This window comes from Polistes fuscatus, unplaced genomic scaffold (assembly GCF_010416935.1).
Source record: "Polistes fuscatus isolate 324 unplaced genomic scaffold, CU_Pfus_HIC Scaffold2, whole genome shotgun sequence".
In the NCBI taxonomy this organism is placed as follows: Eukaryota; Metazoa; Arthropoda; class Insecta; order Hymenoptera; family Vespidae; genus Polistes; species Polistes fuscatus.
In genome coordinates this window covers 10724373-10854366 of record NW_025113096.1, presented here as the reverse complement: position 1 = coordinate 10854366, position 129994 = coordinate 10724373, and the positions used below count along the sequence as shown (strand labels likewise).

The 129994-nt window shown below is 33.4% G+C and overlaps 11 protein-coding genes and 2 long non-coding RNA genes across 20 annotated transcripts; 5 read left to right on the top strand and 8 right to left on the bottom strand.

The window, feature by feature from the left end:
* Positions 1–8940: 8940 nt before the first annotated feature.
* LOC122516175 lies at positions 8941–17769 on the bottom strand. The gene is made up of 4 exons (XM_043633775.1): positions 17143–17769; positions 16902–17047; positions 9434–9949; positions 8941–9327 (listed from the first exon to the last, which is right to left on the bottom strand). Exons 1-4 carry the CDS (start codon positions 17392–17394, stop codon positions 9135–9137), a joined length of 1107 nt encoding a protein of 368 aa, XP_043489710.1. The 5' UTR covers positions 17395–17769; the 3' UTR covers positions 8941–9134.
* Positions 10452–16544, top strand: LOC122516173 (carbohydrate sulfotransferase 11). 4 transcript variants are annotated; one of them, XR_006303504.1, is made up of 8 exons: positions 10452–11022; positions 11750–11919; positions 14311–14567; positions 14730–14970; positions 15041–15220; positions 15319–15476; positions 15817–16183; positions 16276–16544. XR_006303504.1 is itself a non-coding variant. In XM_043633772.1 (7 exons), the coding sequence occupies exons 1-7, from the start codon at positions 11010–11012 to the stop codon at positions 15902–15904; spliced, it is 1107 nt and encodes a 368-aa protein (XP_043489707.1). In that variant the 5' UTR covers positions 10452–11009; the 3' UTR covers positions 15905–16544. The 4 variants fall into 4 exon arrangements, 3 of the variants coding, with proteins under 3 accessions (XP_043489707.1, XP_043489709.1, XP_043489708.1); XM_043633772.1 differs by having other exon boundaries at positions 15817–16544; XM_043633774.1 differs by lacking the exons at positions 10452–11022; positions 11750–11919 and adding an exon at positions 13494–13586 and having other exon boundaries at positions 15817–16544.
* A 1627-nt stretch (positions 17770–19396) lies between the features above and the next one.
* Positions 19397–22729, top strand: LOC122516010. The gene is made up of 7 exons (XM_043633483.1): positions 19397–20117; positions 20195–20418; positions 20488–20679; positions 20769–20996; positions 21086–21261; positions 22181–22306; positions 22589–22729. The coding sequence occupies exons 1-7, from the start codon at positions 19906–19908 to the stop codon at positions 22709–22711; spliced, it is 1281 nt and encodes a 426-aa protein (XP_043489418.1). The 5' UTR covers positions 19397–19905; the 3' UTR covers positions 22712–22729.
* Positions 22730–24070: 1341 nt separating this feature from the next.
* On the bottom strand, positions 24071–29134 carry LOC122516008 (myb-like protein X). Its single transcript, XM_043633481.1, is given in 7 exon segments — positions 24071–24246; positions 24828–25740; positions 25912–25947; positions 26034–28091; positions 28181–28330; positions 28408–28656; positions 28833–29134. Coding segments are annotated over 6 exon segments (3507 nt in total). The 5' UTR covers positions 28947–29134; the 3' UTR covers positions 24071–24246; positions 24828–24840.
* Positions 29135–30242: 1108 nt separating this feature from the next.
* Positions 30243–32320, bottom strand: LOC122516431 (perilipin-1-like). Its single transcript, XM_043634221.1, has 3 exons — positions 31919–32320; positions 30811–31214; positions 30243–30498 (listed from the first exon to the last, which is right to left on the bottom strand). Exons 1-3 carry the CDS (start codon positions 31994–31996, stop codon positions 30354–30356), a joined length of 627 nt encoding a protein of 208 aa, XP_043490156.1. The 5' UTR covers positions 31997–32320; the 3' UTR covers positions 30243–30353.
* Positions 32321–33346: 1026 nt separating this feature from the next.
* On the bottom strand, positions 33347–43445 carry LOC122516385 (TWiK family of potassium channels protein 7-like). 2 transcript variants are annotated; one of them, XM_043634142.1, is made up of 9 exons: positions 42397–43445; positions 41151–41966; positions 36153–36568; positions 34942–35073; positions 34673–34862; positions 34374–34589; positions 34145–34294; positions 33695–33896; positions 33347–33596 (listed from the first exon to the last, which is right to left on the bottom strand). In XM_043634142.1, the coding sequence occupies exons 3-9, from the start codon at positions 36366–36368 to the stop codon at positions 33413–33415; spliced, it is 1290 nt and encodes a 429-aa protein (XP_043490077.1). In that variant the 5' UTR covers positions 36369–36568; positions 41151–41966; positions 42397–43445; the 3' UTR covers positions 33347–33412. The 2 variants fall into 2 exon arrangements, with proteins under 2 accessions (XP_043490077.1, XP_043490078.1); XM_043634143.1 differs by lacking the exon at positions 41151–41966.
* Positions 36776–39681, top strand: LOC122516386 (TIP41-like protein). 2 transcript variants are annotated; one of them, XM_043634144.1, is made up of 9 exons: positions 36776–36948; positions 37071–37200; positions 37306–37318; positions 37400–37568; positions 37780–37959; positions 38203–38425; positions 38510–38668; positions 38777–39411; positions 39483–39681. In XM_043634144.1, exons 2-8 carry the CDS (start codon positions 37186–37188, stop codon positions 38936–38938), a joined length of 921 nt encoding a protein of 306 aa, XP_043490079.1. In that variant the 5' UTR covers positions 36776–36948; positions 37071–37185; the 3' UTR covers positions 38939–39411; positions 39483–39681. The 2 variants fall into 2 exon arrangements, with proteins under 2 accessions (XP_043490079.1, XP_043490080.1); XM_043634145.1 differs by lacking the exon at positions 37071–37200 and having other exon boundaries at positions 36778–36948; positions 37306–37568.
* Positions 43446–46435: 2990 nt separating the features above from the next.
* Positions 46436–65822, bottom strand: LOC122516779 (protein sprouty; the record flags this gene model as incomplete). The annotated part of the gene is given in 3 exon segments (XM_043634894.1): positions 46436–48060; positions 48063–48584; positions 65730–65822. Coding segments are annotated over 3 exon segments (2025 nt in total), but the record flags the coding sequence as incomplete, so codon positions are not given.
* Positions 65823–68127: 2305 nt separating this feature from the next.
* Positions 68128–83318, top strand: LOC122516780. Of its 3 annotated transcripts, XR_006303667.1 has the most exons (4): positions 78941–79747; positions 81042–81335; positions 82599–82674; positions 83029–83318. It is a non-coding gene; the product is annotated as an uncharacterized LOC122516780 (long non-coding RNA). The 3 variants fall into 3 exon arrangements; XR_006303665.1 differs by lacking the exon at positions 78941–79747 and adding an exon at positions 68128–68315 and having other exon boundaries at positions 81042–82674; XR_006303666.1 differs by having other exon boundaries at positions 81042–82674.
* Positions 74433–105316, bottom strand: LOC122516778 (eukaryotic translation initiation factor 5B). The gene is made up of 16 exons (XM_043634893.1): positions 105014–105316; positions 104022–104440; positions 103759–103945; positions 103301–103633; positions 103018–103221; positions 102487–102941; positions 102160–102377; positions 101870–102072; positions 101487–101752; positions 101338–101419; positions 101068–101249; positions 93404–93480; positions 92994–93201; positions 92400–92495; positions 80249–80410; positions 74433–76923 (listed from the first exon to the last, which is right to left on the bottom strand). The coding sequence occupies exons 1-16, from the start codon at positions 105045–105047 to the stop codon at positions 76816–76818; spliced, it is 3234 nt and encodes a 1077-aa protein (XP_043490828.1). The 5' UTR covers positions 105048–105316; the 3' UTR covers positions 74433–76815.
* On the top strand, positions 105317–106170 carry LOC122516781. The gene is made up of 2 exons (XR_006303668.1): positions 105317–105405; positions 105643–106170. It is a non-coding gene; the product is annotated as an uncharacterized LOC122516781 (long non-coding RNA).
* Positions 106171–110356: 4186 nt separating this feature from the next.
* Positions 110357–119276, bottom strand: LOC122516258 (putative inorganic phosphate cotransporter). Its single transcript, XM_043633934.1, has 4 exons — positions 118873–119276; positions 112101–112324; positions 110986–111883; positions 110357–110855 (listed from the first exon to the last, which is right to left on the bottom strand). The coding sequence occupies exons 1-4, from the start codon at positions 118895–118897 to the stop codon at positions 110518–110520; spliced, it is 1485 nt and encodes a 494-aa protein (XP_043489869.1). The 5' UTR covers positions 118898–119276; the 3' UTR covers positions 110357–110517.
* Positions 119277–125871: 6595 nt separating this feature from the next.
* Positions 125872–127514, bottom strand: LOC122517095 (baculoviral IAP repeat-containing protein 5-like). The gene is made up of 4 exons (XM_043635466.1): positions 127155–127514; positions 126608–126811; positions 126423–126543; positions 125872–126226 (listed from the first exon to the last, which is right to left on the bottom strand). Exons 1-4 carry the CDS (start codon positions 127166–127168, stop codon positions 126113–126115), a joined length of 453 nt encoding a protein of 150 aa, XP_043491401.1. The 5' UTR covers positions 127169–127514; the 3' UTR covers positions 125872–126112.
* Between the last annotated feature and the right edge of the window lie 2480 nt (positions 127515–129994).

Here is a 129994-nt window from a genome sequence, read left to right as displayed (position 1 = left end):
AAATCAATCAATCGAGCGATAATGGGGCGAAGAATGGTCGACAGAACTCTGCCTTTCATGATGTTGATGATAAAAATGATGATGATGATAATGATGATGATGATGATAATGATGATATTCAACTGACAACGAATAAAAAAAGAATATGAACTGTGTAATAAATAGCGATGACTACGACGATGACGAGGACGAGGACGAGGACGAGGACAAGGACGACGACGATGACGACGACGACGACGACGAAGAAATCCGACTCTGTGTATCGTGCGACACAACGAAAGCCGTAAACCAAATTTGCCACCGTTCGTCACCAACCCTCTAACCCTTCTTCATTCACCCCTGTCCGTTGTAATAAAAAAAAAAAGAAAAACAAAAAAAAAAGAGAACATCCTAAATCTTTTCTTGCGACCGTTCACAACACTTCGATTGAAAATGAATGAATACTTTAGAACAGTGATCTTCATATTGCGTTCCACGGTACCCAAGGAGTTACACGTAACCTTCCCAAAGGTTATACGAAATATTGTTTAAATTATATTACATTCTATTAATATCACTTTTTCGTGTTTGAACAATTTCATTTCCGAAACTAATATTAAAAGCAACAATTTTTATTACTAATTACAAATAGCATAAAAAGCAATACGTGAAAATCTGAAACGGATCGAAAATTGATATTTTTTATGAGGAAGGATTTCATAAAATAATTTTACGTTCATGAGGGTTCCTTGAACCGAAAAAGTTTGAAGACCATTGATTTAAAACAATGTTACTTATTTACTTCTATACTTTACTTTATGTTCTATATCCTGGAACATATCTACTCCGATTCGATAATCGCTTATAATTATAAAAATTAGATTACATAAAATGATTTCAGTGTGTTTTCGCATATTACGCACGATAACTTTGGCGTACCCTGCTAGGCGCAACACAACGCATATACACCAAAAGTATATATACGAAAGAAGAGCGAAAAAAAACAATATTATAATAGCATTTAAATGATAATTATATCGTAACAGCTATTAAAAGCAAAGTGATGCGATCCTTTTACGTAACTGCTAAGATAAATGAGTGAGAGACGTTTAAAATTAAAGACATACCTATATACAAAAATAGTTTTTGTATAAACGAACACGATAGCTCGCAAATTAGTATAAAAAAAAACAATTACCAAAAAACAAACAACAACAAATGTCATTGAACATAAAGGAGAGAAAAAGAAAAAAGAAAGAAGTAAAGTAATAAAATATTAAACAAAATAATATTAATAATAATAATAATAATAATAGTAATATTAATATTAATAATAATAATAATAATACTAATGGTTAAACCAAAAAAATAGACCGGTCCGGAAATCGGAAATGGTGCAGAAAAAAACAGTGTGCTTTTAAGAACGAAACAAAACCAAAAAAATAAAAAATTATATATATATATATATATATATATATATATATATATAACAAAAATAAAAGTCGTTTGCGAAACATTGCGAGACTATAGAGGATACACGCGCACGCACACACATACACGCACACACACACACCAATATGCAAAACATCATTCGATGTTATGTAAAGTTCCATAGTATCAATAGTTACTACTATTCTACGTGAAAGGAAAAAAGCAACCAAAAAAAATAAGAAAATAAGAAAAAATAATGTGCAAATGCAAAAAAATCGTGTACATATCACACACATACACATAAACACAGACACACACACGGAGGAGGACACACGTGAAAACACCTTCTGTTTAGGAAAAAAAAAAAAGAGAAACATATTTCACGAGAAATTCATTGACAATTACTTTTGCAACGGATTTGCTACTAGATAAATCTTTTCATCTGCGTTCCTTTAGAAATGAAACAAGAAAAAAAAAAGAAAAAAAAAAGATAAAAAACGAGAAAGAGAAAAGCCAAAGCAACAAACCACAAAACCCCTGAAAACCTATATAAACGAAGAAAAAGAAGATATGAAGACAAAAGAGATAAGCAAAAGCATTTTATATATCGCATTTTCGTGCATAGTTTTAATAAAAATTCTGTTTCCTGCTATATATACACAGCAATTAAGCAACCGAACCGAATATATATAATCAATAAGGTAGATGTTTCAAACGATCATCCTTTACATTCCTATCTTTTTTGCTTTCCATATATTTATTACTTACACAGCTACTCTGATCGTAGAAACTATTCGAATAGAAAAGAAAAAACTGACCAGAGTTTTACGCTTCGTTCTATTTATTGTACACACTTAGTTAGATAAATTAAAATATTTTTTTTTGCGAGCGAAAAGTGATCATCGATCTCTCCGGTGTACGACGACGACGACGACGACGACGACGACGACGATCAAACACGAAATCCAATTATTATTTTTTGATTTTGATTTGAATTACAATTATTCTCGTTTGATACGAAATTATTTTACTGTGCAAGAACGTGAATATTTTTAATTTTGAAAAAGTACGATCTTGTACAGCAATAATTTACTTTACTATAGTTTTCTGTGCACAATCTATTTTAATTATCGAAAATTCATGCTTGTATGTTACAATCAGTTGACTGGAACTATTTTTGTCATTGATAATGAACTAATCAAATAATTTCATAACAAAATTCTATTCTCGTTACTTTCCTATTTCAATAATTTATTATTACTTGCGTACAACAAAAAGTTCACTTTCTGACAGTAAAAAAAATAATTAGATCGCATTAAAAGAATTATTGATCAGCACGATTAGCGTCATCCGTTGATATTATTAGTCCAAAGAAAAATTTCAAGAAAGTGGACCGCTCTTAAAATACCTTAAATAACCGCCCGAAAAGCTACATACGTTAAATTACATATTTCTATTTTCGGTTTCAATGATCTCAAGTAAGAAACTTTAGATCGAAGTAAAGTAAACGAAATAAATAAAGGAAAAAACGTTGAAAAAATTTAGAGATGCTAAAGCTTCAAATTAGATTTGTACGTTGCTGCAATATAATATCTTGAATATTTTTTACACGGTGTCTCCTAATCTTAATCGAGAACAAATAAAAAAAGTAAAAAAAAGAAAATAAGAAAAAGATTTTTAAAAGCAAGAAATAATTATTACTCATCGTACGCAGCGAAATTTCTCTCGCAAATATTTTTCGTTTACGAATCGTATGTGATTTAGACAACGAAAGTAAATGAATATTGTGAAGAAGAAGAAAAAAAAAAGAGAAAAAGAATCATTTCTATAGGAAAAATTTAATCGTCGATAATAAACCTACGCTTATTATCATCGCAATCTCACGAACACGATATATTGTAAAAAAAAAAAAAAAAAAAAAAAACAAAAATAAGAAAAACTGAAACATTTTTATTTGATAAAAAAAAATTCACATGCATTTAAATTAGACCGTCATTAACGTCGTTTACCGTTTATCAATTTTTCCGGCTCCGTGATGGTGACGGGTAAAACAAAAAAGATACGTTTTTAATAAAAAAATTATTTATTTGAATTTCGAAAAGAACCGTTGCACGTCGGCGACGTAAAATGGATGGGAAGAAAAAAAGTAAAATAATAGTTACAAAGATATAGAAGAAAAATGTCAGAGGAAAAAAATCGTATCGGTGCCGTGTAAAAATTATTTCTCAGGCGTTTCGGTGAAGGACTCTCTCGTAGTACGCTTTGCAAAGAGGAAAAGAGACCATATATATATAAAGTGAAAAAGAAGAGAACAAAAATATTACCACAAAGAATAAATAATGATAAGAGAAATAATAACACAATAATAAATCCTAGCGTCAATTTTCTACGATGGAATTTTCTACAAAAATTCAGCGGTAAGCGCGCACATTGTAAAGAAAAAAAAATATTGCGCTTATTATAGCGCAAATATGTCGTATTTAATGTACGCTACGCAGCACCGGTAAACTCTTAAACAATAAGATCATATCTATCAAAACTTTTCTATTAGACAATCCATTAATTTTCTTGCGGACACCTGAGGGCCGTTCTTTTCTTACATAAAAAAGAAAGAATATTGAAAAAAATAAAAAAAAACAAACCCACCCACGCGCGAGCAAACAAAGAAAAAATAAATAATAATCAAGCAAACGAGAGGCCAAGAAATAAAGTATAATAGAAGCTAATTACTTATGCTAGGTGCTTGTCAAGTGACACACACAGACACACACACACACGCGCGCGTACGGTAAATATTATTATATTAACTTATAAAATTAATTTTAGGGAAAAGAATATAAAAGAAAAATGCAAGTTGACTAAATAAAAATTAGAATTATCATTTCTTCTTCGTATTTTATTTTCGAGGGTGACACAAAAAACTTATGCATACACACGTACACGCATTCGCAATTGCATTTGAGTCGGTTTTATTCGTTACTTTGAAAAAAAATCCTCTAGGAATTGGTGCATCAAATTTATGTTAGAAATTTGTTATTTAGATAATTAGACGAAAACGTTCGTCGTGTGTTACGTTAAAGTTTAAGAACTGTTAGAATTAGGGAAACAAGAACAAAAAGAAAGAACGAAAAAGTGAATCGTGCTCACCATTTATCTCGTTTAAAATAATATAATTCTTTGATCACTATTTATTGGATTAGTAATTTGAAACATTTTTTATCAGTATTTTAAATAAACTGTCGATATTTGTAATAAAATATCAAGAAATACTTTTTAATGCAACCTTGGCACAACGCTACTTTTGTTACAAATATTGACTATTGATTTAAAATATTAAAAAAAAAAAAAAATTATTATTTATATTAAACACAAATATTTATTTATACTGAGATTATTTATTTTACAAAATACTGATCAAAGATGTTAAAAAATACTGACCACACACACAAACAAATAGAAGTAATATTATTCGCTGATAAATTGTCTTATGTTAGATCGTTTGCACAAAAAAATACTTATTAATAGAAATTTATTTAACTTTTTTTTTCTTACTTTTCATTAACATAGTCAGTTTCGAAATGATTCTCTTTCAATCGAAAAGAATTATTTCATTTGATCCAACGAATTCGTAAGATTTACACGTTAACACGAAAAAATGTTCGACCAAAAAGGACTCGCAAAAAAAAAAAGAAAAAGAAATAAGTATTATTTTTCTATCGTTGTATTTCTCTGCTTCGAGATGAGTGACTTTTACACGAAAATCAGCCTTTTTTCGTCCATTTTCAAGGACAGGCAACAGAGATCACACATCGTCAACTATTGTAATATATATACGATTAGGTTGAACGTGTCACCCTTCTATAATACATCGAGTACGCTCAAGTTACTCAAGTACTCCAAAGTACAAATTATGCTGCGTGTTATACTCGTTTGTTACACACACATGCGTGCGCGTACACATGTGAGGTAGTTCCAAAAGTCTTGACTTTTCTTACAAAGGTAACACCAGGATTTACTGTTTCCGATTTTTTTTTTTAATTTTATGCAATTATTCAGTTCGTTTAAGCATCACATTGCATACTATTAGAGGACGCATTATTCAACCATTTCTAAGATATCGAAGAAAGAAGTTTTACAAACGTTCTTACATACCAGCTTTATTTTCCTAATTTTAATTTTATTTCTGTATTTCTTAATTTCTTTATTATACAGTATTATATGTTTTGTTCACTTTATTTTTTTTCTTGAATTAAACTGTAAAATATTCTTTTTTTCATCTTTTTAAAGTATCTTTTAGGAAGAATATAATTGTTTTATTTATGTGTGTGTTTTTTTTTTAATTTATAATTATTATTTATATTACTTGCATAATGAACAGTTTTAATGTTTTACTTCTATAAAATTATGATAAAATATACTCTAAAAAAATAGAAAAAGGAATATTTTATCATAATGAAATTATATTTTACAGTTTAATTTAAGAACAAAAATTAACATTAACAAAATTAAAAAATATTTAAACAAAATTAAAATTATGGAAAAAAAGCTGTCTTATAAAAATGTTTGTAAAACTTCTTCCTTCCATATCTTAGAAACGGTTGAATATTGCGTCTACTCGTAATGGTCTTGTGATGTCTTAAACGAACTTTACACACACACACACACACACAAAATTCTTCTCTATTTTTTTTAATAAAATAATATATAAAAATATGTATTAAGTAATCCCAAAAGTATCTTGCTTTTTTGTAATCAATTTTACACATTCGTAATATTATTTATTTTATATTAATTTACTGATTCATTCTATTCTGTTATCCTTAATAAAATAATATGAGTCATTATATTTGAAAGTAGTATAAGTCTATTTTTTGTTTGTTATTAACAATATGAATGCCTAACTAAAACTTGTCTTAATTAACTTTTTCTCAAAATTGGACTTATACCACTTTCAAAAATAACGGTTCATATATAACAAGATAAGCAATGAATAATTTTTCGTATCTAAAACTTAAAAAGAAAAAATAAGTAACTTTTGGGACAAACCAATGTTATATATTTTTAATTTTCCAAAATTTTATGTTATTTCAATTATCGTAGACTGTGATTCGATGCACTTTAACCAACACATACACATAAAATAAAATAAAGGATACATATACATGCATAGAAGAAACGACTATATAACATAAATTCAAACAAATTGTTTAATTGTTTAAATTCAAACCGGAAGTGGGATGATTATGCAAGTAAAAATTCGTCGAAAAATGAACTAAAATATTTTCGTTCGAGAAAATCGTGTATAAAAATTATAAATTTCAAGATTCACTACCAACAGATTGATGACAATCACGGAGAGAATCTTACTCAATTAATCTCCGCTGTATCCTCTGCATCATTCTTAAGAAAACAATTTGTAAATCGTTGGTTATTAAATTGAGCTGCTGGCGTAGCATCATTATTCACAATTCGATTGACAAAAACATACTAAACGTAAAAGAAATAAATCGTCCGGCTAAAATCGAAACGTAAATATTACAGATAACAATGAATACATAAAACATAATTAAAAAACAACGTTTGTTGTTGATACAATATTAAAGAGACAAAGTTCAATATACTCGTATTTTACAGAATTTTGCACGCACGATTTTTTCAAATAAAACAAAAATATTCTGATTTTGTTCGATAAATTTTTACATGAAGAATCAATCCCTGACAGGTTTTACCACCTGTTTTCGATGAATTCTGTACGCACACGACTCAACGACTACAATGGTGATGGCGTAGACGAAGAAAGAAGAAAAAATAAATAAATTGAATACTCGTAGTTAAATATGAACGGGGAACATAGAGACATTTTGTGAACAAATGTGTGTGTAATCGATAAACCTTGTTTTCCCTCCTTTTTTTTCAATTAATTTTCGTAGCAAATAGTCTTGAATCGTAAAAGTATATAGGAGCGTTTGTCAATATACATGAATACTTTTGTAAAGAACGTATAAGATCGTACTTCACGCACGTTTAAACATCGGCACTTGTCAAATATACATTACTTGCCATAAACAAATGCCTTAGCGAAAAAATGTTACTGTACACTGAAGTAAGTATGTAAGTACTGAATTAAGGGATGAAAGATACCTATATAAGAAATATATACATATATACATATATATGTACATATATATATATCTATAAGTATGTATTGCATAATGAAAAAAAAACCAAACAAACTAAACACGTTAAAGTAATGAAAAATATATCAGAAAATTAGAATGATTAAAAAAGTATTTCAAAATATATGCAGAACACACAAAACGAAGAAATTAATAAGAGAACGATTCACATAATACTATAACTATAATAGAAGAGCAATTAACTCACCGATTGTATTGTATAAAATGTATCGCGATCTTTTTCGTGATACGTCTCTTAATGCGTGTATAAACTAAACAATTATTATTATTATTAAAAGCACTTTGTACGCGAAGAAAGTATTCTTTTCCTCAAAAGAGAAAGAGAGGAAGAGAGGAAAAGAAAGAGGAAGAGAGAGAGGGAGACAGAAGTAGAAATAGAAATAGAAATAGAGTTAGAAGTAGATAGATAGATATATAGATAGATAGACAGACAGACAGATAGGTAGATAGATAGATAAATAGATAGACAGATAGATAAATAGATAGATAGATAGATAGATAGATAGATAGATTTAAAAAAAAGAGAACGAAGGAGAAAGTCCATGAAAAAAATTAAATAAAAAAAATAATAAATAAATAAAAAAGAGAAAGAAAAAGTGAGAGAGAGAGAGTGAAAGGAAATAAAGGATATCGAGCGAAGATTAAGAAAAAAAAGATGCAAAACTACGCTAATGCTAAATGTCTCTAGAGATTAAGAATGAAAACAATTATTATCTCGAAGGAAACAAAAAAAGAAAAAAAGAAGATTAAGTCATTAAAAAAAAGTGTCAACATAATATACATACCATCGGTGGCAATGTTCGACTTCACCCGTCCATTTAGTTTTTAAGCCGTGCTGCACGTCTATTCGGCTTTTAGAGCACACATGCATAGAAATCTAACGAACACCACGCCGTATGAAAATAATTATTAGAAAATATATTGTATACGTATGATATATAACACTCGTCATCTTGCTACGGTAAAAAAAAAAAGAAAAAAAAAAAAAAGAAAGAAAAAAAAAAGACAAATATTACGATATCAAACCTTTTAGTTGGCTTCTATCGATTATATTTTCAAAAGAAAGAAAAAAGAAAATAGCAGCATCTCGATTGCTGCCCACGATCATTCATCGACCGAGCGCATTGGTGTTCAGCATCATATCCGGCTCGAAGAAAATTTGACGTACGTTTAACCGTGACAAATGCGGTTATAAACGTGCCACATACACGTACACGCATACATACGTCAGTACGTACGTAATTGAATGCGTACGTAGTAAAAAGTTTGCAAAAATAAAATCGAAATTTCTTCAAAGATTGTGAACTCTTTTTCGAAGTTATATACACAAATCCCCATTTTCCACGATCCTAATGATGGACGCTTTTATTTCTTTCTCCTCGTTCTTTTCATTTTTTTATTACAAAAATAACAAATCTTTTTATAAGAATGTTTTTTTTTAAACGTTACAGGTGGTTGTTGATTACGTAGCACCTTGGATTCGTACAATTCGTATGACTGAATACGTTATATCGCCCATACACGCAATCATGGTATTAACAGGTCACTCTTTATCCTTGCCCTTTGCATTCTCGAGAAATTGAGATCACCGAGATATGTTTCCAACTCTTCTATCAAAGCTTCTGCTGCTTCGACACACCTATATTCCTCGAGTCTCGTAATAGGAATCGAGGCTTCTTCTTGTACTATACTTAGGATTAACTTCAAATGAGACATTGTTCTGCAAGGAAAAAGGAAAAAAAAAAGAGAAAAAACAAGGCATGAAAGAATGAAAGACATTTTGGAAAACGTAGCTTATTTTCTTATCTTTTTTGAAAGCTACTTACCTTGCCATTATACTTATTTTATTATTCGATATAGTTTCGATCATAGCGTAACATTCGATTCTTTCGATAGTATAAATATTGGTCACGATTTTCTTAGCATCGAGACACTGCAAAAGACGGACGAACCTATCGGAATCTAATTCAAAGGGAAGATCTATAGTAGTTTCAAGGAAGATACATTTCAATGCTAACACGCTGTACATCGGTTCCTGGGACAAATTCATATCATACATTCCACGTAGAATATCGCGAGAATAGAAAGTAATGACCGGCATAGCTATCTGCAATTCCGTATCCAAGTTCTCGTATGAAATCGTGCTGTATATCTCTACGACCGTATTTTCATGAAAATCTATGGGATCGAGAACAAGCGTGGCTACTATGTTGCCCTTCCTCGATGGGATCACTTCGACCTTTTTCCAAAGATCGCCTTCCTCTTGCCAGAAAGCCGATACGACACCGTGAATTTCGTTGATGCCTTTCGGGAAGGCATAAAATTTGAGCTCACGTAATGTCCTGTAAAAGAAAATATAAATTATATAATAAAAAGTATATATCTATTTTCGTCAGGAAGAAATATCACAAAAAGGGAAAAGAGCAAGGATGACAAGAAGAAAAATAAAATCCTAAGGGATTAGTGATATCCGATAGTGATAACGGACAATAGTTAGCAAGTACTCTAACAGTACAAAAGTTTGTGCTCGTTTCCTGCTTCTGGACTAGGCATTCGCATAGGTAAAGAAAGTCGGGCATTGGATCAAGCTTATCTATACCCCCCTGGGCGTCTCTCTTCCCTAGCTTTCTTCGTCCCTCGCTCCCCCTTTGCGGAAGACCTTCCCTTTGCTCGCGACCTCCCGACCTATTCGACTTGTCTCGCGCTTGCGCTGCTCACTTCCAACTCCGACAAATCGACCCGCGAAAAATCCAGCCAATCCGGAACTTCAGCGTACTGTACACGGACTAACCGCAGTTACCACTACTACCACTACTACTACTACTACTAATATTGGAATCATCAGTACCAGCACCAGCAGTACAGCAGCAGCAGAAGCATCAGCAGCACCACCATCATCAGGAGCAACGACGCTGGACTTTGGGACGCCTGGCGTCTCTCTCTCTCTTTCCATCTCTTTCTATCTCCCTCCCTCTCTCTCTTTCTCCCCGTATCTATCTATTTATTCATCTCTCTCTATCTCTTTCTCTCTCTCTCTCTCTCTTTTTCACTAGCTCGTTTGCTCGCTCATATTGTTAGACTAGCAGACGACCGTTCCAACGCTCTCTTCTCAGTGATCTATGTGATGCCGCCGTGGTCGTTCGGTGATCCGTGCGCACATTAACTTCTTTCCGTAAAACGTGCGCGAGAATCACGTGCGTCAACTGAAAAGACAAACGGGGAAAAAAGAAAAAGGAAATTCCGGAGAAACGGAAAGAGAAAAGGTGTGACACTTTGCTCCAATCGACGAAGAGGAAGAGACGACCACGAAGACAATAAAAGAGATCCCCCTCGGCTCGACGTTTACAGATAAGTGCGATAAATGTTCTAACGAAGCCCGACGTCGCAGGATTTTCGGCTTGTATGTCCGAAAAAGGTACAAGCCTTTATTTTTTATTTACAAAAGAATAGTAATTAATTATCGTTATTAATACAAAATCTGATAACGCAATTAATAGGAAAAATAACATAAATGTCAAACGTTTATCATTGGATCGGAAAAAGAAAAATGGGCGTAACGGGAACACACGTTTTAATTGGTATTTCGCAAAATCCTACGTGACATAAGAGCGATATCGCACGGAAGTGATCTTTGAAATCCGCGTGAGAAGCGCTAATCATCTAAGGAACGTATCACCTTTTACCACGAGAAAGAATACAGACGTGTATCTGTAAAAAGAATTTTCTGTGGGAAAGAACTCAAAAATATCACGTTGCTAAATTTGATATTAACTAACGACGAACGTTTCAACAAAAGTCCATTGCGTGTTTCAATATTTATTTAGTTGTCCTCGCGAACAATAATTTAGCAACCCTAACGCAACTGTCGATTATGCATATATTTAACAATCGAATTGTAAAATATCGTCGAGGAAGATTACGTTTTTCCGTAGGACGAATTGTTGACGAGGTTAAATGCGAAATAAAACACGCATAACAATGTCAGCGATTCTATAATTTACCTTTATGTAACAAACAAACGATTGCATATTTCGAACGTGTGTGTGTGTGTGTGCATGAGCACTCGCCCGCGGACGGTTATATCCATGTATAAATTTGAAACGTATACAAATATAAAAAAATGATTCTCCACTTTGTTTCAGTCCGATATGAATACAGAAGGAAGAACGTTCTCAGGGAGATGACACCACGACGTCACGTATTCGCGGGAATTCGTCGAGCACTTTTGGCTGCCGCGATCGTGGGTTTGATCATCTTGGCCCTCTCCAATCAAGATGATCATAACAACGTGCAACAGGGAACACTTTTGGACGTAAGTGAGAATAATTATCGTTTCTCTCTCATTTCATTCTTATATTTATTACATTTATCTTCTTTTCTTTTTTGGTGCTTTATTTTTGATGTATAAAAAGACAAATTAATTTAGTTCAATAATTAATTCCTTTTCTTTGTTGTCTAACGATATATAAAAAAAAATATTAATTGCAATTTATTTAAAGAAAACCCACGAGATTGTAATCGTCACAGTTGTTTTACTAACGAGTGAAAGAAAAAACAAAATTAAGATTTAAATATTTATCGCTTGACTTTTTTTTTGATTCGTCTAATTTTCTGATTCATCTAACGTAAGAATAAGGAGGAAAAAAATTAATTATGTCATTTAGAGGAAGAAGCCGCGAGACCGTAACCGTTCAAGTCGTTTAGTCCCATAAGAGTATTAGAAGATTATCTTAAGATTATCGAAGTTGCCATTGGACACGGATCTATTCGAATTACATCATAAATTGTATATATATATGTATATATATTCAAAGTATTCTTACATAACATAGTCGATAAAGTTCTCCTTAGGCAATGAAAACTTAGTTTTCCTAAGAACTGTTAAAAAGAGATCGAAATCGGTAGGCCCTCATTTCGAAAGCACCACAAGCACGAATTGGCAAAGTTCCAGGCGCAATGCGGCGCATGGACACGCAGATCGGTTGATATGGCCTCTTTAAACTATGCAAAAGAACAGCAAATTAAGTTGAAAGATAAGATATATGTGGAAGATATTCGGCTTCCGTATGTTCGAATCAACTTCTTGACGAAAAGAAAAAGAAAGCAAAATGGAAAGGGAATAAAAAATAACAGACCACTGGTAAAAAAAAAAACATTTCAAGAGTATATATTGACCTTGAAAAATTGTTAAATAGTTCCATTGAATAACAAATCATTGCTGTCGATCACTGCTATACACTACTCTTCCCTATTTCCCCTTTAAAACTGATGAAGCTAATAATATTAAAATACGTGCCGCATTGTTAGGAAGGAGTACGTGTAAACAATTAAGATCAACGATACGTGATTCGAAAGTTAAGATGCGTTTCTTTATTTATCGTTTATGCGAAACATTAATGAGCTGATTTGTTGAACAATACGAAATAAATGACGAACGTTGCACAATGCGTACGAATGTATATTTGTATGTATGTACGTATACAGTACTGGCTCTGAAGTTTAGGAACGAGAAATATCCGTGGGGCTCAATGACTTTGAGGTACAAGTAAAAGCATTGGAAAAAAGAAGAAAAAATATTATCAAAGAGGGATCAAAGAATATAAAAATTTTCTGGTACAAACAGTAACCCCCTTTAAAGTTCTATCACGTGATCTACTTTCAAGCATTTTTTATTTTTAAGTTCGCCCAGTCGAATTTTTGTACCAGGTCCCGTATTGTTCTACTAAAAATTGGAAATCAAATAAATTGATCGGGAGTTTAAAATTAAATTGGCCTAATACCCGTCGAGCAGACCCTGTACGTATGTATGCATATAATGCATGCAAATATGTGTGTATAACTCCGATGCACTTGCACCAATACAAAGGCGAACTTTTCTCGGATGCACCGCCGCCCACAGAGAGCCCTTCGGTCGTGCAGCGTTGTGGCCCACATTTGCGATAGCGGGATAGTCTCTAGAACGAAATCAATAAGGGGAAGGTAGGCAGCAGCGCACTTCTATTACACATTCGCTCTTCTCGTTTAACTTTTTCTCCTTCTTTTTGATTTATTTTTATTTTTCTTTTACTTCATACATTTGTCGATTTAACTCTTCCCGAGATAAATCGACAAATTGAGACGAGAAATACAATCAATTTGTTCTCCTTATCTTTTATTTCTTTCCTTTTTTTTACGTTAGTACAATCAATTCGTTTAATATATAAATCTGTAAAATGATAAGATCTGCATCGGTGTGTGATAAAGGAGTCGAATCTATACAGATACTATAATTTATATGGTGCATGGTGTTTTGCGAAGATATAGGTCAAATGTCACGTGTTTTGCAACACGACTCTTCTCATTCTCGATGCAACGTAGCGTAGGACGACGTGCGCGCGAATAGCCCATAGATAAAAGTGTTTAGTTTAATTGTGGAAATTGACTTAACCTTGCGTGTAGCATAGAAGGTCGGTGTGATAGATGTATATATGTGTACGTATATGTGTGTGCACATTTGTCTATGTAAATATGTGGTACTACGTAAGAGCATACATAGAAATGCACCTTGTATGCTTCTTACGCACGTGCTCTGAGAGATCTTGACCCTGGGAAGAATAGACAAAACTTTCATTCATTCATACACTCATTCTTTGATTTATTTTATTCCTATTTATTGGAGATAATCGATAAGAGAGAAAAATATTTGGAATGTACATATTTTTAGGACGATGTCAACCTAACGCCAGAAGAAAGAATGATCGAACTGGCTACAGCTGCGGAAACAGAAGCTCGTTTGATAGAACGAAGAAAATTTTTGGCTGAGAAGTGTGCCGAGGAAGGACTCGATCGTCCTGGAAACGATTCCCTTCACAAACCCAACGCCTGGGAATTCCTTGTAAATAGAGAATATCATCTGATATGGTGCAACGTATTCAAAGCTGCATCCACCTCATGGATGTATAATTTCAATCTACTTGCAGGGTAAGAAACGTTTGTCCAATTTATTTCTTTATTTATTTTTTATTTAAATTAATAAAACTAATATTTTGTATATTTTTTATAAATTTCGATTAGTATATTATAAAAATTATTTAAGATATTGAAATGAATGGTTTATGTCAATCACTTAATCGAATCTTTCAGATACAGTCCGCAATTTTTAAAAGCCTCTAAAGCTGTACCAGTGTCTCTGGCACGGCAAAAATATCCTAGACACACGGCCGAAGAATTAGCGAAATTTTTAAATGACAGTATCAGCTTCCTAATCGTCAGACATCCTTTCGAAAGATTGTTGAGTGCCTATAGAGACAAATTGGAGCATAGTTTGCCCCATACGTTTCACAGCAATCTCGGTGCCCACATAGTTTGGCATTACAGATCAAAGGTATTTATCAAACAAGACTACAGTTAACTTAATCGATCGACACGATATCTTTTAATTACATTTTCCATAGGATTCGAAAATGACTGGTAAACATGGACCGAGATATCCATTCTTTGAAGAATTTGTTAGATGGCTTTTGTGCCAGTGGAAAGCTGGAAACGAATTGGACATGCACTGGACACCGATAGTCAACTTTTGCACACCCTGCCAAGTGCGATTCGATATAATCGCAAAATTCGAAACACTTCGAGTAAGTCACGCAAAAATGATATTAATTCTTAATTTTCTCTCCCTGTTTCTTTCTTTCTAATGTATTCTAATGAATAAATGAATTTTAATCGAGCGTAGGAAGATCAGGACTTCCTTATAAAGCAAGCACACGTTGGACATATCATTAAACCGGAATGGAAGAATCCAACGAGAGGTGTTCAAACGAAAGATGTTGTCAAAAATTATTTCACTCAATTATCCAAAACACAAATCAATGATCTTTATGAAATGTTTAGGTATACCAAAGACATTCTTTATCTACAAGTACATCTATTTTTTCCTTTTATATATTTAGTTTTTATACATACTAAATAATCAGTATATTTAATATTTTGTTCAATATTAATAATAATCTGTCAGTATTTTAAATAAATAGCCAAGGTCTTGTAAAGGTTGCGTGTTGATAAAGGACTGATACAAATATTTTATTATAAATGCTGATCACTTAGATTAGATACCAGTAATTTATTATAAATGCTGACTTTATTTATTTGAAATGTTAACTCAACAAATAACTGTCACTTTTAATAGCGATGCTTATCATATTCTAATGAATATCAATTATTATTATTTTAGGTATGATTTTATACTCTTCGATTATTCTCCCGAGGAATATATTTCACTTGGAAAAGACAAGCCGACTGCTTTGATATGCAAAAATTGAAGTGGAAATATGCGAACTACAACTACAGACGATCGTAACTCGATCGCAACTATTTGCGAATGCAGCATTCCTTTTTTTATATCAAAATAAATTCTTATTTGAAGAAAAAACGCAACGAAACATTAGATTATGCTTGATAAAGTTGAAAACTACTATATTATCTGTATATAATAGTCATTAGTTTGTCATTTATTATATAGAAATAAAAAAAGAGTATTAATTTTAACAAAAATATATACTTTAAACGATACTACATAATCCTAAATATTTTCCTAATACGTAAGAATTATTTCATATAATTCTAGAGAATTTTTAAAACGGAAAGTAAATGTTGATTTATTAATTATAGAAATTTTGTTATTTAATTACAGAGAGCTTCTTCCTATTTAAGAAATATACTCGATGCTTGAATCTACTGCACAAACTTAAAAAATAAAGGAGAAATAACATATTGTCAATAGAAAATACAAGCAAGTATTACGTCTTCGTAATAAAATTACTGATAAAACTTTTATATGCATATACGTTTAAATAGAAAAAAAAATGCCTTTGTTACTTTTCCTCTATAACACTGTCAAATAACTGTTATATTTCATCATACTATTGTATAATATATATAATACACTATAAAATTGGAAAAGTATTTGTTTATATGTGAAATGGCAAATAAGTAGCATGCATAACTTCACATTTTCCCATAATATATAAAACATTTTGGATGGCACGCACATATATGCAAAACTCACCTCCACATTCAATCATATTTCATAGAAAACACGGGTCATAAGATGTAATCATAAATATAAGATCGGTAAGACTATAACATGGTAATAAGATAATAAATTTCACCATATTTTGGTACGAAAATCAAATCTTATTTGCCATCTCTGATCATGGTATTAACATCTTATCATAAACCACTACTACAAACTTTTAATCATTTCATCTATATTGCAGAAGAAAAATTTCATGTTATAAATAGAAAATGGATACTCACTGAAATGATACATTCTGTAAAACTGCACCTATTACCCATTTATCTAGAAGAACGTATTGCCACTGGTCTTTAAGTACCAAAAAATTGCATGGTTTGTTGTAATTAAATTTCTTTTTAATCACTGGTTCTCCTGTGATTGTATACAGCTATAGTAAATATAAACAAAAATATATGTGTTGTTAATTGATTCAAAAATTGATTAAACAGGTTTAATAATAATCGAATACATGGAGCGACTTACTTCGCTATCTGAATCAGAATCTTTATCATGGCCATGGACAAGTTTGAAAAGTAAACTATTAGAAATATTTTTAATTTCATCCTTTAATTCTTCCAGTTCATTATTCGTTTTATCTACCCTGTTCTGTAAAGAACTTAATTGTTTTTTAAGGTATTCTTCTATGGGGTTACATACGTTAGGGGATGGAGAATTAAAAATGGAATTTTCATCTTTATCACTAAACTCAAGCGCGTCATCGTCAAGACAATCCATGACTTCGTAAATAAAGCCTTTCAAATGTTGTTTAATTGTACGGAAACATCAAGCTATTACAAGAACATTCGTCAAATAAACAACACTCTAGGATGCTACTTAACCTCTAAAGTAGAATCGCAATTAAAATATCGATGAAAGGTTGTTTGATTTGTCTCAGACGATTCTTCAATACGATAAGATTTTCTCGTTTCAAATTAATTATTAACGTTTTTCAAATTATTTTCTTCTTAAATTCTGTAATACTTCACTATCAAACAACAAAACTGAAATCATCCTCCAATGTATCACATACTAAAGAAACATTCATTTTTATTAATTATCATAGCATATCGTGAAATATTTGTTGTTGATAGTAAATTATGTATATCAAAATTTATGTGACGAATTAATTAAATGTACATAATTATTATTTAATTTAATTTTGAATTATTTAAAGATATTGACAGAAGAACCAATTTATGTTTCTACTGCCATCAAACTGGACCCATTAATACCAACATAAAAACATTGTTACCGCCAACATTTTAATTTAATTGTGGGGTAGACTCACTAAAAAGTTCCTAGCACTTGGTGGCGCAACAGCAACACAGAAATTATAAATAAATCTAATTAAAAATGAATATAATATAAGCTAATAAATTCCTAATTAAAAAAAATACATTCTTAAACATTAAAATTTTTGACAACTAAAATTTTAAAAAAAGTTCTTTTTTTTATTAGTCCATTACATTGTTTTTTAAATAAATAATACCAGATTCATAAACAAATAACGATCCCAATAAGCGACCCCCAAACTGCCAAATACAAACTTTTGAAAGAATTCAATTACTCTTTAATGAAAATGTCCGCCATTTTTAGCCCTCTGTTTTGTTTTTCGACAAAATAATATCAGTTGTTTAATCATCGATCCCGAAAACTCCAATATACTGATTTAAAAAATGATTGTCAATTTTTAATAAAAATTTGTTTTTCAAAAAATTCATTACCAGCGTCCCTATATTTTTATAATGCAAATGTTTATAAATCTTATTTCTAATTGTTATTTTTTTAAGATGTCCTCATAGTCGTCATCTAGTGTGATGAATTAGGAGTCAACTTCTGAATTTCAGCCAAGTTCTTGATTCTTTGATCTAAGGGTAAATCGACGACGCTGAATCGATTGGTGCTAATGTTTTTGCAATAGGATCCCAAGTTTTTGAGAAAAAGGGTAAAAAAGGGAAAAAAGGGAAAAATGGCCTTATCTTAGAATCTAGGCATTTAATCGAAAAAAGTTTCAAACAAAAGTTGTAGAGAATTGAAAAATACATTAAAAATGTTCTAAGGTTTATCTTCGTATTTGCAAAAATAAGCGAGAAAGAGTGGTAAAAGTAATTATAAGAGTGGGGAAGCAAGTCCCGCCTCTCAGTCGGCTTTTACACGCGAGCGGGCTAGTGTGCGTGCGAGCGTCCGTGTGTACTAAACACAAACGAAGGATCTTCGGCAATCTTCGGGACTCTCGGTCTTGAATGCAAGTGCGACTGAAAGAAGAAACCGATATTTCTCCCCTTCTATTTGTTTAGGCGATAGCGAGTATTTCTTTTCCTAGCCATCGATAGTTGAGCGTTCTGTATAAGATTTTTTCTTTCGGTAGCAAGCATTTTTCGTTTTGGCCGTCGAGTATCGAGCGTCTGTATATCTATATATATCGGCGTATAAGCGCGGCATTTTTAAATCGAATCTTGATGCTTATGGCACGCTGTTTCTTTATTTATTGTCAAAAATAATGAACTTTGAATAAAAAAAAAACAATAATTCTTTCTAATTTTTTTAATAAAATTTATATTAAATTTTTCTTTCTTTTTTATTTTTTCTCAATAAATTTTTCTAAATAATCATAGATTTAGATATCTTTTACAGGAGAACAGAAATTTTTTCATTTATAAAATTTAGAAAGATCCTTTTTTCCCTTCCGGGTAAGATATAATTTCGGATTGCTATCTGTAGTAGAATGAGGAGCAGAGTTTCACATGTTTAATAATAACTAATTACCTGAATTCACGTAAAATTATGCTTCTTTCGAGATTTTCCAAACTAATTAATTTAGTTTAATTTTGAAATATCAGTAAAATTAGAGTCACTATAATTTGAATAGTAGAGTCATCGTTATAGCTCATTGATCTTTAATAACAGCAATCTTACACAGAGTGTTAAAGAGAGCTGGGAACGCGATATTCGGTATAATGTATATCACATGTTATATAATATACATTTTATCGCAAATAAAATTAAAAAAACTTCAGAAGCTCTGTTATAAATGTAGTTCTAATGTAATTCTAAATAACGAAAAAATTAATACATTTTTGTTCTAACGAAAAAAAAATTTCATGTGTTTATTAAAAAACAAAAAAAAAACAAAATTATACTTCATGTAAATGACAGTCTTTTCGTTAACAAAAAATGTCATCACTGACACGAATATTACGATATTAATTGATCTAATATTTGAAAAATCAATTGAGATAATCGAAAATGACTTATCACGATTGGAATTTTTGTAAGGATTTATTCGATAATAAAAATCATGACAAAGTATTTAAAAAAAATCGAATAGAAGAGGATAGTCTGTTTCTTCGTAAGAAAAAAATGAAAAATCTTGCACAAGCGGAATGGTATAACATGAAAAAAATTTGTGCAAATTTGAAGGCTATGTTACCGATGATACCTCTTTCTGAAGTAAAACGGTTAAGTGAAAAAAAAATTTTTTTACACGTTACTCTACAAAATTTAAGACGTTAATATTTTGTATATTCTTTTAAAGATTTTACTTAAAACACGATGAAGCAGTCATAGACGAACTTAAAGAAAAAGGCTTAGAAAATGCGGCTGATTTTATTCAAAACTTAATTAAATTCGATGAAGAAAGAAGGAACATTGCTGGTCCTGGTACATCTACCTGGACAAAGCCACGATTGAGAGATCAACGAGATCTATTAAATCAATTGAAAGAAACTTTAATCGCAATTGGAAAAGCTGAAAAACTGGGTAATATTTAAATAATATTCTTTCTAATTTAAACAGCAACATAAAAAGAAAAAAATAAATCTTCTTCAGGACAATCAATAGAAGCGTCAAATTTGTGGATAAAAATATCAATATATTTTCAATCAAAAGGTGAAGATTGGTGGTGGGTAACAAAAAAACTTTACGAAAATGCACTGAAAGCAGCCGAATTAGTTGATAAGGATGATGCATACAATATCACTGTCGTACGATATCTTTACGGAAAATTTCTTTTTATGATAGGTTGCAAAAAAATCTATTCTACTTTGTAAATAATAATGAAATCAAAATTTGTATTAAAATTTAACGGATAATTATGTGTGTGATAATAGAGGTCGATTGGCTTAAAGCGCTTGAATATTTGGATATTGCAAGAGAAGCATCAGAAAATAAAATTTGGAACGTTTCGAAAATATCTAATGAAAAACAAAAAACTATTTTTAAAGAATCTTGCGCTCTGATATACAAAATTCTTATTGCACTTGTTCAACGAATTGGTCAAGAGGATTCCGAATTTGCTGTGCAGGCTTGCAAAGAAGCTTTAAAAAGAGCCACCGATAGCAAGTGTTTTATTTTTTTTTTATTAGTTTATGATGACTTCTTTACTAAAGATATTTATTTATACAAAATTTTATATGTTTCAAGTAAGCCGGTCATTACGATTACATAGCTAACGCTTTGTATGAGTTAGGAAGGACCCATTTGCGTTATGGCGAAATTAAATATTCTTTGCAAGAATTTTCTAAATTACTAGCCATGGCCAAAAAAAATTCGGATCCCGAAAGAATTTGTAATGCACACATGGAATTAGCTTTTGCTTACAAGGTAACAAAACAAATCAAAAAACATATAATAAGTAATGGCGCTTACGATCTAGCATATACAGGGTGTCCCAAAAGTTGCTTTTTCCAACAAAAATAAAACTGTTTAATAAAAAAAATTGTTTAATCAATACTACCTTATTAATTGAATTACAATATTTTGCAATCATTCAACAAAAATTTATAATTTTATATTTCAGTGAAGCGACTTTTAGAAGGCCCTGCGTAATAGCATAATCTGTAAATGTTTAATGTTGACTTATACATTGCATTACAACATAGATATTTTATAAAATATTATTTTAGTTCACATATAATTAATGAGTGAGGCATAAAGATAAATTATTTACTTTCGTGTGTTATACTTTACTGCTTGTTTTATTATCATTTACTTTAATATCAATTTATTGTGTTAGTTATTTTTTAATAGGTTATTATTTATAAAAAACATATGGTACTTAAAGATTATTTAAAATGCTAGGAAATCTATTTGTTAATATGAAGATTATATCAAAAATTTATTAATACATTTAATTATCTTTTTTTTTACTTTTTTTTAAGATTAAAACTTCTTATAAACTATTATAGAATAAAGACAATAAACAATGGAATCAATTGTGTCCATAATTATGAAAGTGATCTAAGTCAAAATTAAAAAAAAATAAATTTATTAGTTATTTCACACCACATTATTTTAAACTAAATTATTTCCATGTAATTTTCACGATATTATCAAAATTGAACTGTTAGATAATGTTTGTTATTTCAATATTATATAGAATTCATTTAATGTTCAAATGTAATCTCCTTTAAATATCTCGAAACAAGAAATATATGACTTAGACCACTTTCATAATTATGGGTACAATTATTATTAGCATTACCAATTGTTTTTTTCATTATCTGTTTGTTTTTTTCTTTAGGAAATTGATGATACCGCAAATACAGAAAAACATTTAAATTTATTTCGAGAAAGTGCAATCCAGTTTGATTTACCGTATAAACTTGCACAAGCGCATTACTATATTGGTGAACATTTATTAAATCAGGTTAATAAATTTTTTTATTCTTAGATAATATATGTATACAAAAAGATTCGCGTAATTGTAACAAGTTTAATATATTTGTTGTTCAAAAATATTATATAAAACATTTACAATGTAAATAGATAGTATCTCTTTTAATAAAGTAATTTATTAAAAAAAGCTATAACTTGTTACAATTTTACGTGAATAATCATTCTGTATATATAGATGTATTATTGGATTAAATAAAGTACTTGAAAAAATAAAAACCAAGTAATATAAATGTGTTTGAACATATATATTTAGATGAAACCTAACTTGGCAACGCCACATTTGGAAAAAGCTTTTAGTTTATATTATGATCTTGGGTCTATCGAGGAAGCAGATCAAGCAAGAATTATCACTGGTATATCGAGGGGTAAAGTTTAAATTATAGAAATACTATATGATTAATTTCTTTCATTTTTCCTTTTTACTTAGATTTACATATAATATTAATTTTGAATAAATTTATTAATATATTCGAGATCGGCAATGTAGTCCTATGTTAATTCAAATTTTTTAGCTGAATTCCAATAATATAGTTCTTACTTCTTCATTTAGTACTATGTCTTATATTTCAAGTTATTTTATGCAGTATTCAGCAAAACATTTCGCCCGAACAACGTCCGTCATGAATATATTAATAGATTTATTAATTTCAATTTATTTATATAATTTGATATATATGTGTAGGGAATATGTACAATGCATTGTTCGCAATACCGAGCGGTTTTTGTCAATGTAGGAAACAGAAGAATACACATCACAATTGTGCTGCACATTGATATTAAGTTTCAGTTTATAGGGATACGCATAGTATAGCGGCACGCAGTCTTAACAACTCGCTGCATGCTCGTGTGTGTGTGTGTGAGGGCAGGGTGTATGTTGATTTGGGGGGGGGGGTTATGTGCCTGTTGCCCAATAATGTATTCTTCTAGCATTACGTAAACAGTGTGTGCCGCAATGATAAGATGATAAGAAACAAAAAATACAGATAAGAATTCTTCTGTTTCCTACATTGCCAAAAACGGCTCGGTATTGTGGACAATGCATTGTACACATTCCCTATAACATATATACAGGACAAGAACAAATAGAACAGTTTATAAATCTGATATTAAAATGTGAAAAACATAATCTATACGCCCTGTGCAAAATGTACAAGTGGAAAAATAAAAGAGACATTTTTTGGACCAATAAGCAATGCGACATTGATAAAGGTATTTATGACTTCACTTATTTATACTATTCTAATATCATTGTCTACAATAAGTAAACTTTATGCATATTACAGAGAACTATGATTATTATGAACATGTTGTTTATCCAAGTCCACCGATTTTAAACCATCTAACAAAACAAAGTTAATATTTATAAGTATCTCTAACAAATTTTTCTTCCTTAATATATTATATTCAACATTTTAATACTTATAATTTCATAAAGAAATGTATTCCCTTTTTTTACAATTATTTAAGAAAAAGAAAATTCCTTATTCAGATGACGTACTAATAATTTTGTTCGAAACAGCAAAATAAAGAGAGAGCAACAAAAAATAATATTAATATGTATGCATGTTTGAAAAAAAAAACCAAGAAATAGTAAAAAAAGAAAAACTATAACAATATTGCTCAAGAGATCAACTCGATTGTACCTCTGTTATTGCTATTTAAAAACATGACAAGTCTTTAATTCGCAATGAATTAATTTTTGCATACGATTTATACAAAATTTAAAATTCGAATGTTTTTCTGAAAAGTTAAAAAACTAATTGTTCTCTTCTTAAACGTATTTCGATAATGTGTTGATGTGTTATAAATTTATGTATAATATATGTGTGTACTGACGTACCCTTTTTGTACTAAATTTACTTTATCTCTGATTTTGTTCATTTTATGTTTACCTTTGATATGAAGTAATAACTGAAAAAGAAATTAAAAAACTAATTATATATATATACATATAACTATAAGGAAAATAATAAAATTAGCCAGTAAAAGTACCTTATATAAAAGATGTCCTGTAACTGATGGTATAAGCGAGCAGAGAGTGACAGATTTACTCTTGGATATTTCGAAAAGCACTTTTGCTCTTCTTAATTGTTAATAAACAGTGGCGGTGTGATATCTTTTAAATCGGTTCTACTCTTATGTTTATCAAACAAAAGTTACAGTTTCTAGGATTGCAAGCTCAATCAAATGCACACGTACTTAACAAATTTTCACTTATTCTTTTTTTACTTTTTCATGTAGAATCTTCCCTACTCGATTCTATCGCCACTTACAGGACACCCTATATATATTTGCACGTGTATATATATTCTTTCATTAACAAAAAATCTCATATCATATATATAATATATTTCATAAATCAAAGTACTGAGTTTCTTACAAAATAGATGGTAAAAATGATTTTGTTGAAGAAAATTTATTTACAGAGAAAGAAAAGAATGAACATCTACAAAATTAATGATAACACTTTAAATTTAATATAATGGACTTACTAGGTTCAATTTATTAAAATATTATTTCCGTAGTATTCATAGGATCTAAAGATGGCATATCTGCGCTCTTTTGTATTTCAAGTGAAATATTCTCCAAAGTCTCCGCTTCCTGTTGAATTTCTCTTATATTACCTACAGCGCTTAAAGAATTTTGTTGTTCACTCATGGCTGAATTAGAAACACGTTCTATCATTTCTACCACTGTATTTAATGATTCTTTATTATTCTTTTTTATTTGACCGACTTCATTACTTGAATTACATTCATTTGCAGATGTCAGATCATAAAGTAATTCTTGTGCATCTTTTGTGTGTGCTTTGCTCTTTTCAGACTCTATCATTGTGGTTTTAGATGTATCTACTTGTTTTTCTACTTTTTTAACTACTTCAACAGAATCAGAGTCATCTTTTATTGACTTTATATCAGATTTAGAAACATTACTTTCAGTAGAGGCTTCTAAACTGACACTATTAACTATTTTTTTATTCATTTCATTCTTTTCATCTTTATCCGTTTCGTTCTTATCATCATTTTTATCTTTTATACTTCTCTCCTCTTCTTGTTTTGATTTTTCAGTATGAATATCGTCCAAATGAGTTTTATTATTTAATTGAGAATTATCTGCATTTAAAACGCTATTCTGTTTTTCTTTCTCAATTTTACTTTTTTCTATTTCTTTCGGTTTATCTTCGCTTTCTGTAATAATATCGATGTCTCTTTCCTTTTCTTTATCATCACTTTTTTTCGCCTCATCTTCTGATTTTTCCTTCATTCTATCTTCTTGTTCATTTGTTATATTTTCTATCTCTTTTGCGTTATGTTCTTTATCCTTCACCATATTTTCATCCTCTTCCGTCATATTTTGTTTGTTTTCTTCTTCTTCTTTGTTTTCTTCCTGTTTTTGTTCTTTATCTTTTTCTTGTTCTTTATTTTCTTCCTGTTCTTGTTCTTTGTCTTTTTCTTGTTTTTGTTCTTTGTTATCTTCCTGTTTTTTATCTTTTTCTTGTTCTTTATTTTCTAATTTTTCTTTATCTTCTAATTTTTTTGTATCTTCTAATTTTCCTTTATCTTCTAATCTTTCTTTATCTTCTAATCTTTCTTTATCTTCTAATCTTTCTTTATCTTCTAATCTTTCTTTATCTTCTAATCTTTCTTTATCTTCTAATCTTTCTTTATCTTCTAATCTTTCTTTATCTTCTAATCTTTCTTTATCTTCTAATTTTCTTTGTTTTCTTTTTGTTCTTTATCTTCTTCTTGTTCTTTGTTTTTTTCTTTTTCTTGGTCTTTTGTTTGTTCTTTATCTTCTTCTTGTTCTTTGTTTTTTTCTTTTTCTTGGTCTTTTGTTTGTTCTTTGTCTTTTTCTTGGTCTTTTTGTTGTTTTTTGTCTTCTTCTTGCTCTTCTTCGACTTCTATTGTTTTTTCTTTTTTCTTCTCTTTTATATAATTTTCAGATTGATCAATATTGCTTTCAGAACTTTTTACATTTTCATTTACTTCCTTCTCATCTTTATCTTTTGTTTGTTTATTAATTTCCTTTTTCTTTTCTTCAATTTTTTTGGCATTTTCGATTGCGTCATTACCAGGTCCATCATTTTGGGTTGGTTTATCGTTACTGTTCTTTGAAGTATTGTTATTTTTCATAGGAGTAAACAATACTTCATTTTTTACTACACATTTAGACAATCTTTCTTTGTCTTTATTAACCTCGAAGTTAGATTCTTTACAAATAGACTTTTCAATTGTTTCTGTCAATTTTGATTTTTCTAGATCCTTTTTTTCTGTGCCATGTACTTCCGATGAATCTTTCACTCTGTTCTCAATTAAAGAGAGATTCATTTCCTTATCTGCCTTTCCTGCTGTATCTTCTGTTACATTAACTTGATCTAATGCATCAGCAGTCTCAAGTTCTTCATCGTCGTTAACAGATAGAGTAATTTCTTCATTTTGTTGTTCACTTAGTTCGTTTAATTCATCAATTTCCTCTTTAATATCCTTGATTTTATTTTGAACCGTTAACTTATTCAATTTCAATTCCAATGTTTTAAAATGCGTTAATTCATGTGTAATAACTTTAAGTTTTGTTTTAAACTTTGTCCCACATTCGCGACAATCGTATGTTTTCTTTCTGTTTGGATCTTTCTTTCCGCCTGAATCTTTCTTTTCACTTGAATTTTTCTTCTCTTTTGAATTTATTTTTTCATCCAAATCTGTATTCTCAAGTGATGTTCCCAAAATTAATTTTTTTGACCTAACATTCTTTCTTGTAACTATTGAGGCATGTTCATTGATAGATGTAGAGGTTGAATTTAATTTTGGTTTCTTTACCTTTTCGGTTATATTATTACTTGTATGAGATGTAGATTGTTCAAATACTGATGTTTCAATTGATTTCTTTTCTTTCATATCATTTTCTGGCAATGATGAATCGTCACTACTTGTATTACTTTCTTGTAACATTAGTTTTCGTTTATTTCTTTGAGATTTTCGAATGTTACTGTCCGACAAAGAATATACTTCTTTCTCATTTTCTTTTTTAGTTCCTTTTATTTTAGCAATTTGTGATAATGTAGTAGATAAAATGTCAGTATCAGAGTGATTACTCATTGTAGATGTTCTCGTTTTATATTTTTTATCTTGTATTTTAGTTATTTTAGTTGTCGTTTCTTTTTCGGTATCAGTTTTCATTTTTTTAATACTTTTAGTTTCACTTTCGCTGCTATCATTTACTAGATTTAATTGAGAACGTTTTTGACCTCTTTTTGATCTAGTATTAATTTTTTTAGGTTTTTCTTGAGAGTCTGAATCTGTTTTAAGTGTTTTTTCTACTTCAGCCTCGCTTTCACTATCTGTTATTATATATACATTGTTACCATACATATCCTTTTCGACTTTATATCCCTTCTGGTCCTTTTTAATTACTGTATCGGTCAATACATCTTTTAAGAGTACTGCGCATAACTTAGTATCTGATTGAATTTTTCTTTTTCGTATATTTGATTTATTTGGATCTATATGGATGCAACAAGTTTTACATACTATTAATCCAGTTTTATGAAATCTATACATATCTTCATCAACTTTTATATTAGTTTTACACGAATTACAAGTGCGAAACTTTAGTTGTTGAGACTCATCTTTGTTCATCTCGACTTCAGAATTTTCTTCCTTTTTATTACACTCAGAGTCAGTATTATTTAAAATATATGATCTAGTTTTCATATATGCAGGGACAGTTGTTTTTCGTTTAACCATGATTGTATTAACCTACAGCGAAGGTAAATATGTGAATAAGTTTGCATACATAAAATAATTGACGGAAAAGAATATTGTAAGATAATAGAGAAATATGTTACCTTAGGTATTGTCGAATAGTCTGAACTCTTATCAAATGTACTTCTTGCTTCGGAAAGTTCTACGTATAAAGATTTCACGTCGAACAATATGTCCAAACTGTACCTGCACGTCAGGCACATCAATAAAGTTCCAGTTTTCTTTTTAAAAATCTACAAACAAATATATATATAAAAATCTTGGCTACATTAAAGTTTGAAATTTTATTATAAATCAAAGGAAGTCATACGTCATCTTGAAAATGTTTCTGGTAATTGGATATCAAATCATCGCTAGGATAATTTAATGATCGGGGACTACGGCTTAAGCGGAAAATGTATCCTTTATTTTCTGTTTCTAAACAAAATGCACAAACATTTCTTTTGTGACTCTTATTAGCATTAAGGGATTTCTTATATTTGTTGAGAAACTCGCTGCATTGTTTTAACTCGAATGCACATTTGTAGCAAACCTTATCATAGTTGCTACTTTTTTGGACCTGAATGAAATAAATAAAATATATAAAATGTAATAATATCGCTACAAAGTATTATATAAAAAAAACAAACATAGCTAATTTTACACATTAACATATATATTGTATCAGAAAATGAAAGTGAACACATAATTAATAAAATACAATAATTATTTAATAAACGAAATAAATGAATGTACCTTTAATGATAAAAATGTCTCGATATCGCCACGCAATGAATTATAGTTAATGTGTGTAATATTAAGAAAGACGCCTTCATCGGTGAGACACAGGAAACAATGCGTAGTTGACATGTTTACATAAGTTTTGGATGAATTAGTAGAAATAAAAAAGTAAAAGATAATATGTTTTCTTGCATGTAAGCAAACGGTTTATATTAATTTGTATACATACACGCACGATAGAAAATTTATCGTACCTTCACTTTATGGTAAAACTTCGATTTGGCGGTAACGTCGAGAAACTCTACGACAGGAGACCAACGCTGCTTTTTCGATATATCGAATTGTAACAACCATTCAACGTTTCCGATCATGGAATTTCAATTTGTATTGGTCAATATATGTAACATCATTGGTTAGTTATATTTTCAATTTTAAAAAAAATACTATTACATTCATTATATTATTTAAAATTTTTTTTTATTACAAATAATTTTTTGAAGTTATACTTCTTTTGGCGCGTTGAGGAAAATGTAATGGGAGTGATTTTGTTCCGGCTCTGGAAAAATGACACCACGAAGTTTGTCAGTATTTAACGACGCACGGCAAAGCGATTTCAAATATACGGCATAAAGTTGTCTTCTTTCTTCTTCCCCTTTTTTCTCAAGCGGGTCACCCATCCAATACTAATCGTACTCAGCGCTGCTTTACTTAATGATCGAGCGAAAACTAATGCTGTAACCGCGCAATGGCTGTTGACCGTGAAGTTCAATATACTCTTCTTATATTAGTGTGGACTGCTATCTATTTGATATTTCTTTTTCTTTTTTTTTTATTTATATAATAAATATATAATTATTATTATTATTTCTTTTTTTTAAGTATTTTTTTCTTTGAAGTTTTTTTTTGGTTATTTTGAGGTTATTGAGGTTATATTCGTTTTGGTACGGCAAAGAAGTATAACTTCTTATGTGCGTACATAAGTACACACACCAGTTTTTTTATTTTATAAACATTTTAAATATCAACTATTTGAATATTTAATCTTAACACACTTAGTAAAATAATTTATTTCCGTCGAGTGTTAATGAATAGTAAAGAGAAAGCAAAAGAAAGAAGGGAAAAAAGGAAATAGGGATTTACAAATTTATTTCGAAACATATCACACGTGTAATAATTTCATTAAAATCAACGATTTCGTCGAATATTATACACCTTTGTTTTCGTTTTAGTTTTCTCTTTTCTTTTCTTTTAATGAATATAAATAACTTATTTAAGGATATATTATACTAGTATGATAAGAGAATTTTTGTTCGAGTAACGATTTATAAATTTATGATAAGGTCAACACTACAAAATTGAATTAAATTCATTTGTATACGAGATTGTAAGGTCACCTATACATATACATGCATGATCTTATTGAATAAATGAATTAACGTACTTTACGTATATGTTATATTAAATGTGTGTTTTTCTTTTTCCTCTGTTTCTTTTTTACAAGTATCTGCAGTAAAGGTAGTCGAAAAAATTTAAAGATCACTTGACATTATCGATAATGTTATTATTCTTATCATCCTTTTTTTCTTCATTTTTATTCATGGATGCTTCTATTCGGTCAGCGTATCCCACAATGTTGGAAAATGTAATAAAAAATATGTTCATTATTGATGAGGCAGCTAATCTACAATAGAAATTTGTATTATATTAATCAGTTAATGTAAATAATATCATAAAAATATGAATTAAAAATATTATTGTTATTGTTATTACTCTAAATATTTTTATATATTAAATTAGCTCATAAGACCAAGTGGTTTTTCCAAATTGTAATCAAATTACTGCCGAAAAACCACATTGACTAGTTGGTCAACTTAATATTAATATTAATATTATTATTATTATTGTTATCGTTATATATTTAAATGTATCAAATATCGTTAAATAAACATAAAATAAATTTACGATTTGGTATAATTAAAAAAATCCGAATTACCTAATATTATTGCTGATATTTTGATAAATTTCATAAGGTGGAAATTTTATGGAAGGTACTTTTTCCTCCATAAAATCCAAACCAACGCAAACGAAACTGTCGATCGTTTTGATTGGTGTTTCTAGCGTTTCGTGGATCTGATTGGTCAATGGTCTAACATATTCGGCACTCTTGCTCAATCCGTTTTCAACATTTTCGAAAATGGTGGTAACTGATTGATGGGATTCTTTAATTGTCGTGTATGCTTGACAAAACGACGAGCTTACCGACAAGAATATCGGTAATCGAAAGAGACGTCGAGTACAGATTATACAACTTTCTTCTTCTTTTTTAATTAACTTATTATCGTTATTAGAGAGCGTCGGAGTAGCGAGATCGTTCATGCCAGTCATAATACTTAGTTGCTATAAATACAAAAATAAACAGAGATAAAAGTTCAAACGCATATAGTTCCATTGTAACTTATAACGTCATTGGTCGGTCTTTTCTTTTTTTTTTTTACTGTACATATAAAAATAAAATCAATCCTAACAAACGTATAATTAACTCTACTAGGTAATAAGATCTGATTAGAATAAGAAAATGTTTATCTAAATCTATGAAAAGCGAAACGTAAATAAAAATTTCTATTGATACAAAAACTAAATGGAAATTTTACTTAACACAAAATTCTTATTAGGTTCGATCAGATGTGTTTCATAAGAAAAAGATTAACAATAATACTTATACGCAAGAGAAAGCTACCGAATGCAAACACCTCAAAATTCCACGCTACTCGCATAAATACAGGGTTACCCGTAACTCGACAAATTTTTAAACTTTTTTTCTTAAAATCAAAGACTTATATAAACAAATTTAATTATACATTTTTCATGTAAAACCATCCTATGCTCACTAGTACTGTCAGTTACTGGACACCCTGTACGATTTATAAAATACGTCAAACTTGGTACATTTTTAAAGCAATTTCTAAGGAAAGGAAAATAATAAAAAGGACAAAAAACAAAAGAAGATACTACATAAGTCAATGTGTGCGTGCAAATGACAGATGTGGACACTGATTATCATCGTAGAGTTCAACTATTCATTGTCAAGTAATAATACGCACACGATATGCGATGCGAACGATACTCGAAGGTGTCTCTCTGATCTCGAATGAACTTTCAGAGTTATCCATACTCTTCATTATCTCTCTTAATAATTGAGCTTTTTTATTTCCACTATTATGCGAAAGTCCTTGCGGCTTTCACGAAAAAAAGGACTTTTAGAAAGATTCGCCTGCCGAAATTGTTCCCTTCTATCTCTGTTTTCTTTTTGGTCTTTCTCTTTCTTTTTCACCGTTTCTATGTTCTTCTTTCTTTTCTTTACTGTCTCTAAATTTAGAATAAACGACCCTGAAGAAGTATCCTGGTTTATATCAAAAACCGAAACTCTTGCGACGTCGATCGAAGCCACGACTCTCATCCCTACTCTTCTTTATTTGATGCTTTGTAGTTCTACCCTATATGACGTCACGCGGCATAGAAAGTATCGTAAAGCGGCAAGTTTGAATTTGATTGTTGCAATTTTTATCTTATCACTGTGTATATATGCATTTTATTATTTAATAATTAATATTTAATATATATATTAAGAATCGTAACAGAACCTACGATTCAGTCGTGACGTCACCCAATGATAGAAAACTATTGTAGCGCGGGAAATTCAAATTTGATTCTTAATTCTGCTTTCTAACTAAATCTGTATTTTATTTGTTAGTAATATGTTAATAATTCATATACCTGTGACCAAACAGAAAGTCAGATAGTTAAAATAAAGAAATTAGAAGTTGAAACAAACGTGGCGTGTTCTATTTAGTCGTAGTACATTAACTGAGCGTGAGCAAGAACGAATAAGAAAAGCATGTTTAAGCAAGAGGAAAAATGAATCATGGGCAACTAAAGCGCGAATGCTGCCTGTTGGCAACGCTCTGCTAGATTTCTGTTGGAGATGTTGTTTTCTGCGACCGCTGCGAGAAAACAACGCCAAGATGCCAGATGAGCGCGTATATCTATTTAACGTAGAATTCGTCGATCAAAGAATATTGTGTGACGTAACGTGGAAATTACGAGCATCTAAAGCGCTGGAAATTCAAATTTTTTATACATTTTTCATAATCATGAAATATTTTATTTTTTATTAATTTTCTTCTGTTTTGTATCCATAAATATCTATAATAGAAACTAGAGAAAAATTAATATAAAATAAAATTATGTTAATCATCGATCAAAAAAAAATTGATTGATTTTACAGTCTAATCCATCTCACATATTTATGTCAAAAATAATAATTTAAAACGCTCGATTCGGTAAACGACGATTTGAACGATCGGTTTTTTCGGAGGCGTTGTTGTTGCGGATGCTCTGCAAGTCTCTTAACACAGCTTCAACAGCTTCTTCCCATTCTTGTTCTTTGGAATCGGGTCGACCCGATTGTGATCTCTTCAATTTAGATAAATAACTAAGAAAAATTTATAAAAAAATATTTAAACTCGATCAAAAAAAAATTGATTGATTTTACGTCTAATTCATCTCACAATATTTATGTCAAAATAATAAATAATTTAAACGCTCGATTCGTAAACGACGATTTGAACGATCGGTTTTTTCGGAGGCGGTGTTGTTGCGGATGCTGCAATGTCTCTTAACACAGCTTCAACAGCTTCTTCCCATTCTTGTTCTTTGGAATCGGGTCGACCCGATTGTGATCTCTTCAATTTCGGCATCGAAATAACCGTCAATACTTTCCTAAAAATCGAAGACTATTTTATCTCCAGAAGAAAATTAAGTAAGAAAATTATTGTGAAATCTAATATTTCAATATAAAAAAATATTTGTACAAATACCTCAGATCAGAATGAAGCGATGACATATCACCACCAGCGTGTTCACCCAATCTACGAATGGTTTCTGCCAGGGGTCCGCTCAAAGCTTGTAATCTTCTCCAAGATTGAGCGTATTGTCTTCTAACCAGTTCTATGATTGTACTAGTCAAGGCTAAGCCCACCAGGATGTACAAGGTACACAATAGTGTATACTTGGGCTTCTCTGCATGGGATCGACGATACGAACCGTAGCTATAATTACGTATACACAAACTACGCGAAGACATTCAAAAGTCAATCAATATTACTTCGTTTTTAAAAAATAAATTTCTACTACGATGAAGACGTGAAAGTTCTGCTAAATTAATTTTTTAATTGTCAATATTCACTATATTCAGGATTTAAAAAATATTTTATGAATATATTTTTAATTTTTCACAGAAAAAAAAATTTGGGTGTGGAATAACTTACTAGGAACAAGATCACCAAATCCTATGGTAGTCATCGTAACAAAACAGAAATAAAATCCTTCGAAAAAGCCCCAATCGTCTTCCCATAGCATGAACATACCTGCACCACATGCCAAATATACGAAAAGTAATGCAACTGCTGCGACCGCACCTAAATGCAAACTTAAAATAATATTTTCACTCGATTCCCGATGAACAACGATTTTTTTACTTTAAACATTTTTTATTACCAACTGATTTTCTTCCAGTGGGATTCATTTGTATGCAAGGTGCAGTTGTTAAGAAGTGTAATTTCGATTTTGCTATAACAGTTAACTGGACCACAACTTCAGGCAAAAGTTTACCCCAATCGGCAATTACAGTCAAAGTTAGAGGAATTCCTATAATGGCGAAGAGAATGCAGAAGATTCTGCCGTAATTCGTAGACGGTACTACGTTTCCATAGCCTAAAATGAAAAAAAGAATTAAAAACTTTACAAAATATTTTTTTTATTTTTTTTACATCGCTAGAAATGAAGAAACAATTTACCGATAGTCGTGAGAACCGTGCTCGCAAAAAATACAGCTTGAAGAATGCTCCAACGATCGGTAGAAATTGGTGGTAACTCTGTTAATCCTTGATCACTTTGTTCAATAGTTTCGGTAACAAAACTGACCAACATACCAGCTTGGGCAGTTTCTTGAATCGCTTCCTCGTATTCCCGTAACTTTACACTTACCTAGAAAATTTGGATTCTTATTAAAATATACATATAACATTGTAATTTGATTAATAGCAACTAAATTTAATATATTCACCAGAGTTCTTAAGTTGGACACATCGGTATTGTTAGAAATCATATCGAGAAATCTGTATCTTTGCGTGCGTAATTTTACACGCAATCTTTCCAATCGCGCTAATTCTGCTGGGAGCTCGATTTGTCGAAAAACCTGAAATTATTTTTTTCAAAATTATAAAGAAAAATAATATAATGACAAATTTTTTGCGTAATAGTTCGAATTATTTTTATTCGATTTAAGAAATAATATGAAATATAATTTATATATTTGTTGGTATATAAAAAAAAGAACAAATATAATGAAAATAATTTTTATTCAATGCAAATATGAAAATAAATAATAATAACATTTTGTTCCTAAATTATTCTAAGAAGAGTTAGAATTGCGTGCAACGAGTAAGAAAAAGGAGAAGAAATATGATTCCCTTTTCCATTTTAAAATCCACTTGACAATAAAAGGTATAAGTTTTCTGAAAGAAGATCCGGTTAGTAGCTTCCGCTTGAACATGAGTGTCCACTCAACGTTAATGTATGTGTATGTACATAAATATGTACTTTTAAAATGTTTAGAAACAAAGACTAGCATTCATTTGTACTTTCAAGTAGCATTAAATTTGCATTCAATTAGATTTTATTTATCCAATTTGTTTTTAACCATGCGATAGTATGATTTCGATTTTTTTTAATATAATAAATTAATCATTAAGTAAATTGCACATAAAAAAAGAATAATAAAAATAAACCATAAGAAAAGAATAGAAAACTAACATTTAGTGTCGATTAAATATAAACATAAAATAATTTTTAAAATGTAATGTATAATAATTGTTTTTTTTTTTTCGGAAATATTATCAAGTAGTAAACGCGATAAAGTTATTCGTAAAAATTCTTATATTTGAAAGATTCAGACATGAAACGTTCAAGTTGAAATACCATTTTCATCAGGTTACTCTCTTCAATTACTAAAAATAGAACTCGAATTGGATAGCGCGAAGGCGAAACGTTTGTTATAAAAACAAACTTATTTCTCGTTGATATAAACAATGTAAACGTAACGACCCTTTGCATTTTCATTTATTACGTAAATCAAACGAAAATAAAAACTTATTCGTTAAATATTAATAAATACTATTAAAATAAAATGATTAAATATTTTTATTAATATAAAATTCAATTAGTACAATTATGTCGATGCTTAATAATTGAATAAATTTTTTTGTTCTAACTTACCATACCACCGATTGCTGTGTAAAGCATTAAAGTAATTAAAAGTCCAACGTGTCCAGCAACCGATTTTAATTTTCTTATCGTTTCTTCTCGTAAAAATGGTTTGATTTCGTCAGAATTTTGAATATCATTCAAAGATTCTGGCCCGTTAATATCTTTGCTAACTCCATTATATTGACCGAGTTCGACGCTCGTATTTGTTTTTTTACTCTTTGTCATTATAAAAATAAATCAATTTAATATTTTTAATAACACCAAAGGTGTATATACGGAAGAAACAATCTTCACGGACCGATGCAGATTTCACAATGATCTTCGATTACTTCAAACTCATCTCTCCCAAATATAAGATCGAACGGAACTCCATCTCTCCAATTTTAACAATTGATTCAATTTACGCGCCATTCCTCGAGCGCAATCTGTCGACGGAATGTTCGAACTAAGTTTTAAATATGTACTCTACCGTAATTATAGACTGACGATAAAAAATTTAATATAATAATATATGATTATAATATTAATATTAATTCTCAATTAACAATTTTCTTTTTAATGTTTAGATTGCCAATTTTCTTATATTTTTTATTTCATATTTACAAATTTCGGAATTTATATTTGGTGGAAACTTCCTTATCTTTTTTCTTATATGGAATAGAGGGTTGTTAAATTTTGTCTAGGCATACAAGTTTCTGTTCATACAGAATTGTTTAGTTTTATCTTGTATAAAATTATTGTGCAAAATTATCATAGTAATCACTCAGTATAACCAACAACTGAGTTCATCTAGTTGTAATAAACGGTAAGATCAATTTATTATGAACTTTGTTATGAACTTGAAATAAGACTTGTCAGTTTTCATCATACGAAACGTTGTACTAGAATTTTGTTATTATTGATACTTTATTTGTTTTTTAAAAAAAGGAAATTTCAAAGAACGAAGATAACGTGTATTGTTATATGATATTTGAAATTAAAAAATTATTCGATTATTAACAAAGCTATTACTTGTGAAAGTTCTCGGTATTTCGTCAATCATATGAATGCTTTAAAGGTTAAGTTTCATTTTTTAAAGGACAATATCAATATCAGTTAAATGGTATAAAATGTAGCTAACGAAATGTGGATTAAAAAAGATGATATCTTTACTTTGTTTCAGTTGTATTTATTAGGTAAATAAATAAGATAATAATATTAAAACATGTAGGAGGACGATATTATTTGTTAACAAGAAGTTTTGATCATGACAACAGTGAAGGTTCATGGCGGAGTAGATATACTGCGGCTACCTGTTAATGAAAAGGAACATATCTTTCCACCATGGCAAATAAAATATACTCAATCTCATATACTTCACTCCAAGTGTTCAAAGAGCGAAAATGGTTGCGGTGACCAAGATGGCACTGCATGCCAATTTTGCATGTATGATATTTTCTTATTTATTATTACTTTTATTATTATTATATTATATATTACGGTTACTTCATATTAACATACTTTTAATGTACCACAGAGAAGAGATACCAATGACAGCTTAGAACTTATTTTTCATGTTAATTACTATCATAAATGTGTTACATTGGTAGCGAATATGTATTAACATATTAATATTTAATCAAATTTTGTTTCACAGATATAGTAAAACTTTAGACTTGCCACATATGCCCGATATGGTATTTCCAAGTAACATATTAACTCTGAAACACCGAAATGGAGCTATCTTGCAGTTTAATGCGCTTGATGCATTAAAATATGTTTCCAACGGCAAAATCAATGTACAACTTGCATGTGCCGAAGCATGGAAAGAATCAAGGTAAACAATATTCTTATTTAACCCTTTGATTGCAGGGTGCTTAGAAATAAAACATGACAATAGTGCTCAATTTACTATAAAGAAGAATGTTACATCAATTGCCTATAGGCAGCGTTCCCACTAAGAGAGCAACTTTTGTTAAATGTCTATTGATGCTCTTTGCAGTCAAAGGATTAAAACATATTCATCAAAATTATATGATTAAATTTATATTTAATTTTTTGTATGTAACATTTATAACAGATTGGAAAGCAGTGAGTTTTTGGAGGAGAAAGTTAAGCCGTTTGATTGGACTTTTACAACCAATTATACAGGTACAATATCTGGATTTCATTTGGAAGAAACTAACGAAAGAATCGATTTAGATAAATTGAAGAAAAGAGAGAAAATTAGGTTTTATCATGATTTGACACTTTTTGAAGACGAGCTTCATGATAATGGTATCGCTGTATGTTCAGTTAAAATTGTAAGTTATGTTAATTAAAATATGACAATAGCTTATTTTCATTGTTGATATTTATACGTCTTTATTTTTTACTCATTTTATTAGCGTGTAATGCCTACTAGCTTCTTCATTCTTCTGCGTTATTTTTTAAGAATTGACAATGTAATGTTAAGAATAAAAGATACTCGTATTTACCACGAATTTGGACAAAATTATCTGCTAAGAGAGTTCACTACTCGTGAAGCCAAAGTTGAAGATATTCATGTAAGTACAATGTCATTATAGTTAAACAATTATATTTACAATGATTATCTTTATTACTTTTAATCAGAAAAACGTAATTAATTATAACAAACAATATACTTTAAATAGGTATCTCCAGTATTGTTCATAGAACCAAGCGACATTGCACCTCACCTGCCAATAATCGAAAGTTATTATCATAAATTGATTGTTTCATCGAGAGAAGAAACTGAAATAAAAGATGGAATGTCAACTTCCGTTGAGAACACAGTAGATACTACTATTACTTAATATTTGTTATAAAGATTGTCCGAAAAGAAAGAAAGAGGGAATGCATTTGATCACAAATTATAACTTAAAGTAAATGAGCTAAAAACTTGCACGCGTTTTGCATTAAAAAGAAAAAACAATAATAAAAAATTATAAAGAATACTTCTCGCAAAGTATATAGGATATTAATTTTATATGATGAATAATTTGCTTGAAAATCGGATTGCAGTATAGTGCAGGAGAAAAATAAAAAAATCCAAGTTTATAATTGCTATGTGAGATATGCAATGTAAAACAAACGAAATAATACAACCAAATGTTTAATAATATTTTTGTTTGTTTAATCTGCAAATAAAGTTATCTAACGCAAAAATGATAAAAAATATATTTGTAGTGTAAATTATTACTGGAATATCTAATGTTCTATTCGTATCCATTAGTTTATCAAGAGAAAGTCATTATCAAAGGAGAGATATTAAAGTTATCTATTTCTGGTAAGATACAATAAAAATATATAGCTAGACAATAATGAATCCATACATTAATAGTCATATTTGATTTTTAGATGACCGTCTTAACTCTGGATACAAATAGTTTGATAAGACAACGTATAATAACATTTAAAACTATCTCTCCAATGTTGAATGAAATTTTAAATGAAATACAATGGTACAGATTGTGTAACGAATCGACGATATTATGAACGTGTATTCATAAAAACGAACGGTACCGATAATAAAATCCTTGTATTTGTAGACATTGAACCAAACGTCCGTTTACTTTGATCAATTTCATTAGAACAGTAATTAATAGGGAAGTATATATATGGGCGTTGTAATATTATGTAAAATATAATTTAAATTTTGCTAATATTCGATCGCTCAAGTATTTTTATCGTTTACATAAAATTTCCCCGAGAGACATATTTAATGTTTTTCTTTATTATTTTATTTTTTTTTATTATTTTGCAGAGGAGTTCCTTTATATCTTTTCTTAATTCATTTTAATCTTTTTATGAGAATTTTCTATAGCCGTGTATTTGTCGGATGCGTCGTAGGTATCGATGACAACATACGTTTCCATAATGCACCCGTAGAAATGGCAATTCCCAGCCATATGCTTTACATAAAGCCACACCTTCGACTTGCATAGTCGATGTTAAGCGGGTGTGACTAGAGCGAATGAGCACGTACAATGAAAACAAAGATTTCTTCTTATATACATATCTATATATACATACACATAAGTATAGTGATCCAACTTTTCATATGAATTAATTTAAAAAGTAAATCTTTAAAAGAAAAGTAGGATAAACGCATGGCATTATTAAAAAAAAAATGAAACACGAGATTTAAGAAAAATATAAATAAAATAATTAATAAATTATATGTGTTCATAGAAATATGGCGAGGGGCTTATAGAAATTATGATCCACACACTATGTTACATATTTATTCAAATTTAAGTAAATCAAAAAAAAGATTTTAATAAGAATGCAAATAAAAATAAATAAATAAATAATATATATATTAATATATAAATATAAAAATTGTGTGTGTGTGTAAGTTTTATAAAAATAATCTATAGAAGAGTAAAGCGACATATTATAATAACGTTAATTTTTAAAGGAGGCCAAGGATACTATGTAATCCGAACGAGAGTCTCCGCGTAATAACGATGTTAGGCTGTTGTTGATGTCATGAGCATTAAGTTGGCCCATATATAATGCAGTCTTTTTCTACCATACGTTCATGAATCAAGAAGAATGAAAGAGACATTGAGAATTCAAACCTCTCTCTCTCTCTCTCTCTTTTTCTCTCTATCATAATCAATGACAGGTGAATGAAATAACATCTTGATTGATAGCTATCAGCTGACATGATTCAAACGTTTACTTTTTTTTTTATTTCCTACTTGCAAATCGATCTTACGAAAAAGTAATCATTGAAATAGTTTTGATTATTTGAAAGAACTTGATCATGAAAATTAAATTTTTTTCTTTTTTCTCTGTTGAGAAATATCCGAGAGCAAATTAAGTCGAAGTTCATAGTTCCGTATTTCTCTATCACATGCTACTACATTAGCTTTCTTATCAAGTTTTCATTTAGTTCTATGCTCCATCATGTCTCTCTCTTTCTTTTTCTTTTGGCACGCTCTTACTTGACCAGCCAAGAAACAGAGAAAGGGAGAGAGAGAGAGAGAGAGAGAGAAACGTACGCCAATTTTCAGTTACCAAAACGAAATCACAAGTCCTCTTTCTTCTAGTCGTTCTTCTTCTTCTTCCCCGGCAATATCTGACCTTGGAAAGGTCACGTCTCCTCTTCCATGCACCTCACATTCCTCGTCAGAATTCCCCACGCGCTCTTGCGAATGCAATTGTATGTAAGTACGTATGTATGTATGTATATATACACACGTATACACGTACATATGTTGTATGCATGTATGTACGTATCACGAAGAGATCTTACTTAAGGATTGGATGGATGGATAGATAAGAATAAAGTAGACGAAGTATCAAGGTCATAGATAGGATACTATCAAAGGCAGGTATATATTAATAAAAAAGAATGAAATATTGATCGATACACTTTGAACAATCTTGATCAAATGTTTGATCGATAAGATTCAAAGATCGGCGTGTCGTTGTCAATCGAGCGATCCTGGAGTAAACTCGTGACGGCCATGCTCGGAGAGTAAAAGAAGAAGGAGTGCGTGTAAAAACTTGGGTGAACTCCAGCGCAAAAAGGGAAGAAAAAGAAATAAAAGAGGGGAGGAGGTTGGAGTAGTCGCTTGTTCCTGGGTGAAGCTCGAAGGTTACCCCTCGCTCTCCACCATCCTCAGCAGCACGATCGCCATCATCAGCGTCACTAGAATCAGCAGCACCAGCAACAGCAACATCAGCAGTAAGAGAGTAGCAGGAGTCGCCCTTCGATATGCTAGTGTGCGTAGGTGTTTCCGGCCTGGCCGCCATCGTCGTCCTCATCGTCGACAACGACGACGAAGACGATGTGCCACGGAGCGTTGTCTGCCGCGTCGTGAGTAAAGACTAGCATACAGAGAAAGAGAGAACGCGAGAGAGTGAGAGAGAGAGAGAGAGAGGGGGAGAGAGAGAGAGAGAGAGGAAGAAGAGTATGCGAGCCACGAACGCTTCACTATCCCTCTATAAGCGTATGAGTATGTACATATATGTGCTATGTGCTCTCTCTCTCTCTCTCTCTCTCTCGGAAGAGGGAAAGAGAAAGAGAGAGAAAAGCAGCTACGGCCGGAAGCAGTTACTCGTACGATGCAACGAAAATATCAGGCGTCCGTTTCGCAATCAAGCGACCCGCGTTCGTCGAGTTTAATATAGAACACTGGTGGTGGTACGCCCAGTCGCAAAAACACACCTCGCACGTTGCCTTCGTTCGTGTAAACTGGCTACTGTATCTCTTTCTTTCTTTCTATCTATCTATCTTTCTTACTCTCTGTGTACATACCAAACTTCGAGAGATCCAACTGTTTAATGGACGACTACTCCCCAATAGACACCTTCGTAGTATTCTTTTTTAATTCGTGACCTTGACTTTTCACGGATGGCATTTTTGTAAAGTATAGAGAGAGAGAGAGAGACTCTCTAACACATCCGTTGGATGCTCTGTAAGGAGGAGGAGTGAGAGGAGGAGGGAGAGGAAAAGCCATGGGAGATGGAGAAGAAGGAGACACCGAAGAGCAGCGAACTCTGACATCTTGGCGACGATCATCTTCTGTTGCTCCCCCGTGTGCGTTCGTTGAGTATAGAGAGAGGAAAGGATAAATAAACGCGAGGGAAGAGAAGCGCGAAGGGTGTGTTGTACGACTATCACTCACTCATTCACACACACACACTCTCTCTCTCTCTCTCTCTCTCTCTCTCTCGGCTACACTCACTAAGTAGGAGAAGGAGGATGATGATGATAAAAAGAGAGAGAATGATTAAGAGGGAGGAAGGGGTACTTCCGGTCACGTGAATCACTGCACCGACCGGCCACTTTGCTCTCTTCTTATTTTCGGCTCATCTCGCTGCTCTCTCGGGCCCTTCTTCTTCTTCTTCGTCTTCGTCGTCGTCGTCGTCGTCGTCCTCCTCGTCCTCCTCCTCGCCCTGTTGCTCTTCTCGCTCTTTCCTCCCTCTCTCTCTCTCTCTCTCTCCACCCTTAGGCTTCCCCTCACGTTTCTCGATTAATGTACCGCGTCACAAATCGGTCACGAACGGACGAAGCAAACAGTGGAACGACGTGTTCCCTTCAAAGAGGAGGAAGGAACTGGGAGACAGAGATAGAGAGAGATAGAGAGAGGGAGAGAGATGTGTGGAGTTCTGTAATTTACAACGGATGCTGTGCATCCAATGCAACATATTCTACGACACACGAGGTTGCCCTGAATACTTTCTCACTCTCGCCGAATATTTTCGTTCGGCAACCTTCCGGATGTTAGTAGAGTTTTGCTATCCCAGGGAGGATGTATGATTTATTCCCCCTCTTTTCTTCAATCCCTTCCTCGTCCTCCTTTTTTTCCCTCATCTATATCTCTCATCTCTCTTCTCTCTTTCTCTCTCTCTCTCAAAAAAGAAAATACTTGTTCTGTTGCTCATTATTTGTCTATTATTTGTATGTACTATTTAATATATTATATCTATGATAGTGAAATGAATTGATTGATGAAGTTACACTTAAAATGGTGAACGCATGTATATAAGTAGATTGATATTATATATATGTATACATATATATATAATTATACATGTACGTATACATATGTGTATATATATATGTATATATTTACAAACATATACAAAGTGTATAGGCTTAACATTAATAAAAACTTGATTTCTTTCGATGACGAGACACACGTACTCACGTATATTACACACATACATCGAAAACAGACGCTACCGAAGAATTCAAAATTTTACTTTTTTTTCTATCTTTCTCTCTTTCACACACACACACACATACACATACACACAAATTCTTATCATTATTTTAACTGACGACATACTTTCTTTTCTCCTTTTAGAATTTTTACATAGATGAATTTCGATCGACGTAGACAAATTGGAAAGAAATGTAATTATTTGTTAAATAATTAACAAAGAATTAGAAGAAAGAAAAAGGGAGAGACGGAAAGTTATTTATTTTTTGTTTCGTTCACATCTTGCCGATATAATAATCCTTTCCCTCTTTCTCTCTCTCTCTCTCATTCTCTTTCTTTTTATTCTTTATTTCTCACTCTTTTCGAGTTCCTTTTCGTTTTACGTCCCTCCGCATATGATCTCTCTCGTCACATTCCGAGCAACATTGAAGCAAACGTTTGCTCGCGAGCATACGATCGCTATTTTTCTTTCTTTCTTTCCCCCCTTCTCTCTTTCTATCTATCTATCTATCTTTCCTCTCTGTCCCTGTTTCTTTTTTTGCCGCCTCGGTGTCTCTCCTTCGCGAGAAGGCGAGCGAATGGCAAAATTTAACGGTAACCTCTCTTTTTGTCTTTTTTAATTTAAAAAAAAAAATAAAAGAAACAAAATAATAATAATAATAATAATAATAATAATAATATAATTTCAATTAATTTCTCGGTGAAGTAAAGCAGCAACACATTTGCATCGTTTAATTATTTAATCTTTTTTTTTTCATACTAATTCCCCCCCTCCCCCCGCTATTTAAAGAGCGGATATATACGTTGTTCGGTTCGATGTTCTCCTTCAAAAAAGACCTCGTTAAAGACACTCGCGCAAGACTAGATAATACTGAAAGAGAAATTACGAAAACGTTTTTAAAAATAATTAATAGTAACATTAATAATAGAGGAAGACTATTAAAAAAGAATTACAAAAAAATAAAAGAAAAAAAAAAAAAGTAATATGAAAACGTTCAAAGATATCTCTCGAACCAAACGTATACACGTCCACTGTTTCTCCCTCCCCCTCACTTCCTCTCTTACGCATATTCTACATCGACGTTCCATTCACACATCCACCCACACACATATTCACCCGGTCTCCTTCCCTCTTCTCTCAATAGAGAGAAAGATAGAGAGAGAAAGAGAGAGAAACGCTACTTTTGCGATTCAAGCGCGTGCACTTGTCTCGCGATCTCCTCCTAGGAATATATATATTATATATTAAATATTAAATATTATATATTACATATAATATTTATTTTTTTATTTTATATTATAATATTATATAATATTATAATATATCATATATGTATGTATATACGTCCTATATACTAAAACTCTCTGGCTGGCTGGTTGTTTCTTCGATACTCTTTGCTGATGGGCAAACTATAGAAACTAAGACACGAGTTGTTGACCAACGTATATTCAATGTACTATCAAGAAGATGACGAAGAAGAAGAAGAAAAAGAAGAAGAAGAAAAAATAAAAGAAAGACAATAATTTGTTCATCCTTTAACGTCGTTTACTAATTTTATTATTTCTTTTCTTTCGTTTATATGATAAATTAAAATAAGGTAATAGACGTTATAGGAATTCGTTGACAAAAAATTAATAAAAAGAGAAAGATAGAGAGAGAAGAAAGAGAGAGAGAGAAAGAGAGAGCACGATATTTTTATTCAATATATGAACCGGTAATTGTGACAGTGAACTAAATCAAAAACTTGGAAAAATTAATATTATGATCTATTTTATATTATACAGTTATTTATATTATAAAAACGAATCATCAAATAAATTTGTACAATTTTTTAACTTAGGTTACTATCAATAATTACCGGCATATATATTATATATATATATATACTTATTTAATTATTTATTTAATTTATGTGCTACGCGTTCGACTATATATATTTGGCAATATATTCGCGAATAAATTAATCGTAGAAAAGATGATCCTTTATACAAACATAATATACAATATACATATATATTTAATATATGAAATTTTTCTCCAACCGATTTTGCATAATTAATAGGCAAATTCGTTCCCTATTACACGTTTTACATTTTCGTAGTGTATACAAGTTAGCTCTCCCCCTAAGTCATAAATGGTATGTCGTTCGTACCCTAATTCCTCTCGCCTAACTCTCTTTCTCTCTCTCTCTTCCATACACGCATACAATCACCCATACAAATATGTCGTCAACGCACACACGCACGTATTTAAAAGCAAACGTTCCACTCATCACACACCATGTGTATTCGTTCTCGTACGTGAAAGAATAATAAATAAAACACTCTCGGTGTAATCAGACGTTACAATAATAATAATTAATAATAATAATAATAATAATTAATTATAGTATTTAATAATAATAATAATAATAATAATAATAAAAATAATAATAATAATAATAATAATAATAATTGTAGCTGTGTAGTAGTAATAGTAGTAGTAGTAGTAGTAGTATAGTAGTAGTGGTAGTAGTAGTAGTAGTAGTAGTGATAGTAGAAGTAGTAGTAGTAGAGTAGTAGTAGTAGAGTAGTAGTAATAGTAGTAGTAGTAGTAGTAGTGTAGTAGTAGTGGTAGTAGTAGTAATAATAATAATAGTAATTATAGTAATAGTAGTAGTAGTGGTAGTAGTAGTAATAATAATAAAATAGTAATAATAGTTTAGTTCATCGGTAAAAACGTTCAAATTCCGGACTTAAATGCAACTCTTGTACTTAATGCAATGCGCATATTTAATCGCACCACTCTCCTTAGAGTCCAATAGAACCATTTACAGGAATAATTCGAAGAACGACTATTGAGTTCAGAGTTCCGGAGTTACTGGATCGAGTAGCCTTTTCTCCGGATCCCTGGAATAACCGATGTCGTTGACTATCGCATGATGCCTACTTGACGTGTTGCTCCCCGTTAATACTCCGGGTTCGCATCGACAGCCTTGCGAAGCATGTCGTGCGTAACATGTCTCGCAAACGGCTACGCAACCCTTGAGGGGCCAATAACAGAGTAAACAAGGCATCGCTAAGGTCAAAGCACTAAGACATGCCCATCTCGATAAAGTCCTGTTGCCGGTGCAAGAACATGGCTGGTCGGCACAACTCTCGCCATTATCGGCGTCCATCGAAGAGGGCCCGGTAGCTCCACTTCCAGAACCACCGCCTCCCCCATTGCCATCGACGCAATGATAAAATAGTCCTTTAACGCAACACAGGCATGAAGCATAATCCAAAACCGTCTCGGCGGAGCAATAGCAAGAATCGTTGCAGAGCCATTTGCTAGGCAATAAGGGTGGTTCTCGACAAGATTCGCACCGACACCTTCCGCAATATTCGCAAATGATGGAAAGGCCGGCCGGGTCGTAGGTCCTCGAGCCCAGGGTATTTGCCGGTTCCTTCGTAAAAGAGACCGGTTGTTTGGTCACCGCCCCTCTCCTCTCGTTGTCCCTTAGTATCCTCACTGTACCCCCCGGTGTCGCGTTAATCGTCGAGGCTGTACTCGTCGCGTCTAAGCCACCACCACGACGTCTAGAGCTACTGGTGTTGTTAATGATGGCTCGATGAAGACCCGCTATACCACTGTCCGCGGCATGTTTACCTCGCGATCTTGCTTTCTCTTTTTTTGGACAATCGTTGCCCGAACGTTTGCCATCGATGGTGTCGACGTGAACGATACCGTCTAGACGATCAATGACATTGGGTTGCTTGAACGGCGTTTCAACGTATTCGTTGATGACTCTCTCCCCGTCCGGTCTCGGGGAAGCCAAGCTAACTTCCCCGAGCGGAGTTCTCAGTGGAGTGGGAACGTCCATTGACGTGGGTGTCAGGAGATTCCTCGGAGAGCCTCCGGTTTGCAAGGTGGGTGCTGATTCGAAGCTCTGAGATGGAGGAGTTCTGACGTTAGTCGTCGGCCTACTCCTGAAGGAGGAATTCAAGGTAGAAAGGGGTGTTAAAGGGGCCGTTTGAGGTATCCTCAAAGCTGTCGTTGCCGTCGTCGTCGTCGCTGTCGTCGTCGTCGTCGTCGTCGACGGTAGTGCTGCCGTGGTTCCGGTCGATGTCGTTCCAGTATTCGTCGTCCCCGTCGACGGGATCGTTCGTGGAGGTGGTAAGGGACGATTGTGGTCGTGGACGCGCACATGCTCGCCGTCGACGACGCCATTGACGACGGCAGCCCGCGAGAGCCCCGGTATCGCATTCTTCTGCGACATCTGCCGACCTCTCAGTTCAAAACAGTCCCCTTGTTGATGTCTCTGATGACGAGGAGGGTACTCCTCCTTCTTCGTCGCCTCCAACTCCTCCTCGTTCTCCCAACGATTCTCCAGCTGGTGCTGGTTGTTTTGTCGTTGATGTTGTAACTTTTGCTGTCGGTGCTGTTGACGAACTCCGTTTCCTCCTCGGAGCACACTCGGTAGAATTGACTCTTCTCCTCCCCCGCTCGCCAATGATGCACTCGACGAAGATAAGGTCGCCTGCCCGCTAGCCCATTGTTGAACACCGTTCGTCGGTGTTGGTGTCCTTCTACTACTTGGAAGAATAGGCGTTGTACGCTGCTGCTGTTGCTGTTGTTGTTGCTGCTGCTGCTGTTGGTGTTGTTGTTGTTGGAGCGTTGTTGACGTAATACGCACAGCCCAGCCCGCGCGAGGTGGTGGCACTCTCGACGGGGGCGTTCCATTAGCAAGGATGGTACTCGGTAATACTCCGCGTCCGCTTCCCCTCGCCCTCGCGACACGCGCTTCATCCCCACCTAAAATCAGACAAGTAAAAATACCATGGTCAGTATAATTTTATCGATGGTAGGAGACAAACCTTATTCCCTAAGGGTTGCTGAGGGAGTAATTCACTTTCTCTCTACTTGGGAGACTTTAACGCGCCGACAAGCGAGATGCACATTTTAGAAGGGTAAAAAAGAGAGTCAAATTCGCCCGGATTTACCTACTAATATCTATATACCTATGCGTGATGAGAAAAAGAGAGAAAAAGAGAGATCGATGGAAAGAGCCAAGTGGGCGTACGTGATACGAGTGGGTGCCCCGTAGTTCGCGCGATGCGACCGTTGATTCAGTGATCTTCGGCCCACTCGGTTGCGCCCACAGGGACACTCAAAGAATCGAGCGTTTTCTTTCGACAAAACCAATCGTACGGGTCCACGCATTTGCGTTCAACCGAAACCACCTCTTCGCATCGAAGTTTCAAGATTTCTCTCTCCCAATAGTTTTCATGGTCTCCAATAAATGTATACGCTCTCCTATATGAGAGTCTATACAATAATGAACAACGTTCCTCAAAGAAGTCAAGATTTTCCATCTTTGTTATTCACAAAATTTAATATGGTGTGATCTACGTCCGATAAACTCTCAACGGGTTGCGAGTAGGTACAGGGATATATACTATAGAGCGAAATTCTTACGGAGAAACCGCGAAGAACGTCCCTATTAAATTTCTTTTATAATCGACTACGACGTTCCTCAGCCCACTCGAAGCGCCCACAGATTTCTAAGAAACGTTTCAACGTTTCATATGTAGGTATCTACTTGGGCTTCCCAACGATAGAAGAGAGGAGAAAGAGAGAGAGAGAGAGAGAGAAAATGAAAGATGGAGAGTGTGATATGTCTCCTCGGTGAATCCATCAGGATCGTATCACCTTTATAATCACACACAAATACACAAATACACAAATATACGCAAACACGCATTAAACTATCTCTTATAAATCACAATTTACGGAATTGTCCGAAGAGACACGATTAATCCACCTACATAAACGTACTTCCGCTTTTCCTATTAAACCTACGACAAATTTCTCTGTTATATTTTCTAATCTAGAAAATGGGTTTATCTATATTTATACAAAGAGAAAATAAAGAGAGATAAATCGATTTCGAACGTTTACTCTCTCTCATTTTTAAAGAGATACACACAGTAGTAGTCACGCATAATCATGAACACATTCTCAAAGTAAACAGGCAGCCCGTTGAAGAGGGTGCCTCCTACTCTTAGGGTAGAATACTCGAGCTATCGTCGACGGACTGCCATAGGTCAGTCAGAGGAGTCCTATAGTCGTCCGTAAAATAGAGATAATACCAATGATTTCCGGTTTACATTTTCTCCTCTCGCTATCATTATCTATTTTTTTCTTTTATATACAAAACGCGATAATAGGGCGTAGAAGAAAAGAACAGAAAGGAATAAATGAAAGGCTTCCAAAAGGAAATAGGAGGAAGGGAACTTTCCAGGTACGAGATGAGCAATAAATTCTAGTCTAGTGAATCGATCATATGAGTCATTAGAGAGAATAAAAAAGAAAAAAAAAACATTATATCGAAGACTCCATTCGTCATAACCGTTGGCTTTGTCGTAGTTCGGTAAAAGTGTCGATTCTCGACTTCAATGTTCTCATCTACTTGGTTGTCTGCTTGCTTAATATCCGCATTGCGATCAACGATATCTTGCATGGTATTCTTACGTGATCCGGATGCTACGCGGACGCGACTGATTGCGGCATCGGAAGCACGTTTCTTTAAGTCTTTCGAATTCCTCGCCTACGTTTATCTCGACGAACGAACGAACGAACAACCAGTACGTATCATTCGCTATTTATTTATGTATATATGTAGGTATATGATGAGATTCTTTAATCATTGGACACGATTTGTTCAATCTAATAAATTCATTTTACTATAAATTGTACTGATTTATTAATATATAAACGTGATGATGCGAATGCGTGTGGGTATGCCGCGTATATGTTGCTGCTCTCATTGAAAATATCGACACAAATAATATTTCGATAGGATGTATGTAATATATGTAGATATACGTGTATCTCGTGTGTATGTGTGCATGAGTACGATTATGAAACACTGACACGATTCAAATATATGTACGTTTTATTTAGAGATAATTGGAGAACGACATTAAGGTTAGATAAATATTGGACACAACTTTTTCGTATTTATCAATTATACGCCACTTTCATAATCACACAAACACACAAACACATTCTCTATTGAAAGATGAAAGAATATGCGAGAGCCGCTCTAAACTATTCCTCTCATCATTCATCTTGCGCAGCAAAAAAAAAAAAGAAAAAGGACAATAAAAACTAGCAAACATTTATAAATAAAAATGGAAAAAGATAGATAGATAGATAGATAGATAGATAGATAGATGGATGAACGGAGAGCTGGAAGGACATGTAAATTAATCGAAACTAAAGAAAAAAATAATTTCATGCTGCGGAGCAGGAAGCGGAGTTACGATAAGACCGGATGTCTCGTCTCGCGATACGCAGCTTCCTCGATAGATTCCGTCTCGGATCGCTGATAAAGCTGAAACCGAAAGAGACGCTAGAAAAGAAGACGAGAAGAGAACGAAAATGATGATTATGACGTTAATAACGATGATTATAATGAAATAATTCGTATGTGTCTGCGTGTGTTCGTGTCGGATGTTAAATCGAAATTACAATGCTAAATGAAGAAACTTGACGATTTAAATAAGACAATGATGATGATCTAGATGATACTTGCACGATGATGATGATGATGATGATGATGATGATGATGATGATGATAATGATGATGACGATGAAAAAATAAAAGTCAGGACAGGAAGTATAACTGGTTAGTTGAGATCGGATCGATATAATCGATACTTTTCTCTCTCATGAAAACGTATCTAACACCGTCAAGAGTATGTAAGTTGGTATACAAGTATTTACGTAGAATTATGTGTGTTTGTGTGGAATATATAAATGTGTACGTAGAGAGCAAGAGAGGGATCGTTGGACGCGAGAACCTTGAAAATGAAACGTACGTTATACCGGGCGAACCTTTTACTTTCGATACTATTCTATGCAAGCGTAAATGGGTACGTCAGAAAATAAAGAGCAACGGAGAAAGATAGAAAAACAGATAAATGCACGAATACATAGTTTTTAAACGTTTTCAGATAAATACGTGATAAAAACTATCAAATTATATCAAAGCAATATAAGATAGTAAAATATTTAATCTAACATAGAATACAAATATATTGCACAGTTATCAAATAGAAAATAAAGATAAATAAATGCCTTTTTAATCATATTCAAATAAACACACACGATGGACAATAAAAATGGAAACGTGATAGAAAATAATAATAAAATATATAAAATAATATAGAGCAAATTTATTATTATAAAGTTACAAGATAAAAAGAAAGGAAAGATTGTTGTAAAAATTGATAGTAAATTTAAGAAATAAAAACAAGATCTGAGTAATATAAAAGATTTGTATAAGATATATTTGAATTAGGTAAGATAGAAAAACTTACTGAAGATTCATGGGACTAGTGGAAAATCAGAAAAGAGCGTGGAGCTCGGTCACGTAGCAGCAGGAGAGCCGAGGGGGGCAAGGCAGGGCAGGGCAAGGGGCGAGGGGTAGGGTCCGAGCGTGTCGGGGGCGTGTCGGCAGCGGCACAGCACGCACGCGCGCACAGAGATACCAACTTTCGACCGGCAATCGTCTTCGTTGTCGCCGTCGTCGTCGTCGTAGCTTTGAGATGTCTCAAAACGATGTTCAAAAACGAATCTAAAATCGTCAAATTTGCTATTTTCTCGAATTCGATGGCACTCTTGCGATAGGGAAGAAAGAACTCGAAAGAGATACTCTGACTGTTGCTGCTGCTGCTGTGGCTGCTACTACTACTACTACTACTACTATTACTATTACTACTACTACTACTACTGTAGTCGTAGTAGTTGCTTCTTTTCCTTCTCTCCCCCTTTTCTCTTTTTGCTTCCTATCCTTTTCGAGTCGAGATCGAGCGTGAATGCGATAGAGTCTCTTCTCTCGACCGTGAGCGTAAATGTGAATGTGAGTTTGAAAGAGAGAGAGAAAGATAGTAGTTCTCCCGCGTTGTTTACGAGCTAGCCGTCGCTCCGAGCGTATCGAGACGAGGAGCCACTCTTGCGCTATTGCCTCCGCTCTTACGCCGCTACTATATACACGCCACGATGGCTCTCTCCTTCCATAAGGTAACGTCCGACGCTAGTAATCTGACTGCACACTCTGCCAGAGAAACTTATTTACTCTGTTTAACTCCTTTAACTTTTTTAACTTCTTTCTTTCCTTCCTTCCTTCCTTCCTTCTTCTTTCTTTCCTTCCTTACTTTCTTACTTTGTTACTTTCTTCCTTCCTCCCCTCCTTTTTTATTTTCCTTCCTTCTGTTTACTTTTTCTTCTTATTCTTATTTTTTCTACTCCACTCATTCGATTCTTTTAGAAACGTTGATTCGAGAAACCAAGAGATTTGATCAACACACACGAAGAATCCAACGATGAGGCGACAAGAAGACGACGAAACTTGTTCTACTCAATGTTTCGAATAACGGATGAATTATTTCGTATATAAGAAAACGTTGACGACGTCACTCGCGAATTATTAATGCATAATATATGTATATATTTACTATTGTAAATTAGGTATATGTGCACATATATATATATACACACATATATATATATGTATGTATATAATATATACTACTACGGTGTATACGATACGAGAAAAAAAAGAAAGAGAGACAAGCACTCGCGAAGTGCTGGCGAACGACTGACAATGGACTCCCGGTAAGCGGTTAGAAGCGGCGAGAGAAGGGGGCGCGCCGGGTTAGAAGTGGGGACTCGGGAGTGCCGATTGGACGGAAGTGGCCGAACGACGGAGACGGAAGAACCGGGAGAGAAAAAGAGACGGAGGAAAGTAGGACGAGGCGGTGGGGAGGGAGGAAAGGGAAGCAGGAAGAGAAGAAGGTGGGAAGGAAGCCATGAATGGCGACCGACGGACGAGGGGTGAGAGGTGTGTATAAACGAGCGAGCACACGAGCGACTGAGTGAAAGAGGGAGGGAGGGAGGGAGGAAGAGAGGAGAGAGAGAGAGAGAGAGAGTGGGCAGCGGCCCGGTCGTTCGTGACGGTACGACGTTGCCATCTGGCGATATTGTGGTGAACTATCGAAACGCAACACGAAGCTTTTCATGAATGAGCGGAAGCTATCATTGAAGCTTTACATTGAATGAAAACATTACCTCTCCGCCTGTCGTCTTCGTCGACGAGCGTAACAACGTCAACGGCGACGCGCTTCTCAAAGATCGATTCGATCGCTAAAGAGACAGGCAAATATAAGAAGAGACAGACGGAAAAACAGAGACAGAAAGAAAGAGAGCGAGAGAGAGAAAGAGAGAAATAGTTAGAGATAGAAAAGGATAGATAGAGAGAGAAATAAGAACTAAAGGTTTCTTCCTCGTCTAATGCAGAAACGGACCGATGGGAAGGAAGGAAGGAAAGAAGGAAGAGACCTATCGTGTGTCCCATAGCGCATCGATTAAAAGTCTTGTGACGGTCGTTAGTAGTTCATGGCGTTTTACGATGTCCCGTATGCGTGCTACAAACCACCGGCCGACGTTGATGTGGTCGTACAACCCAATGGCATTCTCTCCGTCTCTTTCATTCTCTTTTTTCTCTCTCCGTCTCTTTTTTTTTTTAGAAGACCGACCTTTTCAGGACCGTGTCAAGTGGTAAGGATCCCCATGGAAGGTCGACCATCCAATCCAGTCAGCCAGCCAGCCGTGCATCCCATCCGACCATTCGCGTAACGCGTACGCCGAGTCATCCTACGGATACTCGCTTCGGTCATAACCTCGAAGAATGGTTCTGACGTGTGTCCGTGTATCTACATATATGTGTCATGTGTGTGACAGAGAGAGGGGGAGCTCCCAGAGTGGCAGATGTTCCTGTCATCGACGTCGATCATCGCCGAGAGTATCGACTCGCGCCTATCTTTACCTTCGCAATGGATTATCTCTCTCTCCTGAAATTGAAAAACGACCAACTCGAAACTTTCAAGATAAGTTTAAAGATGAAATGTAAATGGGGTGGAGTTCATAAAAGGTTAATTGGTGAACGCGTAACAACGTATAAAGTATATACCGTGTATATAAGTAATACGTTCAAGTTGTTCTCTTGTTGTTTGGTCGACAATCCTGTAGTCCCGTTTCCTTTCGTTTCTCGTGTTTCTCTTTGAACGATGATCGTAAGTTTTTCGTGCTGGCATAGACGAGTCGAACGACGAACGAAGGAACGAAGGAAGGAAGGAAGGAAGCAACGAATGAAGGAAGGAACGAAGGAAGGAACGAACGAACGAGTCATGAGAAAGGGTGCAGTAGGGAAGAGAGGGAGAGAGAGAGAGAGAGAGAGAGAATGAGAATGAGAGACCGTCTTGTTCTGCCGCGCTACTCGATTCTATATTTATCCCTCTCATTAATTCTATCCTCGTCGTGCACCGTTCATTCATTGGTGCGACCATCTCTTTCTTTACCTTACCCAGCCTTACCACCCGCCGTCTCCCGTCTCTCTTCTGCGTACGCACGTTCATTCATTTCGTCTTTGTCTCACCGCCATGACTGGATTCGATGCTCTCTTTCTCTCTTTCTTTTTCTTTCCCTATCGAGACTGACCACGTTATCATCTCTCCCTCTCCTTCTTTCTACTACCGTACCCCTACATTGCAGTTGCAGTAACGTATCTAGACTGACCTAAACCCTATCTCTTTATTTTTCTTTTTATTATCCATTTAAATTTTCTTATTCATATAGGAATTTAGGAAGATCAATTTCTTTTCCTTGTTTGAAGAAAACCCATAAATCGATTTTCGATTTTTACCAACATGGGCTCTACTTAATTTTTTATTGTAAAGATATTTTTGCGGTATAATCCTCATACGTGATCGATTATCCATGTAAAAAGTTCGGAAGAATTAGGATTCATTTGTCATGCAAAATAATAAATAATGAAAATGAGAGAAAGATTATCGTTAGTTGAAAAAATGAGTGATTATTATTGTTACACTATTGAAAATAGAAAACGACACTAGCGTGTCAAGAGAAAACCGAAGGGGTTGTATGTAACCCAGCAACGAAGCGAACATTGATGAAGGTCCTAGAAGAATCTCCTATCGAGATATTTGAGATACGAGAATGACTTCTTTCATTTATTATTATTGTACATATATACATACATATATACTTGAAGAATAATATATACGAGTATCTCTATTTTTCTATCGATTCATTCTCTCCAATGATTTATTTCTCTTTATTCTTTTTTGTTAACGTTGCGAATATTAAATGAACGTAGTGAACGATCGATATCATACATTCACACATACACATATACATAGAGAAATACATACGAATATATTCTATGAGCAACGTACATTCAAATCGACGACGTTTCCTCTCCGAGAACATGCATACACCTATGATTGATACACAATACACACGTATACATACATATAATATATTTAAACATGTATAAATAATATATATATATAAATATTTATACATGTATAAATATATTATTCATATACAAATTATATATGCAAATAAATATATTCACACAAAAGTATGTACGCATACACACAAATATATATATATATATATGTGTGCATATAAACGCATCACATACATGTATGTGTATATATTCTTGGTTGCACACAGGAAGCTCCGAGGAGATTAAATGCGCAGGAAGTATGGAGAGCGCGTATTTAGTAGCGCATAAACGGCTTCATTTTTCGAATTATCGTTACCATGCGCTCTCCTTCGAATATAGAAAGGCAGCCGCCCATTTCCGACAGTCCCTTCTAAACGCGACCTGATCTCTGATTAATTATTTTCCGGAACTCGTTGCAATGCTCTTTCCGTCGACGATATGCATATATTATTAATATGTGCATGCACACACTCGCGCACATATTTATATTGTTCCTTTAAAATCGACACGTTGCACATTACTCACGTGAATACATAATTAGTTTGATTACGTCAAGTTTTTCCTATTATTATTCTATCATACGTTTCTCTTTATCATTGAGTAATCTTTCTTATATTGCACTTAGCATCTTAAGTTTAATCTTTATTAAATTTATTTATTCACGAACAATAAATATTTTTGCATAAAGACGAGGAGAGTGTGGTGGTGCAACGTTGTTCAAAACGAGAAACAATAATAAATAATTCATTTCATAATACGTCCGTAAAGATTTATTTGTTAAAGTATTTTCAGTTGAATTTCGAGACGATTTTAAAAAGCAAAATAAAAAATGTCGAGGGAATATTTTGACGATAGAAAAATTTCAAATATGATCCATACGAGCGCAAAATCTCTTTCTCTCTCGGTAGCGTTATTTGCGAGGAAGCAGCACCGACGACGCTCGTTCCAGGTAATATTCCACTTGCCAAGAACCCCGGCGCTCTCTCGACGGAGTGCCCTGGTGTTGTGTACGACTCGTCGCGAAAACGTCGTCCCTTCTTCTCTCTTTCACGAGTTTTGAGCGCGAGCCAATGGGACTCTCTTTCTCTCTGATACTGCTTTCGAGGAGAAATAAATTATCATTAAAAAAAAAATTAAAAAATCAAAATGATATATAAATTATTTTAGACTTTTTTTTATATATATTAAAAGAAAATTAATAAATCAAAGTATTCTCGCCATGTTTTCCTTTCTTCCTGAAGTTTAAAAAAAAAGAAATTAATGCACGCGTAGAAAAAAAAGTAGAAGAATAAGAATGATTCGTATAAAGACGTTATCCTAATGATTATCATAATCATCGTTATCATCATAGTTGTTAGTCGTAGTCAAAGAAGACTACGACGACGACGACTACCACAAGGAGGAGGACGTCGCGTAGAAGATACGCAGTTAGGAGAAACGAACTCGCGAACATCTGTCGCGAGAATAACCACCACGTGGGGTGGGGATTTGCTATTAGAAAGATGCGAGCAAAAAATGTGAAAGAAGGAGACATAGCCTACGGAACGATCTTCTTGAAAAAAATAAGAGAAGAAGAAGAAGAAGAAGGAGAAGAAGAAGAAGAAGAAGGAGATGATGATTAAGATGAAGATAAACGAGATGACGAAGACTAAGCAAAGATAAAGAAAAAGTAAAAGACCACTCCTCGAGTATCTTCGATCAGTTGAACGCATTAAAACTATTTTCTCACTCTTTCTTGAATATATATACACACACACACATACGTGATAAAGAAAATGACGAAGAAAATGTTAACCGTAGTGAAGCAAGCAGCAGCACGTTGCTTTACGTATTACGAAGAGACATCTCCCTCGTAAACTTGCTTTTCGAAGAACCCTCTTTAACGCTTGGTGGAACGAGAAGTGAAGAGGGTGCAAAGAGACAGCAGAGAGACAGAAAAAGAAACAGAAAGAGAGAGAGAGAGGAAGAAAGAGCTTCTCGGCGAGGAACAGTAAAGAACAGGTACGAACGAAGAAGACACGAAACACCGGATATCCTCCAGACGACACCCACGCGGTGTGCGTGCGTGATCACGAGAGCATCTCCTCTAATTCTACCCTCGGACCCTCCGGTAAAACGATCGAGAGGTCCGAAAGAGAAAGAGAGAGACGGAACGAATGAGTTAGAAAAAAAAACACACACACACACGCACAGAAACCGACGAGAGATAGGGATAAGGATAGAACGAGGGATCGAACTTTTGCCAAAGAGCTCCCCCTACTATACCTTTTGCCCCCCCCACCCCTACGTTCTTCTATTCTATTTCTTTCCATTGAAGAAAATTCGATTTAGAACAGATTTCTCCAAAGTTACGAATTTGTATGTTGCCTTCGAGAAACAGTCCTAAAAGCGGATGCTGGTATTTATTCATTCATTGATTCTCATACACAAGGCTTCTCCTGCCTCTTTTCTGCTTCTGTTCTCTATTTTTTTCTTCTATCTATCTCTCTCTTTCTTTTTCTTTGCAACAGAAACGAACGGTGCCTTTGCCTTTGCTAATGTTGCTTCGACGACGGTCAAAGGAATGGTTGCCGGCCGTTCCTGTGATTTCATTTGCAAATTCTCTTTCTCTTTCTTTCCCTTCTTCTTTGTATCTTCTTCTTCTTCTTCACTTTCTTCTTTTCCTACAACGTCCACCGTGGGCCTCCCCCAACTTCTCATCCTCCTTCTATTTGAAACTTTTTCTTTTTATTTTCTTCTTTCTACCTCGAGATTGTAAACGTAGAGTAGAACAGTGCCAACGATCGGTTTGCTAATAGGACGAAGATGTTGCGTGTGTACGATACGGGCGCGCACCGGTTGTTCATTCATAAAATCGTACGCGGCGCGTCGCTGAGACTGGCCTTTTTAAAAATCCAGGCCATTCTCGAGGTCGCGCGAAAACGGGTTGCCGCACCAACCTCTAACTCCTCCTCTTCCTCTTCCTCTTCCTCTTCCTCCTCCTCCTCCTCCTCTTTCTCTTTCTCATCCACCACCCTCTTCATTCTCATCATTGAGGAGAACTTTCGTTCTCCGTTCGTTCGAGTTGAAAATATCCGAAAAGTGTTTTTATTCAATTTCTTCGCACTCAATTATTCGACGATCCAACATACCATGAAAAAGTTACGTTAAACATTGAAGAAAAAAAGATTAGTAGTATCCTCCACAAGGAGTCAAAAAGAGAACTCACTGTTTGTGATGAAAAGGAAATAGAAAGAGAGAGAGAAAGAAAGAGAGAGAGAAAGAAAGAGAGAGAGAGACTGTCAAGCAGGCAAACAAGCAAACCACACGTTCGGTTGGCACACGAGAGAAATGGAATGTGGACGCCATATGGCCGGAATCTTCGGCCAACCACCACCCACTCTCGCTTCTTTTTTTTCTCTTTTTCTTTCTTGAGTTGCTCCTTTAAGAGATAACCGAATGTTCTCGTCTCCGGGCCACCTTTTTGCCAACTTTGGCCGATCGCAGATTACTACTACATTCAAATAATCCACCTTTCAATTTAAAAACAAGCAAACATGATCTTATGAAATCGAGTTTCTTCTACCTCCCCTCCACTCCGCTTCTCTCCTCTCTTCTCATCTTCATTTAATATGACCTTATATGTGCATACTTATGTGCGTTCACTTGGGTCGTAATTTAAAACTTCACCAACTGTAAATCGAATATAAGTTTCATCGCAATGATACTCAAATTGTTATGGGACGGAAAGATAAAAATGTAAACTGGTGTAAAAAGATAGATCTAATCAGGAATTTCTAATCGCCCACGTAAGATAAGCTCGAATCTTTTCAACCATATTTTCATCGTCCTTTCTTTATTTCACTTTTTTTTAAATATTTTTCTTACAAATTATTTTTTGTCGTCCCGTCTTTCTTCGCATCATTTATCGAAACAGTCTTGCACTCGTTTTGTGTGACCCGCGAGCGCGCGCGCGTGCGCATTCTGAATAAAACTTCAGTGAAGTGTACGTACGAACGTACAAACGAAGGAACGAACGAAGAAACGAAGGAACGAAGAAACGAACGAAGGAACGAAGAAACGAACGAACGAACGAGAAAGGGTCAACGTTCGACCACCAAACGGCCTGCGCCTCCTACCTTTCGCCTGGGTAAAACGAAAAAAAAAAAAAAATGAAAAAGAAAATAAACAGAAAAAGAAAGAAGAATACGTCAGGATTACGAGCTATTTACGATCTCTCGAATTTCGACGTCGTCAAACGACCTACGAATCTACACCCTCTACCCGACTGAAGGATCTTTTTGAAATTCCGATTGAAAGAGAGAAAGAGAGAGAGAAGAGAGAGAGAGAGAAAAAAGAAAAAAGAAAGAAAAGAGAACAATCGGTCAAGAGGTGCTTTTTAAAACGGACTTATAATCTTGACGATAAAATATGCGTACAAGTATTTTTTATATACAATATTGATGAACAATCATTTTGAAATAAACAATATTTTATAGAAAAATTGATCGGGTGTCTGGAAGAAGAGTCTATGTCGCATATTTTAAACTATTAACATAAACAAGAACAAATCTTAATATATAATCCTTCTTTCAAATGTAAGGGCCATTTGGTTTTATAACAAATAAAAAGATACAACATATTATTTATTTTATTTCTAATTTTATTATAGACGTGAATGATTTTTAAAGTATTTTCAATGTTAGGAGAAAAATGTATAATATTTATATAAAGAAACCAATAAATCAACTAGATGTAGATAAAACTCTTAATTTATATCTTTCCCAATTTCTAATAGGAATTTGAAATGATACGAATTAAAAATGATATTAGCGTTAAAGAGAAACTCACGTTTTATGTTTCCTCTAAGGATAGTTCTCTCTTTGGAGTCTTATCGACTAGAGAAGCGAGAGCGAGAAAGAAAGAAAGAAAGAGAGAGCAAGAGAGAGAGAGAGAGAGAGAAAGAGAGAGAGAGAGAGAGTCGACCGGATGTATCGCGAGAACACATAAGGATGATTGTAGATTGCGCTGGCAGCTCGTGCAAAAGCAACAGAAGGTACAACCGGAGTCACTGACAGGGAGAAAGAGAGACAGAATTCAGAGAGGAGAGAAAGAGAGAGAAAGAGAGGAGAGTCAACGAGCAGTTAAGTGAGTGAGTGAGAGGGTGAGAGAGAAAGAGAGAGATGGTTAAGAGGCAAGGGAAAAGAACGATGAAGGAACGAGAGATAACGGGGTTGGCAAACACGGAGATAGCGTGCTGCGGTATTCTTGCGTTATTCAAGAGAAGCACGGTTGTGTACCGAAATTCGAGTACGACTCTTCGATCTCTGATACAGTTCGATCGTCGATTCTAGGTAATCTTTATACTATTGCGAAAAAATACGATTCTATTTTCTAACTCAACTTCTCACGAGATACACCATTTACAGATATGTATAGAAGAATTATGCTTTGTTATACTATACTCTTAATATTTATTTATTTATTTAATAATATTTTATTGAGCCTAAAGCATAGGCTCTATTATCTAGGCTCATTAATTACAGTGTAGTACAATTTAATATATAGGTGAAATAAAACGGAAATTAAAATTATGTAATTATTATTAAACTTATCATTATAATAGTAGTAACGCAAAGAAAGTAGATAAAGGTATACTGTAAATAATATATATATTATTATACATAAAGAAAAATAGATATATAATATATAAGATTATAGGCTCTCAAAAGTTTTGAGACTATGACGAAAAATAAAAGTGAGATTTATTGGACATAAATTGTTTTTATATTAAGCTTCAAATTTTTTAACCAATCCATGTATATTTTATACGCATACATATAAATTACTGTATCTTTACTCTACTATAGGAATTCTCAAAGCATGGTCTAGCAACCTTGTATAAGGTCACAGAAATTATAGCGAGAGTAAAAAGTTTCTGGACAGGCAACGACCGAAAATTAATTATCAACCAGTCTGAAAACACGACGCGAATAATATGTTTGCGAATTTATAAAAGTATAAGAGAAGATAGTTTTGAGTTTAAAACTGAGATCGAGAACAAAATATTTGTTTGAGTTAAATAATTGCTAACAATGAGTGAAAAAGTTTAACCCCTTAATCTAGTATATAAATTACTATACATAGAAAAATATGTATATTAGGTTACACCCGTTATATCGAATTATAAATATTTATTCTATATAAATGTAAATAATATTAAATATATAAAAGTATAAAAATGTTTTTTTTTAACTCAGAATTTTCTTTAATAATCAGCACAAACTTTCCACACAAACAATAAAATATATATATATTTTATTATTATTATTATTATTATATTAATATAAATATATTTAAAAGTTTAGTGGTTATGTGTGTATACTTACAATTAGTGGTTAAAATCGATATTGATCGATCGATCAATCGTACTCGAGCTCGTTATCGGAAAGCAATATAGAGACACGTTCTAGTATAAAAATAGATCCAAATAAGGTCGATCTATCTGAGAATGTCGTTTCACGTTAGACGGTTAAAAATGATTTCAACTTTCTTGAAAATATTTTTCTATAGATATTGTAACTTTTATATTAGAGTAGGATTTCTCAAAATGTGATGCAACAATTCCCGTGTAGAGTCGCAAAAATTTAACCACGAGTAAAAAATTTCTAGACGCTCACCGATCAAAAATCAATTGAAAACTGTTCTAGTATATCTGTGATTTTATGATGGTGAAAGAAAAGATAAAATAGAGTGTATACTTAGAGTCATGAGATCGTAAAGTGGAAAAATTTGAGAAACCCTGTACTAGACTATGAATTAAATATATACATAAAGATCTACAGATATAGATAGATAGATAAATAAATAAATATATATATGCGTAATACACAGTGAATAAACTGATTGTGAGAGAGAGAGAGAGAGAAAAATGGTCGGTACGATTAACGTTTAGCTGAAAAAATAATCATAAGCTAATCTCTATCTAATCGTTACACGCTCGTAGTGTCGGGAGGATTGAAGAAGTCAAAGTCATTAAACAAACTACTCTTTTTCGATAGACACTTCCAACGTTAGATATTTTCCCTCTTTTTGTTCTTCGAATGATCTCAGGTGTTCCATTGCAACTGTCAACACATATTAACGCATCCACGCACATATATTGCATATAAGATAGTATGTGTAAGTAAGTAGTATACATATAATACTATCGTCATGCACGGAAATCGTGGTCTCATTCATGCTAGCTCGACACGTTTGCAGTGTTCACGCGTATACACACACACACACGCACGCACAATATGCATATAGTTTAATCATAAATACACACATGTGCGCGTGCATGTACACATACATAAACAGCGTACTTGCAGCGTTGAACAGAACGTTTGCAAAACGCAAAGTATCCACCTTGGCTCGGTCGCGTACTAAAAGGCGGGGATATATACTGCCTTTCACCAACACACACACACACACACACACACACACAACTACAAAAGTATATTGCATGCGCGACGAAAGTCCGACACGGCAAGATAAAACAAATGGCATTCGAAGCCGTGAATCACAAAGAGGAGAATAAAACGCGCCACATGTATACTATTCGAACACAGAAAGATAGTAAGTCAGATAGATCATTAAAAAAAAAAAGAAAAAAAAAAAAATAGAAATAAAAAAAAACGAGAAGAAAGAGAGAATCACGTGGCCGAACCACGTGAAGAATGAAAAGAGAAAAAAGAAAAAAAAGGCGGGAAACACGTTGGAAATCGAGTTTTAGTTCTCTCGTAAAAAGTCGTAACGAAATTCATTTACGCATTATAATACACACAAAATTACGAAAGAAATGTAATTTACGTGGAAAAAAAATTGGATACATTTCAGTTAATGAAGAAAACGTCGGAGGGTGGAGGAAAAGGTGCATGACCGAAAGCGAGAGTGAATGAAGGGCAGGAGGTGGAAGTCGAAGTAGGGAAGGAAGGGGGGAGGAGAGAGAGGGGGGAACAGGAGGAAAAGGCAAGAGAACGCGTGCGTACGCGTTTCACGAATGGAAAGGTAGTGTTGGTGACTTTCTCGCAAAACTTTCTACGGATGAAGGTGGCGGGTAGGGGGCTGAGGTTTGCGCGCAGGCGTTCACGCGCATTTCATTCACCGTCGCGTAGTCGGCGGCACGCTCCTCCGGCATCGAATAGTTTTCTGTCTTTATCTTTCTCTTTTTTTTTCATTTTGTCTTTCTTTCTCTCTGTTATCTCTTGTTCTCTCTCTCTCTCTCTCTCTCTTCTTCTACGAAAGCGTAGCGTGTGACTCAATATACAACCGGTCACAGGCGCCTGACCGCGTCGATAGAATTGGCACAAAGTCGGGTGACCTCGCCATTTGAAATCGGTGCCGCCGAGCGAAAAACAACAGAATGGAGCGTGCGTTAGAAAGAGAAAAAGTATTAAACAGAGAGAGAGAGATAGAAAGAGAATTGGTCTTCGCGTTGTGCCATTCAAAAGCGAGTTAACTAAGCGTAGGTGCGCGCGCGTTCGCGCACACCCCTTCGATGAACAACCTCGAAAGAATGTTCGAACGCGCGAGAAAGGTAGAAGGATATATCGGGGATATATTGCTTAGCTTTGCTTTCCTCCTTGGTAGTAAAACGTTTCACGTTACTTCTTTATATTTGTATATTTGTGTGTGTCTCTATCCGTGTTATATAGATGTGAATAGCCGTCGAGCAAGAGGACGATTAATGTGGGCGCGTAGGTGAGTAGGCTTCCGGAGAAACATCGTAGCTCGCTTCCGAGATTCACGAAGGAGTCACGCGATTTTCTTACGTCGTAGAATATGTTAAACGGAGCAGATAGAGTGCTCGTAGAATCTTGATTACCGGAACTTGATCCTGACGTTGTTGGATAAACATTGTACATGAATTATAAGTTACCGGGATACGTAATTCGCGTAAACATCTCCATGTTATTAATCTTTCTGTATGTGTTTAGTGAATGAAAAGAGAGAGAGAGAGAGAGAGAGAGAGAAAGAAATAGAGATAGAAATAGAAAAATCAAAGAATCATTTTCAATATTTCACACAGGGACAATGATATTTTCTACTCTTCCAAGTACAGTTGTAATAACGAGAAATACGACGTGACGTTTATCGAATAATCGTTAAGATTCTCTCTCTCTTTCTCTCTCTTACTCTCGCGTTTTTTCATACATACAGATATAAAACGGCGAACTATAATAAACGACACAACGACGACCATGAGGACGAATCAGATGCGCGAGCGATAAGCCGTAGAACTCTGACAATGAGCGATAATAAGAGCGGAGAATGACTAGAGGGAGACAGACGTAAACATTTCCTTGGGCGATATATATATATATATATACGTTTTGTGTATTATCCGGCTCGATTAAATATTTCGGAGTAAAAATAGGGGAACAGAGATGAAAAGGCAAAGAAAGAAAAAAAGAGCATTGGTGTCTCTCTTCGTGGAACGCAAGGCCGCAAGGTTTTATCAAAATGTGTGAAAGAGTTCCCACAGAATGGAGTAGAATTGAAGGAAATGGAAATAGCAATAAAAAATGAAAAAGAAAAAAAGAAAAAAAATGACTTACCGTTTCTAGTCGGGGGCCGTGGAGGCGCAGGATAGTGAGGCGGTACGAGGGACGGCTCGCCTTGTTGGGCTGCGGGCAACGTCGTTTTGCTCGTGTTTATCGTCGTCGTTGTTGTTGTCGTTGTTATTGTTGTAATCGTCGACGTCTTTAGGGCCGCCGTTGTAGCCCTCGTCGTCCTCGGCGGTGTCTTCAGCGGTGTCCTCGGCCCGCACAGCACACCGGTATTGGGACAGGGGGTCGGAGGTCGGCTAGGAGGTTGTCGTCTTGGGGGCAATGCCGGTGGCAGTGGGGCCGACGATGATAGCACCAGAGCCGCCAGAGGCAGCGCCGAACGCGACTCTGAGTTTAAGGTATCCACACTTTCGACACTTTTATTTCGCGCACCAACTAACACTTCTTTCTTCCTTCTCTTCTGAAAACACTTCTCCTTTTTCCACGATCCCTAGCAGTATCGTCTATTTAATCCACTTCGACAGCAGAAAGTATCGATTCTTCGTCGGAAAGAGTAAAGAAAAATAAAGGAAGGAGGAAAAAAGAGTCAAAAGAGAGTGAAAGAGAGAAAGAGAGAGAAAGAGAGAGAGGGAGAAAGAAAGAGAGAGAGAGAGAGAGAGAGAGAGCAAACGAATGGAAGTAAAAGAAAATATAAAAGGCAGCAGCAACACCAGGGAGTTCCTTGCCGTCGTTGTCGACGCGCTGCTTCGCGACTCCCGCGCTCGTCTTCTTCTTCTTCTTCCTCTCCTCCTCCTCCTCCTCCTTCTCCTCTTCTTCTTCTTCTTCCTCTTCTTTTACTACTACTACTACTGTTGTTTCTCTCTTTTCTCTCCCTCGTTTTCGTCGTCCTTCTCGCCCTCTTCCACCGCTTCTTCCTCCTCCACCTTTTTCTTCTTCTTTTTCTTCCTTCTCCTCCTCGTACTCCTCCTCTTCCTACCCCTCTTCTCTCTTATACCACGAGCTCTCGCACGCAGTTCGAAGAAACTCGCGCGATTTATCTTTCCTCCTTCTTCCACCTTTCTCCTCCTTCCGCAGTCGTCACAACGTCACTGCACGCTGACACATACGTACTTCCTTCGTCTCTTCACCGATGAAGAAGAGCCGCCGCCGCCGACGTCGACGACGACGACGACGACCAACGTTGAAACAAACCGAGATGAGGCGAGTCGAAAGAGTCGAGAGTGTATACACGACGACCGATCGTCCTCACGGCACGTTTTTCCCCTTTCCTTCTGCCACACTCTTTCTCACTCTATCTCATTCCTTCCTCTATTTATTTCTTTCTCACTCTCGGTATCCTGTCGGCGCGCACACACGTCGTTGGTTGGTACTATGTATGTCTCGAAAAAGTGTATATACGGTCGTATCGTGTCGTGTAGATCGCGCAGCGCACACGTTAAAAACGAGTAGAAGAAGCAGACCGAACGTACGTACGAACGTGGATCGTCAAACATATAAACGACGAATAGAAATATTCCTTCTCTTTCTCTCTTTATTTATCTCTATCTCTCTTTCCTTTTTCTCTTTTTTCTTATTCTTTAGCAGTAATATGTACAAGCACGAGAGACAACGAAACGACGTCAGTAGAGATCGAAGAAAGAAGGAACGAACGAACGAACGAACGAACGAACGAACTTACGAGCGACACACGCGCCTTACATCCTAACAACGACCGACGCTCTGCGGCTTCTCCTCGCGCACTGAGCCAAGACACGCGCGCGGCTCTCACTCCGGCCAACGATTCTTTCTTTCTTTTTCTTTTTATCTCTCTCTCTCTCTCTCTATCTCTTTCGCTCGCTCCCTTGCGCACCCCTCCCGCGCAGCACTCTCTCGCTCGCAGCGCACTCTCTCTCTCGCTCTGCCAAACAGCAGCGCATTCGTGACGACGACGACGACGACGACGACGATGAGGACGACGAGGATTATTATCGAGAAGAAGAGAGAAAAACAGTGTGAGAGAGAGAGAGAGGAAGGGAGGGGAGAGAAGAGAGAGAGAGAGAGAGAGAGAGTAACCGCGACGAGAGGAGAGGCGACCGAATCTCGCGTAGGTCGTCTGCCAGTAAACAGGCTCCTTCATTCACTGCTTATTTTATACGGGCGGTTTCCCCTATACTCTCCACAGAAATAGCCAGCCCGTTCTGTCCTCTTTGCACGCATGCGGCTAGATACCTTTTCCCTTCTCTTCTTCTTTTCTTTCACACTCCCGCATTCGTGTCACGCGGTTCGCACCTCGAACGAGCTACGGCAACGTTCTACCACCACCGTCGCCGATCTTCTCGCTGGTGGATCGTCAACGAGCAGAAGATAGTACTGCTCGCTGTTCTCTCTGACACGCATTCTTCCTTCTCTCTTTCTCTTTATTTATTTCTTTTTTACACGCGTCTTTTACTTTCGTCGCGATGACGACAACAACGACGACGACGACGACGACAACAATGATAAGGAAAAGCCAAAGCAAGAACGACGCCGCGTTTTAACAAGAACAACAACAACAACTCGACGACGACAACAACGACGACGACGACGACGACGAGGACGACGAGGACGACGGAGCTCGTCCAACCGCAAGATCGAGACTGCCACCGGCGCAGCCAGGTACGTCGCACGCGCTCTGTTCGCCCTCCGATCTCTCTCTCTTTCTTTCTCTTTCTCTCTGTCTCTCTCTCTCTCTTTATTTCTTCCTTTCTTTCTTTCTTTCTCCTTTTCCGTAATTTCTTATCGAATCTCCAAACTCTACTTTGTCGCGTTATCTTCCGATTCTGACGAGAGACTCTCTTCTGACCATGAGTATAGACAAGCAAGATGTAACAAGCGCGCTCGCGCCGTGACGACACTACGCGAGAAAAGAAAGATCTTTCTCTCTTTCTCTCTCTCTCTTCTATCTCATTCTTTTTCTTCTTTAGAGTAGAACGCGATGCGGCGTGTGCGTGCGTGGCCGATTGGCGCGGTGCTCGCGCCTCCGTTGCGGGGTAACCGCGCTAGTTCTATGTTTTTGCTTTTTTGTATTGACCGACCACACACACGCACGCACACACACACACGCAAGTGTGTGTGCGGCCGAACGAGCTCGCGTGAGGGCACGCGCGGGACGACCGCCGAGAGACGTCTATCTGTCGTTAACACCAGTAGCCGAGAGAATGAAAGAGAGAGAGAGAGAGAGAGACAGAGAAAGAGAAAGAGATCAACCAAGTAGGAGAAAGATCGGGATAGAATGAGTTTCTCGAAAGGGCCAAGGAATAAAAGATGAAGAAGAGAGAAAGAATCGAAGAAAAATAAAAGATAAGGAAGAAGAGAGAGGCCAATCTGGCTTGCGTCAAGTTACGGTGATAGAAAAAGAAAGAACATAGTCTCCCACGCGCGAAAGAGACAACGAAGCGAGCGAGAAAGATTCAGTTAGTCTCGTTGGCAGCCATGTTGCCATAGCTCGTGCGGTCCAGGCACGTATGTATATAATCTCTTCAAGCAGCAACCGGAATCCTACTTACAATTTTTCATTTACCTGATTGATTGTCTCTATTATATGTTCATCTCCTATTCTGTCCGTTACGTTGATCAAATGAATTCCTTATCTAAAAAGTTTATCTTCTCTCGATTCGATGATCGACCTGTTACCAAATAACATGGCGGTCTACTACTCGAGGACTCGATATCCACAAACGATGCGACTTTCAGCGCGTAAAAATGACTATATCCGTTCCTTTCCCTTTCCCTCTTTTCTCCTTCCCTATCTCTTTCTCTCTTTCTGGATGCAGCCGGCTACACTCAACACTGCTGCTTAACATTGCAATGCATTGCGGATTCTCTGTTCATTCCTGCTGTGCCCTGCCGCGAAACTCGAACGTGCGGTGATGCCTCTGCGGCCGATACGCGAGGGGATAGAAGAGGGGGAGTGTGTTCGTATACGCTTGTGCGCATGCGCACCAAACATCAACGAGCGTCACTAGTTTACCGCCCGCAACCGCACAACGCCACGAAACACCGCACAATTTTTTCTCTCTCTTTCCCCTCTTCCAAGCCAGACACGATACTTCATTCATACTCGGTATTGTGCTTGCCAGGGCCGGCCCAAAAGCTCATCGGAACCCTTTAATATCCGATCTATCTTATTTGCTAATTTTGACGATTTTTTTGCTCCTTTTTTTATTCATATACTTATTTTTGTTAAATACATTTTTTTATTACAAGAAAAATAGATAATAAAAATGTTTGGCTGTTTATTAACATAATCAAAGTATAATAACATTGTTACTTTCGTTGTTGCACAAGACGTTAAAAGTCGAAAAATAATTGTGAAGAGAAATAATCCCTTGTGTCCTCTCTACACCGACTAAGCTTTCCCCACATGTCGGGGATACTCGGTTCTCTTCGTAAACGTCCGTCGACTACATCCTCTTGCGTCCTCGTCGTTCTCATTTTACAACTCTTAGGTTCTTTCCTTTCCTCTCTTTCTTTCTTTCTCTCTTTCGCTCTGTTCCATTTGGCTCCGTCTTTCGTTCCGTGCACGCACGTATCTTTCGTGCCGTCCGTTCTAAGCCAGACTGCGAACGTAAACCGTTCTTTCTTTATTCCACCTTTGAATTATCGTCTTCTTTTTCTTATTTTCTTTCTATCTTCATTGCAATTTTGTTTGAAAGATGAAAACGAACAGTAAGGAAGAGAGAGAGAAAAGAATACTCACGGAATTCTAAATTCTACCTAATCATTAGCATCTAGAGCAAACAAAATATCATTAATAATTTATTCTTTCCTAGTTTCTCAATTACGTTGAAATAATTATTTTCAGGACGTACAAATGTTATTTCGATATTTCGTCATACCGAAGGAAAAAGAAAAGAACGATGAAAAATTTTCTTGTTTGTAATAGAATGAGATACGAGTCGTTTACGAATCATCTCGCTTCATCTAATAAAACGAAGAGCATAATCAAAGAGCTACCATACACGCGTCAAACACGTATATTCATACACATACATATGCATACACTTACGACACGTATATACGTGTATGTGCATTCATGGGAAGGTACTCAAGGTCCCTATAGAGAGTATTGAATTACTTTCTCTCTCTATCTCTCTCAATTCTTCGTGAATTCGATACCAATGTATGAACCTGCCTTATTGTGACCACTCGAATGATCGAATGATCAAGACTAACAAAGAAGACGATGACGTTTCGAAACTTATCTCCTTTATGATCGATATTGATTTCACCTTAAAAACATAACTTACGTTTTTTTTTCATCCTCGAGAATATAAATAATCTCCTCTTACATTTTTGGTGATCGTAAAAGTTTGTAACTTTAAATACGCTATAATTTAAAAATGGCGGCAAACTGGATCCTTTACTGTTATTCGTCTAACCTAAGAAGACGTGCAAAAGAAACACAGCATACATACTACTACGGGCGTGGCAATGCGAATCGCGTGCACCGTTTCCCTCGGGAGGATATCCGGTGTGGAAACGTTCTATTCCCCTCTCCCCTCGTTCACCCTTTCACGATGTACGATTATCCTCCCCTTCGTCCTCCGTCACCTTTCCTCGTTCTCCTTTCTTGGCGCTTCGTGTTACTACTTATCGTTTATATATTATATTTATATATAAGTATGAGTATATACATATATGTATGTATGAATTCATATGTGTATATATACATGCATCTAATATGTATTTATATGTTTGATTAATGGGACATGTGTATATTTGTATAAATGTATGTATGCATGTATGTGTATATCTGTGTGTATAAGTTAGTTGAGTTGTTTTCGATTTGAATAGTTCATAAATTAATTAATTAAATTATCTATATAAAAATCATGTAGATCATGTAAAGAAGCAGTATGGATATGTGTGACATTCTTATCAATTGTATAGTTGGAAGCGTTTTAAAATGACATACTTTTTGAATATTTATACTTGGTATATGATGAAAGGTCATCCAATTACTCGACTATTCTAAGAAGGAAAGATATATGGAGAGACACAGAAAGAGGGAAAGAGAGAGGGAGAGAAAAAGAAAGAAAGAGATAGAAGGAAGTGGCGGTACATCGAGGAAAAAGAACAATCGTGGATTTCATCGGGTGTATCTTCGTGGCATCGCTTTCAGGAATTGTGCGGTTTAATTGCCTAATTAACCGCAACGCGCAGGCGGATCGTAAAGAAGCCGTTATTTAAGAGAAAATGAGAGAGAAAAGTTACGTGTACGCGCTAAACATTTCTCTTCTTTCTCCTTTACTTCACATCAAATTAAAGTTCGCGCAGTATTTTTCTATTTTCATGCATCAAATTAATTAGGAAAACAATTTAAAAAAAAAAAAAGAAGACTGATCTATATATCTCTCGTAATAATAAATAAACCACAAACAGCGATGAATTAAATATTAATGCAGTTGAAATCAAAAGTGTTAGGACACGGTAATATGATAAATAAAATGTAAAGTATAATAGAAAAAGAAAAATCATGGTCGTGTTGGGTCTCTTATCGTTTCCGGTTCGTGGCTTCGAGATTTCTGCTTTTAGAACTCGACTCGAGTCGATTCTTTATGACGTCTCCTTTAGTAAGAGAGAAAGAGAGATATATAAAAAGAGAAGTAAAGAAAAGGAGAGAGAAAATCCATACGTTCCTAGAAAATAAAAAAAACTAGCATAATATATCTTCTTGGCGTGAATGAGAAAAGTAAATACTAAATCGAAGAGTTATTTAGAAATATATATACGTAATTGTAGAAAAGAATCGAGAAAGAGAGAGAGAGCCATATATAAATATATATAGGATTAAAGATAGTAAAAGAGAGGGAGGTGATGGGGGGGGAGCTGGGTAGTGGAGTGAAGAGAGGATACGTAGAAGGACGAACGTAACTACTCTTCTATCTACGCGATCTCCCGTGACCTAAGTCACAATGAACAACACAACATACACTTGGAATCGTACAAACAAACGGATATACGATATGCCGGATACGTGTACGCGCGTATGTCACATATAGACAAGGAGAGAGGGATAACTTGCAGTCGCATGAATGACTCGAAATGACGTGTGTTCATTGAGCGAGCCGTGCCATGCCGACTTGCTGCTCTCTCTCTCTCTCTCTCTCTCTCTTTTACTCTCTCGGTTCTTCTCTCGCAGCAAGGACACGGCATATATTCCGAGCGTTCCAGCAATGGGCACAAACCGCACGATTATTTTTTTTTTCTCTCTTTTACTATTTACTACACTTTACTCTTCTTCTTTTCTTTTTTCTTTTTTTTTTATCGTCGGATAATATTTTTCATTTATATCAATTATAAAAATGATATTTCTGTATCGGAAGTGACTGTCAAATGTGAAAGTCAATGTGTAAATGTATCAAAAGTAAAAGTCAATTTTTAATCAGGTTCATTCTTTCAGTAATTTTCTTGAAAAAAAAAAAAAGATTAAAATAAAATTGAAATAAATATAAAATTGATGTGACGATTGTTGGATTATTGAAGTGGAGATAAAAATGTTTTTTTCTCTATATTTTTTAAAGATTAGAGATCTCATTGAACTCGAATGAAGATAGTAGTATCGAGAAAATATCATCTATCTCTAGAGAATAATTCTAGAAGAACGAAATTCAGATCTCAATGTTTTTCTCGCATCGTAGTTAAATGGAACAACACGAACGGCGTGTACCATTTCCGCCGGTAATCACATTTTACTCGGTCAGCTGCAACGGTCTAGCGCGTGCATAACTTGTTCGCGTTCGACGTTTACTTGTATACTTTAATAGTCACGGTTAGCTATCAATTCTCTCTCTTTCTTTTTATTTTTTCTAATAAAATGTAAAATAGAACAAAAAAATACAGGAAACTGACAAAGATTTCATAAAGAAACGAAAAAAGAAAAAAAAAAATAGACGGAAAGATGAAAATAAAAAAAAGAAATATAAAAATAGTTCGGTTACATTAATCAACTAATTAATATGTACCAATAATTATTTATGACACTTGATTGAGTTGAAAAATAAAAATAAAATTAATTTAATGTCATATATATATAAATATTTGTATAATATAAAATGAAATCATAAGATATATTTATTATGGTATAAATAAAATGAATCTAAAATAAATCGTAAGATCAATGTTATCAATATCTCGACATACAATTAGTCCACTATCATAATTAGCAGCACAAATGACTTACATAATCTCTTTCGTTGTAAGCTTGGCCAAGAATGAACGACGTGATCTCAACGTCAACGATGACGACAACGACGACGGACATCCGTCCGTTCGTTCGTTCGTTCGTTCGTTCATTCTCGAATAACAATCTCGAAGTAGCAATAGTATAGCTAGCTATAGTATATCTAGCTAGCTATCGAGAAAGCATACGTGTTTATCTAGCCAATCGATTTCCTGAAGAAGTTCTCGTTCGATGCAGGTGCTGACAACGACAAGAAGGTGAAAAATATTCGAATGCTGAAAAGGGTGGTGTTTTATGCCAATCGAGCAAACGCTTCGTTTTACTCCAAAACAAACACTTTCCTAATGCCAACTATACATTATAATATTATAGCATTTAAATATACGCTTTTGGCCAAAATTATTTGATCATCTTAGAAAATAATAAAAAGTTGACTCAAATGAAAACTTTTCAACTCACCTTCGTATTTCTTTCATTCATCCTGCAAATTTTGCAATTATTGTATGTACAATACTAATAGTACAGGTAGTGAATAAATATAAAATATATACAAATAGATAGATGCATCATTTTATTGCGAAACACGTACTCTTTATTATTATCCTCGCATTCATTTACTTGGTTGATTTATACAAAGGGAGTACATATATAAAACACATTAATTCCTTTTTTTGTTTGTTTCATCAATTTACTTCTTCTTCATTTTCTTCTTACCCACCCAACCCCGTTCCTTTTCCTTGTCTTAATCATCCGCTTCCAAGATCTTTCTTTTACATGATTTCTTCTAAATTATTATTATGCATATTTAAACAGTGATTTCATTTTATAAGACTCATATTTTGTATCATATTTTTCTTGCATTTATTCGTCGTAAAGTATGGATTTTTTGTTTATACAGTCATATCGATTCTTTGATTTCTTCTGTCTCTTTCTCTCGCGCGCAAGTACACACACACACACACACGTACATGCACAAGCACACCCTGTCTTTCGAGCTATCTATTTTTCTATCCCCCTTCTTCTTACTTTTTCTATCCGATTTGTTCTCTCTCTCTCTCTCTCTCTTTTTTACTTGCTTGGTTCCTCGCTCTCTCGCTCTATCCCTCGGACTCATACGTGCGTTCTTAGGCGACAAAACCGGAAATACGTCGAAGAGAATTTATACCAGACACGCTCCTCTCTTCCAAGAATGATCGTGAGTATCAAGGCAAGTTTATAGGCGAGTCCGACGCGCAACGACGACTCCTCAAGCTTTACTTCTCTCTCTCTCTCTCTCTCTCTCTCTTTCTTTCTTTCCCTGTATTTCTTTCTTTTTCTTTATTTTTCTCTACGAAGAAGGCACGAAGAACGCGGGGCTTCTCGGTTTTCTTCATCGCCACTTCGTCGTTCGTTATATTTGTTATATCCTTTTCATTTGACTGTCGATGTAATGAGTTTTACCAACGTTACGTTTTTATTCTCCTTCTTATTCCCTTTCTTCCATCTTCTTTTCCTTTTTCTATCTCCTTGTTCTTATTTTTTGTAATTTTTCTTTTTTCTTTTTTTTTTTTATTTGCTTCACATACGGTTTCTCAAAGAGTGAGAGAGATGTATCGTGTGTACCATATGTTTCGTTCGAGACTATGGTCGACGACCGTACGACACACACCCACTCACACACATACAACCCCACATATATATTTACATTCTTACTTACTTGCGTATTCACTCTCTTTCTCTTTCTCTTTATCTTTATCTTTATGAAGTTTTTATTCGTTCTATCTAAATCGCGTCTATCCGTCTCTTTAAGGATTACAACTAACTTTCGGAGCGAATAATACGACGGGGAAGAAAATATGCGAGACGAGGAGAAATACGTCGCGACCATGTTGGCACCTTCATATTGAAAAAGTAGACGAAGATAAATAGAGAGAGAGAGAGAGAGAGAGAAAGAAAGAAAAAAGAAACACAAGTTGACGAGACGATGGAAGTCTTCTCCTCTTCCAGTAAAATCTTTCCTCTTTTTCTCTCTCTCTCTCTCTCTCTCTCTCTCTCTCTCTCTCTTTTTCTCTCTCTCTCTCTCTCTTTCTCCCTCAGCGAATAGACAACTACACGCAGCTATATATTCACCGATCGCAAGAAACTCGACTCGAGTATGTATTCGAATCGTAACGGGGAATCGAGCCAGCAGTAACAGCAAACAGCAACAGCAATACCAACAAAACTTGTTGCTCAGTCAGAGGACACGAAGAAAGCCTGCGCGTGTGCGCGCGCGCGCGTATGTTTGTAAAGAAAAACGCATACGCGATTTCTTCAAGTACGATCGGTTTACCTTTTCATGCTTCATGCGTTCAATTCTTCACCTTCATATTTTACAGATTCATCAATTTTTTCCGGTGAGAGAAAGAGAGAGAGAGAGAGAGACAGAGAGATGTAATACGTATGTATGAATTCAAAGTTTCGTTGATTTTCGAAGACGTTGATCATTGTGATTATGATGAAGATGACGATCATTGGACTAAAGTATTCAATTTTACACGAATTAACAGAGAAAGATTAAAAAAGATATCCTCTCTCTCTCTCTCTCTCTCTTTGTTTTTTAATTTCTTGTATTTGTTTCTTCTTTTGTTTATTCTCTTTTTCTCGTTCAGTTTCTAAGTTTCGGTATCGGACGTTTTCAAAATTACGAACTCGAGGATTGTCGTCTGGACATTGGGCGTCGTCGATGACAATTATTATTATTAATATTGTTATTAAATATTATTCTTGTTTTTTGTTTTTCTTTTTTTCTGTAATGTTCTCAAGGACGAAGATAATATGATATATTATTCTCGCGTGCTAGTTTTTGTCGAGCAAAAATATGTTTGAATATTGCCTCGTCGTCCCTTAAGAATCGGCCAGCCGGTGTATGGTTTGTTAGCGCGCGAGGATCTGCGCAAATTCGAAAGAGTCCTAGAGTATTTGAAATAGTTTCTTTAATTCCACCATTAATTGCCAATCGGTTTTCAACAAATCGTCCCTGAAGTAATCCTTACAGGCATCTATACTTTGTCTGCTTATCTGTAACAAGTACAAGAACAAACATCACAGAGGATTAATTAAGAATATTTATGAGTTATTAACATATGTCCGTGCCGAAAAGCTTATCGATATTTTCTAAAAAGCCCGCGAGAAAAAAAGCTTCTTTAGAAGTGGTCAATTTGTTGCATTACAAAAATTAATTTCTTTGACAAATTTTTTACAATTTTCATTACCATCAAATATATGAACGACGTTATCACGGCAAACGCGTTAATACATAATAATAACATTAATATATCGTTATAAGATAAATAAATATCATGAAAAAAGAGAAAAAAGGGGAAGAAGAAAGAAAGAATTCGTGGAATTCGAAAAAAATGTTTATTCCCTTTTTTAGCGTTCCCTTCTTTCCCATTCTTTTTTTTTTCTTTCCTTTTTATCTTTCCACAAGGCACATTTTTTATATCCGTTTTCCCCTACTTTCGAAAATCGTTCGAATAGCTTTTCGCCAAAGAGATGCTCTCGCAGCGCATACGGTTCATTCAGTAACGTGACGCTTTACAACTGTTTCCGCCCCCACTCTCGGCCGGAAGTCCCGTTTCATTCATGGATCGGTCACAATGGTGGTTTTACGCAGCCACGCCCCTTCTCTACCTCTCTCACCCCCCGTGCCGCACCGAACGCCGGCAAGGCGTTCGCGCTCACTCGCTCCCCCCCTCCCTCCACCCCCCACCACACCATCTCTATTTCTCTCACTTATTTGTTCGTTTGTTCGTCGTACCTTCTCGCACTCTCGCACTACGCTCTCAACTACACTACTACACTACTACACTAGTACACTACTACACAACTACGCTACGCTACGCATGCGAGCTTTCGAACGTGCAGATGTATCCAACGAAGAGAAGAAATACAATGTAGAACATCATCACAATGATAGAGATAAGAGAGTTAAGAAGTCACGAACATTGACATTTCTCTCTCTCTCTCTCTTTTTTTTTTCTCTTCTATTTATCTCAACAGTCGTTTGATTATGTCACACATTTCCGATAAGAACAAATTAGAAAATCTTTTTACGAAAAAGTCTTAACATCAAATTAAACCTCACAAACACATATTGTTCTCTTTCTTTCTTTCTTTACTTTACGTTTCGTTTCTTTTTGTTTATCACATCATTTGAATATATCACGCATTCTCGATAAGAACAATTTGGAAAATTTTTCCACGAAAAAAGTAGATACCACACAAATTAGTTCTAACTTTGTAAATCAGAGTTGCCTGTGTTCGAACAAAATTGACCCCATTACAGTTTGCGGTAATCGTACAGAGTAATGATAATATCACTGTAACTTAAATAATCATGGTTATTTCTAGAAAAAGATGATTCACTGTGATTTAAAAAAAAAAAAAAGAGAAAAAAAAATAACACGTGTTAATGACTAAACTCACCCTAATGGATTGAAAAAAATCGATCAAATTCTATCGAATAAAAGAAATTGATGAAAATAATTGAATTTTCCTTTACATACGAGTAAAAAAGATAAGAGGGAGTAAGAGGGAGAATATTTGGAGACTATGTAATGGGAGAGTGTGTGTATACGTGCTAGGAGGGTGCGAAGTCGTCGCACCACAAATCATCGTGAGAACAAGGTACTTCCGGAATTGATTCTACGAACCAAACGGTAACGACGACTTCCGCTCGCCTAGCGAGCGGCACAAAGGTGCCTGAAGCACGATGAGGAAGAGACGTAGATACACCGAGAGTAAGGGGGAACTTAGTGGGGAAGAGAGGAAAAAAAGAGAGAGAGAGAGAGAGAGGCTAGAGGATAGAGAGTTAAGCAGGCACGCCACATGTACCTTTTCTCTCTCTCTTCCTCTCTCTTTCACTTTACTCGCTGTATCCAAGAACCGACGTGATACCGTTTTCTTCCTTGGGACCTTGGGAAAAGGAGTATAAAAAAAAAACACGAATAAAAAGTACAAGAAGAAGATGATAAAATAGTTTACTTTTCAATTTCCCCTTTTTTCTTTCTGTCACTATTAACATTTCAATTCCTACAAATATTATTTTATTGGAAATCATTGAATTAATTAGCAATAATATCTACAAATTATGAAACGTTATAGAATACCCGAAATAAACGAGAACAAACGAGCTAAATAAATTGAATAGAAACAAAAGTAAGAAGTCAAGAAGGCTGAAATGATTTCCACGAAATCTAATAGTCGAATGAAGAGAAGAGAAAAAGAGAAAGAATGAGAGATAGAAAAACTACGTCCGTCAATCAAGCAAGCCATCATCGTGGATTCTACGATTGGCATTTTTCTCCGTGGTGCATTCAACGCAACAACGCGACGAAAACGACGTTGGTTGCTGTTGCGATAGAAGAATATACACGGTCTCATTGTTCGTTTCATTCTTAAAATGTCATATTGGGTTGCGTTTCGGCCTCTTAAGTCTTTCCACTTGCCAATTAACTGGCCCATATTTAGTCTGCCTTACCCCCCCACACATTATCTTTTAACTTAACCTCAACCTCATCTCCACACCCCCTGCACTCTCATCACTAACATCGTCGATTCTTAACGGATATCTTATTCTCTGACAAGATAAAAGATGGCCCAAGAAGAAAATAAAAAGAAAATAATGATAATGACGAAGATTATGACGATGATGATGATGATGATGACGATGATGATGATGATGAAGAAAGAAAGAGATAGAAGTGGAAGCCTGGAGAAAGGAGGAGGGAAAGAGGAAAGAGACTCGTCGAGCTTCTGCGAAGACCGGAAGCGCTGGCGGACGGCTGATCGCCACCGGACGTGCATCTTCCTTTTTTGATACAGATCTTGCATACTAATTGTAAGTCGAATTTGCACCGAGCCAAAGCCTCGCCTCTTTTTTTTTTCTTTTTTCTTTCTTTCTTTTTCTTTTTCTTCTTTACCTTTTTTCGCCCTACCTCCACCGCCCCCTACCTCCCACCCTCCTATCGTGCGTATTTTTTTTTTACCTTTATATTCTATCCAAAAAGTTATACGAGTAAAATAAGAAGGGAATGAGTGGTTTGTTTTTCTTAAATTTTCAAGACCGAATTTTTAATTTTATTAGGAACGAAGGAATTTTTATTGGTCCGATTTTATTCGCGATTAATTTAAATAATAAAATATTTATTTTTTTTTTTTATATAAAAATTGAGATTTGTTTTCAGATTAGAAAATCTGATAAAATTTTATATTCTTTTTTGTAATGACGGAAGCAAAATGAAAATATATTTTTAATAGGATTTAAAATAAATTTTGTATATATTTAGCAAAGGTCTTGAAAAAAAGTTAAAAGAAAAAAAATGTTTTTGAGTATGCTTACCTTGCTAATGACGAAATCCTTTTCGTCGAAATGACGACCAAACATTTTCGGTGCTTCGCCTGGTATCGGTTCGATCTTGATACACACTTCTTGCCCCTTCCGAGCCGATTCCACTGATTTGTGATTGTATTCTATACTAGAAACAATACCTAACTCGACGAACTGAAAAAATACAAGATCAAGAATATTGATTATCAATCAAATCAAATAAAGGATGGATAATAATTCGCGCCGATTTTTGTAAAAAATCGTTTCGAGTTAACATAAATGAAAGAGAAAATGCGCAGCTGTTTTTGTTTTTATTCAGCAGGCGACGCCTGCCAACATCAGGTTGGCGGAAACGAGCAGAATTATGCGTTTCCCTTCGGTTATATACGCGCGTGTAGATACGCGTTATACGTACACGTCATAAAATAATTCATAAGAGAAGAAAAATGGGAGCAAAAAATATCTAAAAAAAATTAATAATTCAATTGGGGCCAAGTTATTACGCAAACCTTCAATGGTTTGAAATTTAGCTAATTTAGTTTGAAAATCTACACAAGAGAATAGAATAAAAAAAGAAGTAAGTTAAAAAAAACTATTAGTTATATTTTATTTAGTTATATTTTTCTTACAATTAAAACTATATTGAATATTCTTTAATTTATAAACTTAAAATGTAACAATGTATTGGATAGTTGGGGCTAAAACTCGGACCCTAATTTTTCCTCTTTTTTATTATCAATAAATTTATTATCAGTACTGAGGAATAGAAAAATGCGTTGATGGAGAAATCTCGTTGATTTTAAAGTTCCAGATTTTGTGATCGTGCGTTGGAAAGATATGGGGGGAAACGCTTGAGAAAGAGAGAAAAAGAGGAAGAAAGAGAGAGAAAGAGGAGGCAAGGTGTAAAAAAAGGAGGAAGTCTGTGGGCAGTACATGGTACGGCCCGTATAGGACTAGTCTCGCAGCCAATCGGTGGACAATGACCGCTCGGATATGTCTGCTCGTGTATTCCGAAACCCACGCTAAGAGCAACGCGCTATGCCCACTCGATCGTATTCGGTTTGAACGCATTGCGAGAACTTCTTGGTTCGTTGCTAAGGTGCACATTCTCTTTGTCTTTACACCCATTGCTCTCTTTAACGATTTTCTTATTTCACCATTTTTTTTTCTTCATTCAAGATTAAGAGCCTTTAGGAACACACAATTTCTATTTTCCGTAAATAACAAATTTAAGATTTTTTAGTAAAACGTATATTACTATAACTGAATAATTAATTGATTCGTCAATAAATAATAATTCATAATTTCGAAATATTTGTTCTTTAATTTAAGATTAATTATACACATTTTTGTTATACTTAATAAATATGAAATCTGTAGTGGAACATATTGTTGCTCTGAACTGTACAAACACACAATAAGTTAATTCATAAATAAGTGTCATAATAATTATAGTTTATTATCAAGTAAACAATAGTGAATAGGAATTCTATCTTATAAAAAATATCAAAATTTATTGCTATGATATAAAAATAATTGAAAGCTTTTATTGTAGTAAATTTGTTATTTTTGAGAACAATTATTTACGAATCAACTCGATCTAACTCGTATATATGATTCCTCTCTTATTGTTAGTTGGTTAAATTCGATCTAACTCGAATCTATGAATTTATGGATCAACTTGATCTAAATTGAATCATGGAACTATGGGTCAACTCGATCTAACTTTGCTTTATGAATGTATGGATCAACTCGATCTAACTTGAGAGAGCATGGATATATGAATCAACAGTATCTTATTTTAATCTATGGATCAATTTAATCTAACCATAATCTATAGATCTATGGATTATCTCTATCTAACCATAATCTATAGATCTATGGATTAATTATATCCTAACGCGAATGTGTATTTCAATGAATCTAACTCGAATCCTAACTTTAATCTATGTATTTATGGATCGACTTAATCTAACTCGAATCTATAAATTTATGAATCAGCCTAATATAAATAATACTCTTAAAAAAAAAATAATAAACCTTGACCACATGAAATAATACATTTTACGATTATAAAGACAAATAAAAATAAGATACAGCTTTTAAGAAACAACGATATAAAATGAGTTAAATAAACCAAATTCCAATCAAATGGAATATCAACATATTTTTTTCTAACATTCGCTATTCGAAAGATCAATCATTTATTGGCAATAAAATATTTTTTAATAAATCAACAATTCAACCTCGAATGTATCAACTTCAGGTAGTAGTCTGGTAACTTGAGTTCAAAAAATCGAAAATTTTTTTTTTGCTTAATTTGAAAGTGCAATGTCTTGAGAATATACTGTGAAAATTTCAGACAGAAATTCGAAATATTTCGGGAGTTATAACGAGTTTCCTAGAGCGCCTCGGAGTCCAACCGACGTCCGATTGACGTAAGTATAAGTTTACTTAGGAAAATTTGTTGTTGAACTTTAAACGCGTTTTTCTCAAAACATTGTTTTTCTGGTCGGCCCGGGTCCTAACTTTTTTTCTACTGAACCGATTGCTTTCAAATTTTAACAGGCTGTTCTACACACGTATAGTTCTCGTCGGTACTAAAGAGAATTTTTTCCACCCCTAACTTTTTATTTTACAACCCTTTCTTTGCTAAAATAAAAGGACTTTTTTTTTCAAAGTCCGCCATTTTGTGATTTACGCTTGAAATTTAACTTCGGTAGATCCGACCAGAATGAGATGTATATTCTATATTCTATAGATTAAGAATAATCAAGAATATTTGATTTCAGATGACATCAAGAGCCAAAATCACCCGGGCCACCCATGTGCATTTTTTTTGAGGTTCCAACTTCGAGTGACAATAATAATAGTTATAAACTATTAAATTTTTTCAAATAAATTTTTTTTTATATTTTCAATATGTAAATAAAAACACTCTAAATATTCAAGATAATTCATTTTCATTTTCCTATAAAAAACCACCCTCCAAAAAAGTCATGAAAAAAAAGTTACCAGACTACTACCTTCAATCAAAAGTTCTACAAATCATCTCGATATAACAAATAATCTCTCTTCAAAATAAAATTCATATACGTGGGGATGGGTTGAAAAGTTTCGAGCCTTAATATAAAAAAAAAATAAAAAGAAAAAACCAGATTGTTTCTATGTTAAAAGTTGAAAAGTTTTCAACCCACCTGAGTATACTAGGCGAGTAAAGTAAACAAAATTCGCTAGAATATTCTGAGCAAATGAATGAATAGTCGTCGTCAACCTACACAATTAAATAGCAATAGATTTTTTTCTAACATTCACCATTGGAAAGGCCAATCTCCGTTCTATTGGCAAACACCATGATAAACCAAATCAATGCTTTGCTTGGCAAAATATTTCGTAGCGAAAGTTCACTGAATAAGAGGAGGATGATGATGATGAGGAGCAGGAGGAGCAGGAGGAGGAGGAGGAGGAGGAGGAGAGGAAGCCACTCGTTCGCGATAAATGGAAAGAGCAAGGGCTCGTGAACAAGTGGGTGGTTAAGGGATGCGCGCGCACACTTTTCCGTTCGAAACTAACACGCGGTTCTCCTTTCTCAAGCCGCGGCTTTCTGCTTGTCCTCCCACGTGCCAGCAGCAGCACGAGCTTCAAACGCTTAGGAAGAAATAAATCTAAAACGGACGCTCTCTTTCTCGCTCTATCTTTTTCTAACCCACGCTGAGTTAAGTCCAGCAGCAATCAAAGTTAAACAAACAAAATTACGTATATTTCGAACTATTTCGATTATCCTACTATTTTTTGATCCGATCTTCCAATTTTCTTTTTAAGAACCATCGATTATCGGATTATTCAATTTGTGAAAATATTTGATTCAAATGTATGAATATGTGTTGTTTTCTTTTTTTTTTTCTTTAAATGTATGTCAAAGAGTTTTTATTAGAAGTGGGATTTTTGGGGAAGCAATGACAATATTTTCTTTCGTTCCTACGCTTATGCACACCCATCCGAGTACTCATCGGTGACACTCATCCTTCTCTCCTCGTTCAAGTTTTCTCAGTGCTAATGCTATGATAGGGAATGAGAGAGAGAGAGAGAGAGAGAGAGAGAGAGAGAGAGAGAGAGAGAAAGAGAGAGAACGGAAAGGAATCATAGAGACGTAGCACGCATTGGCGTAAACCTATCAATAATTTATGATCTTGCACTTTATTAGTTACAAAAACGCACTAAATTATGAACATTATGAAACTCCAGTTAATTATTATTCATTTCTAGCTAACCATAAGATAATCCCTTGAAAATATTATTTCTTAATTAAAATTATCTCTTGTGTGTGTGAGAAAAAAAAGGAATTATGAATTATATTCATTTTGATCTAATAAAAAAAAAAAAAAAGAAACAACGGAAATGCGAGTGATTGTGTCGATGAAATTTTCAAACCTAACATAGAATGTGTAATATTTTCCAACGAGGACCGAATTAGGTTCTCTCCACAAGTTACAAATTGGTACTTCCTGTTTGATCGGAAGCGCACGTGTTGGTATTTCATTATCGGGATAGGAACGAACTCAATATGTATTAGGAAAAAAGGCTTGGTGGTGAGAGCTAACTAAGTAAGCCAAAATCGAGTCGAACGGGAAGAGAACGGCGTCGTTGACGATGGTGGTGGAGGTGGAGGAGGAGGAGATGGAGGAGAAGATGGTGGTGGTGGTGGCCGTGCCTCGTACAAACTATAAAGCTTTCTAAATCGGTGCGGGTCACGAAAATATACTTCCGGTTCCCGTCTCGCGTGCTAGCTTGCTCGCTACGCCACATCTGCCAGTGAGTATGCCAAGAACGACTTTCCCGATTTTTTCGTTCCTTCTTTTTACGCGACCCTGCCCATCTTTACAAACCAATACACATTCTATAATATTATACACATATACGATTGTATCTATGACAATTAATTTTAACTTATAAAAATATCCAAAATATTGTACGTTACGATGGGTTCACAAGTTTTGAGCCTAACACAGAAACAATTTTTTCTTATCTTTCAAATTTACTTTATAAAAAAATAATCTTCTTCGTTGAAACCTTACAATTTTTCAATCCACCCGTCGTATTTTATTTACATAGTATGATATTGAAAAAAAAAATACTATATGAATTATAGTAATAGGTATAGTATTTGATTTTGTATCTATGTAAAATAGATTATATATGTGTTCCTCGTTGCTAAATAAATCGCTAAGCAATAATTTGTCTTGACCAAGACACAATTCTATCCGACGTTTTATCTCGTTGCTACATGAAGAAGTAACATGCAAAATTTAACCTTGTTGCTACATAAATTATTATATAATATTTTATCTTATTGTTAGATAAAACGTTACAAACTGTAGATATATATATATATATATATATATATATATTTACTACCCAATATATTACGTAACATTTAATCTTGTTGCTAACACAAAATTACCATATAATATTTCATTTCGTTGTCGGATAGTTATTTGTCCAAATTATAAATACAAAGAATAAATGGAAAGAAAAGAGAAACACAAAAAAAAAAAAATTGTATGTAAGAAATAATAAACGATGATATCATTCATCTGACGATTACACGTCAAAGAATTGAAAGAAAATCGTTTTGGTATATCGGATCGATATCGTCGGTTGCTTGTCGCTGGCAAAATTAATTGCAAGCTGGAGAAAAACGATCCATACGACATTGGAAACCTCATATCCGGTCGCGTACTACTACCTTCTCGTTCTCTTCGTCGGACTCTTTCCGCGATAGCATCGTAACCAGCTGTCTGCTTGCTTGCTTGCTGCCTACTCGAAGAAATGCGAACGAACAAGAGAGAGAGAGAAAGAGAGAGAGAGAGAGAGAGAGAGAGAGAGAGAGAGAGAAATAATACCGGAACAGGGCAAAACAGACGTATACAGAAATACATACAGAGGCACTTACTCGCCAACCACATCCCGTCTTTCGGTCTTCCGGTTTGCCTCTACTTTTCATGGAAACGCCTTCTGGCTTCCTTCCGGCCGTATATCATTGCCTAGACGCACGAAACATAGATACCTCTCCTTGCCACGCCTTTCATCCTTACCCTCCACCCCACACCCTTCTTAGCCACCCTCTTCCGTTTTCCTTTTCCCTTTCCTTTTCCTCCAAAGCCCTCTCCCTCGATCGAACGTTCCCATTCACACGAACGTGCCCATAGTATTGGCTTCGTCCGAAAAAGTTTGTGCCGATCTTTTTTATTCGAAAATGCGATATTTTCGATAGTTTTCGATAGTTTTAATAACTCATACGAAGGATGCAAAGTGGTATTTTTTATAGCCGAAAGAACGAACGCTCCTCTTTTAGATTTAGGACGAAAAATTAATTTGCGCGCGTAATATAAATCGACACAAATTTTGTCGGAAAATTCAATAGAATAGAGAGTATAATTTTGTCGTTTAATCAATCATTCGAGAAATCGATCATTTCTTTGATTCCAAAGACCAATTAAATTGATCCATTTTAAGAAGAGTTTATTATATATTAAAAATATTCATCGGCACGAAAATTTTTCGTGCAACCCAACGGCTACACTATTTTCTATCTCTCTGTTTCCCTTTCTGTTTACGTTTGTTTCAAAGGAGGAAATTATAAACGAAGATCGAGCGATTTCTATTGAACAGTTAATACATCATTTTGTTTTCTTTGTTTGAAATCGTTAACAGATAGAATAATTGAACTAGTTTAAAAAGGGAATAAAAAAGTAATAAAATTTAGGTGAATGGAAGTTAGAATTAGTTGAATAAGTAGAGATATGAAGGTACATGATTCTAGATCACAAAGTTAACTTCTAGAGTAGGTCTTTTAAAAGTCGTCGAGGCACGAACACACAACCATCAACGCCGCGCCTAATCGAGACTTCCTCGCTCGCTGTTGCTTGGCTTGCTCGAGCTTAGCGACTTTGATCTTTCCCGGACGGAAATTACTCGTCTCCCGTTCTTTAAGCTTTACGTTTCTTTCTACTCGACAAAAAACTTTACTCCTTTAAAAACATTAATTTAGAAAAACGACGAAGAATAAAAAAGGGAGAAACGATGTAACAAAAATAAAAAAGTTCAACGACGACAATAAAAATTTATCGAACGACATGAAAAAGAAATATATATTTTTTTTTTAATTATCTCTCTCACTCTATTTACCTTAATCATAAGAATGTTATTGGCTATCGTAAAGATTTCCTTTTTTCTCGTAGGACAAAATAAAATAATTGACCGAGCAAGACAAATAAAAATTTAATTGGTTTTTATCTTGTCCAGAAAATAAAATTATTAAAATAGGTGTGTTAGGAAATTTGAATGGGTTAGAAAATCTTTTTGAACGTTATTTTGATCTTGTTGTACGTTTCGTCCCTTTTATTGGGACTTCATCAACAAAAAAAGAAAAGTGTTTGATTACATGTTGTAACATAACGGTTTTAGGACAATGATTTATAAATGTGTAGTTTATTAATAAGAATGTATGTCTTCGAAAAAATATATAAAGACTCGTGAATGAAAACGATCGAGTTGCTGTTGAAGTCCCAATGAAAGGGACGAAACGTACAACAAGATCAAAATAACGTTCAAAAAGATTTTCTAACCCGTCGAAATTTCCCAAGACACCTATTTTAACAAATAAAAATGATACTACTATTTTCTATTTTTCTATTTCTAACGTATTTCTATTTTTGATATTTTTTTCTATTTCTTTTCGTTGATGAAGAAAATGAAGAAACTCTAATCCTGGCCGGATGTAGAATCTCACGGCAGACGGCAAGGCGCTCACGATGTGTTAAGGAACACGAGCGAGAAGGAGGTAATAACGATATAGGTCGGGAGCGGTGAACGGAACGTGATCGTCGTGAAAGGAAGTCGCAAAGGCTTACGCAGAAAAAACGGCACACCCGTGACCGCGTGATGCAGCACGTACCACGCGAATTATTTGCCTCGGTATGCAAGCATTGTTATCCCCGCGCGCCTCCCTCTAAGCGCGTAGAATTTCACGGGACCATACATATCCATGTATCTATCCATGGTACAACGTGATACTTATGAGGGAAACATCCCAGTCAACGAGAGCAAAAAATCATTCCTTCCAATTTCATACGTTGCGAAAAGTATGGCCATTATTTCTGTTGTTATCAACGATATGATATATGACATATGATATATTTGCAGTGAATTTTGGTAAATTTAATATGCGAATTAATAATTGGTATTTAGTTTAACCAATTTGTTTTATGTAATTATTTCTAAAAAGTTACTAAATTGTTTACTCAATTTTACGTATTAGCATAAGAATGAATATTATTTAGTGACGCAACCTTGACGCATTTGTTCGTTCGAAGAACTCTCCCAATAAAATTCGAGCTTTAGGTTGTTTAACAAATATCAAGAGGCCCGGGGATTCGAACCCAGGATCTTTCGCATACCGAAAGAACGCTCTACCACTTGAGCCACGAAGTCTTGTGCATAAGAATGAATATTTGGTATATTATATCCTTGAAAGAAAACATGTGAATTGTAACTTTTGTTCGTTTGTTATCATTTTGTTTGATATTTTGTTGTTGTTGGCCCATATCGCGTAGCCTAACTTATTTCATACGAGGACGCATTTCCACGCCTTCTTTCGGAGCGTACGTTATCGGCACGTACACGTTGCGCAACGGCCTCGATAGGCTCTTTAACGCCGAACGGATATCCGGCGGATTCTTTTAGCATTGCCGTTTACTTGCCGTTCTTTCCTTCGCCGCACATTATCGGTTTTCCTTTTTTTTTTCTAGCTATAATACTTTGTGCCGACATAGAGAGAAGACGAGCAAGCTCGATGACCCGGCACATGCGAGTCGAGATATCGCGGCCAACCAACCACAATTTTTCCTAAAAAGGAACTAACAAATATCAACAATCTTATGCATTTCTCGTGAGTTTATTATACCCAATGGTCACGAAGATATTTACCATTTCTTTCGAAATTTTAATATTAAATAAATAATTAATTATATTCATCGACGTATTAATAAAGAGAGAAAGAGAGAAAGAGAGATTAATTAATTAAAAAGAAATTATTTTTATGTTATTTATAATATAATATGTAATTAAACTTTTTTCCTCATAACTGTGTTGATCAAAATATTCATTATATCGTCAGTTTCAACAATAACATTTTTACTTAATTTCCTATAATCATTTTAAAAACATTATCAAAGTTTCGGAAATGATTAGACATAGTCATCATGGTTGGCACAGAGTGTCATTACTATCCCACATCAAGAAAGAAACAGACCGGATGCATAATATGACCACTGAACTGTCCTAAGCAAATATTCTATGAATAGTCCGTTTTCCTGCTATGACCAAACTTTTACTTAATTTTCTATTATAGGTCTACAAACAATATCACGGTCCCGAGAATCATTAGAAACAAACGTCATAAAACAACATGAAAAGAATTTCTATCCCGCATCAAAGAATGAAAGAAACCGGATGCAGAATATTATCATTGAATAATCCTACATAAATAATTACATTGAATCATTTTTTCTAAGAAATTATTATTAAAATATTTTTTCTAATTAATATTCTAATAATTGTAAGAACATTATTAGTATTCAAAATAATTAGGAATAAGAATCATGAAATTAGATGATAGAAATTACTATTTCACACAAAAAAAGGAAAAGACCGAATTAAAAATATTATATTAATATAGAAATATTATTACTGAATAATCTTGAATATTGCTTGAAACATTTGTTTCAACGAAAAATATTCTATCTAATTTTCTACTAATTAAAAAGACATCAAAGCCTCGAAAATAATTAGAAATAAATGTCAGGGAGTAACATAATAGGAATTATTTTATTTAAATCGTATCAAGAACGAAAAAAACCGGATGCATAATAATATCTAAATAATCCTGAATAATCCCCCCCCCCAATATAATCATCATCTCTAACTCCGACAATATCTTTTTCTCCAATAACCAAAATTTTCCCTAATATTCTAATATTCAAATAATTCTAAAAATATTATCACAGTCACAAAAATGACTACAAATAAGTGCCAGGAAATTCGATAATAGATATTACTATTCTGCATAAAAAAAAAGACCGGATGCAAAATATTATCACTGAGCAATTCTAAATATTGATTAAATCATCCATCCAAACATGAAAAATTCCACCTGATATTTTAATAATTTTCAAAACATTATCACACGCAATCTTGAAAACCGTAATAAATTAATACCATGAAACAACAATTATAGAAATTGCTAACTCGCATAAAGAATGTAAAAAACTAGATGCATAATAATATCCGAATAATCCTAAATAATCATAAAAAATATTCATATTAAATAATCTTTTTAAAGAACAAGAATTCTACCTAATTTTCTAAATAATTCTAAAAACGTTATTTTAAAATCTTGAAAATGATTAGAAATAATCTTCGTCGTTGATGCAGAGTGTCATGAAACTATATAGTAGGAGTTACTATTGTACATAGAGAGTGAGTGAGAGAGAGGGAGAGGAAGAGAGAGAGAGAGAGAGACCGGATGAGAGACACGATATAACTTCCGCTCTTAAGAACCATATAGCAGACTAAAAAATGTCGGAGTTCCTCTAATTGGCGGAGGAGGATGCCGCGAGGTTAGCCCGCTACTCGCGACAGAGTTTCACGAGTTTGCGAAACGTTCGGTTTAAAAAGTCAAAAATAAACTCGCCGGGACACGGCCGACCAGTCTGGGTTTGGAGTTGCGCGTGGGCCAGAGTTCTACGTGGTCGGAGTTGCTTTCTACGAGATATACCTACATATGCGCTTAGGGAATGCCCCTTATACAGAAGCTAGAACAGCTTTATAACTTTGATCTCTCTTGACGGATCCATAAAACGATATACATACTTAACGATCTGATCTAACCAAAATAGCTCACCTAATGAATAGCTTGCTCAAATTTTTTCTTCTTTTATTTCGATTTACTACTTTATTTTATATTATTCATTCAAAAAATAAACATCGTTTTATAAAATATTAACCGAATGTGCAAAAATTGCTAAGCGATCTTTTATAGCTTTTTTTAATTTTTTTTTTGCAAATTAATTTGGTAAAATTAGTTTGATTAAAAATGAAGTTCAGATTAAAAATGAAGTTCAGATAAAAAAATAGCAGAAAATAAAATCAAATAGTCTACCTAGGAAATTAATCAAACTTCTATATATCTCTCATAGTCATCTCAAATTTGGATTCCCGACAATATTCTGCTTTTGCTAAGAAAATGGATTATTCTCTCGACGATTTTAAAAAGGCTTCTTTTTTTTTTGTCCACGATTGTTTTTTATCTCCTTTTCGAAGCTAGGGAATTCAGCGGGTGCGGGTCCGAACGCCTACGAAATCAAGGCTAGGCAACCTGTAACACTCGCACGTTACCGCGTAAGGTGAGGCCAGAGGGATCGACTACCCACTACCTTCCTCCTACGAGGAAGAGAAAGAGACTTCGAGAGGGACCGCGATTCGAGTTGGTATACACACGTCCGGTCGTTTGATCGAGTCGATCGATCCAACCAACTGGATCGCCATATTCCTTTCGTGAACGGAACGAGTTCACCTACGCTCAACAATGATCATGAGGAGAGTCTCAAGCAACACCTTCTTTTTACCTTCTCTTTCTCTCTATCTTTCACCTCTCTTCTCCTCCTCCTCCTCCTCCTATCTTTTTCCATTTTGATGGTACACCTTACTCGACATTTGATTTTCTTCGTCGTGATCGCGAAGATTTACACCACTCGACAACGCGTACGAAAAAGAAGAATGAGAAAGCTTAAAACGCGATAAAAATATTCCATTCCTACTTGGCCCGAGTTGGCTAGTAAACACAGTGGATACTTTGAACAACGCCCACACGAATCTCGCGAAAAGATTCTACATACGTTATCCATCTCAACTCTTGCCTCTCCCTTTCTTCTACGTCATATTTGTGTGTCGTAGTTATTGAGTTATTTGAATTTCAAAACAAAATGGGAATAGAGTTTCTTCTCTTGTCTAGATACGCTCGAGAAGAAACCGCATTGTCTCTTCAAATTAATAAGAAAGAAACAAGACAAAATTACAAATCAAATAGAATTGAGTTACTCACATCTTTACTTGGCACACAGAGCGGTGTTCCTTCCTTGACGATACCAGCTTCAACCATAACACCCATCACTATAGGATCTCTTGAGTTGAAGATGTACTGTGGTAAAATAAAAAGTTCTAATTAATGATATGAAATTAGTTTAATTAAGTTAGTTTTTTTTTTGTAGAAATTAGTAATAGGGAATACGGGCAATATACGTTCTACTCAAATTTGCGGTCTGTGTAAGAATATTATTAAAAGTCATATGCTTGTTTATCCAGGTAAACCTGCAACCCCCCTGCGTTTGCTACAGTTCGCAACAGCCCTGAAGTTATTTTTCGCGTTAATTACCATCACAAATATATGACACTGATCTCCAATGGAAACTGGTGTGACGCAAATATGTGAAACTGATAACAAACGTGTTGAAGTTCTCATAATGTAAATTTTGATTTTCTTTATACTAGTAAATGTGTTAACATAAGACATGTAAATTTTCCAAGTAGAACGCATATGGTCGGTAATCATTTTTAAGGAAAACTATTATTTTTTCTCAATTTCTTAATAATTTTACTTATAATGTAAAGCATATGTATAATGCACATATAAAAGTACCTGTGGTAAGACACGTAATTTGCAAGGGAAAACAGCGATGTGTTTGTGCTCATCTCGCTTGCGTTGTTTCAGTTCCTCCCTGTAGGAGGTGAACTTGTCGAACAGGTGGTAGATGATGTCAGCTTGGAAGATCTTAACCCCCAACGAGTCGGCAAGTTCTTGAGCGTCCCTCTCTATCTTTACATCAAATGCGAGAATTGTGGCGTATCTGTGCGATAAATGAAAGAAAATGTGTGGTGGCTTATAAGAATGAAAGAACGAATGAATGATTAAATGAACGAACGAATGAACGAATGAACGAAGAAATTTGGAGTAAATCAGCGTACTTCCTTCGAAAAGAAGGAATCAAGAAATAAAATAAAACAAAACGATAAAAAAAAGTATAATAGCACAAATTAAAGGATACTCACTGACTGTCGTGTTCGAGCATAATCGAGGCCTTCATCACATCCTTCTTCACAACTGGTCCAATACGAATACCGGAATACTGTGAAAAAACAAACGAGCAAACAGATCGAGAGATTAAAATTTAGATTTTGGATGAACGATTTATCGTTTTAAAAAATAAGTAAGATAGAGAGAATATACATTTACGTATACATACGTGTATACGTATGCACGTGTACATACAAATATGTGTGTATGTGTATGTACGTATATATATATATATATATAAAATTTTCCGTATACGTTATTTCTTCACGTGTAGACACCCACACGCGAATACACGATCGTGTAGATAGACACGTGCAAACAAACGTATAAGAAAGAGAGAGAGAGAGAGAGAGAGAATACGAAGAGACAGACTATGTGACGTAAAAATAACTTGTGACGCATGCCGCGGCATGCCGTCCGGATTCGGCTGGGCGGTGCGACGAGACGCAACGCGTAGAAATAAACGCACCGATGGGGACCTACAAACAAGCTATTCGGCGGCGTCAACCAAGGCGCCATTTAATCATCCCTGCCTATCTTACGCACGTATATACGTGCGTAAATACATCCGTATCGTTAACATACCTATGTATATATGCATACACCTATACTTGTACTTTGCTGAATTCCTAGTATCAGAGAAAATTCAGAAATCAGAAATTCAGAAAATATCCTAACATTTTTCCTTATCATCTATATTTTGTTGACAACGTTTATACGTATTCGTATCAAATGTTTATAAAAAAAAGAGATAGATAGATAGAGAGAGAATCGATTAAGACAGACTGTATTATATCACATCGTAATTTACGTAAATGAGATTACATAAAAATTACGAGCTAATTACAAAGGTCAATAATATCCATCGGGTAAAGGGAGAAAGTCTGCTATCATTAGATTATCAAAACGAAACTAAAAATAAAGAAATACGGAGGAAAAAGTTGGTACGATCCATTTTGGTAGGCATTAACGAGATAACGTTGCTTTTTAGGACTTCCGGTGCATTTCTTCGAACGAACGATCTAACCTAAACCCTGGTCTGCATACCTGAAGATAAAGGAGACACGGAGAGAGAGAGAGAGAGAGAGAGAGGGAGAGAAAGAGAGTCCAACAAGGATCATTGACCGAGTTCAACGAAGACTATATGCGTGGGCCATTAGAAAGAAGTATCCAAATTTGACTGGGTAGAAGGAGGAGAAAGAGGAAAGAAGAGGAAGGGAAGGAAAAAAATTAGAATTTCTGAATGATTTGAACGAGGTATCCGCGAAGCTTCGAAAAGAAGAAAAGATCGAGTAGTAGTGGAAAGGAGAGGTAAGAGGAAGAGGAGGAAGATAAAGGGGGAGGGGGAGAATAAGAGGAGGAGGAGGAGGAGGAGGAGGGACGATCATTGGAGCAACGACGGACGGCAGATGTTACCAAGGAAAGAAATGTTGGTATAAACGGCAGGAAGTCGAGAGAGGGAGAAAGAGAGAAAGAGAGTCGACTTCCGGCATTTAAAATCAGCCGGTAGGGCACACAGATCCTCTATAGCCTCTCATCGTAACAACGGAACGTTTCCCGAAGAAGGAAATGCTAATTTATTAAACTCGAGTTTGCTAAACTTGGCTCCTTCTCTACCTCTCTATCTCTTTCTATTTCCCCTCCCCCCCTCTTTCTTTCTCTTTATCTATCTCTGAGGCATCCTGTCTTACCGGTAGTGACGTCCAATTTGATTTCGCGATCGTAACTTATTTAAACAAGCTTGATAACGAAGACGAAATTAGAAAGAAGGAATGAGAGAGAGAGAGAGATAGATAGAGAGAGATAGAGAGATAGAGAGAGAGAGAAACGGAATATAATTTTAAAAAATTCATTTAGTCGAAATTTATAATAAGAAAATGCAATATTAATTTGAAACAAAAAAATTCTTAATCATTCGAAGAAACTGTAATTAAAAATGTTAATTATCTCTATCTCTCTATCTATCTCTTTTTTTTTTCATTCGTCTTTTCACCTTCGCGAAAAGGAGGCTTTCGTTGAATCATGAAAACACGCGCGGATATATCGCGCGACTTGTAAAGGCCGATGATGCCGGTCGTGCACATACATACATATATATATATATGTATGTGTATGTGTACGCGTGTGTGTATATATATAGAAATATATGGATGTGTATGTGTACACATATAGAGTTGGTAAAGCGGGTAACGTTCACGTGTCTGCACTCCGCATCCGCTCCCATGTCCCTGCGCGTAGCAGCCGCTTATATACACCACGGTTAAAAACAATGCGAGGAAACGAGCCATCTTTTCCTGCTGCGTTGCCGTTGCCGTTGCCGTTGCCGGTGCTGATGCCGATGCCGGTGCCGATGCACAGAAAGAGAGAAGAGGAACTGCTCCTTCGTCCGCTCTCTTCGCTGCACTTGACGCAGGATGCAGTATTAACAGAACCAGTATGATGTACAATCAAAGTGACAATGTGTGTGTGTATGTGTGTGTGTGTGAGCAAAAGAAAGAGATTCATTCAAAGTATTCAATTAGATTCGAATTGTAAACCAATCGAAAACTAGTTTACATTTTTTTTTTTTTCATTAGAAATGAAAATATTATATTTTGTTTTCTGGGATATCTATTTTTATAATATTTAATTGTAAGAGAAAGAGAGAAAGAGATATACTAATTTGTATTTTTTTTCGTAATTGTAAAACATAAGGAGACTGGGTGTTACATATACAATTGTTTTCTAGACGTATATGATAAGTAAACTCTGAATAATCGAACATGAAAAAGAGTTCTTTTCGCTGATTATTATACCAGAGGCCCGCAGATTTGTAATTTATTTTTGAAACGTTTCTTATAGCTCTATTTAATAATAAAATTATTTCTATATATGTTGCGCACGTATACCTATCACAGAAATTAAAAATACATATTTTTGTTAAAAATCTACAATGCACAGAAATGTAAATCCGAAAAAATTATTCGCACAAAATTTGTATGCAAGTGGAACATACTGCATAAAAATTTACAAGCATATACGTAATGCATTGTATTAAAAAAAGGAAATTAATTTTCATAAATTATCTTCATCAATAAGAAATAAGAGTCAGCTATATCGACGTGGTAGAATCGAATCGAAATCGATTGCGTGAGCGAAACGATGAATCGCAAAGGAACGAACGAAGCAAGAAATGAAAAAAGAACGAACGGCCTTACCGAATTAACGATTCTTATCAAGCGTCTTCCTGTCCTCGTCCTGTTTAAACAAACAGTATCGGAATCGATAGTTAACCGGGACACGCACAACCTTCTTGGAAGTAACTAACTAATACGCAAGCTGATTAATTATCATTCAACGATACAGAAAGAAGTAGCCAGTACGAACACGATAACTTTTTCCGAACTGTTCAAAATAATCTAAACAATTTCATCCAAGAATTCCTTCTATTATTTTCTGACTAATTAAACAAACTTTTTTTTTAAATACGATTCCAAACTTATTAATAAATATCTTGAAAAAAATCATGTGAATAAAACAGAAAATGATAGTCACGATAAGTATCACTATATAATTTGGAAGTTATCTTACAATCATTCTGTATTTCTAAAGTCTCTATTTTTATTTTTTATTCTTTTCAAAAAATTAATTGTTATTTTATATTTAAATATAATTTATATATTTGTGCCGGTAATTATGACAGTGAACCGAATGTAAAAATGAATTTTATGATTTATTTTATATGAAAATTATTTATATCGTCAAATAAATCATCAAATAAAATTGTATAATTTTTTGACTTAGGCCACTATCATAATTATTAGCATATTTATGGTTTACGATATAATAATACTAAAATACGAATGAAACTATAATTTTGATAGTATACAATATTTCAATTTTAATCAAAGAACTTTGTATATTTATTTATAATACGTATTTAAATATGTATTTGAAAAATAATCTGAAGAAAAATTCAAATCTTATTTCTCGTTTCCTTCTTAACACTCAACCGAGAAAAACGATACACGCGTATCGTATCTATAAAAGCCTACACGAAAGTAACTATGCTCACGTCCAAGCATATTCTATCTCTCTAACTCTTCGAGTAAACACGTAAAGAATATTAAAAGATAACGTTGCTTGGAAATCTCCGAAAATCGTCTTTTATCACCTGCCGATGTGATTTTCCAAGTATTATCATACAAAACCCCTCATAAAAAAAAATAAACATGTATAATATCACTCGTAGTTTTTTTTATCTCTTATATTCTTAAAAACGAAAGTCAAGAAGTTTCGATGGAAGTGAACGGTTCCTCGATCGAAAAAAAAAAAAAAAAAAAAAAAAAAATTAGAAAAATACAAAATTACGATGAGACTTAAGCAAGTGGATCGTTATAAATGTATAAAAAAAAAAAAGAAAAGAAAAAAAAAAGAACAAGGAGCAAAGAGTATAATTTCAAGATTACTACGATCTAGCGGAGCTAGAAATCGTGCGATCTTTCGTCGTTATTAAAAGGAAGGAAGGAAAGACGGGGGAAAAAGGGAGAGGGAGCAAAGAAGAGATATAGAGTTCTTGTCCGTGTATGAGTAAAAACTACATATATGTTTATATATATGTATATTTAAGAGAAAGAAAGAGAAGGAAAGGACAGAAAGAGAAAAAGAAGAAAAGAAATATCCGGCGGTTCCCATACGGGCCGTGGAGCGCAAAAATGAATCGACGGATGCGACGTAATGAGAAATTGCATTTCCTGGTTATAATCGAACAAGTGAAAAAGAAAACTATGTAAGTATATACACACATATGTAGTTGATGTAAATAAAGTAAATAAGTATACTGCACCATTAAAACAAAAAAAAGAAAAGAAAGAAAAGAGAATTAGAAGAACCGAAGAAACGAAAAATCATTGATTCTTTTCTTAAAAAAAGAAACTGAAAAATCGTATCTTCTCTTTTAATGGACATTTACGACAAGCATCGCGACACATGCACATACGCATATACGTAGAGTGAGCTCCTTTAATGGTATACATTAAATATCGGGACATACATACATATATACACTTGTATGTACAAAATACCAAAGTGTATAAACACATACGTGGGTGAATTGAAAAATGTTGATCCTTACATAAAAACAACTTTTTTTTTCAGCCAAGCTCAATTTTATTTAAAACAAATGATAAAAATTTCTATTTAATTAATAGCTCAAAACTTTACTCTTTAAAACAATCTACGTACATATGCATATGCATATGCACATATGTAAGTAATGTAAGTAAGTAAGTAAGTAAGCAAGTTCATTAAATCGTATTCATTCCTTTTCGGTTGTGCATAACCCTTTATCCCGAAAAGCCAAACGATTCGAGAATCCTCCGTCTATCCACCCACGGTGCTCTCACTCCCAGTGTGGGCAGTTTCCTGTACGTCGGTCACGTATTCCTTTTTTTCAGCCTACACACATCCGTGCGCTCGCGCGCATGCGCAGAAACGGACGAGCTTCGAACGAAAGAGGGAGGAGGAAGGAAGAGTTGGAGGAGATGAGGAACGAAGAGAGGGAAGGGGGCTCCTCATGTTGGAAACTCACTCTTTACACTACACACACAACCTACGATGTTCCTTCGTCCCTTTTCCAATACGTATACACGCATACATATCGTACTTATTTGGAGTCCTCCCGTGAGGATGGCTACATGATTGGATTGGATGGAATGGGATGTGGATGTGGATGTGGATGTGGATGTGGATGTGGATGTGGATGTGGATGTGGATGTGGATGTGGATGTGGATGTGGATGTGGATGGAGACGTAGTCGATACGCTGTACGTGTCGAGTTTGCTCGTCGTTATATACACAGCTACCTCTTCGCTGTGCGTATATGTGATAAACGTGACGTCACGTAGCCGCGTGATCGTGCGAGATAGAGTGGGGGGAGAGCCCATTCATAACCCGAGCAAGGACAGCCTTAAGGCCGCTTCGGACGATACATTACTTCGATTAGTAACAAACCAACATTTTCTTTCTCTTTCTTTCTTATTTACCTTCTATACAGCGTATTCCAAATTTTTTAAAAATCTGTGAATGCGGTAAATGACTAAAGAAAATAATTTACGGTAAAAGTGAAATAACAATTTTACTACGGTTGTTACTCGTACCGATCAATAGCAGATAATACAAGGTTTCGATTTTGAAAATAATATTATAATTTTTATAAATATCTTGATATTGAATATAACTTCTTATCTATTCGTCAAAATGGCGAAAAATTAGTGCGTGCATTTAGAAAGAAACAAATGTAATAAACGCTATTATAATTTCTTATTAATTCCTTCCTAATAGACTGTTGTAATTACAAAGTAAATGAAATAAATATTACAAACATCTAAAAGTCTGAGTATCTACGAATTTAAATGAAAACTTTACTTTTCAAGATGGCCACAAATACAGCGCGTGAATTTAGTTACAGAAATAAAAATTTTAAAAATTTCAAATTAGATTTCTTTCTTTTTTTTTATATATATATATATATAAATGAAACATAAAAGAAATATAATATTCTTTGTAACCTTGATACATATATATGTATCCTAAACCGATATACAAAGTTAAAGCCTATTTCTCTTTTTCTTTCTCTCTTCTTCTCGCGCATGGCGATGAATGCGCAATTAAGACACCCTGTAGAAACTACGAGGCGTGCCCACGGATGTACCGCACGGCTGATAGCACGATGGATCACGGCTACAAGCACCGTGTGCGACCAATGAGCCGTATCCTGCTAAACTGTTAAGAAGGAAGTGGTTCGTTGCTGCTCTCTCTCTCTTTCTCTCTCTATATATCCTCCTGTTCTTGCTACTCTCTCTTTCTCTTTTCCTCTTGCACTCGTCTCTTGCCTTGAGCGACGACGAACACGCGTTCGTTTGCGATGCGTGTGTACTAGCCCTGCCTGCTTTCCTTCCCTCTTTATTTTTCTTTCTTTCTCCCTTCTTCCGACCCTCACACTCTTCCTTATTCTACTCTTACTCTTACATCCATCTACTACTGTACCTTCTATCCTTTTCTCGACCATTTCATAACACATCGACCGCTTACGAGACACTACGTTTTTGCGGTTATAAAATTTTGCAAAAAGAATCGATTTTCAACTACACTGTTAAAGGCTATAGGAACAGGTTGTCTCTTTCTTCCTAACTATCTTTATGTACTTAACATGTATATATGATATTATTAAAAGTTACTTTTAATACAATTGTTTACGGTTCATTGTTTGCGTTCTTTTTATTAAATTTCATCGAATGTTTTTTTTTTAAATAATTCCCGCCAAAATATAAATCCATATTTACGATATTTTAAACTACCAATCAGATTTACAATGCAACAATATTTAGCTCGTTTTCTAGAATACTTTTCACGCAGTTCTGTTTAATTATTTCAACATTCTTATAATAAGAAAATATTAAATTAACTAATTTAACGTCAAACGCGACGAACTCCGATCGTCTTTTGCGACTAACCACGACATCTAGTGAATAAATTTCGTTGAAAAAAATCACACGCGGCGACATCTAGCTCATTTTTTTAGACATATAAAAATTGATAAATTGATAAGCATAGATACTGTAGATCCTATTTGGATAGATTTTAAATTATTAACACTTACCGGAATTTTACTGCTTCGAAGGAAATCTAACAATGCTTCCAGGGCACCTAAAGTTGATGCTTGGACATATACACCTCGTTCAGCAAGTCGTATATTTCCAAGAGCACTGCTAAGTTCCTTGGCTATTTCTTCTTTCAGGATATCAACTTCATCCGGCTTTTGAGCGATTTGGAGATTCAATCCTACGATCAAATGTATCAAACAAAATTAAATTTTGAATAATTTCCTTCCTCTATACATTAATAATAATAATTAATATTTAAATCATACCGGCAATAGCTTTTTCTAAATCTTTTGCTGCTATTTTAACACCTTGAGCAGCCTTGACTTCTCGATGCTCGATGTATGCATTCTAATAAATAAGAAATAAACTTATTTAAAATGACTATACTAATTGGATAATTAATTAAACAACATACCTTTACTCTTAACTCTTTTAATGGTTGGGGCATAAGAAGTGATCTTATTTGTGTTACGATGGGTCCATCAGTTCCCGCGACTATCATCGTATCACCTTCCTTCAACATGCCATTGACTAGAATACAATCTATTGTAGTTCCTAAGCCAGGTAATGCTTTAACTTCTAGTACAGTAGCTTGAAGCTCTTCGCTATACATAAGTCTCTTAGCTAACGGACCCTGGGAAGCATCGACTATTAATGCTAACAAATTTCCCATACCCTCGCCTAAATAATACAAAGAAAAAACCATTCTATTATGTACAACATTTTCTCTCTTTCATGTTCACATTCATTAAATTACAAGTATACATATATAATACGATTGATTGTTATCACACTTACCTGTTATGGCACTTGTAGGAACTAAGGATACATAACTGCGTGGATCAGGATTTTCATAAAACAAAGCTGCATTTAGACTTTGCTCGGCAAATTGGACGATTACCTCTTTCGAACGTTTCTCAAATTCTCGTTGCGTATTGATAGCTTGACTTTTTATAATATCTTGAACATCTTTTCGATTCATCGTTTGCCAGTCGTACAACCTATTTTATAAAAACAAATGACAATATATGTAATAACATCAGATTATAATTTAAAATCGTCTAATAATTATATATTTGGAAAGTTACCTGTCAATCTTATTAAGAGCTACAACAAATGGACATTTCTTAACTTTTAATAGATTAATACTTTCGATGGTTTGTGGTTCCAAACCATGCATTATATCAACAACTAAAATTGCGATATCGCAAAGAGAGGATCCTCGACTTCTAAGATTACTGAAAGATTCGTGTCCAGGTGTGTCTATTATCAAAAGTCCGGGTATCTTAAATACTTTATCAGCAAACTGTAAACGACAAACAATCAATATCCTCGTAAAATAATATAATATAAAATAATAATAATATTAATAAAAATATCTCGTTAAAAATTTGATGTTTTAACGAAATACTTACACCTTTAACATGTTTCGTTGATTCTTGTATCGCTTCAATTGGTACATTAGTTGCACCAATTTGTTGAGTGATACCACCAGCTTCGCCATCCTGTACGTTAGTTCTCCTCAATTTATCAAGGATCTTTGTTTTGCCAGTATCTACATGGCCCAAAACACAAACTACAGCTGCTCTCAGATTATCCAACGATTTCTTCTTTTCAGCTTCGAGCCGACGATTTTGGATGCGTTCCTGCGCACGTTCCTTTTTTCGTGCAGCATCCGGTACTCTATCTTCCAATCCACTATCATCCTCACTTTCATCCTCCGATTCTGATTCACTTTCGCTTTCACTTTCAGACTCACTTTCCGACGATTCTTTCTTTTCTAAGTCTCCTACCAAATGTGATTTGTCTGCATTGGATAAAATGGTTTCTTTCGTTTCTTCAGACGTTTTCGATGCTTCGTCTGATTTATCTATAGAATTATAACAAGTTTTATGAATATTGGAGTAATAGAATATAGAGTAAAAAAAAATAAAAACAATAATTACCTTCTTCGTGTTCATCCCCACTACTTTCAGCATCCCAAGAATCTTTGACCTCCTCTTCCTTTTTCTCAGGTACATCTTTCGGTGTTTGATCAATTATTTCAACTTGAACGCAATCCGTACCAGTTTCAGTATCTTCAGATTTTTTGTCATCTTTTTCCTCAACACTGGTTTGTTGTTTCATTTTATTTGGTCTTATTCTCGCTCCTAATGAAATAAAATAAATATTGAATATCAAAATAGTTTATTAATTGTTTGTTGAAAAATATTATCATTTTAAACATACCTGCCCTAGGCTTTTTATCTCCAACATCCGGTAGATCTAAACCCTGAGCTTTGAGAGCGTTAATCATAGCTTGCGCTCTTGCTCTATCCTGCTTTTGTTTAGTAGTTAAAAGTTTTCCTTCCGCTTTCAATCTTTCTTTCCTCTGCTTTTCTTTTAACTTTTTCCTTTCTTTTCGTTCTTGTTCCAATTGAATTTGTTCTAGTCTCGCTTTTTCGCGTAATTCTTCTTGTCTTATTCTTTCCTCTTCTTCTCGTTTTAATCTTTCTTCTTCTTCCTTTAATTTTCTCAAGGCCTCTTGCATTGCAGCGATGGTCTTCTTACCAGGTCCCTTACCTGCATGATAAATTTATTTACGTAAATGTGAAAATGAATATTTGTTTACATGCAATAATCATATTTAGAAACATTGTGTAATTGTAAATGTGTAATTGTAAATGTGTAATTGTAAATAGAACTACCTTTTTCTTTAGATTCCTCTTTAGCAGCACCCTTCTTTTTCTTCTTTTTTCCTTCTTCGAGTTCCCCGACATCTTCCTCTGGTTCTACGATGCTGGCTGCTTTTTCTTCTATTTCTTGTTTCTCATCCTGTTTTTCTTTAGCAGGTTTTTTTGTTGCTTCACCACTTTCAGCTTTCTTAGCAGCCTCCTGCAATAAAATTTTTTATGCATTAAGGTTTACTTAATGCATTTTTGTAATGTACACTAAATTTTTGGTTACTCACCGCTTTTTTTAAAGCCAACTTTTTCTGTTTCTCTCGTTCCTTCTTTTCTTTCTTCTTTTGTGCTGCCGTTTTAACAGTACCACCTTCCATTTCATCTTCAGCGGTAACACTTGTGTCATCAGTTGCTTGTTCATTATTAATATCATTTTTAACATTTTCCTTTAATTCCTTGTTTTCGCCTTTATCCTTCCTTTTATCTTTCTTCGTTTTTTTCTTTTTTTCTTCTTCTACTTTCTGTTCTGGCTCATCTTTAGTTTCTGAAGTTACTGTAGTTTCTTTGGCACTTTCTTTATTTTCTAAAGTGTCTTTAGAAGATTCCTTTACCTCTTTAACTTGTGCTTTTTGGCCGGAATATTCTAGTTCTAACTCAGCAAGAACTTTTTCGATGTCTTCATCACTGTCATTACGCTTTCTTCTTGCTATTCATATAAACAAATATATTTTTAATATAATGAGCTTATGATACCGGTGAAATGAAATATTAAGAATTAATTATAAAACTAAAAATTATGCTATAATTTAAAAAAACATAGTACATAAAAATCTAAACATTAGCAATAATATTAAAAACAAATTTCACTTAATAGAATAGGCAGCATGCATCTGTTATCATAAATTATACATGTATGTATGTACATATATTTTCTCAAAATTAGTAATTTGTTCCTATTCCTTACAGATGTGTATAGTAAAAATGACAATAAAGTAAATATAAAATATAAAACAATATTATAATGTTCAATACTTCAACGAATCCCTAATGACCAGGATCATTGCGAAAAGTTACGTAAATTGTAATATATCGAGACGAAATATTGGTTAGATTAATCACATATGTTATCGATAGAATTGAGGTTAAACGAAAAGCAGACGACAGTTATTAAGATGAAAAATAACCTTCGATTTATATAATAACAATTATGTTAATTAATCTAAAAGTTGTCTATTATCGAATCGAACGATATTGAAATGAATATGAAAATTTGTATCACCTTTTTTCCCTTTTTTCGGCTGAGATTCTTGCATCTTGTACTGATTTTGAAACGAACCAAATTTTTGTTTTACACAATAAGTATTTTTTTCCTTTCCGAATGTCGCGATTTAATAAATTTAATTACGTTAAAAATCGTCCTTTCTATCATACGGATATCTGTATGCAAATTTTTCTTTTTTCCGATCACGAAAAAAGTAACACACTTGCGATCAAATCATACTATAGATACTTCATATATACAATAGCGGTAGATACCAGTCTGAAGTTGCTTAGAAATAACTTTAGTCAAATATCGTTTGACCACAGCTATCGCCACCGATCATAGAATTTTATTATCGGATAATATCGATGTTCTTAAAGATTTTCACTGTTCCGTGGTTAACCAATCAGGTGAGTTAAATTTCTTCTTTGTCGCACGTAATTAGCTCTTACTACTCTTAATTTCTGTTTTACTTAAATTTCTCATTTTAAAATATCATTTCCTAATGAATATACAATTTTTTTATAAAAATGCATACATAAATTAATTCTTATGATAATAAACATGAATAAATAAATAATTTAACGTTTATTGAATCAACTTCTGCCATTGGCACATTCCATTGATGTTAACCAATCAACTCGTAGCGCAAATATATACACATGTGCAAAGCATCATCGAAGCCAACCAATCAGCATTGTTGAATGTTGTAAGACATCATCAGAGATGCCTAGCCTATATTTTTTAATCTATGGAAACCAGTACGCATTAAGGTAATAGTCCGGTTTAGCCGGTTTATTAATTGATTTTTGTTTACATTTTTCGCAAGAAAAACTTTTTAAAAATATTATCTGAAAGTTTCAGACCGAAATTTAAAATATTTTCAAAGTTATAGCCACGAAGTGCGCGCCGTAATGTGTATGAAAGTGTGCTGACATGTTAGCAGCAGATTTTCCGACCGTTCCCTCTCTCATTGTTCCCTCGACCCTTTATTATTCTAGGAATACCCAGGTATACGTAATACACCTTTTCGATTGACAAAAACTGAATATAAGAATTTTAAACAGTGTAGAAGAAAAATTTTAAAGCATTTCATCAATAACCATTTTTCGTTCGACACGTGCACATGGCTTTAAAATAGGAAACAAGTGCTTTAGCCAAGGTCGACACGAGAATAAAGGTGGAAGAAAAAGATCATTTCAAGGAAATCAATTTACTGCAGAAGCTGATACTGATTTTGTGAGCTGTGATAAAAAATGCTTATGAAATTAACCGCCGATTTACTTATGTAATGAGGTTCCTTGGCGTCGGTCACGCTGGAATAAATCTTTTTTGTTCGTTGATGGATACAAATATATTTCATAAGTTTCTTTATTATCAAGTAGTGGAACAAATAAGCATCGCTGTTAAATCTGTAACCGATGTTGTGAAAAAAACATAAGGAAGAAACGAAAACCCCATTGAAGCTGAGAGTTTATATGATGATCACAAAGACGAATGCACAGCAAACCACGTGGGCAGTAATGGTAAAATAAAGGTCAACGAGATTTTGGAAATGTTCAGGTGTTCTGTGCAGCGTTTAGGTGTCAAAATTTGTGAGATACATCGGAGATGGAGACTAAAACTCACAAAAATTTGATCGATGATAAACCTTACAATGGCAACCTAGAAGTAGAGAAGCAAGAATGCGTAATATATGTGAAGACAAAAGAAGGCCAAAGAAGAGAAAAGCTCCGGTGAAAGTGCTCTGAAAAAGCATAGGATGAAGGGAGACTCGTCGACCAGCGCTAAGCTAGCAGAACCTGAAGCGTTGCAATTAACTAATAAGTTAATGTTAAAAATTACTAATTATTACAGTTTGGCAATCACCAGAAACTGTGAATCTCTCAAAGAAATGAAGAGAGCCATGTGGGAGAGCAGAGAAAACTGCAGAAGCCAACTATAAAGAGGCCAGAACCTTATGAAGTGCTCTCAAAGTTGCTGAAAAGTATAACTTTAAGGAAACGGAAAGATTACTCTATGCATTAGGCATAGCTGATTAATGCAAGTATCATTTTTGTATAAAAAAATCTGTTGTCATAACTTTGAACACGTTTTTCTTGAAACTACGTTTTCAGAATTTCGGGGAAGCACTGATTTAAAACTATTCAACCGATTTGGCTAAAAATTTAATCCGTTATTTTAGACACACATAACTAAATGCGTAACCTTTAAAACTTAAAATTTTTAATAATAAATTAATTTTTTTAAAGAATTTATCAAAAGAAAAATTCGATTTTGAAAACCTTTTTTTTACAAGTCCGCTATTTATTTTTTTTTAATATGCATATTATAGGTTAGTTCATTAGAATGAAGCCTACAGAAAAGTAATCTCTTTAATTTTTTATTTCAGATAACTACAGAAGGCTGTGTGCTTTCCCGAAACAACTCACTTTTTTTTCGAGGACTCAACTCGGACAGACAAAATTATTAACAAATTAATGTAAAATTAATTTAAAAAAATTTTTTTGTGCACTTCAAGACACCAATAAAAACATGTAAAAATTTCAAAACGATCGCATTTTATTTTCATATTTCAAAAAATTCATGAAAAAAGATTGAAATTTCGGCCGTCACACCGGACTACTACCTTAAAATATGAAATTAATTCATCTCGTAAAAGTATATTCAATAGTATGTTTACATTGTTATAAAAAGTATCAAATGTAAACTAACATGATTATCAGAATGAAATATCAAAAAATAAGCCGGCAGAAAATAGATAGTAAGGAAATAAAATATAATAAAACCAAGTTTAATCTACTCAATGTTATCACTATTTTGTGATAAGAATTTGCGATTTAATTAATAAGAAGATTAATATAATCTATAAATTAAGTCGATCATTTCTTTTATTTTTTTAATGACGTATATTTGAAAAAAATGTACATTAAAAATTCATTGAATCCGGGGATATTCATTTTTAAATTTTAAATCTGTTAATTGTCTAATTTCGCGTATTTGTAACTCCTAATCAATGCTATCATAGTTTTATTAAACATAGTAAAGATATATTACTACGTTAAAATTACTTTTGTTTACGTTAAAATAAAATGCAAAGAATATGGATACAAATTAAATTGTACAAGTAAATGTAATTGCCTAAAGTTATTCATTATATTAAATATATGTCGACTGTGGAAATTATCTTTTCGGAATCGATTTTTGATATATACAATCAATCTAAATTTTATCTTAAAAAATCAATTAATTTGAAGCTTCTTTTGAGTGCCGTGTTTTAAAGTAGCATTAAGTAAAGGAATTTTGTGAATTGTGTAATAGATTGTAATTTGTTACTGAATCGTACAATAACAAAATAAAAAAGAATAAAAAATAAATCCAGTTTAGCTGATCCAAAAGATTCTGAAATTGAATAAAATGAATAAATTCGTCTTAAAATGTCTGTATGCCGATCGTGTTGTTTATTTATTTATTTTATGTTTTGGAAAGTTTTCTAACTCGATGCCTTATACAAAATATCACCGTGCGTGTTTTTATTTACAAGTTTGAGAAAAATTCAATGTTTTTTAAGCACTTTGAATTTTTCCGTCATTTATACACGTACACATACATATATTTATGTATATACAGATAATTCTTTCATAACACGGTTGTTAATTAAAACAGAATTTAACAATATCTACAAATAAAATTAATCAATATAATATATAATAATATTTACAAATGATAAAACTGTGTTTTGACAACGATTACTCCTAATTCAGACTAAAACCACTTTATAGAAATACCGTGTTACATGGGGAATTATCTGTATTATATATATATATATATATATATATATATAGATTCTATTATATATATATTTACAATGATAAAATGTGTAAAAATACTCTAATTAGACTACCACCTAAAAAAGTTTACATGGGGATTTCGTATTTTCTTTTCTAATTGTCATCATATTATAATAAAATTCTATTCTATATTTCTAAGTAGATTGAAAGCAGAAGTAATTGCTAAGTAAAAATAAACTTTCTAAGTTATTTGGAATACCGCCTAAAAAAGTTCAACGTCATCGCATTTCGCAGCTCGAATTTTCTGCATTGCTAAGTTGTCGTCATCGATTGGGTAACAAAATTCGCGGTGGGAGTATTTCGAAGGAGCATTGAAAGACAGGTAAACGCGGAACACGTAATACAACGCAGTGAAAGTATGTTATTCCATAGATTACTAGACGCATATATAATAGAATTCGAATCGACGTATAAATGTATCTACAAAAGATAATAATTTACTACGAATTAACATCTGCATGTGTGCATAAATCTATATATAGATTGCACAATTTTTCATTTATGGCGGTATTCTAATACAGGGTTTCCCAAACAATTATAAAATTTGAGCATAACTAACAAAATTCTTGGAAGCGCAGCCATCGAAAATTAAAAAAATACCAGCTTGGCAATAGCATACTTTTAATATATCTACGATTTTATGATAACAAGAGAGAAAATAGTATAGAGTTTATACTGTGGGTCGCGAAAATATTAGCTCGGATAAAGAAAATCGCTAGAAGGAAAAGTTTGAGAAGCCCTGATCTTATGAACGATATTTATATGTGTATGCATATATTTAATATACATACATAATTAATAATCTAATAAAATTACATATACCGATCTAATGCGTTAGATCTGTCGTCAAAATTTAGTTAGTAATTAATTAACGATTATCTAACTCACCAATTAATAATATTATTATCGCATTAAACAAAAGTACACGTAATCCGCTGTGTAAATATCCGTTATTCGATATAAACAAAAATATTAACTACGTCATTAACTATGAAATATCCGAGTTCGGATTGAAAGTTATCGGAGCAATCGGACGTTTCATGCTTAATGACCTAATATATATTTATAGTATATATCAACAAAATATTACAATTTTTCAGCAGTTCGGTAAAACCTTTGTCGTGTTATCAGTCTCCCTTTGTCGGACTCTCGATAAGGAAAATAATCGATTTTACTTTATTATTCTTTTTCATAAGGAAGATTATTCCTTTGATACCAGCAATAAAAATTTGTTGAATCTGTTACAAAATTTATAGAGATATGTTTTGGAAAGAAACTTCAGATCATCAATTATGAAATGAACTTTTAATACATACCGATTAGGATCTAATCCTGATAATCAGGGGACTTTTCGAAAGATTCGTTTGTGACTATTAACATCAAAAATGTTAATGTAAGTTTTAATCGTAAGTACTCAAATCAAGGAGATCTAAAATCGATCAATTCGATTGACATTCTTTGTTTCGAACAAAACGAGATATAAAGAAAGAGAGAAAAGAGAATACTTGAGAATACGCGATGCACGAGTAGAGATCTAATTATTTTTGCTAAAATTAAAATGTCTAAAAAAAAAAATTGAAAAGAAGAGAGAAGAAAAAGGAAAGAATATTTAATTTTAGAATCGCGAAATAATGTTCAATGAAGAATAATTTCTTGCACATATATCCCTAATTACAACGATATTTTTTCCGCTTTCTCTTGTTTCTCAATATCATGTTTACGCCGCCTTTCTTCCTTATCCCTTCTAATAAATTCAGGATCATTCCAGTATTGAACCTCTCCGCTCGCATAAAGTACGAAAATTAAGTTGGTAACGACAAAGACTCCGAAGACGACCCAGAACACTAGTCGCCACTCGGTCATCAAGCCATTTGGTGTAAACGCTCTTACGATATAAGGTGTAATGATACCGGTTAAAGCACCCATTCCATTAACCACAGCCATCAGGGAGCCGGAATAATTTGGACTTAGGTCAAGTCCGTTTACTTTCATGCCAGGATAAAAAGTACCTGTTGAAAGCAAGTAAAGATTTTTTAATTGCATTGTATTTAAATTTACGTAATGAACTTTTAACAAGAAGTATGGAATGCAAATTGTGACGAGTTAGTTACGAAAATATAATAAATAAATAGGACATACCCATTAGAGTCATTCCGATGGTAAACATAACGACGACAATGGTCCTGTCACATTCCGCATAGGATGCTCCAACAAGAAAAGCGCCTGGTCCAATAGAGGCTATAGTAGTACCAAGTTTTCGTACATTTGTACGAGACATAAATCCACTTGTAATCATCTTGTCGGCTAACCAGGAAGATATTAAACTAGAAATCCACATGCACAGATAGGGTAAGGAAGATAAATAACCGTTGTCCTTGATCGAAAACTTCATAACGTTGTTCATGTACGTTGGGAGATCAGTGACCATCGTGAAGAAGCCCCAATCGTGGCCAACTTGGGCAGCTACCAATGCCCAGAATGGTATCGACGTAAACATGTGTCGCCATGGTACCAATGGTGGTTTCTTGTGAGTATGTGCGCTCATACGATCATGTAAATATTTCAATTCCCGTTCGGAAATAAACGGATGTTCGTCCGGATTGTTATAACACAATATGGTCCACATGATGAACCATAGTACACCGATGAATCCAAAAACATAGAAAACGGCAGCCCAACCAATTGAAGAATCTTCAAGAATGATACCGGAAATGGAAGTACCGAAAACTGTACCCAACAAAGCACCAGCGAATACCAATGAGCCTAACTTCGACCTTTCTTCGGGAGGTGTCCATTGAGCTAACATCGAGTTCAAAGCAGGGTACGTCGTACCTTCACCGAGACCCATCAAGAAACGTAAAATTATAAGAGCTGTTGCTCCACCGAAATCGACTGCGACCGGTGTTAACAGTGTCATCACTGCGGTCGAAAGGATCCCTAGACCGAGTGAATACTTTCCACCGAATCTTTCAGCCAAAAGACCACCTGGTAGATGAGTTATTATATATCCCCAGTAAAATGCAGACAATATTGTGCCCTGAAAATAACAAAATGAGGACAATAAATGAAGTACTTCGTGTACAAGTTAATCGAGTTAAATACAAATGAATAAGATTTCGATGAAACGTTTAACTGCCAATTGGATATCTTTCGCAAACACATGTGGTACTAGAAATAGTACAAATATTGAAGAAGAGTAAAGAGAAAGAATTTTATTGGTATAAATTCTCGATAGTTCAATCGCCTTTGCTCACCTGCTGGCCTTCAGTCCATTCGTAAGTGCCAGATTGTTTCTCCTCGACGATGTGATTTTCTTGGAAAGCAGAACAAGTATTGTCGAGAGAGGTTTGGTTTGTCCCATTACTAGGTTTAACCATCTGCGTCAAAGCGATCGACAGGCATACTCTCATGATATAGGCATTGACGACTGCAAGAAAGCCCATCACAGCGAATACCAAACGTTGCGGTACTCCCGCACCTGAAAGCAAAAAAAAAGGAACACGTTCAATGCATTTAAAATCGTATCGACAACACGATCTAGTGACTTGAATTCAACATAGCTTTTGAAACGTTCGATCATAGAATTTCAAACGTTGCATTCACCGTTGCTTTCTAGCGTTTTGACTAACAGACACGTGTATCTTCGTATGCATTCGGGTGTGTGCGTGTTTGCGCGCGTGTGTATGTGTGAATAAAATATCAGCGATCGAGGCTATTGAGATCTTGTTTATATTTTTATTTATATTTGATTTTTTTTTAATGTAAAATGATTGACCATGATATAATTGTACGGTAGTAAATCGGAAAATCCTCGACATCTATTCACTATTTATTTCCGACTTCCTTATTACATCAATTAATGTTTTTAATGGCATGAGATATCTGTCCTGATATAGAACAACATTTAATCATTTCTAATTAATTGTAACCATTTGTCAGTATTATTATTTCTAAATATCTCTTAGAATACAAATATTCATTAATTCAAGAAAATGAGAATGATCGACGTTAAAAGGTAGAATTATTGAGTATTAATAAGTCGAGGTAACACGATGAGACCAAAGAGACATCAAAATTCGAAGGAAATGTCCCTTAGAAGTACATCCACCCTGATACGAGGATGGCATGTCAATCACGATCGACAAACTTCCGTTCAACTCTAAAGCACGATCTACGATTTAACAAGACACACACACACACACACACACAGACAGATGCAGATACGAATACAAAGTCAAGAGATCGATAGAAGGTCTCGTACAAATGCATTAACTTGCTCCTTGCGACAAAGTCGATCGTTACGTCGAAAGGAAAGCAGGAACTGGAAAACGAGGGTCGAGTCGAGGTCGAGGTAAACTTTGCGCAAAGGGAATTGCAATTAGCGTTTGATTTAACGTTAGATTTAATCAGGATAGAAGGAGGAGAGAGAGAGAGAGAGAAGGCGAATTATCGATATAAAAGGAGAAAGGGTCCAAGAACCGAACATTTTTATAAAAGTCAACCTTCGTTAAACTCTCCGGAGTATAAATTATTTCATTGAAATATAATGAAATTCATTCTCTGACCGGCCAAGAATTTAATCTGTCGATTAAAATGCCTTGTTATTTATCTTAAAGGGTAAACATTTTTTTATAATAAATACTTCTATCCTTTTATTTCGACGAAATAAATAATAATGTGTGTCGCGATTAGAATGAATTGTCGGAATAATAAAATCTGCGTAAGATTAATTACGAAGAATTCTGCATGAAATATAATACAAACAAAAATTACAAATATAAAGACAAAATAAATAAGGAGAGAGAGAGAGAAATTGGTTAGTCATAGTGCAAAGTTTGCTTCGTTCTTCGGAGAAATAAAAATAACAAGAGAAAATAATCAAATAAAATAAATCACTTCGAAAAGTTCCAACACGTAACACTTTTTTTTTTAATTTTGCATAGGCAATTTCCTCCACTCTTTTTCTCGAATGGAAAGGTAACTCGTTATAACGATCATGGAATGTAAGACATCGCTGATTCTTTACACAACGCAGAGAAACGAAAAGAGATAGAAAAAGTGGCAGAAAGAGAGAAAGAGAGGGAGAGAGAGAGAGAGAAAAGTCTTATCAAAACAAAATTATTGAGCAAGAGTCTTCCTCTCGCACATATTCCTACGTGTAATCAATTTAATACGAAATGATTATATAACTATCGCGTTACATTTTTTGATCTACTATTATTATTATATCTCCCTCTCTCTCTTTCTATTTTTTCGTATACAACGATATAACAATTCTATAGATACCTGTCATTTTTATGGACGAGTATTATCATCAAGGTCTCTCTTCTTAAGAATAAACATTTTGAGCTCTTCTTGTAAATGACAAACGACGGATTTCATATCTACACATACCTACATATAAACACACATACACACACACGCGTGCGTGTTATGTATAATGTAACACGTGTCTAAAAGTAAATCTATTTATGTGTGTAAAATTTAAATTCATACATATGTACGTTAGATATAATTAGAAATGTGTATAAAAGTAAGTGAATTCGTGTGTATAAAATTTAAATGCCTACGTGCATACGTTTATGTGTAATTTTTATATATGTGTGTGTGTGTGTGTAAGTATATAAATATAGTAAAGAATTTACATACGTAGTAGATAATTCAGTATTTACATATGTAGAACGGAACGAATTGTAAAGTCGTAAAAATTGGCAAGAAAATCGTCAAAGTCGTTGTAGTCGTTATATCGTAGATCTCTTTTTTTACACCTACTTGAGGAAATGGCCGTCTTGGAATTACAAGTTACGCTTAGAAATCGCTTATTTTCTACGATCCACTTTTGAAAGTTCCACTCGATTAGGAAGTGGAAGAAGAAACGAGAGGAGGAAGGTTTCTAGAGCATTTTCCATATTCCATTAATCGGCATGTCGATTCCCGTTCAATCCAATGACATATTTCTTTCTCTCTCTCTCTCTCTCTCTCTCTCTCTCTCTCTCTGTATTTTTCTAATTTTAATTAGAATTACATGGAACCTTTACTTCTTTTATTTTCATTCTGTTTCTTTTGATTTTTTCGACATGTTTGTTGGAATTCTACCCCTTTATTCTGTCTGTCTCTCTCTCTCTCTCTCTCTAATTGTAATAATTAAAAAAAGACGGTTCTCCCCACAATTATACGTCATTCTTCTATTTTTATTTTAATTCTTTTTCTTTTTTGGCACTTATTTGTGCCGATAATTATGACAGTGGACGACTAACAATAAGTCTACAAATTTTACAAATTTATTTCGTGATTAATTTTGTAATATAAGTAATTTTAATATGAAATAAATCATAAAATGAATATTTCCGATTTTTTGACTTACGATTAATTCACTGTCATAATTACGATTTATATTTATCTCTCTCTCTCTCTCTTTTTCTTTCTATTCTTATCTCTGTAATTCTCAAGTTTTAATTAAAAAGAGATACTGAACAATGATACATCACTTCTTTGATATTCTTATTTTAATTTTTTTGAAACATATTTTTTTCTATCTCTGTCTGTGATTTGATTTTTTTCTAATTTTTAAATTCTAAAAAGACACTCAACGATGATACGTCACTCTTTGATACTCCTTCTCGTTACTGTACAATTTTTGTTCTTATCATGTTTCTCTTTATTTCATTATTCTTTTTTCATCTTCCTTCTACTTCGTATATTTTAATCATATATACTATGAATTCGCATAAAATCACGTTCGCTTGGTTGATTGTGATTTATTTAATTACGAACAATTACGCGAATAAGTCAGAAAGATATGCAGATTATGATAGCGTTTCTTCGTCCTAATATCGAAAGATAATAAACATCTACATGTATAACTCGTATATATAATAATATTTATAACAATAAGGACATAATTTATTAAAAATAAAAAGGATTTTTCACTTGCATTTTTATATACGCATTTTAATATACAATTTAAGTAATTATATTTACGGCTATAGTTTTAATTAAACAAATTTTCTTTCCTTTTCTTTTTTTTTTTTCATTTTTTTCTTAATCTCTTGACTCGATCGATCACCTCGATCATCCTATTTTAATCTTTCAAGTATCTATTGCGATCTTTTGATCGAAGAGATCGATCGATTTCTCTTCATTTGTCAATTCGACATCTAATCGAATTCTTTCAAAGTTCTATATACATATTGCATATTTATTATCTTTTTTGATTTACGATACATGATAGATGAGATAAAACAATGTCTCATAAGTTATTATAATATTTATGCTTGATAAGATCGTATGTATGTACATATGTTGTACTATTTGTATTATTCTTATTTGTTTCTTTTCTTTTGCTTTTTTTCTTTATTCATTTTCTTCTTTTGTGTCTTACTTTTGTATATATATATAAAAAAAATATATACTTAAATACACTTCAAAGATTTATAGATAGATATAAATATTAACGATCGTTTTATCTTATCTCGTGAAAAAGGGAATTCCGAAATATACAGATGAGGAATTGAAATAAATCCGTAACAATTGTTTGTATACAAATTTAATGCGAAAAAAGGGAGGAAAAGAAAGGATACAAAATAGATAAATAAAGAGAGAAAGAGAAAAAGAGATAACTAGAGGAGAGCGAATCATTCGAGCGCAAGATACTTAATTCCTGTAATTTTCTGTCACTGTAGACGACGATTTCCGTCTTTTTAATAACCGATTACTATAGCAAACGAGCAAGAAAATAGGGAGAGAAAGAGGAAAATAGATTAAATAAAATATCGTGTTAACCTTTTTGAAAAATAACAAAATCAACATAAATAATTCACATGATTACAATTTTGAAAAAGGAATTCAATAGAAGTTGCAACGTTTTATCACATTTCTCCACTTCCTTAAACAGAAGAGAACAAGAAAGAGGCAATTACAAGAACAAAGTATAAATTGTGAATGAAAAAAATGACACCAAAGTTGACAAATGTTATCAAATTTTTCCAAATCTTAATAGAGACGAGAGGTATTATCATAAGTAAGAAATTAAAACGATCGCATTAACACAGATATTAAAAGCAAGTAATGAACCCCTTTATAAAAAGCAGACCGAGCCAAGATAAAGAAAAGAAAAAACAAAAAGAAACAATAATTTACACGAACAAGATAAGAATGAGATCAAGGTTGTCCAAATTTTCATCCAATTTTTCCACGCTTCTTAATTAAAAAATAAAAAAAAAGAAAAGACCTATTATACAACAATAGAAGAATTTAACGATCGAATTAAATGATAATTAGAAACTAAACTAATGGAATGAGACTATCGATGCAATTACGTAAAGAAAAAAAAAAAAAAGAAAAAAAACGAGAGAAATAATGATATCATAGTAATCGTTTCGATTGAATGTGATATATGCATTTACTAAATTACAAAAGTAGACATTTTTTGAATAACACAGATACACCGTGTCTTCCATACATGTATGTTTATTCTTATATTCTCACACACATACATGGACACATAATTATCATTCTTACATTCAACTAAACCCAATTACATACAAACGTGATTTGACTTGATCATTGTTCCTCCAGTTTAAATGATCTTTCACGATTATAGGAAGCTGCACCTTCGTGCATTATTATCGAACAGACTAATCGAGTTGATCGATTGGTCGTTTACGTAAAACATGTCGCGAGTTTTCAAAGCTAGAAGGCACGTTCGTTCGTTCGTTCGTTCGTTGGACGTTCACAAAATTCCAAAGGAGTCGTGAGTTTCTACACATACAATCTTGTGTGTATGTATGTGTGTATTTACTACTACTTACTTATGTCTTTACATATCGTACAGTTTCACTTTCATATGACGTCATGACTTTTTTGTTTTGATTTTTTTCTTCTTCTTTTCCTTTTATGCAAACTTACTGTTTTTAAATTAATTTGTCTTCCATCGGACGGGACGAATCGTCAAGTTTTTTACGAGGAAAAAATTTTAATTTTTCGTAAATGAATTTTGTTTGCTTTTCTTTCTGTTCGTACGTTTATCCTGTTGTCTTATTTTTCAGTTATTCTTTATGAATTATTGCTAATCTTAACCACATCTTATTTTCCTTATTGTAATATGATTATTTATTTTAACTATAATGTTGATTCTGAGAAATATTTTGTCTTAAGTAATTGTGATACGAATAATAGATCGCGTTTCAAATCGATCTCGATGTCCCGTAACGCGAAAAAAAAAGAAAATATTTATTAATTGAATTATACAGATGATAGTAAAGAAAAAAGGAAGCACGAAAATTACCGAGAATGAAATATGACAAAGTTTAACAACGATTAATTAGGAAAATCCGTATATTTCTTAATCCTACCGAGAAAAGCAAAAATTAATTTCTTATCTCTTGTCCTACAACATCTAACATAAGATCTTTGGACTAAGGAATTCTCGAAGCACTATGATATTGTATTAGATCAACCCCAAGTGTTACCGATAAGGATAGAAGAGAATATCATGTTTTTTTATCAATGACGAATGCTACCGATTCATATCGTTCTTTTTTTTAAATTTTTTATCCTATCGAAAAAAAAAAAGAAACTGGCGTAGGTTAATCGTGTGTGCGTGATTATCGTTTTTAATCTATTATATTCCAATCTCTCGTGAAATTATATAATAAAAACAAACAAAGTAAATGAGTAAAAAACATAAAAAAAAAAAAGGAAATAAAAATAAATTCCAAGCTAAACGCACATGAAACATGAAAGATCGATCGTAACGATTTTGAAATTAACATAGTTAAGTAACAGTTATGAAAAAAAATGAAATAAAACAATAACAATCTGTGTATTGTACATGTTAACACGAATCAACGAACGAACATTAAAAACTTGTGTTGGCCAGTTAAAGGTTTGTGACAATGGCGAAAGGAAACAACGTCGACGAAGCATGTCCAGTTTCCACGAAAGATTTGAAAACGTAAAAGTATACATATGTGTTGGGTGTACGTATACATACATGTTGGTAAACTTCTCTATAGATTAACTTACAGCACACTTTCCAAGCAGACAGCATCTTGATATCGTTCCAGATTCGTGTCCACTACAATGACCGATTTTTCCTTTTACTCGTTCTTCCTCTTTCGCTATGTTTTCAAGTCAATCTATGTACATATATTTATATTTATATGTGTGTATGTTTACGGTGAGCACCAACCACCCTGCTGTTTCTTCACGACACGAATTAGTCGACGATCCCTCTTCGATATTTTTCAATTAATACGATCCCCTTTTCTCTTTCAATAAAAACACCGATAGGACAATTTTCTCGTATAATCAGAAAAAAGGAGAAAATGAGGGAAACAGAAAGAGAAAAAAAAAAGAAAACTCGTGAAGACGAAATATTAAACAGGTGGTGGCTCGTTACTCGTCCGATTAGAGTCGATCGGCCCTCGTCGTCGTACGCGCCTTTCGATCGACTGAATCGGTATCCAGCGCAAATTCGCTTTATAAATGGGGAGCCATTAAGCGCGCTTAAACCAAGAAAGAGAGAGGAGAACAAACCGGCGATAAGGCAAGTATATACTCTTTATCCTCGCCACTTTTAATACCTAAACGTTTTATTCGAACTCTCGGTGAAACTGACAACCGATTCGACGACCACAACTGAGAATCATCGTTAACCAATCACAAGAAGATGAAGAAACTAATTCTCTAAAGGATTAAGAAACCTGTCAATCCAATTCATATTGCGTAAAAAACAAAATGGACGATTATAGACAAAGTTTAAAAATTATAATTTTATAATATTAATAAAAAGAACACGCGTGTGTGTGGGTGACAAATATGTGCTCCGAATTCAATTCGTTTGTTTTGCTTATTGTTGCTTTTAAAAATGTGTCAGATACATTTTTTGTAAAAAAGAACTAAAGTTGAACTTGAAATAATCTTGAAAACGTCAATCGATTCAAAAGTAAATGACGTTAATAACATATTACCACCTAAAACCAGACAATATATTTTGTTGTTTCAAATTTTCTTTTCATAATTCTTTTAGTTATTATCCAAATATTGAGCTGTCATAATTTCCTTTCATATTTCTTTTCTTTATTTTCTTTCACGTTCTCGAGAAAACAATAAATGATTTTATTTTCAATTCCATATTAATTTTCCTGACACGTTTACCCCAGTACAACTAATTTAATTAACACAAAATACATAAATAAATAAAAAAAAATGTAAGCATCGTTGAATAAAAATTTTGAAAGTCAATAACTCGGGAAAAATTGTTTTAATCGCGTATAAGGTTTTTGCATGTACACATAAAAACATAGTTGAAGATATTCGTGCATGTATATGTGTGTATGTATTTAGAGAACCAGGGAAAAAGAAATAAAGAATAAAAAGGAAAAATATAAGAGATAAATTTTTCAACTCAGGAAAATTTTCTCTTTTATTCACTCATGCCACATCTCTACTTAAAATTAGAGATGATCGAGCAAAGAAATCCATTCTCTATTAATATATATATATATATATATAAAAATTATGTAATATATATATACACTTGTTAATCTTCGAACGATGAGATTATTATTCGTTACTTTGATTAAACGTTTTATAAAAGTAAACTTAGTTACTATCGGGTAAAAGAAATTAAGTGGACAATATCGATATCTAGAATTTTTATATTGTTTATAATTAACTATACTATTTGAAACTCTTCAACGTTATCATATTTATATTCTTTTTTGTTTCTATTACTCTTGTTCTGAATTACATCAATATCTACAATGCAATTATATCGACATCTTGTGAAATATCAAAGTAACGAGTTCTACCTATAAAATAAATGATTGATAAAAAGATTTGATCGATCTAGGTGAACCGGTATTGTATTGTATATATAATACAATACACATATACCACACACACAGCACATATATTCCTATGTTTGATCTAATATAATTCTATTTGACGAATATAAATGCATATGCATGTGTATGCATGAAGAAAATTTGCGTAATTAAAAATATATGAAAAAAGAAACCATTCCAAAAGTAACAAAAATTGAAGAAGTGAAAAAAATAAAATAAAATGATATGTTTCAAGCAATTTCGTATCGATAAAGTAAAAACAAGAGGCAACTTTCGATTAGAAAATAAAAAAGGGAATACAATTGATTCAAAACGATAACAACAAGTGTATATCTCTCTCTTTTTTTCTCTCTTTTTCTCCTTTTACTTCGCTTTTACTTCCATTAGTAAGCACTTATATAAATTACTGTCATCGTTTGCTTTATAATGATTTTGTTTATTTACAAAATATATTCTTTTGAAAATCCAAATATTGAAAAATCATCTAAATGACGAAAAAAGATTGCAAGGTTTACGCTTGATTGATTTATGTATTTAGATCTTATGCGAGTGAGATAATATTTGCACAAGGTCGCTCTTTTGTTTCTTTTTTTCCGCTTTTCCATATATATATATACATATATATGGGATATTCCAAAAGTCTCGCTTTACCGAAAAAAAAAATCAAAAAATCAATATTAATTAAATAATAACATTTCAATATTTTGTTTTTTCATTTTAAAATAAAAATCTTCGATTATTCTTTTCTTTAAAAATGATAGACCTAATATGCAACCACTTCAAGTAATTTGCAGAACAAATTTATCATTTTTCAATTCCTTTAAACGGCTTTTGGAATACCCTGTACATAAAAATATTATATTTTGCAAATTAAAGCAATACGTATAACGTGCACAATTTCAAACATTGCAAATGATTACTTTTCATTGCTTTTACAAAAGTAGCGTGTATATGTGTGTGTAGGAGAGAGAGAGAGAAAAGGAAAGACAAACATAAAACTCTTGTTTTTGTTTTGAAAAGAACTTAAATGAAACCGTTTCAGGTGATTGCACAAACGGCAGGTAATTAAAAACTTTGAAATATGCTGCTTTTTTAATCTCCTTCCAATATTTTTTCTTGACCCTGCTATTACATTGATTTCTTACAATTAGATACACCTGTTACATCAACCATAATTATTTGAAAATTTCGATTAGAAGTTGGATTAACCAATTGATTATTGAAATAAAAAACAATTCACGTGACATCGAAACTGATTTCTATTTCTGATTTAAAAAAAATGGATAACAAAATTTTAAAATATGTTTAAAAATGTTTTCGTTTAATTTTTTTGTATATATTTGCAAGAAAATATTATTGATAAAGATTCGACGAGACTATTTTCTAGATAAGTCACCATCATTGAAGTATTCATTCCAGAATATCGTCTTATCTTCAATTATTATAGATTATCAATGACAGTAAAGCATTATCTTCAAACGTAAATATTTCAATGTTCTCCCCCCCCAAAAAAAGAATTTATATTTTTTTTCCCACCTCCCTCTTTTTTTTAGTTTAAAGCTTTTATCTTTCCTTCTCCACTTGAAAAAGGTTTTCTTTTAGTCTATTATTTACTGGGTCAGGATTTATCGATATTTCTTTTATCAATATTATTTACTTGAATTTAATTTATTTTTCAAAATATTGATCAAGAAATATTAGAAAAATATGTACCAAATAAATACAAGTTTTTCCTTCCATGCTTTCCTTGTTTCTGGAAATTAGACTCTAAATCGAAAGGTTCTAAGACGTTCCCGAGGATACTTTCGAAATTCTATTTCCAAGGAACTTTATTTGCAACATGACACAATTTTCTTGACATTTTTCCTGATTGCAAAGTGGAGGTGGTACCAGTCGGTTGTAATACCTAGAATGACATAAAAACAAATATTACGACTCTGTATCTACATCAGTGAAATCAAACGTGAACCATAAAAGAAAATACTTTTAAAAAAATTTACATAAATATTTATAACTCGACGATTGCTAATTACATTAAATGATAATATATCAAAATTATTGTAATATTATTATTAAAAACGAGAAAGAGAAGAAAACATCCTGAATCTACCCCTGTTATTTTATGTTTACGTCAATTAAATCAAGCGTGAACCATGAATGAATATACTTCGAAATTTGTTTATGTTCACTATTAATTAACATATTAAATGATAATACAAAAAATAATTGTATTATAATTATTTTAAATAGGAAAAAAAAGAAAATATGCTAGATTTTCCCCTACCTATGTTTACGTAAATTAAATTAAATATATGTACTATGAATGAATATACTTTGAAATTTATTTATATTCATTATTGGTAAACATATTAAATGATGATACAACAAAATAATTGTAGTATAATTATTTGAAATGAAAAAGAAATGGAAAATACAAAAATATGAAAAATCTATCCTTAACTGCTTTCTGTCTACATTATAAAATACTTCAATAATTTATTTTCAATTTATTTCATGTAATGAAATTCTCTGATAATTAAAACAAACCTATTCTGTTAAATTTTACAAAAATTAAATTTCTCTACAATTTACAATTAGAACTTTTGATTTTCTACAATCCCGTGTTTCAAAGATTTAAACGTTACAATATGTTGTTAAATATTACAACAATTCTGTTATACTAATTAAAAATATAAGACAAATAAGAAGATAGATAAAATATATAAAATAATCTAGTTCTATTTAAAGATTTGAATTGCATTGACAAAGAGTAAGATTAAAAACAGAGTATAAATCTCATCCTAGTGGAATCTTTTGAGTATGTGTGAAAAAATAATTTTAACAACGTTTACAAAACGCTCGAATATCTCTTGGAAGAATGTGTCGTGACGAATATTCTTTTGCCTTTCATTATTATCTCTCTGTAACGTCCAACCAATCATTTTATCGTTTTTATCTCGATAAACATAGGACGAGGCTAAAAAGTCTCTCGAATAATCGACCATATTCTCTTCGAAACATACGTCGTTCCTTCTCTTTATAAATCCGTAGATACGGTTGTTTCTTTAATTAATAGACAGTTTAACGTTTTAATATTTTAAGTATACGTCTTAATTATCACTGTTTCTTTGACAATAAGATTTTTAATCGAGTGGTATTAACTGCGCATATATGTAACGCACTTGTTTTTGCGCATTCGTCGCGATTACTTAAATCCTACCTCGTATTTACACACATATTTATATTAAACCATGCAAAGATATATTGTATGTAGTACAGACATAAATATTTTATACTCTCGTTTACTATGAAACATATCCATACATAACTACGTACTTATATAGAAGAAACGCAAATGTGTGTGTGTGTGTGGGTGAATTGTTCAATCCTTTCATCAGAGAGTCATCGTATGTTTACCTTTTAAGAGATGAGCTGTCGTATCTCTAGCTAAAGGTATCTCATTATTCATGTCATTGTATATATATACATAAATGTCGATAAAAAGGAAAAGAAATTGAGAGAAAGCAACTAATTGACAAGGACACTAAACTTTAAACATATATATATAAGTAACTCTGCAACTCTGCAAATCGAGGACAAGGATTTGCACTAAGAATTTAATTCGCCTTCAATTTCTAAAGTTCGACCATTCGTTTGCTTTGATATTCCTGGTTCATAAGGCCAATGCTTTGCCAAAACTGATCGACCTAAATGAACTTGTAAAAATGATGCAATATAAATTTTAATTCCACGCGTACAATGAACCATTCAATCCTTGACATCCATTCAACACTATTTTATATGAATTACCCGAAGTACGGAAGTTGTTTATAGTGTTGACTTTGGGATCTTTAGAATCTAAATTCAAGAAGCATTATTATTTTCTACGCGTATCATTTTCTTACCACGTAGAAAGTATTTAAGTATGAATCAACGGATGTTTGTATATGTGTGTAAGTTTCTACAAGGACAAATGGAATAGATTAATTTGAACGAAACACATCTGACGAATTTCATACTCGTTACATGACAATTTGAACATATCCTAATGTTTCTTCAATATATTAGAATTTTATATAATCTTATCGTGAATTTATTAGTGCATAATAGCTCGAAAATTGATCATTTTAATACAAATATGATTGCTATCTATTGGTTTCGTATTTTGAATAATTGGTTAATATTTATAATAAAATATTAGTAATATATATGTATTTTATGTTCAATATTTATAATAAAATATAATAATGACAAATTATTATATTTTATAATAATTACCTAATATTATATAATATTAGGTAATTATAAAAATAATATATATTGTGATTAAATAAATATAGATGTAAAAATATTATTAATCAAGTACTGACAAAGCAAAACTATTTGATCGAATAATATTATGCTCATCACCGAAGGATAGAATAGAAAATAAAAGGAGGAACTTTCCTTAAAGATGCATCAAAGCGAATGCTTCATTCGCGACACGAATTGGCTAAGAAACGAAGGAATAATCCGAGAAAGGATCGTGTGGTCTCTCAGTCAAGGTGCATGAATGTGCACATCGTGCTTTCTAGGAAAAACGTTTGTTGACCGGCTTTATCGTTAGCGATGCATACCCTAAAGCAAGATAAGTTTCACTTGTGTTAATGTCCCATCGAATGTAAATTTCTATAAATATATGGAAAAACATATGTGTTTATTTTGTGATAACTATAAGTTCTTTCTTTCTCTTTCTTTTTCAATAATTGGATTTTTATTTGATTTATAAAAATATGTAACATTCATTTGAGATAAAAATAATGAAGTATATTTGGCATATGCTAAAAAAAATATAAATTTTTGTATACACATAGAAAGATTTATATGTTTATTTTATGATTACCTCAAACTCTTTATGTCACAAATTTATAAAATAATGTTACATTTATTTCAGATAACTAAAAATGTAACCGGAAACAAAGACAAGATTTATAATGTAATAAACAACTACTCGAAAGATTAAAGTTTCAGATAATCTTTCGTTTAGAATTATGTCAGAAGTATATAACTATATCTATTAAGAGCTAATACATATCACCTAAAAAATATACAAATTAAAATATTTTTTTTTCTTTTCTTTGATACCTTATGTAAACTTTTATGGTAAAAATACGACTGATTCTGTAAAAAAATATAACTTATTAACGTTGGTTTAATCCAGGTTTACAAATAAAAATCAGACCACGTTTGAATCTCGCTGTTTTCTTAATTAAGAAAAAAGAAGATATATCAATTTGCTACAAATATGCTATTAGTATAAAAGAACTAGAAAATATGTGTGAATGTATTCATATATTAAATTTTATTACAAAAAAAATAACATATCTCCTAAATTGCATTTAAAAATACCTTATACTTAATCAACTTAAATTAAATTAATTTCCTCCTCTCTTATTCTTCCTCAAACTTTTAAACAATAATGGTATCTCTTCTGCGAGCTTAGCTGCTTCCTTCTTTAATTTAATTTTTTCGTTTTCTAATTCTTTCTCCTGAAAAGAATGAAACAAATCTTAATGTAATAACGTTTTAAAATCTTTTTAAATTCATGTACATTCCTTTTAAAAGAATAAAAGAGTTTATGTATTTGCATTTATGAGAAACATTTATCGCATTATGTTCCTATTTACAGTTTTATAACATTACGTTCATATTTTACAGCACAACTCAAAAATGTATTAAACTTACACATTCCTTTAAATTATACACTCTTATTAATTCAAACAATTCATGAACAGTCCAGAGGCATTCGTCTTGTTTCTGTAGTTTTACAAATGCGCAAGATGCTTGATGTTTTTCATGTTCTTTCCTAAAACTCATCGCATTAATAAACACAATATTAATGAGAGAATGTATACCAATGTAATACAAACCATGGATCATCAGTAGATTCCCAACCATCGAGCTGCTTGGAACAAATAAAACATTCAACTAAATCCGGTTCATCCTTATTCGCTTTAGAAAAAAATCCAGCAGAAGCCATGCGTTCCGGACTACAAACATCTTTGGAAGATTGAAATGGCCAATCTTTAAATGTTTCTAATCTTACTTTCTTCCAGAACAAGGACGAAGTCGCTCTATATTAATAGACATTAAACAATATTCGAAAATAACATAACAAAAAAAAATAAATCATTGATATGATAGACCGAGCATGAAATTGTTATATTTTTACTATATCGATAAACTATAATAACTAAATGAAAGAAAGTACATATTATAAATCTTTTAAACTTCTACAATAAATTTGAATTAAACGACTGCATAAAATTGAAAAGAATCTAAATATCTAAACACTAAATTTTTCCCGCGCATACGGGTTAAAATTTAGGTTAGATTATGTATTGTAATTAAATGTTTAATGTATAGATATAAATACTGTAAAATTAAATTAGATAAATATGAAGTGTGCATACATACGGTAAAAAATCCATATCACGTGTCTACGTATCTTGTGATAAAATATTGTCAGCTAAAAATGAAGGAACGCGGCGATTTATCGTCGCTACTATCCGCTACTTGTGTACAACTATCAATAAAGCTTAGCATCAATAACAAATAAATAAATATTGAATTCTACGCGAGTTTGGTTCTCTCACTTTTAACATCAACTTGTCTATTTTTCTTTGTGTTTTATATTTTTCTCTTTCTCTTATTTATTCAGTTATCGGTAAATCTATTTACACAACATAACATATTCAACACATAAAAATCTGTAACAAGCCCCATTCAGTACTTTCAAAAGTTTCAATCTAACCTAACCATCACCCTTGTTAAACTCTTCTCATTTCTGATTAGTTAATTATAAAAAGGCGCAAAATTCAAATAATTCATTCTCGATAATCTTTTTACTAACATGAAATGACGATAATAATATATTTATGCGTATAATATTTATTGTTAAAAAATCTTAGATAATTAATCAAGGATCTATTTATTTTTTATTTCATACCTTTTGATCACCATCTTATCAACGTACAATTATTTCAGTAGAAATAAGATCATTTTAATTAACATTAAATAATATTTGAATAATAAACATTCACTCGTAACATTAATTGGAAAAAATCTAATGATTATTCTTCTAATTAGAAAGATTCTATACTACACGATCCAAATTAAATACTTACTTAATAATCATATGTCACTAAAATAATTGTAAACAGCGTGGGTATTACGAGTAATCTTGTCCCATATATTTTTTTCTTTTTTGTTATTTTTTATTTTGATTTTTGCCATCGAGAACTTTATCGCAAAGCATAACGAGACAATGATACAAAAAACGATACAATAATAAAACTTATAAAAAATTACATAAATCAAACCTGTTGACATTCTAATTGAACTGATCAATAATACAATAATATACTTTAGGAATTTATCTATCTTTCTACTATTTATTGCGTTTCTCAAATAACTCTTTGCACACGCACATACGTTATATATTATTCATATACATATATGTATACGTAAATAATATCATATGTTAACGTACATCACGACAAAATAAAAATAATGCACGTTATTATAAAAATTTATTTTATCTGAATGACTCTCATTTTTCTTGTGTTATATATATTTGGGTAGGAACAACATGAAAGAATAATGGAAATATTAAATATTTTCGGAACGTTTCTATTATTATCACGTTACATATTCATTAAACGCTTAATTAAAAAAAAAAAAACTCTTTAGATAAAACTGATATTGTTCGTTTCGACGAATATATCTGTGACTCCATCTTTTTTAAATAATTTAATAAAGAAAGAATAAAAATAAAAATACAACTATTAATCATTAAAAAGAAAATAATTGTGCAATATACGTATATATATGTCGATAATATTAGATTATTAGAAAATATGCGTCGCGTTACGTGTATGAGGTGAATCATATGTAAAGATAGCCTTAATTTTTAAACGATAAACATGATGACGTATTTATATAGATAAAGAAATTTTGTAGCATGTATTGGAAACTAGAAATAAATAATTAATAATATAATATAAATATAATTTAATATACACCTATATAATATCAAAGTCGTAATCATTGGTGTGTGAACTGTGTGGTGGCACAGGGCCCTGCGCATCATTGAAAGCCCAGCAAAACGTAACAAATTATAGAGTATACTTATTTTTTTATGTACATAAATATTTATCATATATAATTTAATTAATTAATTAGCAAGATATATACTTCCATATAAAATTTCTATAAATGTTACTAACTTTCAGAGATCTCATTGAAATTTATTTCACACAGGGCCCAGAAAATATAAAAATTAGCCTTTATAATACTTATATATATAATTGATATAATTGTTTTAATATATTATAGTATTAATTATTTATCAATTAATATATATACGGTGATTTTTTACAAAAAAATTTTGATTTTGATTGTATATATATAAATATAACTATATATTATATAAATAAAATTAATAATATGATATAAATCCAATGACATTGAAAGAAATACATACAAACATACATATATAATTTCAATCCAAAAAAGATAATCACTAAAATATGTAAACTAACAATAAATATGATTTTTCGCATATGCAAATACATACATACAAACAAATTTACGTAAATATGTAAATAACTACAAATATATTTAGATAAGGCATAGTTAAGGTAAGCTGCATGAAATTAATAGAAATAAATATGTTTACTTTAGCAAATTTTATTACTTTATATTATTTCATCTAAATCTTAAGTAAACTTCCCCTTCTTTTGCTTTTTCATTTAAATCAATGAGTATAAAACTAAAAAAAGAAAATATTATGAATTAGGCACTTTACAACGGCAACAAATACGTTATACACGTACAAGAAGAAGAACGCCTATATCCTTTTTATTTTTATTTTTTTTATTGAATTATTCAGCACACTAAATGATGCAATGATAATCTTGATAAAAGAATTACTATCTTGATTAAGAAAAAAATAAAGAAAAATTGCAGGAAAAAAAAAGAGATCTTGAAAAAATTTTCCATCAATATATGAGTGATTTATTCAGTAATTTATCGCAGGATTTGTAACCATGCCAAACGAGAAAATCGTTTTCTATGTAATTAGAAATCTACATTTTGTCACGATTTACACTTCATGAGTGACATATGTGTATATATATATGTGACATATATGAATATGACTTTTAGATTACATTATTCTATCTATCAATTATGTAAACATTTATGATATCGATCTTCAAACAGGTTTTTACAAACCTTCTACACGTTTAAACGCA

Excerpts from the sequence above, each read along its gene's own strand:
- LOC122516173 (XM_043633772.1), top strand. Across the intron at positions 14,568-14,729 it reads AATTTCAATCTACTTGCAGG|ATACAGTCCGCAATTTTTAA; the intron begins GTAAGAAACGTT and ends CGAATCTTTCAG. Across the intron at positions 15,477-15,816 it reads GATCTTTATGAAATGTTTAG|GTATGATTTTATACTCTTCG; the intron begins GTATACCAAAGA and ends TTATTATTTTAG.
- LOC122516175 (XM_043633775.1), bottom strand. The coding sequence starts at position 17,394 with ATGGATTGTCTTGACGATGACGCGCTTGAGTTTAGTGATAAAGATGAA. Across the intron at positions 17,048-17,142 it reads ATTCTGATTCAGATAGCGAA|CTGTATACAATCACAGGAGA; the intron begins GTAAGTCGCTCC and ends TATTTACTATAG. Across the intron at positions 9,950-16,901 it reads TTACAGAATGTATCATTTCA|GACATTACGTGAGCTCAAAT; the intron begins GTGAGTATCCAT and ends TTTCTTTTACAG.
- LOC122516010 (XM_043633483.1), top strand. The coding sequence starts at position 19,906 with ATGACTTATCACGATTGGAATTTTTGTAAGGATTTATTCGATAATAAA. Across the intron at positions 20,419-20,487 it reads TGGAAAAGCTGAAAAACTGG|GACAATCAATAGAAGCGTCA; the intron begins GTAATATTTAAA and ends AATCTTCTTCAG. Across the intron at positions 22,307-22,588 it reads GTGAACATTTATTAAATCAG|ATGAAACCTAACTTGGCAAC; the intron begins GTTAATAAATTT and ends ATATATATTTAG.
- LOC122516431 (XM_043634221.1), bottom strand. The coding sequence starts at position 31,996 with ATGAAGAGTATGGATAACTCTGAAAGTTCATTCGAGATCAGAGAGACA. Across the intron at positions 31,215-31,918 it reads TCGTTCGCATCGCATATCGT|CAACTAAGTATTATGACTGG; the intron begins GTGCGTATTATT and ends TTGTATTTATAG. Across the intron at positions 30,499-30,810 it reads AATATCAGCAATAATATTAG|ATTAGCTGCCTCATCAATAA; the intron begins GTAATTCGGATT and ends TTTCTATTGTAG.
- LOC122516385 (XM_043634142.1), bottom strand. The coding sequence starts at position 36,368 with ATGACAAAGAGTAAAAAAACAAATACGAGCGTCGAACTCGGTCAATAT. Across the intron at positions 35,074-36,152 it reads ACACAGCAATCGGTGGTATG|GTTTTTCGACAAATCGAGCT; the intron begins GTAAGTTAGAAC and ends AAATAATTTCAG. Across the intron at positions 34,295-34,373 it reads CACTGGAAGAAAATCAGTTG|GTGCGGTCGCAGCAGTTGCA; the intron begins GTAATAAAAAAT and ends GTTTGCATTTAG.
- LOC122516386 (XM_043634144.1), top strand. Across the intron at positions 37,569-37,779 it reads ACTGCATGCCAATTTTGCAT|ATATAGTAAAACTTTAGACT; the intron begins GTATGATATTTT and ends TTTGTTTCACAG. Across the intron at positions 38,426-38,509 it reads CTGTATGTTCAGTTAAAATT|CGTGTAATGCCTACTAGCTT; the intron begins GTAAGTTATGTT and ends TCATTTTATTAG.
- LOC122516778 (XM_043634893.1), bottom strand. The coding sequence starts at position 105,047 with ATGCAAGAATCTCAGCCGAAAAAAGGGAAAAAAG. Across the intron at positions 102,942-103,017 it reads TGGGGATGAACACGAAGAAG|ATAAATCAGACGAAGCATCG; the intron begins GTAATTATTGTT and ends ATAATTCTATAG. Across the intron at positions 101,753-101,869 it reads TCCTACAAGTGCCATAACAG|GCGAGGGTATGGGAAATTTG; the intron begins GTAAGTGTGATA and ends TGTATTATTTAG.
- LOC122516258 (XM_043633934.1), bottom strand. The coding sequence starts at position 118,897 with ATGCTGTCTGCTTGGAAAGTGTGCT. Across the intron at positions 111,884-112,100 it reads AATGGACTGAAGGCCAGCAG|GGCACAATATTGTCTGCATT; the intron begins GTGAGCAAAGGC and ends TGTTATTTTCAG. Across the intron at positions 110,856-110,985 it reads CATCGGAATGACTCTAATGG|GTACTTTTTATCCTGGCATG; the intron begins GTATGTCCTATT and ends TGCTTTCAACAG.
- LOC122517095 (XM_043635466.1), bottom strand. Across the intron at positions 126,544-126,607 it reads GAATCTACTGATGATCCATG|GAAAGAACATGAAAAACATC; the intron begins GTTTGTATTACA and ends GATGAGTTTTAG. Across the intron at positions 126,227-126,422 it reads TGTATAATTTAAAGGAATGT|GAGAAAGAATTAGAAAACGA; the intron begins GTAAGTTTAATA and ends CATTCTTTTCAG.